We start from the raw sequence: 144179 nt of genomic DNA on the forward strand, positions 1-144179 counted from the left end.
CATAAACCACCTTTTGAATTTTTTCTTGGAAAAGAATTTTGTAAATCAAGCAATATTAATGAACGTATGCCTTTTGGGTAATGTTTAGTAGCTCTTTGAAGTGTAGGGGAAAGAATTGAAAATACTTCGACAAATGTTACGCTTCATGGATTTTTTAAAAATACAGGATGAAGTTATACTTAGAATATTATGGTTATAAAGATCTTGGAATGAAGTGGACTCAAGTACTACTTTCTTTTTAGATAACCTGGCTTTTTCTTATGTGTGCTATAATTCAGTTATTTGGAAATTTGTAAACCAGTCTTAACTCAGACTTTCTTAAAGTATTTCCCAGTCACTGGAGCATATCAGCAATCGATTAGTGATGCCATCTAATTTAGGGGTGTCTACTAATCTCTTAAATACATGCCATGTGAATGGAACTTTATTTTTTTTTTTTTTAACGTTTATTTATTTTTGAGACAGAGACAGAGCATGAACGGGGGAGGGGCAGAGAGAGAGGGAGACACAGAATCGGAAGCAGGCTCCAGGCTCTGAGCCATCAGCCCAGAGCCCGACGCAGGGCTCGAATTTACGGACCGTGAGATCGTGACCTGAGGTGAAGTCGGACGCTTAAGCAACTGAGCCACCCAGGCGCCCCGTGAATGGAACTTTAAAGGCTTTCATTTTAAAGAAAAAGGTTTCATCTTTTACAAATTTAACTCCCAAGAGTTCCATGTATTTAAAAGTTTTATGTATCTAAAGAAAAACCTGTTCTTTCAGAAGTCCCACTTAAGAGACTTATCTTGGAAGAACTGGTTTTATTAATAGTCATTGTGAGAAAAAAACCCCAAAAAGTGGGATTATGGGACACTAAAATTGCCTTGATTTGCTGTGTCCTGTTATACCCATTTGACCTTCTTTGAGGGCATCACCATTAATTTTGTTACCTTTAATAAATGTTGTCTACCGGCTGGGCACAAGGCTGAGTTCTAAGCTCTTGAAAACAAATATTCAGGTAAGTTTAAGACTTACTGGTCAAGCACAATTGTTCTAGGTGTGAGGATAGAGCAAAAACTGAGATCAGCTTAGGACCCTGCCCTTCTAGAATTTATACTCTGTTACAGGACTTCTCAGCCTCGGCGCAGTGTATGTTTTATGCTGGATAACGAGTTGTTGGGAGGCTGTCCTGCACATTACAGAATTTTTAGCAGCACATCCTGTATCTGCCCTGTAGATGCCAGTAATACTACCGCCACCCCCAAGTCGTGACAACCAAAATTGTCTCCAAACATTGCCCAAGTGTTTTCCAGCTAGATTCAAGAAGTGAGGGGTTGTTGAAGGGCAAAATCACCCTGCCTGAGAACCACTGATCTGGTGGGAAACAACACATTAATTACCGATGAGTGTTAGGGGAGTAAAGTGGACACTTCAGTATAGTGAATAAGACTGTGGGAACCAGATTTCTTGGGTTTGTTTTTTTTTTTTTAACGTTTATTTATTTTTTGAGACAGAGAGAGACAGAGCATGAACGGGGGAGGGTCAGAGAGAGGGAGACACAGAATCTGAAACAGGCTCCAGGCTCCGAGCTGTCAGCACAGAGCCCGACTCGGGGCTTGAACTCACGGACCGTGAGATCATGACCTGAGCCGAAGTCGGCCGCTTAACCGACTGAGCCACCCAGGCGCCCCATTTCTTGGGTTTCTAATCCCAGCTCTGCTACTTCCTAGCGTGTGACAGTGGTTAGGCACCTCTGTTCCCGTATCTGTAAAATAGGAATGATAATAGCACCCCTTCATATAGAGTTAAAGGGAGTGAAGTAAATGCCAGTGCCATCCTCTTGGTCAATATTTTGTTTTGCTTTTTATTTTGTATTTTGCTACTGGAAATAGGACTGTGGTTTGGCAAAAAGCATCATTGTCTCCCATACAAAATGGTAACGACAGGGGCACCTGGGTGGCTCAGGCAGTCAAGTATCTGACTTCAGCTCAGGTCATGATCTCACAGTTCGTGAGTTCGAGCCCGGAGCTTGGAACCTGCTTCCGATTCTGTCTCCCTCTCTCTCTGGCACCTTCCCAACTCATGCTTTGTCTCTGTCTCTCAGAAATGAATAAACACTAAAAAAAAAAAAATGTTTAAAAAAACCAAATTAGTAACTGCAGCTTAGGAATTCGAATCCTATCGATGGACTTTTCTGGTGCTTAAATGGAAAAATACTAAAATATAATTCAATCGGGAAAAATCATGAGTACTTCTTCATGTCCCCAACAATACCTGGAAAAACTTCAATTTTAGGAGAAAACCAGAGTGACATTTCACCTAATTTTTTCTACAAAGGTGTAAAAAATGCTGCTTTGACTTTCATGTTGTTGTTTTTTTATTTATTTAATATATAATCTTCACATGTGGATATTAGTAGAAAGTTTTAAAATACCCAGTTATGAAAGTAAATTTTGCTTTCTTTTTTAAATCCTTTCATCTTTAGACGTGGGGCAACAAACTTAGAATCAAAACTTATCCCTGCAACATCTTTTCTTTTAGTTTTCTTCATTCTGTGCCTTCACTGAATTTAATCTCCAGCTGTTATTTTGTCCCCTCCCTTTTAAGTCTTGGAAATGTAGTGAGGAGTTACAGTATTTTATGATTAATACTCCTATGACTTTAGCTTAGAAATCTTAGTGTTTTCAGGCTTCTCCTAAACTATCAGTGAGTCTTAACAATTGTGATTTATAGGACTCAAGTTTTTGCTTTATTCTGTAATTTGCTCCATTGCATCAATACATCTGGTCTTTTATGAATGCACTAAGAGAAGTGTAATAGATTCAGAGTAGAATGAAACCTAGTTTCTCATAACTGACAATTCAGAGAAAAATGCATGAGTCTTTGTTGGGGTATTGATGGTATTTCTCAAAATTAGCTAGTAAGCCTGTTAATGGAGCAGCTAAGTTTGTGGGCTTGACATTAGTTTCTCTTTGAAAGTAAAATACTGCTAAAGAGGTCTGTTTTCTAAATGCAGATGAAAAGTATTGCACGTGTTGCACATAATTTTAACTTGCTTTCTTAAAACATCCTTGTTTGTAGCCTATAGATTACTGAACTAAGAATTTAAAGATTTTATCCAAAATTAGAGACATCTACCTGGTTTTTGTATCAAAGAATCAGCAGATGTATTCAGTATTCCATGTCTGCCGTGTTCCAGGCATTGTTGGCCGTGTGAGGGATACGGCAGGGTCGTTTCACCCACATGGAGCATACATTCTATTGGGGGGGGGGGGGAAAGACAAGTGGCGAATGAGCAAAGCTCATTTGGTTATTGTCTTTTAAACTTTCTCAGAGCTTTCCATTTGAGACAATTTAATGGTTTCAGGAAAATACTATTTTTAATATGTATAAATATCATTTATAGGCAGTTAATAATTTCTCTGATTTGTCTGAAAGGGCATGGAAAGAATTTTTACTATTAGGAACCTAGTGTAACCTGATTTTCCTTATACGATGACATAAATAATTACCCAGGTTCAACACGGGTCAAAATCCAGGTTTTTTTCTGAAAACGAAACACATATCTTGCAGGATTTTTATGTGAATAATACTTTCACTTAAGTCAAAAGGTTATAGCAGTTTTTAAGTAGGCAGAGATCAAAGTCTAATGTTTTTGTCATTTGCCATTAACACCCATTCAAATTTCTGTTGTAGTCTGTACTACAGATACTGTACTATAGATAGTATAGTAGTCTATATCCCCTGTGAGCACTAAGTTCAGAACAGGGAACTATTACTGTCAAAGTTTTGAATGTGTAATGTACCATGCTCGGGCATAGAGGAGTAGCAAAGATTAAATGATATAATAAGCCCAGACCCTACTGGCAAGGTGTTTAATGCATCGATGGTGGGAAAGATCAGTCAACAAGTATCAAAAAAGTGAAAATGTAATAATTCATATCTAACCACAGACAGTTTGTGCTTATTATCTCTACTGATACTAATGATTAAAAATTGCATTTTGCTTTAAAATATATGGACTATTTGAGGGGTGAATGGGTGGCTCAGTCGGTTAAGCATCCGGCTTCGGCTCAGGTCGTGATCTCAAAGTTTGTGGGTTAGAGCCCCACGTCAGGCTCTGTGCTGACAGCTCAGAGCATGGAGCCTGCCTCAGATTCTGTGTCTCCCTCTCTCTCTCTCTGCCCCTCCCCTGCTTGCATTCGCTCTCTCCCGCGCACGCGCTCTCTCAAAAATAAATAAGAAAAAAAATTTTTTAATAAAATATGTAAACTATTTGATTTATATTTCTGTTTTGCTCAGGTCAGTTTTAGTTAGATTCTCTGAGCAAATTAAGGACTGATTGGAGAACTGCATAGCTGGCAGGAAAAAAAAGTACCTTTCCATGTTGGGAACGGAGTACAATCAAATAAATAATATATACAGTGGGTAGTTAGCAGGGAAATACCCTGTTGTTCTAAATGAGAATCATATGATTAAAGCAACAACAGATTTGAGAGCCATGAAGGATAGTCCCAGGAGGAGTGATGGTAGAGCCTGAGTTAACCCAGACAGCTTGTGGGCTGCTGGGGTCTGTAAGCATGAAATGATTGGAGCCGTGGTGACCAGGGAAGTCGAAGAGAATTTTTAAAGGAATAACTAGAGAACTGGTTAATGGCTTAGGTATAGAAACTGAAGGAAAGAGTGAAACAACCTGATCTATCAACAAGACCAGAGAGACTGAGCACCAATGACAGTAACATGGAAAGAAGCCTGTAAGGAATTATTTTTAGTGCATGAGTGAAAGAACTTTTTGGTAAGATGTTGATGTTAAGGGAAATATTTTGCTGAGTATATTCTGAGGAGAGGCAGATGGTAACAGTTGGGCCTTGGGGTCATTGACATACAGAAGGCAACTGAAACCGTGAGTGAATTAAATTATTTCCATAAGGATTAAGCATGGAGAAAGTGAAATAGGAAAGCCCAGCCTAAGTGGGCCGGAGTGGAGAAGGTTGGAGTACGAAGGATTGCTGTTACAGAGAGAAGGCAGCAAATAGCCTTCCACAGCCTGAGAATACAGCGCCTTCGAGGGCAAGGAACAAGATAACGTTCTCTACTTGATCCGTAGGCCAGCAGTAATTTTATTCTCTAGACACATCATAATTTATGTCAAAAGAATCTAGACACATATAATTTATGCCTGTCCCTTTATATACTTCTTGGTGGGGAATTGGCTACTAATTGGAGACAATAGGATGATTTTGGAAATTCCAGCCTTTAATTAGTATCAGGTCTATGGATGTCCGTGTAGCGGCTATAAAGCATTTCAGAGCCAACGTTGACAAGGCTTTTTTCAAATTCTGCTAAACCGAAGCCATGAGGCGTCTTTCAAATACATGCCATTGAAGTATTTCTCCACATACCTTTCCAATAAACATTTTTGCCCCTCTCATTTTTCTTATAAGGCACTTTGGTATTTTACCCACAGAAATGTGTTAGGGAGATAAATTGTTATTAACTGGACTCTCATCTGTTCTTGCTCTATTTATATAGCTTTCTAGAAAGACATTCATGTCCTAGTTAAGCAGTATGTATTAGTTCCTAGGGCTACTGTAACAGATTACCACACATTTCGTGGCTTAGAGGAACACAAACTTTTTCTCACAGTTCTGGAGGACAAAAGGCCAAAATCAAAAGTGTAAGCAAGGCCTTGCTCCCTAGCAGCTCTAGGAGAGAACCCATTCCTTACTGCTCGCATTCTTTGACATGAAGACACAAACATGCCGGATTCTGCTTCGATTTTCATATCTTCTCTATGTGTGTCTCCTGTCTTTTAAGGACTTCTGTGATGGCATTTAGGACCCACCTGGGGTAATCCAAGAAAATCTCTCAGAATTCTTAATTACATCTGCAAAGGCTCTTTTTTTTATGTTTATTTATTTTTGCCTGTTTCTCAAATAAAGGTAATACCACAAGCTAGGGATTAGGACATTATCTGGGAGCCATTGTCAGCCTACTAATTTTACAGTAACAAAGACCAGCATGATAACCCAAAACATGCTGAATTGAATCCACAGACCTAGAGATCTCCCTGGAGAAATCCAATCTCGGAAAGCCCCACATCTAAGCTACTCTGTAGAGATTCTTTGGAGGGAAACCTAGAATCAGATGAGCCTTCCAGGAGTCGATAAGGGGTCCATTCCAGGCTAGTGCCACAATTTCAGAACCAACATAGTACTCATATAAAATACTCATGTAATTCTGCTAATTTATCCCGCTGAATTACCTTCCACTTGTGTTAGCATACGTCTTGTCTTCACTATATATATTCTATTTTTTCAGTGCTGACAATAATCTCCCCCTTCCACTGGCTTAGATTTAGGAGTGATATAAATAACAAACTTTATTTTCTTACTTTTCATCTTCAGACTCAAGGTTTTCTTTCCCCCTCCCCTCCACCCTTAATCCGGACATACATGATTCGTATTAGAAGAAAGTGAGCGCTTCTGAAACCATCATGATTTAGAAGATTTTACTCCACTGCTGCACTTAATTGAATGTTTTCCTTACTGCTTTTTTGTTTGTTTTTTTGTTTCAGTAATTGGAGTGATGGACAGGCACAAGAGCCAAATGACAAGCAAATTAGGGACTAATTCAATCCAATAGGGTTTTTTTGTATTTGTTAGTACATCCTGCATTAAGGGGGAGGTTTCTGTCTGCGTAATCACTTCTCAGAACTGGATTTGGGCCTTCTCCAGAGAAGTTTTATCCATTAATTACCGTAAGTAATGTTATAAGGAGACAGTAACCATTTGTGTGCTTTACATGTTTAAGAAACAAACTTACAGTTCCAGAAATTGAGTTAGTCATTGTCTCCTGGTACTATTCTGGAAAAAGTTCTCATTTCACTCATTTGTTCCTTTGAATTTTCTGACTTCAGTAAAGCATCATACAAGATTTTAACTGGAAACTATTTAATAGAGTCTATTGGATTAGACTAAAAGACGGTATCAATTCCTGAAATACATTTTGAGCTCCTTGCAGAAGCTAGACTAGCTAGTAATTAACTAGTTAGCAAACCTAACAGCTAGCCCTTAATTTTTCAGGAACAAAGAATATTGTTAGCCACTGCCATGACACTGATTTCATTCCACCAATGCTGTCATAGAGGATGGCACCTGCTGTCCTCTTTCTACCCTGAACCGATACAGGATATTCTTACGGTCAAGGCATTCTCCCCTTCCCGGGATGTGGCTAATGCCAGATGTAGAGTTAATGATTTTGTTGCACGAGGCCCTCTGCCAAGGCTCGTTCAGGGTGGGTAAAGAGGACGAATCTCGAGATGTCATCCAGAGTAGATGTAAAGTGCCAAACTGTGTCAGCCCTGGAAAGTGAAGACAATTTCCAATGCCACTTCTTCCACCGCTGTCAGGAAAGAGCTGCATCTCTCCAAAGCTATTACATCATAAGAAAGAGCTTTTGTCTTAGTTACTCCTAAAACTCCCTCAAAGAGGCAGTAGCATTGGTTACAGTTGACTTAACCTGTTTTATCTCGCTTTGAAGAAGAAAGGTAAATTCTAGGAAGCAAAAGATTTTGTGACAGACCTGCGCAAAATAAACTCTGAAACACCACATGAGTTAAACCAAAATATAGTCACCAAGCCTTAAGCCTCATTTGACTGTAACTCCTCTTCAAAGAAAAATAATCTGTAGAATCATAATTATTATAATTATTAATCTGTTGTTATGTAATTACAGTCCGTGGAATGAATCATTCATACACGAGCTATTTCTCTGCTTTCCTTTCCTGCTATTCTGTGAGAGAATCAGAAGGTGAGAGAATCAGAAATAAAAGTTTAAGAAAGCTGTGACCCAGGTTCCCCAAAACCAATCAAAATAGGGAATGATGAAATAAGAAAAACTAGCAAATAATAGTTTAATTCTTGGGTTTGTTTTGTTTTGTTTTGTTTTTTGGCATGATGTTTACATGAAAGAGACCTTTTCAGATGGAAGAACTCTCAAGCTCTAATGGGTGAGAAGTAATAATAATATTAATCATTTCTTGGGCCCCCTACCATATTCCACCCACTGCTCTAAGCAATTTACGTGTGTTTATCTTATTTAATCCTCAACACAATGCTGTTGAAATAGGGGTTATTAGTGTCCTCTAATACCGTTAACAAAGGCATTAAATCAATAGAAATATATATTTATTATATACACTGGAAAATGAAATTATTTTTGCTGATATTATAAGTGAATACCTCAGGACTCCTGGCTGGCTCAGTTGGTGGAGCATGCGACTCTTGGATCTCAGGGTTGTGAGTTTGAGCCCCATGTTGGGTGTAGAGATTACTTTAAAAATAATAGGAAGAGAATACCTCAAAAGCTGGAAAAAAATCTACTGGAATTCTTCAGGAACTTGGGAAAGGGGCTAGATACAAGATAAGTAAGCCAAAAATTAATAGCTTTATTTTATATTCACAATAAGCACTTGAAAGTTGAGATGGGGGTAAACATTTATGATAAAAACTATAAATGCCTCAAGAAATAAGGCTGACAAGGAAGAGGTATTATAAAGTCTTACTAAAGCACATAAATCAAGATTTAGACAAATACTATATTCTTGAATGGAAAGACAATATCACAAAATATCAATTCCCCCAAATTAATATTTTAATGTAATACAATTCCAATTTGAATTTCAACTGAGTGAAGTTTTGAAGTCGAAATTTAAATGATCTTAAAGTTCAAGTGAAAGAAGCAATGATGCTAATCAGCATAGAATTGAATCCAGAAGTAGATTCCAGTATATAACAGAAATTAATATATGAAAAAAATATATATTTCAGTAAGAAAGAATGTTACTTAATGATGCTGACACAAGTAGCTATCCATCTGAAGAAAATAAAAGTTCAACTTCTATATAAAGCAAATTCCAGGGGCGCGAGGATGGCTTAGTTGGTTGGGCGGCCAACTATAGCTCAGGTCATGATCTTGCAGTCTGTGAGTTCGAGCCCCACATCAGGCTCCGTCCTGAGCGCTCAGAGCCTGGAGCCTGCTTCTGATTCTGTGTCGCCCTCTCTCTCTGCCCCTTCCCTGCTTGCTCTCAGTCTCTCTCTCTCTCTCTCTCTCTCTCTCTCTCTCTGTCTCAAAAATAATAAACAATAAAAAAAATTTTTAAAGCAAATTCCAAATATATCTAAAATTTTCAAGCTACAAAGTAAAACAAAAATCTTAGAAGAAAACCTAAGAGACTAGAAGTGTAGTCTAGAGATAAAGAAGACCTTAGCCAACTCAAGAAACTCAGAAGCTATTTTAAAATTAAAACATTTTATGTATTTAAATTATAATAAAATTAAAGAATATATATTTATATATAGATATGTAGATGTGGATATATAATTTGGCAAAATATATTATAAAGTAGATTTGGGAAAGTATAAAATACACAGGGTTCATATCTATAAAATACAAAGAGTTCTTAGAAATTAAGAAACAATCCAAAGGAAAAATGGTTGAAATATTACTAGGCGGTTCAGAGAAGAGCAAATCCAAATGGCTCATAAACATAAAAAGATGCTCTAACTAGTAGCCAGAGACATGCAAAGCAAAGTACCAAGAACCCAACGCATGGGCAAAATTCACAGAGATAACACTCTAATTCCAAAAAGGAGGTTAGAGAACAAGAAAGGAGTCGTGTAATGCTGATGGCAATGTGCATTGCATAGCCTTGGGGTAAAGCAAAATCTTAATTTGCGATCTGCTAATATCTGTTGAAAGTTAAAATAAGCATATTTGACCCAGCTATCCTATTCCTGGTGGCTACACCAAAGACATGAAAGGATACATACACAAGACTATTTACTGCCACACACTACTGAAGAAAAAACTGCAACAGGGTGAATGACCATCAATAAAGAATAATTGAAAAGATTATGATTCATGCCTCACATAGAACGTTATGCAGCATTTAAGAATGAGTTTGATGTTTCATGGTTGACTTAGAGGGATTTCTATGAGGTATTGAAAGTGAACAAAGCGAGGTACTGAAAGATACATACCAGGTTGTTAACATGGCTACAGAGGAGGGAAGGAGTGAGGAAGTTAGGGGGATCTGAGTAGGTGCAAGAAGAAAAGCAAAAATACATCAGTGGGGAAAAAGAAAAACAGGAACATGAAGATACAGAGAATCCTCATTGTCAGTAGCAGGTAAATAACAGTTTCTGGAATATACATTTTAAAAGCTATATGAATGTCATTATATGTAAAATGTGAATGCTAACGTGATAAATAATGTGCAATAATAAAAATTACTGTACTAAGCAGTAGTAATATGGATGCTTTTGAATTATTTGTTGTCTCCTAATATTGTTATGCTATCATTAAGTAAAGTTAAAATTTTTTAAATGAAGTCATCATCATAACTTCATACTTAAATCAGAAAAAACAAAAAGCATCATTCAAAAAGTCAAAGAAGTTTAGCTTTCTTTTATTACCCAAAATTCAACCTTTTTACAAAGCTAGAGAGCTTCCGTTGATTTTGTGAAGGACAAAGAAGCGGTACTCCCCTAGGATGGCAAGCAGTTTCCTAAAGATTAAACTCCATCATTTAAAAATTGCAAATAGGACGCAAGGATGGATTTTGAAGTACAGCTTTACCTAATGCCCTTTTACAACACAGACCAAAGCTTCCAAATAAGTTTCAAGGTTAATGTTCAAGACAGGCACAGGTTTTTTTGCATTACAGCCTACTGCCAATACTTATAGTCTATATTTTATGCTTTTAAATGCACTTCTATTTATAGAACCTGCATAGTTTGCTCTTATATGTCAATATTTTTGTAGCTCAAAATACTCTCAAAGTATTTTAAAAGTCAATTCCTGCTCTTGACTTATGAACCAAATATGCTATATTTTCTTTTCTTTTCTTTTTTTTTTTTTTTTTTTGAGCAGGGGAGGTGCCGAGAGCGGGGACAGGGCGGGGGGGGGGGGGGGCGGTGGTTGTGTGTAAGAGGATACAAAGTGGCTTGTCATCAGGAGCCTGATGCAGGGCTTGAATTCACAAACCTTGAGATCATGATCTGAGCCCAAGTCAGATGCTCAACCGACTGAGCCACCCAGGTGCCCCAAAATATGCTATATTTTCAATCTTTAAAATAACACCTTTAAAATTTTGTCATTAAAGAATAGACTCGGGGTGCCTGGGTGGCTCAGTCAGTTACGCGTCCAACTTCAGCTCAGGTCATGATCTTGTGGTTTGTGACTTCAAGCCCCGCGTCAGGCTCTGTGCTGACAGCTCGGAGCCTGGAGCCTGCTTCAGATTCTGTGTCTCCCCCTTTCTCTGTCCCTCCCATGCTCATGCTCTGTCTCTCTCTGTCTCTCAATAATAAATAAATGTTTAAAAAAAAAAAAAGGAATAGACTCATAGCATTATGGATGCATAATGCATTCTCTTAAGGATACATTTTCAAAGATCCTCTCAATTAGAAGATATTTACCTACAGATAAAGATAATGGTCCATATATGGTAAACTACCTATTCAAATTTTAACTATTTGTTATATTGTTTCTTAAAGGCTATCATTTAGTCAGATAATAGTGTGTGTTTGTTTCCTCTACATTCTTTCCCCCTCCCTGCCTTCTTCCATCTCACTCTGTAGGTAGGAAGCACATTCCTCCCATATTCAGCCAACACACTCAGGCTGGACAATGACCTGCATTAGGTAAAGTGAACTGAAGGCTAAATGCCTTTAGCACCACAGAAGACACTCACTGGATTCTTGTGCAAACCCCAGAAGAGAGGAAAGAACACTGTGATCTGTGAGATTAAATTTCTCGCCTTCACCCCACCAAACCAGGCAGGATGAGGACTCAGTCAGAACTAACACCATAACGCCTGGGTGGCTGATTCGGTTAAGTGTCCAGTTTTGGCTCAGGTCATGATCTTGCAGTTCGTGAGCTCAAGCAAAGGGTCAGGCTCTGTGCTGGCAGGTCAGAGCCTGGAGCCTGGTTCAGATTCTGCCTCTTCCTGCCCCTCTCCCGACTTGCGCACTCACACACTCTCTCTCTCAAATATAAACATTAAAAAAAAATTTTTTTTAGAACACTATGTAAGAAAAAAATTGTAATGTGACTTTTCTTAGTTGAATTTATGGGGTAAGGTTCATGCCAGTTATCTTCTTCTCATAATAAAATAAAATCTAAACACCGTATAAAGCGTACTATTTAGAGAAAACAGAACAAAGCAATGCTCTCTCCAGGGCCTTAATAAATCATTCTTCAGAAACGCAAATGTGTTTGATTTACAGAATTCCTATGCCAAGTAGAGAAGTATGTGAAACAGCATAAGCTGCATTGTGGTCTAGCTGGAGAATGCCCTGTATCAACAGAGAATAACGATTTTAGCTTTTCAATTGCTTCCAAGATCATTTCCGCTATTGATGAAGCCTGAGATGTCTGTAAAGAGGAGTCATTGCAATTGATTTATTTGTCTGGCAAACTTTTTGTCAGCAAATTCACCACTACCTTGAAAATGTCACTGACTACTTTATGCTTAAGACACTAGAAACACAAGCCACAATGAAACCTACATTGAGCTAATTCTTACTGTTAGAATTCTAAGAAGCAATAATGTATTTACGATTTTATGTTAAAAATCTGCCAGACATCGATGTTTAAATAACAATTCAGCAGTAAACGGGTCACTCCAAATTACAAAGTTTTACATTTCATCGTTCTATTTTCCTCTTCAGATTCAACATAATTCGAAAGAAGAAAGAGAAGCTGTAACATAAATTATTCACGGGTTCTTCCTGTTTTTAAGCTTCTCAAGATGAAGATGATAAAGAAATCTTTTGAGGTGGTAGAGGGTACTGTGAAGTATCTACATATGACAGAATATAAGTGAAAATAAACTTAACCTGATTATACAAATGTGGATGCTCTTACTAGAATACTTTCTGAGGAATTGAATGCAATTGTATTGATTGGAAATGACCCACTCATTCAAGAAAAATGTGAGCATTTACTAAATGACAAACGGTGAAGGTGAAAAAACAGATATGGTCCCTGCCTTCTTGGTGCTGAACAAAAGAGCAAACACTTATATTGAATATTTGCTACATGTGGTGCATGATAATATCAGCCAATGTTTCTTGAGTGATTATTATATACTAGTATTGTTCTAAGTGATTTATGCATTCAAACTCATTTAATTCACACCATAAACTTGTGAAATAAATTTATTTGTTATACAGAAGCATAGACATAATTTGTCCAAGGCTCCAACAAGTAAGTAGGGGGGCTAGGATTCAACCCAAGGAGTTTTTGTGTTCTGCACCACCTCTCAAATTGCGGTACAGATATTATTTAATTGCCGGTACAAACTGTGAAATAGAATACTCTTATCTTCTCAAGTTTACAGAAGAGAAAACTGGATTGTAGAGAGGTGAAATAACTCATTAAATGTGAACTGACCAAAATCCTACCCACCACCCTGCCTTACTGGAAAGAAAGACCAGTGTCAACCTGACTCTGCATTGAAACTTTTGACCCTCCTTGACCTCAGCGTAAAGCATTTTGCTTCAAACCAAATAGCATCACCTCCCTCCCTCAAAAAAAAAAAAAAAAAAAAGTCCTATCTGAAAAGACATAATGTACTCAGTCAATAGCTTCCCGGTATTATCACCACAACCACATCCTTGGCTGGAATCCTATCAGTGTCTGCTCGAGCCTTTAGTCTTTCTGCTACTTAGTCTTCTAAACGTGAAGTCAAATAACACATCTGAATCTTGGAGGGCATACACAGTTTACGCTTCACACTTAAGTACATTTTTCCTCCCTGACTCATGAACTTCTTTTTCTTGAAATTTAACATTTTATCCTGTCTTTTTTGCTGCCTGATCTGAACCAAACTTGAACGTTGCAGGTTCCCCTGTAATGCATTCAGAGCTCTGTTTTGCTTCATATTATTGATGTTTAACTACCTTTTTTTTTTTTTTTTTTTTTTTTTAAGTAGGCTTCATGCCCAGCGGAGAGCCCAGCGCAGGGCTTTAACTCAACACCCTGAGATCAAGACCTGAGCTGAGATCAAGAGTCTAACGTTTAACAAACTGAGCCACCCAGGTGCCCTGAATTACTTTACAATATCACTGCCCCTTATGTATAAAATGTTTGTCAGAATTTCATCTTAATTACCAAGATCTGATACGTTTTGAGCAGGGAGACGAATTAAATAAAAATTATTTGGGGTTCATTTATATGTATATACTTATAATGATATATATTATATATTTTTATATATATATTTAAGACTAAACATAAGTTTGCACAACACTTTGAATGTACTTAACTCCATCCACTGAACTGCACACTTAAAAATGGCTAAAGTAGTAAATTTTATATTATGCATGTTACCACACTTTTTAAATAAATAAGTAAAAGAGCTGGTCAATATGAGGAGGAAAAAAGAATAAAACATTGCCAACCAAGTACTAATATCAATTTGCAAGATGGAATAGTTTAACCTCAAAATAGGTTTTAAGCAAGAGCATTTTAAGAAAATAATAACCAAATTTTATCTGGTAGCTACGATAGTGATTTAAAAGACTTATGTTGTGGGGCACCTGGGTGGCTCAGTCGGTTAAGCATCCAACTCTTCGTTTCGGCTCAGGTCATGATCTCACGGTTCATGAGTTCAAGCCCCGTGTTGGGCTTTGCACTGACAGTGCAGGGCCTGCTTGGGATTCTCTCTCTCTCTCTCTCTCTCTGTCCCTCCTCTGCTCGTGCTCTCTCTCTCTCTCTCTCGAAATAAATAATAAACTTAAAAAAAAGTATATATTTATGTTGTCCATGTTATGATTAAATAAGTATGTTCGAATAGGTAAGTTTACATGATTTTTTTTTTAATGAGTAAATGGTCTTTTTCCCCCAATCTGTATCTTCGAGGTGCAAGCACAGTGCCCAGTGCATAGTAGACATTTAATACAAAATTGTGAGTGGATGAGTAAAGGATTCTTCAGGGTTAGATCCACTGAACTCCTTTATATGGAGAACAAAAGGAGACTTTACAGTCATATTTATATTTTTCAATATAAAGTATTCATTCTTTTGAGCTCTTCATATAGACAGGGGAAATTGCTTCTGCTGTCATTACAGCATCACAGAAAAAAAAAGGATTGGGATTGGTTCAGTTCAATCTATGTTACTCATGCCTCTATCCCTGTGTCTTGAGTTTGATGTTGCCAAATGAACTGATAATTATTATCAGAGTAAGAATAAGATCGTTTTGAATATATATAAATATGCCATACTTATCATAATTCCTGGTACTGTTCTAAGCCTTTACATATATTAACTCAGTAAATCTTTATAACAACCTGATGATCTCGTACTGTTATTACACCCAGAAGAAGAAACTGAGGCATGCACCGGCACTCAAGGTCACCTCACTATTTAGTGGTGGAGCTGGATGTGACCTCAGACGATCAAGCTCTCAAGTCTGAGCCTTTGACCAGTTTGCTCTATTGCTATTTGTGTAGTTAGTCCTTGCAACTACCCTAAAGAGAAGAGTCTCATTTACAGAGAGGAGGTTTAGAACAGTTAAGGGCCAATAAACTGCCAAACTGAGATTCAAACCTGGGAAGTCTGATTTCCAACACTGTGCTCTTAACTTCCAGGCAATAGTGTCTCCTGAGTCAAGCCGTGTTTTAAAACCTAGATATTGCAGGGGCACCTGGGCGGCTCAGTCAGTTGAGCGTCTGACTTCAGCTCAGGTCACGATCTCGCGGTCTGTGAGTTCAAGCCCCGCATCCAGCTCTGTGCTGACAGCTCAGAGTCTGGAGCCTGCCTCCAATTCTGTGTCTCCCTCTCTCTCTGCCCCTCCACCATTCATGCTCTGTCTCTCTCTCTCTGTCAGAAATAAATAAACTTTAAAAAAAATTAAAAAAAAAAAAACCTAGCCATTGCAATTGGTTCATGGCTCAGCCAAAAACAGGCATTTTTTTTTTTTATGTATTTATTTTGAGAGAGAGAGGGAGGGAGAGAGAATCCAAAACAGGCCCCACACTATCAGCACAGAGCCTGATGCAGGGCTCGAGCTCACGAACTGTGAGAACATGACCTAGGCTGAAATCAAGAGGTGCTTCACTGAATGAGCCACCCAGGCACCCCCAAAACTGATATTTGTATTCAGTTCATGATCCATTGTTGTTTACTATGCTTTTGGCTGGTGGTTTAGTTTAGTTCAAGTCCATGTCTATAAGTAAATTACTTCAGCTTCTGCAATTCTACTTCTTCAGATTTTCCGAATAGTCTTAGGAAATTATAATCGAATGTTTGCAATGTTTTGAGCTCAAAGAAGAAAACTGCTCCCATAATACTAAAATTAAAAAAAAAAAATCTCATATCTGAACAAGAGGCTAGTAATTTAAGTACTTCCTTTAGTTTTATAGAAGTTGCAGTGTATCCTACAACTGTATTCAAAATCCTTCTAACTATCTTTTGGGCAGGGAAAAAGTATTTAAGGATGTACCATAACAGGGCCGTCTGGGTGGCTCAGTCAGTTGAGCAGCCAACTTCGGCTCAGGTCATGATCTCGCAGTTCTCAAGTTCGAGCCGCGCGTTGGGCTCTGTGCTGACAGCTCAGAGCCTGGATCCTGCTCCGGATTCTGTGTCTCTCCCTCTCTCTCTGCCCCTCCCCCACTCACGCTCTGTCCCTCTCTGTCTCACAAAAAAATGAATAAACATTAAAAAAAATAAAAAAGAATAAAAAAGAATGTACCATAACAATTCACCAGATTCACGTCTGACTCACTGGAATTCTTAGTGAATTTATTAAAAAATTTTTTTTTTGAATTTCAATTAAACCATGCTATGAAAATAAATCACTTTAAATAAAGCAAATCGGTGAACTTGCAACAATAACAAAATCATCCAGTCTCACCAAAGGCAACCGCTATCAACATTTGGTGCGATCCTTGTTTAGATACTTCTTAAGATTTCATTTTTAAGAGCAATTTTAGGTTCACAGCAAAATTGAGAGGCAGGCACAGAGATTTCTCATATGCTCACTGCTCCCAAACATGCGTAGCCTCCCCTCATTATAGTATCTCCCGCCAGAGTGGTACATTTGTTATAATCTCTGAACCCACATTTATACATCATAACCACCCAAGACCCATAGTTTACATAAGTTGTGTATTCTATGGGTTTGGACAAATATATATGACAGGGAGGACACTAGCCAAGAAAGCCAGAGAGGACTAGGAGAAGCCCACTACGAAAGTAGTAACACATAGGGACAGGAGAGTGACAGAAAAGAGAGTAGTCTCTGATGTCAAATGCTCAAGAGACGATGAGAAATGAAAAAATAGACTTTTACTGACAAATCATTGGTGACCTTGTTTCGAGCAATTTTCCTTTAGCTGTGAGGGCTGAAGTCAGACTGCATTGTAAATGTAAATGGAGACAAAAAGGAATATTACTTTTTCAAAATGTTTGGCTAAGTTAAGAATGATATAGATGAATGATACTGGATATGATACGATGTTCATACTGTTAAGTGAAAAAGCAGATCATGAAACAGTGTTACGGTATAATCCCACTTGTTCCAGTTATCTGTGACTATATAACAAGCCATCCCAAAACGTAGTGACATAACATGTTAAGTTTCTTGGTTCTGTGGGTTAACCAAACTCAGGTGATTCTTTTTTATTCTTATTATTTTATCTGAGAGAGAGAGAGAGAGAGAGAGAGAGAGAGAATGAGCGGGGAAGAGGGGCAGAGGGAGAAAGAATCTTAAGCTGACTCCATGCTTGGTGCAGAGCCCAACGTGGGGCTTGATCCCAGGCTCCCGGGATCATGACCTGAGCTGAAATCAAAAGTCAGATGCTCAACTGACTGAGCCACCCAGGGGCCCCCTCAGGTAGGTGATTCTGGATGAGAGTCTCTTATGTAATTGTAGCCAGATATAGTTAATGGAATCATAAGAATAGTTTCATTTTCTCCATATCCTTGTGTCTATTTTTGTATCTTTCTGTAATAATCACATCTACTGGATTTATAGTGAGAAAACCACTAACCAGGTACTTACAATTTACCAAAAAAGAAATTGGGCTGAGAAGGAGAAGACTAAAAAGACAACAGCTAGAAAGAGGTGCCAGGTGAAATGCTTTCTTTTGAGAGAAGAGAGAGGTCAGGCAGATTTTGAAACAGAGACAGACTGGCCTCATGTGCCACTTGATGTGATTGTGAGAAACACCCAACAATACCTATGTAGTATGCCTGTATCCTATCTTCCAACTGTTTGTTTTTATTTTTTTATAAATTTATTTATTTGTTTGTTTTGAGAGAGAGAGAGAGAGCAAGCGGGAGAGGGGCAGAGAGAGGGAGAGAATCCCAAGCAGCCTCCACACTGTCAGCACGGAGCCCAATGCGGGGCTCGAACCTGCAAACGGTGAGATCGTGACCTGAGCAGAAATCAAAAGTCAAACATTCAACCAACTGAGTCATGCAGGCACCTGGTGTGTTTTGTTTTGTTTTGTTTTTTTAAGTGCTCATGTTTTCATGAGAAAACAATTGGACAAATCCAAATTGAGAAATAATCTGCAAAAACTAGTCTGAAAGTCTGGAGGACTACTCTAAATGAAAGTAGAACGAAGAGACAAGACAACTAAATGCATAATCCTCTGTTGGATGCTGTATTGGAAGAGAGCTGTTATAAAAGGCATTATTGAGGGGCGCCTGGGTGGCTTAGTCAGTTAAGCATCCAGCTCCTGATTTTGGCTCAGGTCATGATCTCACGGTTTGTGAGTTCCAGCCCTGAGTGGGGCTCTGCACTGACAATGTGGAGCCTGCTTGGGATTCTCTCTCTCTCTCTCTCTCTCTCTCCCCCCCTCTCCTCTCCCCCCTCCAAATAAAGAAATAAACATTAAAAAAAGGCATTTGAGACAACTGAGGAAATTGACTATGTTAATTATGGTATTCTGCCAATGCCAAATGCTCTGTTTATTGTATTGGTTAAGAGAATGTCTTGTTCTTGATTTAGGAGATGCCATTCTGACGTATTTAGGGGTGAAGTGTGAAGATGTCTACGACTAACTTTCAAATAGTTCAGGCAAAAAAACCCAAAGAGCAAGCAATTGTGGGGAGATGTTAGCAATTGGCTGTTGCAGGTAGAGAATATATTGACACCTAGAGTACTGTTTTACAGCTTTCATGGAGGTTTGAAAGTTTTCGAAATAGAAAGCTAGGGAGGGGGTAAACAAGTAATGATTTTCTTCCTCAGCTGCTGAGGGTAAGAGAGAGAGCAAAGAGTGCTCCAGATCAGAGACAGTTTGGCTCTGAGTGCTTTGGCGGTAGTTGTTTTCTGGGTTCTAGCTCCTGTGCAACTGTTCCCAAGCCTTTTTTCCAGCTTCGTAACAATTCTGTGAGTTCCTGATAGGCTTCTGGTAAATTCCCCTTTGCTGAAGTTAGCTGTAATGAACTTTTTTCATTGAAATCCAAACATAAAGCCAGAATATATACACCAGGCACCATACAAAAGATTTTATTCCAAATAGTTTTAGGGTAGGTAATCAAACGAATACATTTTCAAATATTTTTGGGGTAGGAAGATGTTCATGCCTACTAATTAAATGTTCATGCCTACTAATTAAATGCGTCAAAAGTGACCCCCCCCCTACGCTTTTCAACAAGTGTTTTCTCTTCGCATATGAACTGAATATTGGGCTAACCCTTCACCCCAAACTGCTCTTCCTTTTTATCGTGTGCCTTATGGTCGATCACTTCAAGTACATTATATGAATAGAACACATTGGAATTCAGTTGCCAGGGGACGCGTGGCAAGAACCTGAACCACTGGCTCACGCTGTGAATAACTTTGCTCCAGCACCACAAAATCACTAGAACCAGATTTCACCTTCAATAAGAGAACAAGAACCAGATTGCACCTTGGATAAGAGAACAAGTGCACTTTTTGCACAGGAAAATTAGGAGACAGGATGAATGAGAGAGCACCAGGGTGGGGACTCATTAAGTAGATAATTGAAAGAGGAGACTCAATGACTACCATGTGAAGGTGTACATTTGGCATCTTGTCATTAATCTTTGCGACAACGGTGATAAAGGTGGTATTTCCATTTTACAGATGAGGGGGAATACGCGTGGAGGGTTTGTGCCTAGATGGAATCCAAGGTCACTTTTTTTTTTTTCTCAAAATGTCATGTGGTCATGATGTGGGAAACAGAGGCAAGTGAAAAATTAAATTTCCTTACTGTCTACAGCCCGTTGACAAGTCCTTGAAACAGGCAGAGTGACCTCCCTCTAGGAGCTTGATGATGACACTTTGCTGAGGGCAAAAGGCAATCTCAGCTTAACATTATCCTGACCTCAAGATCCTTTAAGCCTACTTTAACATATAAAAATTCCTTTCCAAACTTCCTTTATTTCTACCCACCCCCCGTTATGTTAGGAATCATCCTCCAAACTTATGGCCCACTGATATGCATCTGAAGGGTCATGACTGAGTTTTGACTAAACAGTAATAAATGACCTTTTCCTAACGATAGCTAGCCCCCTCCAGGTCCTGGAAACCTTGCTTCCAAAAATCCTTAGAGACTTACGCTATCCCTAACCCCCTCATAATTTGAAGGTGTATAATTAGTCACCCATCACAACCCTAGGGCAGCCTTTTCTGCCCACAGGTCCTTTCCCAAGGTTTTAGTAAAACCACCTTTTTGCACTGAAGACATCTCAAGAATTCTTTCTTGGCCATGGGCTCTGAACTCCAACACTTCCACATCAGTCTTAATGGGAATCCAGTATGAAGAAGCCTTCCCAGTACATTACCCAGGAGTGCAGCAGAATGTAAATGGGTAAGGCAAAGCTTTGATTCCTTCAGCGCAGGAATATACTACTTTTTGCCTATCCAGGCACTTTGAAATAGAGGGCAATTCTATCACCCTTTATGCTTTGTTTGTATCAAGTTATTAAATTCCAGTTAGTTAACATATAGCGTAATATTAGTTTCAGGAGTAGAATTTAGTGATACATCACGTACATATCACTCTTTATGCTTTTTCTTTTAATGTTTATTTTATGTACTTATTTTTTTTTAATACTTATTTATTTTGGGGAGCTAGAGAGACAGAGTGCAAGCAGGGGAGGGTTTGAGAGAGAGAGGAAGAAACAGCATCCGAAGCAGGCTCCAGGCTCCGAACTGTCAGCACACAGCCCCACGCGGGGCCTGAACCCACGAAGCGCGGGATCCTGACCTGGGCGGAAGTCGGATGCTTAACCCACTGAGCCACCCAGGTGCCCCTTTTAATGTTTATTGTTGAGAGAGAGAGCGAGAGAACGAGAGGCTGAGCCAGCAGGGGAGGGGCAGAGAGAGAGTCAGAGGATCCGAAACCGGCTCAAACTTACAACACAGGAGATCATGCCCTGAGCCAAAGTTCAATGCTTAACCGACTGAGCCACCCAGGCACCCCACTCTTTATGGTTTCTAAGGCAAATGATCCTTTTCTCCTTAATAGGGAAAAATACCAAGTTAAAGAAAAACAAAGAGCCATTACGGAAAACAATATCAAGAACTGTAGGGGGTTTACGCTACAGTTCAAACAAGATGAGTTCAGTGAGACTGGCAGGGACCCCGGAGGTGGAGGGGAGAGCCTGCATGTCTGAATTCAGGGTCCAGGTTCCTTCTCAGTCCCGGCCTCCTGAGAATACCAGGAAATGACCGCACATTTCTCTAGACTATCAATACAAGCCAAGTTTCCCTCTAGGATAACCTGGCGCCTGGACCACGCCCACAAATGCCAGTCAGGCAAAGCGGCAGCGTCGCCACACCGCTAAACCCACCGGCCCCGCCCTTGCCCCGCCCCCTGCTCCGCCCCCTCAGCCCTCCCCAGCTCAGCCGGGTCCCGTCAGACGCCATCACACTGAAGCACAGCCTTCGCGCCTGCGCAGACCGGACCTGCGGCAGGAAGGCGGAAGTCGTCGCGCGTGCGCTCAAGGGGAAAGGTGTTTCTTCCTCCCTCCTCTTTTTTTCTAAGACGGCTTAGCTAGGACATGCTTCCGGGTCGAAGGGTTTGCTTCCGGAGAGCGGGAAGGCTGAAACGCGGTGGTTAAGCTGGAGTCGAGTTGGCGAGCTTCTCGGTGGAGAAGGCTGTGGCCATGGACAGGTCAGTTGAGGTGGTAATGGTTAAGCTAGGACACTTGCCCTTCCTGCTTGTAGGGCGGAACTAAACAGTCGAAGCCCGACTCCCACAGGAAGCCGAGGAAGGCCCGGGTGCTAACCCTAGGACTCCTTCCCCGGGCTGGGAGTCTCTGCAGATGATGGAAGAAAGGCAGCTTGGGTCGGGAATGGATACGGACAGTGATCGTCCCTTGCGTTTTCGCGGCAGCTCTGCCATCTGTTCTGCGTTTTGGGGCAACGTTTTTCATTGCTGGGGTGGGCGGAATAGGAGGTGGTCTGGCTTTCGACATGCCGACTGACCTGACCGAGATCACAAAGCCAGACAGTGACGGAACTGGGATCTCAGCCCAGACTTTCTGATACAAGTTCCAGCATCAGGTAGTTACAGAATTAAAGTCTTTCTATGACCCTGGCACTGTGCTAGCCTCCTGCTATACAGGTGAGTTTTTCCTGTTCTTGGCCTCTGGGAATTAGTTGTAGTGGAGGAGACAATCGAGCAGTGCAAAATGATGTGTTTTAACTTTTCTGTGGGAAGAGAAAATGAGGATGCGATAAAAGTCTCTCTGCCACGGGATCTATCAGGAAGACTTCTCAAAGGAGGTAACTCTCTAGTTGGCCTGAATAATAGCTAACATTGAGTGCCTTAAATGCTTTGTTATTACCATATATATTGTATTAGCTAATTTAGTCTTCCTACAATCCTATGAGGATAGGTACTCTGATCCTCTTTTCATAGATTACACTGGGGCTAAAAGAGTTTAAGAACTTGGTGACAGTTAGGAAGCTAATAAGTAGAAGAACCAAGTTGCCCACCTGATATATGTGTCTCCAGACTCCAGGAGGCTCTTTGGTGAGTAAGTGTTCACCAGGTGGATGAGAGGGGCAAATGTAGGCTTCTGTGGAAGAAACATCTACAGGGTGCAAGAATATGAAAAGGAAGGTATTGTGTAGCTGAATGGTCACATGCAATGTATGTTTGTATGGGGATGTTTGTGGTTGAGTATAAGACTGAACTGGTAAGTCGGGGGTTAGATTTTAAAAATAAAGGAAATTTGGACTTGATTCTATAGGCTTCAGAGCTATCTTAAGATTTTGAGTGGAGGAAAAAGCATGTGAGATTCTTGTCTCAAAATACAGGTCTTTTTTTTTTTGTTTTTAATGTTGATTCTTTTGTTAGAGAGAGAGACAGAGCATGAGTGGGGGAGGGTCAGAGAGAGAGGGAGACACAGAATCTGAAGCAGGCTCCTAGCTCTGAGCTGTCAGCGCAGAGCTGGACACGGGGCTCAAACTCACGAACCATGAGACCGTGACCTGAGCCGAAGTCAGATGCTTAATTGACTGAGCCACCCGGGCGCCCCTCAAAATATAGGTCTTTTAATTCACACGATTTATTTTCTAGACCTTGAGCTGAGAACAACGGGAGATCAGGTCAACTGCAACAGTACTGAGACAGGAGATGCCATTAGTGTACTTTGTGGAGAAATGACTTGAAGAGTCATTTCTCCAATTTATTAGAATTCTTTTTTAATTAGCTTCCCATCTCACCAGTCCCAACAACAGATTTTATTTTTCGTAGTACCCATGGTTTGAAGACTTTTGGAAACTGCGGAAGATTCTTTTAAGAGATGGTTCCTGCAATTTCAGGGAACTCCTCAATTCAACCAAGGAAAGACCTGCCTTCATGAAGCAATTATGTAAAACAGTGCTATGATATAGATGCCAAGTGTTGAAATCATTCCATAGGTGAGAATAACATAGTGAGTGCTAGAAACTCAAAGATGCCTGTGCAGGAAAAATTTGAGAAGTGGGCTTTGAGGGATAAGCAGGGTTTGGAATCAAAGAGCGCTGTTAACCAAAAGGTCAAAGACTTGGCTACTGGGATGATCTATGCTTTGACTGACCCAGGGTCTTTTGCTCCAGTCATGATAGAGTTTTTTGCAAATGGTACATTGTCATTTCACTCACATGAACTTAATTACACTGTTTTAGGAGCGGCTATGGAGAGATGTCATCTCCTGTGATCCGAGAGGCAGAAGTGACTCGGACTGCACGGAAACAGAGTGCTCAAAAAAGAGTTTTAAGTATCCTTTACATTGTAAGCATCATTATTCAAATTACAGCATGCTTGGAATCAGAATTATAGAATTGTCTTTTTATGAGAGATATTAGACATTCAGTATTATAATAAAATGATAGGGAAATTGTTAAAATTTGTGTTACCCTGAAAATAAGGATGTTCTTGCTATCGTGTTGTAGCTAGCTTCTGCTGAGATGAGATATCCTTTTTTTATTTGAAATCTAAGTACTCTTAGTTCAGTGTGTAGTAATATAAGACTGATATCTGAAAAATTAAGCAGTAGAGGGAGTGATTTACTCTGCATAGAAAAAGTGGTAGCCATCAAAATCTTGTTGAAAAGTGTATTCAGATATTTTATGTAGGGTAAATATGGTTGATTCTAACTTTAATGGTGTCTTTTTTGTATGGAAAACTTTTCTTAACTCTTCCTATAGTTCGGCCATCCCAAGATGAAATTTTTGCTAATACTACACCAAGAAACCAGGTTATCCCTCGAACTCCCAGTTTGTTTCGACCACCTTGTAAGATTTTTTTTTTTTTTTTTACCGTTTTATTTATTTTCGAGAGACAGTGTGAGCCGGGGAAGGGCAGAAAGAAAGGGAGATAAAGGATCCAAATTGGGCTCTGCGCTGACAGCAGCAAGCCTGATGCGGGGCTCTGACTCATGAACTGTGAGACCATGACCTGAGCTGAAGTGTGATGCTCAAATGACTGAGCCACCCAGGTGCCTCATAAGAATTTTTGCCTTTAAAGCATTTAAGAATATAGTAATGTATATTAATATGTACAAATATATAACAAGTATTTGATGTATATATAAATATTATGTACAATATATAATATATATATTTATATATATATAACAAGTATTTGTCATATATATTTGTATATGTTAAATATACATAATATTTAATAACTAATATAATATTTAATAATAGTAATAGCTATATGTTAAAGCTTACAGTACACATGATAATCTTTGGTTACAATATCAATAGTTAAGAACAAATAATAATGATTGCATTACTATTTGTTGAACCCTTACCATGTGTGAGGCACTATACTTTACATAAATACACAATAACTGTGATGTAGGTATTCTATCTCTATTTTACCAAAACTGAAATCGAGACGTGGAGAAGTTATTCAATGAGGATAGCATGGCTAAGCATATATGTAAGTGATGGAACCAAAATTCAGACAATGATCTGTTTACTTCAAAGCCTGTGCCCTTTACACTAAACTACCTCTTCAGTATTTGTAAAATTGGAATATGAATAATCCGTGGACTCATTAGTGTCTTTCTTTTTTTTACTACTTAGTTATGTTATAATGAAAGCATCTCTGTTTGCAGTAAAAGATTTTCCTGCTGGGCTCACTAGTACCAAAAGATCAAATTTACAAAAATAAGTTAAATCTTCATATCATGGAAATGTTAATATTTAAAGGATTTACTTGGTTAGAGTCTAAATAATTAGAAACAAAGTTATTTATTGGTTGTTTGATTGTTCTGTTTTCATGATCAATGTTCATGCACTTTGGATTCTTTTTCTAACCTCTTGTTTGTAGTTACTCCACCCAGCCGAAGCTTACTGAGGCATCCAGATGTTTCCTGCATTCTTGGAACAGGAGGGAGGTCTCCCCGGCTTACACAGTCTTCAGGGTTCTTGGGAAATCTGTCTATGGTATGTGGAAAAATGGGGTAAAAATTTCCCCCTTTTCATATAAGTAAGATATGGAGCTTAAAAGCCTTTAGTGAGGTTTGAAGTCATAGTCCTCAAAAGAGTTAACTAGGTTACGTAGATTGAAACTGTTTTTTGGTTAGGCTTTCAGAAAACTGAAAACCTTAAGCATCTCCTGTCACAGTTGGAAACTAATGCCAGCAACATTTGGGTGCAGGTAGAATGTGTTAATCTGACAGTCTGCTCCTCTGAAGAAATACTTGATTGGTTGCTGATGATCCCTGTTTTGAAGCATAGAAGAGTAGGAAGCCAAGAGAAATGGATGCAGAGTATCATAAGGAAGAGAGAATGTATTAAAGGAAAGAAAAGAGAAAATGTTGGAAAAAGTAGATGAGACACTCTTTAGAAATCACTGTGTGGTACAGTATTGAAAATAGAAGAAATGTCGTATAAACATACAGAATGACTTGACCTAGGTGTTCAAAATACCCTATAAAAAAGAAAGGATTCAATCTAATAAGAGAAGGAAACAGAAGAGTTCTGTTGGAGTAGTAGAGGATGATGGAAAATTTAGTGCTAAAAACAAAATAAAAACAGTTCTGTGTTTGGCTCTGTGCTTATTAAAAGGGCACAGCGATTTTTTTTTTTTTTTTAAGTTTATTTACATTGAGAGAGCAAGCAGAGGAGGGGCAGAGAAAGAATCCCAAGCAGGCTCCACACTTGTGAGTGCAGAGCCCGACATGGGCTCCATCTCACAAACCGCAGATCATGACCTGAGCCGAAATCAAGTCAAACACTTAACTGACTGAGCCACCCAGGCGCCCCAGAAAAGTCACAGGGATTTTTGCACACATTTGAAATTGTCTAGATCAGGTGTTTTCTGAAGAATGGTTTAGCTTGTTAAACCTCTCCTTAAAAGGATAAATTGATTTGTTAAATACTTCTTATTGTCTTACGGATTTTTAGAATGTTAATGTCTAACAATGATATAGTCATTGAATAATTTTACGCTGCTTTTGAATCTGGTTATGTTAGCAGCATTTATCTTATTTTGCTTAAAAACATGAGTGAATTGACTGCATCTGGGGTTAAACAAAAGAAGATGACTTATTATTTATTGCTTCAGAACTGCAAGATTAATAGTAAGATTTCTAGTCTCATAAAGCCTAGGACAGAGTAAATTATTAATAATATGGGCATTATTATAAAATGTTTGGGTTTAAATAAACATTTTTATTGTTGCTTGTGCCTGGATTTTAATAAAGACAAATTTTTAAACCTTCAGACAGCTTTCTCTGGTTTTCAGAAGATCTTAAATAAAGGTGATTTTAAGTAAAGGTGAATTTAAAAAAATGTGGGGGCGCCTGGGTGGCTCAGTCGGTTGTGCGACTGACTTCGGCTCGGGTCATGATCTCACGGTTTGTGAGTTCGAGCCCCACGTCGGGCTCTGCTGACAGCTCAGAGCCTGGCGCCTGCTTCGGATTCTGTGTCTCCCTCTCTCTCTGCCCCTCCCCCGCTTCATGCTCTGTCTCTCTCTGTCTCAGAAATAAATAAACATAAAAAAAATTTTTTTTTAAATGTGTGTGCACACACTTCAGACACGTCCGGAAATAGAACAAGCCCTCATGTGCTCTTTGCCCAGTTATTAATATATGGCTGATCCTATTTCATCTACACCCACAAGTGTTTCCCCTTTGTTACTTTACACCTCCCAGATTTCATACCATTTTACCCATAAATATTTTTGTGCATATCTCTGAGACATAAGACAATTCTTTCTTTAACACGATGCCATTAACACATCTAACATTCCACACACACACATACGTACACACAGAGTAATTTGTTTATCATCTTAAATATCCATTTTGTGTATATATATGTTTTCATTATTGTATATATTTTACTAAGTGTTCACATTTCCTCGGCTGTGTCAAATTTTAAGTTGGTTTGTTTAAAATTTCCTCAGTTGTGTCATGTCTTCTTAAGTCGGTTTGTTTAAATCAGGATTCAAATAAGGTAAACACACTGCATTTGCTTGATGTGGCTCATCTTTTAATCTGTAAGTTCTTCCATCACCCTTTTTGTTAGCATTTATATGTTGAAAAAACTGGATCATTTGTCCTGTACGTTTTCCCAATAGTGAATAACCGATGTGAACTTAGAGCAGTATGACCGCCTTATTTTACATGTTAATATCAGCTTAAATGTTACAAAATGCAGTATTTATTGCCTTTTAAAAAAAGATACGGAGTGGTACAGAGAAGAAAACAGTATAAAAGCTGCGATTTCCTTAACAAAATAGCCATTAATGTCTTTTTTTGTACTCAATGGCAATAGCTCATTACTTTTCCGTATCTTCCTTTTTTTTTTTATAGGTAACTAATCTGGATGACAGTAATTGGGCTGCTGCATTCACATCACAGCGTTCAGGACTCCTCACAAGTACAGAGTCCCACAGTGTAACAGAGGATGTAACTCTCAGTGCCGTTATGTTACGTGAGGATGATCCTGGCGAAGCTGGTAAAATGGCGTTAACTCTTTAACAGTGTAGCCTGTTGGCTTGACTGAGACCCAGGAAACTATCTCCTATTCCTGAGTGTCATTATAAAATATTTTTCATTAAGCTGATTAGTTATGGTTATGGCTGAGCCATTTGATGTAGTAGCTCTGGAAGGTTGAGAATCTCACCTTCGTTCTCAGTTGGAGCGGCATCTTGCCACTTCATTTTTCAGTTCAAATACCTTGTTAGGTTATTAGATAAGTCTCATATCTTCATTCTTTTCGTATTTCTGTTGAAAGGGCATCTCTTTTTCTCTAGGTTTAGTTTTTATCTAATATTGACATGTTTTCACCTGGATGCTAATGCTGTCTTTTTTTCAAATAGTATGAAGACCTTTCTAGTTTCAGGTTGGTTATTACCATTCCCCTTTGGAAAGAAAAGTTTGCTTTTCATGTGCCTGTATGTGTTCATTACCACATGGGATCTTCATTTTATCATCATCGTCAGCTAACGTGCCAGAGTCCGTGTGCTTACCCCTGGGTGAACATTATCTTCTGTAGCGGTCCATTGAAGAGTTACAGTAGCTATTACCGTCAGAGGGGAAAGGGAACTGCTGCTCAGAATGGGTAGCTTGCATAAGCTCACCTGGCTAGAAAGTGATGGCACCAGGATTTGAAACTAAGCAGTTTGATTATACAGCCCTTCTCTTAACACTGTGGTAACCACTGCTTCCTTATAGTATCTGCCAGTAATAAGTACTCAGATTTTGAGTGATTTAGATATCCTTTTTACTAAATAGATAAAATAGAAAGAAAAAAAGTTCATTTTTAGTATGAACACTGGATGAGACCTTCAATATGATACACTACTGTAGTGGAGTGTGTATGTTTTCCCTGAGTAGAATATATCATCTTAGTATCTGTTACAACTTTCTCAGCTACTTTGTTATGTGTTTAAAATACAAATCAGATATTTTAAAATTTGGCTCATATTTTTGTAGTAGTTGTTGACAGATTAATAGCCAACACATCCGTGTGCTCTTAAAAGACTTGTAGGTAACAAGAGAAAAAAATACATTGAACTACATCAAAATCTAAAATTTTCATGCATCAAAAGATACAGTCAGTAGAGTGAAAAGGCAGCCCACAGAATGGGAGAATGTATTTGCAAATCCTATGTCTGATAAAAGGGTAATATCTAGAATGTAGAAAGAACTATAACGTGGGGTGCCTGGGTGGCTCAGTGGGTTAAGCGTCTGACTTCAACTCAGGTCATGATCTCACAGTTCTTGAGTTTGAGTCAGACTTTTTGACTTTTGCTTTTGTTTCTTGTGCTTTTGGTGTCATATCCAAAAAGTTGTTACCAAGACCAATGTCAAGGAGCTCTTTGCCTATATTTTTTTCTAGGAGTTTTATGGTTTCAGGTCTTAAGTTTAAGTCTCCATTCCATTTCAAGTTAATTTTTTTTTAACATTTATTCATTTTTGAGAGACAGAGTACGTGAGCTGGGGAGGGGCAGAGAGAGAGAGGGATACACAGGATTTGAAGCAGACTCCAGGCTCTGAGATGTCAGCACAGAGCCCGATGTGGGGCTTGAACCCATAAACTGTGAGATCATGACCTGAGCCAAAGTCGGATGCTTAACCAACTGAGCCACTCAGTTGCCCCTTTAAAAAATTTTTTTTAGTGTTTATTTATTTTTGAGAGAAGCGGAGCACAAGTTGGGGAGGGGCAGAGAGAGAGAGGGAGACACAGAATCCAAAGCAGGCTCCAGGCTCTGAGCTGTCAGCACAGAGCCCGACACGGGAGTTTGAACCCACAAACCATGAGATCATGACCTGAACCAAAGTCAGATGCTTAACTGACTGAGCCACCCAGGTACCCCACAAGTTAATTTTTATGAGTGGTGTAATCTAGGGGGTCCAATTTCATTTTTCCGTATGTGATCATCAGTTTTTCTAGCACCATTTATTGAAAAGGCTGTTCTTTCCCCAGTGAGTATTCTTGGCTCCCCTGTCAAATATTAGTTGACTATACATGCGGGAATTTGTTTCTGGATCCTATTCTGTTCCATTGATCTATGTGTCTGTTTTTATGCCTCTCATACTGCTTTTTTTTTTTTTTTTTTAACTTTATTTATTTTGAGAGAGAGCATGTGCACATGAGAGTGGGGGAGGGGGCGGGGAAGAGGGAGGGAGAGAGAGAATCTTAAGCAGGCTCTGTGCTGCTTGATCTCAAGAACTGTGAGATCATGACCTGAGCCCTAATCAAGGGTTGGACACTTAACAAGCTGAGCCACCCCAGGGGCCTCTCATACTGTTTTAATTACTCAAGCTTTGTAGTATAGTTTGAAATCAGGAAGTATAGTACCTCCAGCTTTGTTCCTTCTTAGGATCGCTTTGGCTGTCCTGAGTTGTAGTTCTGCAAGATGAAAAGAATTCTGTGGATGGATGATGGTGATGGTAGCACAGCATTGTGAATGTACTTAATGCCACTAACCTGTACACTTAAAAATGGTTAAGATGGTAAATTTTGTTATGTTTATCTTACCACAGTTACAATTTTTTTTTAGTTTAATTTATTTTGTTTGGGGTGGGGGGAAGGACAGGGAGAGAGAGGGAGAGACAGAATTCCAAGCAGACTCCACACCACCAGCACGGAGCCTGATGTAGGGCTCCAACTCATGAACTGTGAGATCATGACCTGAGCCAAGATCAAGAGTCAGACACTTTAACTGACTGAGCCACCCAGGCACCCCACCACTGTTGTAATTTTTTAGAAAATACAGCAGAAAAAGAAGAGATATGTAGCTGTGTTGTTAAGTTTTCATAGAAACATAATTACCTAGGAGTATGTCACTTAACTTTTCCTGTTCCTTTTCTTTTTAATGTGTTCTAGCATCCATGAGTATGTTTTCTGATTTCCTGCAGTCTTACTTGAAGCACTCTTCAAATACGGTTTTTGACCTTGTAGAAGAATATGAAAACATCTGTAGTAGTCAGGTAAGTTACTTTCACTCCATTGTTGGTCAAACTTCAGTACTCTTAGTTTTTTGAACAGCATCAACCTGTGAATTTCCATACTGTATTTAAGGGGGGAGATGTCTTAAGGGTGTAGTGGCAGGGGTAGCATGGTTGGGAGGTTAGCCAGGGCAGCTCTGCTTTTTGCTTATTGAAGGTCCATATGAGATTTCTTTGGGAGACCGAAGGATTCTGCTACTTAAAAAAAAAGGAGAATCTAGAATATACAAAGAACTCTTTAAACCCAATAATTAGAAAATGAACATCCAATTAAAAAAACGGACAAAACACATTAACAGACGCCTCACCAGAGAAAATCTACAGATGGCAAAAAAGCATGTGAAAAGGTGTTCAACATCTTATGTCATCGTGGAATTGCAAATTAAAATCATGAGATGTCATACGCCTAGTAGAATGGCAAAGGTCCCCAACACCTATCAATACCACACGCTGGCAAGGGTGTGGAGCAGCAGTAACTCTCATTCGTTGTTGGTGGGATTGCAAAACGGTGGAGTCACTTTGCAAGACACTTTCTCAGTTTCTTAGAAACCTGAACATAGTCTTATCATATGATTCCACAACATTCATACTGTGGCATTTACCAAAACGAGTTAAAAACTTAGGCCCACACAGAAACCTACATGTAAATGTTTATAGCAGCTTTATTTGTCATCGCCTAAATTCAGAAGCAACCAGGTTGTCTTTTAGTAAGCGAATGGATAAATCAACTGTGTGTATCTAGACAATGGAATATTGTTGAATGCTAAAAAGAAATGAGCCATCAAGCCATGAAAAGACAAGGATGAACCCTAAGTGCATATCAGTAAGCTAAAGAAACCAATTCGAAAAGGCTACATATTACATGAATCCAACTAAACAATATTCTGGAAAAGGCAAAACTTTGGAGAGAGTGAAAAGATCAGTGGTTCCCAGAGGGTGGGGGAATATAAGGATGAAAAGTGGAACCTGGTAAATGTTTAGGGGAGTGAAACTGTATGAGATAAATGGTGGTGGATACATGTCATTTATGTCAAAACCTGTAGAATATACAACACCAAGAATGAACCCTTATGTAAACTATGGACTTTGGATGATAATGACATGTCAGTGTAGGTTCATTGTTGTAACAAATGTTCCACTCTGGTGCTGGATCCTGATAGGCAGAAAGCAATGGGAACTCTGTACTTTCCACTCAGTGTTGCTGTAAACCTAAATCTGCTCTAAAACATTAAGTCTGTTTTTTTAAAAAGGAAGAGGAAGAGCATTTGGCTGGCTCAGTTGGAAAAGCATGTGACTCTTGATCCTTAGGGTCATGAGTTCAAGCCTCATGTTGGGTGTAGAGATTACTAAAAAAATAAGCAAATAAATAAATGGACTTTATTACATTCAAGAATGATTACAATATAATAGCCAACATTTCTTGATCGTTTAATATTGTTTCAATAATCAATCTCTGAATTGTTCCATTATAAAAGCAGTAACTTCATTAAATAACTGAAGCAGTAACAGTCACTTAGTGAATTACTAGAGTTAGGGTTCCAATAGAAAATAATGAGAAGTACTGATAACACTTTTATTAAACACTGGCCTTAAGACAAAAGTAACATTATTTTGTGAGTACTTTTTAAAGAGAGGGAAAAGGTGTTGTGGTGGTAATGATTCTTCATGTTCTGAATAAGAGCGATTCTGTGTCTGAATTTCACTTCAGAAGATTAAGAGGTACTGTTCAAAACCTTTGAGAAAGGTTTCCTTTACCCTGGATTCTTAAACCTTCTGATAAATAATTTTGTGTGTGTTTCTGGGGAGAACATCCATGCTGTTCGTTAGATTTTCACATAATGCCTCAACCTGAAAAAGGTTAAGAACTCTGGTTTTAGAACAAGGAGGGGACTTTGGTTAAGTTGTGGTTAGCAATGACAGTGTTTTAGTACCAATCTTAAAATATTTTTCTTGATTTGATGTATGGTATAAATTTTCCAGGCATAAATTGAAGATAACTTTATTTTCAACTTTCATTGCTATGCTGTTAGTCCATGTTATCATTTTGTCAGGAATAGGTTAGATTTGGTTTATCTTCTGGTTAGATATAGGTTAGATTTGTCAGGAATAGGTTAGATTTAGCTTATAAAAGAAGAAAAAAATGTATCCATGGCTGTTCTTGTTTAATCTGAAATTTGGAGTATATTAAACTTTTACATATATACTCACATAAACACACCTTACTTCAAATTAAGACCGTTTCGAGTGGGAATGTTATATTTCCATTCAATTTAAAAAAGGCAATAGATAGGAAAAATTCATACTCTAAATGTGTGTGTGTGTGTGTGTATGTTTAGTTTTAGAGCTGTGCACTTGAAGAATATGCAGTTATGGCTCAGAATGATAGAAAACCTCTTTACATGTGTGTCTTTACGTTAGGTGAATATACTGAGTAAAATAGTGAGCCGAGCAACACCTGGACTTCAGAAGTTCTCAAAAACAGCCAGTATGCTCTGGCTTCTTCAACAGGAGATGGTCACATGGAGGCTGCTGGCTTCTCTGTATAGGTAAAGTTGTGTAGGCCTCATAAGTGAAATAAACACAAGGTAACCAATAGGCAAATTAATTTAATTAATTTAAACATGGTTTGTCTTTTTAATGTTTATTTATTTTACAGGGAGAGAGAGAGAGAGAGAGAGAGAGAGAGAGAGAGAGAGAGAGAGAATGAATGAATCCCAAGCAGGCTCCACGCTGTCAGCACAGAGCCTGACATGGGGCTCAGTCCTAAGAACTGTGAGATCATGACCTGAGCCACCCAGGCCCCCAAATAGGCAAATTAATTTAAAAGTTAGAGTAGGATGTGTGGAAATAGGTTCTACTATCTTTGGTACTTACTGTTTCTAATGCCTCATCATTAGATGATTATCAGGAGTGAGTGAGGAGGGAAGAGAGGAATATTAGATCATAAAGCCGGTAGCTCCCAAAAATAAGATCAGGAAAGTACTGAAAATACTGCAGTACTTAGGATAGACAAGAAAAAGAACTCTGCTTTGGATTCTGTGTCTCCCTCTCTCTCTGCCCCTCCCCTGCTCATTCTCTCTCTCCCTCAAAAATAAATTAACAGTAAAAAATTTTAAAAGGAACTGAAAAATAGACTTTATATAAAGTGGCAGTTTGAAAGAAGTTAACCAAATATTCCTTCTCTCAGATGCTCAGTGGTTTTGCCTCTCATTCTCTGCTTTCTCACTGTGATGAGAAAATCCTGAAAGAAAATTAGATTATATAATTTTTGCCATGTGAAAACAAATATATTAGAAAGTTCAGTGTGTGCCTTAGCAGGTAGCCAGGAAAGACTTTTTGCAGTGTCTGTTTTTAGTAAATATCAGATTTGCTCAGATGTCAATATCCGATCCAGAAGGTACTTACTACTTGTATCTTTGTTTCAAAAGAATGATTAAGTTTATTGGAAGCTCAACTTGTTTATGCTGGAGAGAATGTAGGTTTGTGTATATATATAGTTTAAAAGGTGATTTCATATATTTATGCAATTTAAGCTTTTTTCATTTTGTTATTTTTCCTCAGAGACAGAATACAGTCTGCATTAGAAGATGAAAATATGTTTGTACTTAGTGTAAGTTTAAGATTAATTTTTTTCCTTTATAAATGTTTAAAACTTAAAATGGTTTTTAATAATAGGATTTGATTTCTGACCCTCCATCTTGAGTTTCTTCATTTAAAAAATTTTACAAGTAAAAGATACAATCTCATAAAGTAACCAAATATTGATTTATATTATAGGGTAAAAGGTAAAAGTCCTCTTTTATCCCTTACTGTTCTAACAATTTGCGACCAGACACTTTTCTGTGCATCTTTATATGTATATATACACATGGTTGTGTGTGTGTGTGTGTGTCTGTGTGTCTGTGTGTGTGTGTGTGTGTGTGTGTTTTAATGTTTACTTATTTTGAGAGTGTGTGCACACGAGAGGGAGAGAGTATGTGTGTGACGGGGCAGAGAGTATCTCAAGCATGCTGTCAGCACAGAGTTCCAGTTTGGGGCTCAAAATCAAGAGTCAGAGGCTTATCTGACTGAGCCACACAGGCGCCCCATGGGTTTGTTTTATTTTTTTAACATAGAGTATGATTTCATTTATACATTATACTAAGAGTTTCTTTTTTAATCACCAATATTTGTTTTTTCTGTCAGTTCATGTAGGTTTACCTTATTTTTTCATAATATGCCAGTACTGAAATTTTTTCAGACATTCTGATAGACATATTTAGGTTGTTTCCACTGTTTCTGCTGTAGCAATCAGTAAGGCAGTGAACATTCTTCTTCGTATTTATCTATGTATTTCAATATTTCCTATATTTCTGGAAGTGAAATTGGGTCAAAATTTGATAGATTGTCATCTTGCCTTCCTAATGCAGTGTACTGACAATGGGTGAAAATGCTTCCTCTAACTCATTTGATGTTGCCAATTGGAGATTAGGTGTGTCACTTTAATGTGTATATTATCGATTATTAGCAAGGTGGAGTGTTCTTCATTTTTAAAAAAACATTTTTTTTTTAACGTTTATTTATTTTTGAGAGACCGAGTGCTAACAGGGGAGGGTCAGAGAGAGAGGGAGACACAGAATCTGAAGCAGGCTCCAGGCTCTGAACTGTCAGCACAGAGCCCGATGAGGGACTCAAACCCACGAACCATGAGATCTAGACCTGAGCTGAAGTCGGACGCTTCACCGACTGAGCCACCCAGGCACCCCTAGTATTCTTCATTCTTAAGCCTTAATATTCTTACATGAATTCTGTAATCATACACTTTGCTCATTTTCCAATTATTGTTTCCTCTGGTATATGTTAAAGATAGTCCTCCTTTTACTTGTCGTTCAGTTTTGTTTAAGGGGTCTTTGTCAAGTAGACATTCCCACTTTTATATGATCACATCTGTGAAGTTTTCCTTGATCATTCATTATCTTGTGTCTTGTTAAGGAAAGCCCTTGGATTGTGAAATTTTATTACCTATCAACTTCTGCTATGTAGAATGAAAGAGTTTCTATTATTTTTTTCAAATTTTTATTTAAATTCTCATCAGTTAACATATGGTGTAATAATTGTTTTCAGGAGTAGAATTGAGTGATTCGTCACTTATGTATAATACCCAGTGCTCCACACAGTTTTGTCCGTAATGGCCATCACCCATTTAGCCCACCCCCACCCAAGAGTTTAGAAGTTTTTAAATGTTCACTTTCTGATAATGTCACACGATTGCATCCTGCCCTTTACTATGATTTTTTTTGCTTGTTTCATTTTGTTCTGTGTTTTGTTTTCCCTAAACATCTCTGAGGAAGTAGAGTTTTAAAATTCCACGAATAGCTAAAGAATGAAAGTATCAAGAACAGCTGCAGATTGATCTAGCAGTTTGAAATTTGCTTAAGAAAAATTTTCACACATGAATGTACAGATCTGCTGTGTGGTTAAATGTTTATGGGTAATTGAATACATGTCAGGTTCACCTTTTCCTTTCTATTAAAATAATATTCTTAGAACATCTTTTTTTTTCTTTCTTTAAATAATTTTTTTAATAGGCTCTTAATGCCAGTGAGAAAGTGGTGGTGGAAACATTATTTCAGAGAGATCCACTTGTCCGACAAAGTCAGGTAAGATTAGAATTTTAAAATATTTTTTTATGAAGCATGGAGAAAAGGTAAATGACACACAAAGAACTGAAACTTTTATAAATTTAAAACTTAAAAAAACTGTTTTTCTTTTTGATGTTTTTACTTACAGTTAAAAGGAGTTAACCTTGTTCTTCAGTTTTCAAATAAATAGCCCTAGCATTTCCAGAAATAGCTTTTTAAGAACTGTATTATTCCTATAGAAAATTTCATTCTTTTGCTATATTTATGTATCTTAAAAAAGCAAAAATAGTGGTTGGAAAAATTGTTAGTTGGTATTTTTTAATCAGAAACATTTTGAATTAAGGATGGAAGTACCATTTCAAGTAAAACAGTAACAGATTTTATAGTTAATGGTCTTTTTTTTTTTTTCCTTTCCTAGCTCGTGGTGGATTGGCTAGAGAGCATTGCCAAAGATGAAATTGGAGATTTTTCTGATAACATTGAGTTTTATGCAAAATCAGTTTATTGGTAAGTTACTAAACGCTTATTCTTGAAGTCACTCAGTGTTGGTTTTGTTTGTTTATCTTTCAACAAGTATTTAAATTCAGTCTGTCAGCAAAGCAGACAAAAACCCTGCCTTTATGGTGTTGACATTATTTAAGGGAGTTAGACCACAAATAAATATTTAGCCTGTTGGGCAATTAGAGCTTTGAAAAAAAGAGAGTTGATGGATAGAAGATGACAGTGGGTACAACTTTAAATAGAAGAGGTAATCAGGACAGGCCTCTTCTAAGGAAGTAACAGGTAATGAGTGAGAGGAGGCAAAACGTGCAAAAATTTGGGAGACAAGTTATTCCAGACAGGAACAGAAACTGCAAAGATCCTGAAAACAAACTATGCAAGGAGGCCAGTCTGAACACAGCAAAGAAAAGTATGGTAGGAAATGAGATTGAAGAGAGTCAACTCATATGGGACTTTTATAGGCAGGCTAGGGTAAGGCTGTGGGACCTTATTTTAAATGTAATTTGATTATCAAGAAGATACTTCTGTTATGTTTCTAGCTACTTGTGCTTTTTTGAAAAACTTTGGTCACTACATCCTTTAATACTTCTAAATTATTTTAGGACCTTGAAACCAAAAAGCATCCCTAAGTTAAAGGGACAGTTTATATTAAGACTCGAAGAATCTGTTCAGATTGCATTTGAATTCAGTAACATTATGCCTGTACAAAATCTGCAAGTCAATTATTATATCTTTTCTGTGCTTAACTAGGAAATTAGTGCTATTCAGTGGTTGTCAAAAATTAAATCTTGAGTAGTTGTGATTTTTCTGGGAGAAAGAAATTTTCATTTAAAATTGAAAAAGTTAAGGTAAATGTCTTCGCACACTTTTTATGAGTTAGTCTTTTCTTACTGATCAGTGGAACAGAATAGAACTGTAAAACAGACCCACACTTTGATGGTCAGTTAGTGTTCAATAAAGGCGTCTAAGCAATCCAATGAGGGAATGAATGTCTTTTCAACAAACCTTGCAGAAAAACGAGATATCATGCAAAAAAACACCTCCCTCACACCATACCCAATATTTAATTCAAGATGGATCATAAAAGCTAAAACCACAGAGCTTTTAGAGGAAAACATAGGATATCTTTGTGACTTGCGGATAGGCAAGAGTAAGAAAGATCATAGGAAGCAATAATTGGGAAAGATTGATTCGATTTCATAAAAATGAAAAACTACTCATTAAAGACATCATTAAGAAATGAGAGAGGGCGAGCCACAGACTAGAAGAAAAATATAAGACTTGTAGCTGATAAGAGAACTACAACTCAATAATAAAAATATAATAATATAGTAAAAGAAAAAAGGGCGGGGGACAAAGATTTGAACAGATAAGCTCACAAAAGCAGACAGATGAGTGGCCAATAAAGACATGAAAACATGTTTAGCATCATTAGTCATCTGAGCTAAAATGCCTCTTAAAAAAAATTTTTTTTTTAAATATTTATTTTGAGAGAGAGCAAGCGAGCATGAGTGGGGGAGGGGAGAGAGAGAGAGGGAGACACACAGCATCCGAAGCAGGCTCCAGGGTCTGAGCTGTAAGCACAGAGCCTGACATGGGGCTTGAACCCACGAACCTCAAGATCGTGACCTGAGCCATAGTCAGTCACTTATCCGACTGAGCCACCCAGGTGCCCCTAAAATGCCTCTTTATATTTAGCATTTTTGCCTGATTTTCTGAGTTTGTACTCTCTTTTTGTACTTTGACTTGATTTTATTTCCTTAAATAAACATATTAAAGTTACTCCTTTTAAAAATGTTATATTTTTTCTTGCAGGGAAAATACTCTGCATACCCTGAAGCAGCGGCAGCTGCCTTCTTATATAGGAAGTGTCCGTCCCCTTGTCACTGAATTGGTAAGTTTCTTTGAAATGAAAGTTGTCTTCAAGGTTTTGTGTTTGTTTTTTATTTTTATTTTTATTTTTATTTTTTTTAATTTATTTTGTGTGTGTGTGTGTTTGTTTTTTAAAGGCTGAGAATTTTCTTCATAGGGATCCTTGTTTTGGTTTCCCAAAGATTGGTATATACCGTTTACCACTAACTACTTGGTTGCCTTTGAATTTGATGGAATGTATTTGAACATTTGAACCTATTGCCTATGAATTGTAAATTGTAAAAGAAGGTAGAGAAAGTGATTTGCCAGCTTTAAAAACAAATTAATTTTGGTCTTACAGTAAGGTTTGACTCTTCAACTTTAAAGTGATGACTCATGAAGCCTCTTACATATAAAAAGTGGCGGGGGGGGGGGGGGAGGAGAGGGGAGCTTTGCATAAGCTTGAGGTTAGAAAGGCCATTCTAGGATATGAGTAATAGGAATAACAATAGATTTGAAAAGAACAGGAGTCTAATTCTTGTAGAAATAAAGAGAGAAAGAAATAAAGAGAAATGAAGAAACAGGAGTCTAATTCTTGTAGAAATAAAGAAAGAGAGAAATAAAGAAAGAGGAAATGTGCACTAAATGTTTATAATGAAAAGTAGGAGAAGTAAGTAACAGATGGAAAAATTGATAGAATTCTTTGGGAGCAAAAGTGGTTTTGATGAAAATTGTTTGGAAGCTACTGGAAGAGCTTGAAATAAATCATAGCTAAATCACCCTGTAGCAAACAACTAAAAATCGTTTACTTTTAACATGTGGAAAGTGGTGATTTCCTTTTTGCCAGAAAGAGACCATGTTCCAAAACTCAATGATTGTATCGGTCCACAAAATACTTATGAAAGTAGCCATTTCACCTAAAATGTACTTTATTTTCTGAATTGATGTATTACCATACATAAGAGTAGCATTTAAAATAAGAGTCACATTAAAATAGTTTTTCAGTTAGGGGCACCTGGCTCGCTCAGCTGGTTAAGCATCTGACTCTTGGTTTTAGCTCAGGTCATGATCTCACAGTTCGTGGGGTTGAGCCCTGCGTCAGGCTCTGTGCTGACAGCAAGGTGCCTGCTTGGGATTCTCTCCCTCTCTCTTTGCCCCTCCCCTGTTCGTGCATACGCGTGCTCTCTTTCTCAAAATAAATAAACGTTTTCAAAAACTAAAATAGTTTTTCATTTAAAATTCATCATGAAGACCACTTGTGATGTTTGCTGCAAAAGTGAGGACAATATGTTATCCCAAATGTTTAAAGGCACATTTCTTTATCCATGAAAAATAATAGGTGGGAATAAACTGTTCTAGGTAGATTTATTTATTAGAAATCTGTTCTTGAAAAATTATTTTATTGGACATCAGTGTGTTTTATATGGCCTTAATCCCACTATGGCTCTCCTCTCATGTGAGAAGCACTTTCAAGTCATAGAATGTATTATTGACTCTTCCTTCAGTGTTTCCTCTGTGCTCATTCTCCATCTAGACCTAATTCTGTTTAGGATTAACTTGGAGGTACAGTTGCTACAACAGGCTACAGCTCATGCTGTAGCATTTTTAAGAGTTGCCTGGTTTGGCTGCCATTGTGTTTCTGCCTTGTCTGACGGAGGTATGTACCTTTGTGGGCCAACAGTCTTTTTTGAATGGGCAGCAGACAGTTCTATGGCTCTCTGGAATGCTTGTGTGATACTTCACTCCCTTTGTTACTTAACTAAATTGTAAATAAACTTATCTCAGTATATAAACTTGAGAGTTTTATCATCTCTTGGGGATGTTTAAAATGTATGTGGGTACAAAGAATTTATTGTTATTTGTTTATTTATTTGTTTGTTTGTTTGTTCAATAGGACCCTGATGCTCCCATTAGACAGAAAATGCCCCTTGATGATCTGGATAGAGAAGATGAAGTCAGATTACTCAAATATCTTTTCACTCTAATCCGTGCTGGAATGACAGAAGAGGTAAGTCATATACACCCTGCTAGTTCAGTTTCAGAAGTCATAGACTTTTTCAGTTGGAAAGGACCTTTGTGACTATCTCGTATGTCTCCTCGATGCTGTAATCTCTGCCACATTATTTCTGGATCTACTTTGTGTTTGAACATTTCCAGTGATGAGAAACACATTACTTCAGAAAGCAGTGCATTGTAGTTTATGCAACTCTAATAGAAAATCTTTTGTAAGAAGTCAGACTTTGCCTTCCCAAATTGTACTGCATACCCTAGGCATATCCCCATTATTTTTAGTTCTGATTTTTAAGAGTTAAGAATGAGTCTGACCGTAATTGCTCTTCTAGGTGACACTATTTACCTGTGAAAACTACAGTGGCCCTCAGACTTCTGCCTTTTAACTTCATGTTTTAAAATCTCTTTTGTTGGGAGGGTGCCTGGATGGCTTAGTCAGTTAAGCATCTGACTTTTGGCTAGGCTCAGGTCATGATCTTGTGGGTTTTGGAGTTCAGGGCCTATGTGCCGGGCTCTGCACTGGCAGCATGAAGCCTGCTTGGGATTCTCTCTCTCTGTCCCTCCCCACACTTGTATTATGTCTGTTTCTCTCAAAATAAATAAACTTAAAAAAAAAAAAAAAAAGATCTTTTGTGATAGTGAAGATATTCTATAGAGAATGTTTAGTATCTAAGTAGACAACATACTGGATGGCTTTGCTGACTCTTGAGGACATCCGGTGCCTAGGAGCTCCAAGCTTACGGTAACAGCTTGTGCCTATTTTGCAGTCTCTTTGGCAATGTTCTTTAGAGAGACATATGTTCAAACTATTAGAATTTCTTATAGTAATAAGTGGTAATAAGCATCATTCCTTTTTTCTTCTTTTTAATTTTTTAATGTTTATTTTTGAGAGTGAGAGACAGAGCATGAGTTGGGTAGGGAAGAAAGAGAGGGAGACACAGAATCTGAAGCAGCCTCCAGGCTTTGAACTGTTTGCACAGAGCCCGACGCAGGGCTTGAACCTGCGAATCGTGAGATCATAACCTGAGCCAGAGTCAGACACTTAAACGACTGAGCCACCCAGGTGCCCCTCTTTTTTTTTTTTTTTCCAATTAAGAAAAGAAGTGTTTATTACATACTAATTTATTCAGAAAATAGTTAAGTTCCAGCCACTCTGCCAGGTGGTACGGAAAATAACTAGGAATCATAGTGGCAAATAGGGATGTATTTTAAAAAACAGAAAACAAAAATGTGATCACATTACTGAAGGTTTGAAAAACAAAAACCTTCAAGGTCCCACTGCCTTTACAAAACCATAGATAATGGGGTTTTTCTTTCTTCTTATTTTTTACTTCTAGCATTCTTTTTTTTCTTAGAGCTAGAAAGAGCTTCAGTATAGTCCGTGTTTTCCAGTGGTCTCATTTACAAGCAGACAGTAATACAACACTGAAACTTGGAGAAGTTTGGTGACTTTCAGGGTCACAGAATCAGTGAAATAATCAAGGCTGGAATCCAAGGCTGTGATCTCAGTTCAGTGCCTGTTCTATTACAATGTGGTCACTCTGGCTGTACCACTCACTGTCTGTGTGTCCATGAGTAAGCTAATCACCTTTGTGCCACGATTTTCTCATCCATTGAACAGGCACAGAATTAGCACCTCTCTTTGGGTTCATATGAGAAATGAGATAATTCCTGTGAAGTATCTAGCACATTGTCTGGCTTACAGTAAATACTCAATAAATGAGAACTTTCATTATTAACATATTCATCTTACATATGATGAAAATTCTTTTTCTTTTTTCCTTTTTACCTTTTGACCCCCTTCATCCATTTCTCCCACTCCCAACCTCTGGCGACCACCAATCTGTTCTCTGTATTTATGATCATGTTTTGTTGTTTATTTTTTTAATTGCACGTATAATAAGAGCGGTCCTATGGTATTTGTCTTAGTCTGACTTCACTTAGCATAATGTCCTCTAGGTCCATCCATGTTGTTGCAAATGGCAAGATTTCATTCTTCTTTGAATGATATTCCATTGTGTATGTGTATTGGTATATGTATATATACCACATCTTTTTATCCATTCATCTGTCAGTGAACACTTATGTTGTTTCTATGTTTTGGCTACAGTATATAATGCTGCAGTGAACATGAAGGTGTATATATCTCTTCAAGTTAGTGTTTCTATTTTCTTTGGATAAATACTAGAAGTGGAATTGCTGGGTTGTAGGGTAGCTGTATTTTTAACTTTTTGAGGAACCTCCTCATTGGTTTTGGTGTTGTTGTTTTTTTTTTTTTTTTTTTTTTTTTTTTTTTTTTTTTTTTGAGAGAGAGAGGGAGCAGGTGAGCTAGGGGCAAAGAGAAAAGTGGGGCTTATCCCAAGCAGCGCTTATGTTACACCTAATGCGGGGCTCGTGCTCACTTGAAGCGGGACTCTAGCTCACCTGATACGGGACTTGAACTCATGAACCATGAGATCATGACCAGAGCTGAAGTCAGATGCTTAATGACTGAGTCACCCAGGTTGCCCTCCTTATTATTTTCCTCGGTGGCTGCATCAGTTTACGTTCCCACCAACAGTGCGCAAGGGTTCCCTTTTCTTCACATCCTCACCAACACTTGTTATTTACTATCTTCGGACAAGACCTGTCTTTTATACCTCTTTTGAACATAATTGTAATCATAGTATACATTAAGGTTTTTTAATAATTTTATTTAGATACAATTCACCTACCGTACAATACATCCATTTAAAATATACAATTCAGGTGCACCTGGGTGGGTCAGTCAATTAAGCATTCAACTCCGGGTCAAGTCATGATCTCGCGGCTTGTGGGTTTGAGCCTCGCGTCAGGCTCTGTGCTGACAGCTCAGAGCCTGGAGCCTGCTTCAGATTCTGTGTCTCCCTCTCTCTCTCTGCCACTCCCCTGCTCACCCTCTGGCTGTTTCTTTGTCAAAAATAAAATAAACAGTAAAAAATTATTTTTAAATCTATAATTCAGTAGTTGGGTATATTGCATTATTCATTTTTTTTCACTGTGGTAAAATATAGATAACACCATTTGTCGTTTTAAACCATTTTTAGTGTACATTTCAGTGCCATTAATTGCATTTCCAGTTTTGTGAAACCATTACCACTATCTATTCCCAAAACCTTTTCATCACACCAGACAGAAACTCTGTAACATTGTGTAATAACTCCCCGTTTCTCCCTTCCCTCAGCCCTTGATAACCTCTGATCTACTTTCTGTCTCTCTGAATTTGCCTATTCGAGCTATTTCATGCAAGTGGAATCATGCAATATTTGTTCTTTTGTATCTAATTTATTTTACTTAGAAAAATGTTTTCAAGATTCTATATTCAGTTTTTATCCTTCCTTTTTTAGATAGCATATCAAAGCATTTCCCCATGTTAATACATAGCTTTCATTATGTTTAATGGCTATAAATCCAGAATGATGTTTTGGGGTACGATATTCTTTAGTTACATTAGTTGGGTTCTCTAGGTTCAAGTGGTAGAAGCCCAACTCAAGTTACTTACATGGGGAAGAATTGATTGGCTTGTGGAACAGGGAAGTCTGTGGGGTCATAATCTGGTTTTAAGCAGGATCCAGGGATGGTATTGGGATACTGTCTCTTTCCCAGGCTCTTGGCCCTGTCCTCCTTTCTGTGGCTTCATTCTCAAGAAGCCGCTCCTTGTGTCTCTGATGGCCCCCAGCAGCTCCAGACTTGCATCCTCCTGCCAGCTAGCAATTCCAGCAAAAGGACTGTGTCCCTTTGCCAGTATTTCCAGCAAGAGTCCTAGGAATGATTCTTGTTCGATCACATGCCTAATCTTAGCGTTTGGAGGTGGGATCGTAGGATCTTGCCCAAACCATATGAAGTAAATGACGAAGAGATGGTTCCTAAAGAGGTGGTCTCTCTATCTCACTGATGTATCTTGCTGGTTACTCTAAGTTCATCTGATTCATCACAGTGCACACAAATATCAGTGGGCTGAATGAGCACTAGCACCCTGTCATTATAGAGACTGACAATGTTTTTATAATACTTGAAGTCAAGGGTCATCAACCTCTTTAGCCCCATTTGTCTCTAGCAGAATTAAATGCCTGTGAGCCCCATGGGAGCCTCCTCTGCAAGCCCAGAACCAAAGAGCAAAGGGTAGCAAAGTGAAATGCCATGACTAGCTGTTGTCTGCATCTCCCTTTGAAGTATCATGCTTTAAGTTACCTAATCCTGATATGTATTGCTCGTACTTTTCTGTAAGGCACAGTGCTTTTCCAGTATCACACTTGGTTATAGGACTGACTGCTCTTTTTCTGTTTCTAAAGGCACAACGACTCTGTAAACGTTGTGGTCAGGCATGGAGAGCTGCGACACTTGAAGGCTGGAAACTCTATCATGACCCTAATGTTAATGGAGGTATTTTAGTAGATTTTATTCTGAGAATTTAATCTCTGGGTATGTATTTAGCTCTAAATGCCAATCTTTGTGAAGCACAGCTTTTGTTTTTAGAAATTGTTGAAATAAGGAGTTCTATATTTTATACTATAAATTTTATTTCTTTTACTGTTTTATAGGAACAGAATTAGAACCTGTGGAAGGGAATCCATATAGAGTGATTTGGAAAATAAGTTGTTGGAGAATGGCAGAAGACGTAAGATATTTACTGATACTCATTTTTACTCTAATTAATTGAAGGCCTGCTGAAGGTGCTTTGAAACATTCAGAGTAGTGTAAGACTAAAGTTTCTGTTTTCAAAAAACTTCTGATCAAATTGAAGAATAAGGATGGTCAGGCTTAACTACTAATCAAACACTGATAAAAGATGAAAATATGAAAGAGGTACCAAGTGAGTTCAGAGAATAAACATTTGGGCTAACCTGGCTTCCCAGGAGAGAGAACTGAATTGCACTTTAAAAAATTACTAGGATTTTGAGTTCTTGGGTGTGAAAAAAAGAGGAAGGAATTCAAGGTAGGATGTATAGGTTGGACAACTCAAGGGAGGTAGGTCTACCAGGTTGGAACAGAAGGCTCACAAAAGAATTACAGTCAGTCCTATTATGACATCATGTGACTTGTGCATTCCTAAAAAATCACTACAGCATGCAAAATCATGCAAAAAATCCACAGGGCTTTTGGGGAAAATGGAGTTGAGAGCACAATACTAAAAAATTCTCAGTGATACATAAAAGGGTAAAAACTCAATAAAGCACTGTTAAACAGGAAATACACAAATGCTACAATAACTACAGCATTTTACCTTGAAAAAGCACTGAAGTTTACTTGTGGAATTGAGGGTCAGAGGGTTGCAGCTTGTGAGTTACTGTGAAGTATAGAAGGAGGTCAGCTAAAATCAATCAAACTGAAAATTGTCACACAATGTGGATGGGTTTAGCTTATAACACATGTAATGAAGAGAGGTAGTAAGTAAATGTTTGAGGTATCTCAGTTTTGTTTAGTATTTCTAGGTGACATCATTCAACCAGGTGTAGTTTTCTGCATTCACCTAGTATTACTTTCGGATGAAATTGTATGTTATGGGAAATTTGCATCATGTTTAAATAGTTCCTTAATAGATCAGTTGCATTGGAACCAATTCACAGTTTCAAAACAAACATTGTAACAGGACTAATGGGAAAGGTGATTGAAAAGGGTAAATTAAGAACAGGCATTGGTGGTCCTCAAGTGTTGCTCTAAAGAATGAGTATATCACAGATAGCAGTGAACCATCAAAACCTCAAGGCACATGACAGCAGTGTTTTCAGATTAGCATGACAGTGAAAAATAGGCTTAAAAATTGAATGGACTAGAGATGTCTGGCTGACTCAGTCGGTGCAGCATGTGACTCTTCATCTTGGGTCATGGGTTTGAGCCCCCACGTTGAGTGTAGAGATTAACAAAAAAAAGTAAAAAATAAATAAATAAATAAAAATGGAATGGACTAAAGGCTGAGAAACTAGTTAGGAGCCTGTTAGAATTATTCAGATCCTAAGTAATAAGGGCCTGTCCTAGAATAATATTGATAATAGAAAAGAAGAGAGCAAGAATGGTCAAGAGGGTGATTGGAAACAAAGGCAGAGGACTCAGAAATACAGTGATAGTCTCTGAGGTCACTGGATAATAAGAAGACTGGAAATGCCATCAATAGAATGTGGTAGTGAAATGGGCTAATTTGCTGAATATAATTAATTCTACTTAGGAATTAGATGCAAACTGGTGCACGACAGGTTCCATCCAGGTGCCTTGCTTGATGTTCTCAGAGAAGGATCAGGTGGTGTTAGGTATTTAGAAACTTCTTAGGGGAAATTGCCTACGCCGGTTCTGGCTGAAATAAAATTTGACAGTGATACATAATCAAAGCATCCGCTACAGTTGGATCTGCTTTCATCCTGTATTCGAAATTTAGATGGTTGATTTTTCCTGAAGTTTTCAGCACTGACTGTATCATCGAATTAAAGGGTCCTTCCCCTTTTTTGCCTCACTAGATTTTTCACTAAAGTTTACAACTGTCAAGTGAATAAGTTCAGTTTAGAAGACATTGTAAAATTTCAGATTATGAAAAAAATTGACAAGCTGAGGAAAACTGTAGTTCAAATTTATATTCTGTATTTCAGGAGCTTTTTAATAGGTACGAGAGAGCAATTTATGCAGCTTTAAGTGGGAATCTCAAGCAGGTATGTAGTCTGTTTTAATTCTTTTTTCCCTGTGGAACAAAATCAGATATATAAAATATTCTAATCATATAGAATAAATTTTAAAAGCTTTTTTTTTTTAATTTCTATCCAAGTTAGCATGTAGTGCAATAATGATTTCAGGTAAATTTTATAAGTTTAAGTTACTTTGTAAGAAGTAGCAGAGATAGCGATAATCGTGAAATGGGATAGTGACTTGAGCTGCTTAATTTCATGTATCCTGTACACCAAGTGGTGTTTTAATACATGGAATCAGATTTTAATTTCTGAGAATTGTAAATTTAGTTACAACACACTTTTTTGCAATACACCTTTATTGCTGACTTCTAGTGCCCATAGCTTTATACAGAAGTGTGCCCCTAAGGCACAGGAACTGTTTGGATTGTCTTACGTGTGTGGGCTTCTTGCAGACCCCACCATCCCCTGCACTTTATAGTTATTTGAGGGATGTTATAATAATTAGTTGAAACACCATCTTACATCAACATGGAAAATTGATGCTATTGTGAATTCAATAGGAAAAAGTCTCAGTACTTCAAACTTTTTAGGGGCGCCAGGCTGGCTCAGTCAGCAGAGCATGCGACTCTTGATCTCAGGGTTGTGAGTTTGAGCCCCACGTTGGGTGTGGAACCTACTTTGAAAAAAAAAGTTAATAGTTCGAGCTTTTTAGAAGATGTGGGGGGGGGGTGGTAAAGGATTATTTGGTATGGTATGTTATAATCCACAGTGTTTTATGTTATTCTAATGATTTTATAGTCCATATCAATGGAAGTTAACTGTTTTTCCCTTTTTTTTTTCGTTGACTGTGTGTATGTTTCTGGTTTGGAATGGGGGAAAAGCTGCTTCCTGTCTGTGACACCTGGGAAGACACAGTGTGGGCCTACTTTCGGGTGATGGTGGACAGTTTGGTAGAACAGGAAATCCGGACATCAGTACTGACTCTGGATGAAACTGAAGAACTCCCCAGGGAATATTTGGAAGTAAAGTGAGTTTATTGGTTTGGTTTTTGTCCTGGTAATTTGTAATACGCTCTGTAAAGGTTTATTTTGTAGCCCTTGTTCATATTATTAATACTGTTTTATCCCTTTCTTGTACTTTCTTTTTAAAGTTGGACCTTAGAAAAGGTATTTGAAGAACTTCAAGCTACTGATAAAAAGGTAAATATTGGTAGGAACATTTTAGGATAATTGGAATAGGAAACACTGAATGTTATGTTGGTGTGCACTGTAGCTGAAAGGCAAAAAAATGTATGAAACTGTTCTATTCTCTTCTTTTCTTTACCTCTTACCCAAATGAGAGACATTCTTGAAAAGGAAGAGACTTAGCTGCATACTTAAATAATGTTTCATTTCTGTCTCTTTGGTTTAGGATTGGTTTTATCTAAAAATAAGAGTACGGAGGGGCTCCTGGGTGGCTCAGTTAGTTAAGCATCCAACTGCGGCTCAGGTCATGATCTGGCGGTTTGTGAGTTCGAGCCCCCTGTTGGGCTCTATGCTGACAGCTCAGAGCCTGGAGCCTGCTTCACATTCTGTGTCTCCCTGTCTATCTCTACTCCTCCCCCGCTCACACTCTATCTTTCTGTCTCAAAAATAAAAATAAGCATTAAAAATAAGGGTATGCATGTAAGCTAATTTATCCCTTTCTTTTTGAAAAGTAAAACTATTAATGGGAAATTAACAAGACTTTTCCTAGATCTTAAAATAATCTAATATTTTTAAGTATTATTCGCCTAACAAATTGTAAATAACTGAAGTATGTAACAAAATAATCCAAAAATATAAATAAGACCTATATAATGACTTCTTCCCAACCCCTTTATGGTTATTCTCATTCCCCAGAGATGATAAATATATAGCTCTGTATTCTTCCGTATCCTTCTCCATACCATTACAAATATGTGTAAATAATGTATACAGTTCAAGATAGGATTTTGATTTTTGTTGTTGTTTGCATCATACTACATACATTACAACTTGGTCGGGGGAGAGTTGTTTTGTCTTGTTTTTTCATTTAATGATTCTTTATCCAAGGTAGTGGATATAGATTTAATGTAACCTAACTTACTCTTTTTAAGCATTCCTCTTTTGATGGTATTTAGGTTGTTTCTTAGCACTGCAGTGAACATTCTTTCATTCTAAAGTTGCTGTTAAGCTTATATACATATATGCTTATCTACCAAGCCTGTTATAGGATAAGTGTCCTGAAAGCAGGGTTGCTGAGTTAAAGGGTAGATGTATAATTACCTGATTGTAGCACTTCATTCACATTCCTGTAAATAATTTATTAGTGTGGTCATTTCCCTGAATTCTCACCAGTCTCAAATGTCACACTTCTAATTTTTTTTGCTAATCCAACAGGTTAGGTGGGAAATAGGAGCTCACTATTCTACTCATTTCCCTTCCTGTTCGTAAGGCTGAGCAAGTTTTCCTATGTTTATTGACCATTTGTGAATTTCCTGTTCAAATCTTTTACCTGTTGTTCTGTTGAGTTTTATTTTTTCCGTATTACTTTACTTTGTATAGTAAAGAAATTAGTGTTTCTTCTGTCAAGTATTCATTACCAGTCTGTTATTTTGGAGATTCCAGCTAATGAAAAATAAAGGAATAAACATAAATATTAGAAAGGGGGAATGTTTACATATGATAAAAGTATAAATCTAGAAACTCAAGATTCAATAAGTTATTAGGATTAATAAAAGAATTAATAAGAATAAGAGAATGTTGGGGGCTCCTGGGTGGCTCAGTTTGTTGGGCATCCGACTTCAGCTCAGGTCATGATCTCACGGTTCGTGAGTTCGAGCCCCGCATCTGGCTCTGTGCTGACCACTCAGAGCCTGGAACCTGCTTCAGATTCTGTGTCTCCCTCTCTCTCTGCCCCTCCCCTGCTCAAACTCTGTTTCTCTCTTTCAAAAATAAATAAACATTAAAAATTTTTTTTAATTAAAAAAAAAAAAAGAATAAGAGAATTTTTTAAGTATAAGTTCCAGACAAAGTTATCCCCCCAAAAATCATAGCCTGTCTGTACTTTCTACAACTAATTAGAAAAGTCCCATTTAAATTATTGACCGAAACTATAAGACACATAGGAATAAAATTAACTGGGGGTGTGAGGACCTTGGTAAAGAAACTATAGAATCTTATGGGAAGACTTGAATAGATATACCATGTTCCTGGATGAGAAGATTTGATGTAAATATTAGCTATTCAGAAATTAACATAGAAACTTAATACTTTCGGAAATTTTTCTGAACAGAAAAATTTACAAGTAAAATAAGTGAGAATGGCAAAAAAAAAAACTGGAAAAAAACAGTATTATGCAGTACTTGTCTTATTCGATAATAAAGCAGCATAAAGATACAACAAAATAATATGCAGTTGGTATGGAATGAATAGATCAGTGAAGCACAGAAGTCCATATGAGATCCAAGTATGTATTAGAACTTAATGACAGTGGTGATCTTTTCATTTCAAAGGAAGAGAAATGGTTTATATACATACATGGTATGGGCATAATTGACTTTCCATCTGGATGAAAACAAAGCTAAATCACTACCTCATGCCATGTTTTAAAATCAATTCAGATGGAGCAAAGATTTGAATGTAAAAAAGAACAAATGTGGGGCACCTGGGTGGCTCAGTCAGTTGAGTGTCAGACTTTGGCTCAGGTCATGATCTCACAGTTCATGAGTTCAAGCCCCACGTCAGGCTCTGTGCTGACAGCTCAGAGCCTGGAGCCTGCTTCGGATTCTGTGTCTCCCTCTCTCTGCCCCTCTGCCACTCGTGCTCCGTCTCTGTCTTAAAAATAAACATTAAAAAACAATAATAATAAATGCTGAAAGAAAATTCAGATAATGAAATAAAAATTAAAACATATTCAACAAAAAAGAAATAAACTCTTTGCTTCTAAACACTCTAACAGGTTACTTGGTTTTTCTACTCTATCTAATCACTATTTTGGTGATTTCTGTTACGCTTGGTGCCATGTGCAGAAGAGAATACCCAAGGAATGCCTGCAGGAACTGCCGCTCACGTTCGAAGGACTCGTAGGGTTTGTTTTGCTTAGGTTCCATGTGCCCTCCCTTTCTGGCTCACCGTGGAGTGCCAAGAAAAACAGTAGTAAAATATAAAAAGTAAAACTTTAATAATATTCATAGAGATTAAACCGTTTTGTCATAGTTCCCTGCTTCTTTTTTTTTTTTTTTTTTGATGTTAATTTTTGAGAGAGAGAGGGAGCACGAGCGAGCTAGGGAAGGGCAGAAAATATCCTTCTCATATTTTGTTTTGATCTCCTGAGACCCTTCATTAAAACTTTTTCTTTGTATATATTGTTTCAAAAGTTGACATTTTAGTTTGCCAGTGAACAATACTATAGAATGACCACTGGAAGATTTATGGAAAATGTAAACATTTTTTCAGAGAGTTCTGGAAGAGAATCAAGAACATTACCATATAGTTCAAAAATTCCTTATCCTGGGAGACATTGATGGTAAGGTACTATACTTTTCATTTTAGTTGGTATGAATTCTTTTTTTCTTATGGCAATTTTGTAAAAAGTCAACAAAACAATGCATGACTCACCACATCTTTTAATCTTTATATTGAATGCAAGTATTGTTAAAAAATGGAGTTTGAAAAAAAAAAATGGAGTTTGAATTTAATCCAGGATCTGTTTTATATGTCGCATATTAACAATGAGGTAGTGATTTAATAGCACTATAGGAATGCAGTAAAATGTCTTTGATAATGTTTATTTCTCCTTTTGATTTTTATCCCTATTGTTGAATCTTTGCTTTGATGGCTTGTAGGTTTGATGGGTGAATTTAACAAATGGCTTTCCAAAAGCAGAAACAATCTACCTGGACACCTCCTCCGCTTCATGACTCACCTCATTTTGTTTTTTCGCACACTGGGACTACAGACCAAAGTAAATAAAAAAGAACAATTTATTCTTCTTTGCAAGGCTGATGCTATATGCCTCTCATCAGGAAAACACACTTATTTTTTTGTTGTTGTTTTCTAGAAATGGTGGTATGGGTGCAAAAGTGTTCTGTATAGTCTCTTATGGTCACTTGGTGATAACCCACTGCGGGTAACCATTTAGGGCTCTAGTCTGTGAATGTAGAATGCTGGTGGTTATGTGGTTTTTGATAAATTCAAGAACTTTATCCCCATCAGCACCCAACTCTAAATCAGTCAACTAAGCTAACTGAACCAGACTCATTTTTGTGTGAGATTTAAAATTTCTGTTTTCTTTTTCTTTTTGTTACTTTTTTCCTAAATGATGATAACATTTTGGTCAGAGTACATGTAGAAGGCAGATGGTACAACAGTTGAAAGCTTGGGCTTTGGAGTAAGAATCCTGGGTTCACATCCTCACTCGGCAGCTTCTAGCTGTGTAATTCTGGGTAAATAAAACCTCCCTCGTTCCTTAGTTTAGAAATTCTTAATTCCCTCCTTGGTAAATTGTGAACAATAATAGTAACCGCCTACAAAAAGCTATGGTAAGGTTAAATCAGGCAATACATGAACTTTGCTAAGCGCTTAGCCTAGCGTATAGTGATTGCTTAGTGGTAAATATTAAAGTCATTAAATCATTTGATAGAATTTTTATTAGATATATTGCTGGTACACATAAACATAAACAGTTGTGTTTATAATTGGGTTGTATACTTTTTTTTCTATCAAGGAAGAAGTCTCCATTGAAGTTTTAAAGGCATACATCCAGGTAAACTTTGAGAATCCACAATTTGATTTTTTTCCCCCACCATTTTGATGAAAACAAAAATCAGAACAGTAGTATGTTAATGCTCAGTGGCAGGAGAGCCATCAGAATCCATAAGAGATCTTTTAATTATTATAAGTACATTTTATTTGGAATTTTAAATTATCCTGTTTAGCAGCACAAATCCATGTCTATATGAATCTCTCATAAATATGTTTGAAATTTTGAAGTGAACTTTTTAAAAAGCACTGTTGATTCCAGAACCTGTTTTATTATTAACATCCTTTGATTTTTTTTTTCTGTTTTTTAGCTTTTAATAAATGAGAAACATACAAATCTGATTGCATTTTATACTTGTCACTTGCCACAAGACCTAGCTATTGCCCAGTATGCGTTATTTTTGGAAGGTGTTACAGAATTTGAGCAGCGTCACCATTGCCTGGAGCTGGCTAAGGAAGCAGGTAAAAATGGTTGAGAACTTTATCTGTTGGGCTTTGTAGGCAAGTTACCATTTTGGCATCAGTAACATTTATCTTTCCAGGTTTAAATTTTATTTCTTTAGAGAGAAAAAAAAATAAAAATTTTCACGGAATTCTGTTTTAGGAATAAAATGACTTACAACTCGTGTGTAAAATGTCCTCATTTTGGCGTTTTCTTTTGTAACGTCTTTCATATTTTATGTGTTACATTTTTAAGGAAATTTTATCCCAGTTTACCAAATCATTGTGACCATTTAAAGAATATTAGTGTGAATGATTAGTTCTTATTTTTGTCTCTTAAAAAAAATTCCTTAGATTTGGATATTGCGGCTATAACAAAGACCGTAGTTGAGAATACCCGAAAGAAAGATAATGGTGAATTTAGTCATCATGACGTGGCCCCAGCCCTAGATACTGGCACTACAGAGGTAATATGACTGGCAAGGGAGGTGTGTGTGTAACTCTGAATAATCCCTCATGTTGCTTTTTGGTCAACTTCCAACTTAGAATATTCTGGCGTCTTTTCTTTTTTTAAGAATTTTTCTTTGTCAGCCAAAACCTTTTAAATTATAAAAGCTGGCAGCAAAATGAAGGTCTTACGTAAGGGATTAAAATTACTTACAGTAGTATTGTGTTAAAGGAAGCTTCTTATTATTTTTTAATGTTTATTTTTTGAGAGACAGAGACAGAGTGCAAGTGGGGGAGGGGAGAGAGAGGGGGAGACACAGAATCCGAAGCAGGCTCCAGGCTCTGAGCTGTCAGGACAGAACCCGACACGGGGCTTGAAAGCATGAACGGTGAGATCATGACCTGTGACCTTAGCCAAAGTGGGATGAGCCGACTGAGCCACCCAGGTGCCCCGGGAAGCTTCTTTAACAGAAAAAAGTGAGCTTTGGGTTTTTGCTCTTCAGACTATTCTAGATACTTGACCAATCACTAACTCTTCAGTAGTTTACTTATCCTATTTTCAGACAGGATACCTGGGTGTCTCTGTTGATTAAGCATCTGACTCTTGATTTTGGCTCAGGTCATGATCTCATGGTTTGTGGGATTGAGCCCCAAATTGGGCTCGGTGCTGCTATTGTAGAGTCTGCTTGGGATTCTCTCTCTCTCCCTTTCTTTCTGCCCTTCTCTTGCTCTCTCTTTCTCTCTCTCAAAATAAACATCTTTTTTAAAAGGGTTTTGTTTTGTTTTGTTTTTAATTTTTTTTTTTAATGTTTATTTATTTTTGAGACAGAGAGAGACAGAGCATGAACGGGGGAGGGTCAGAGAGAGAGGGAGACACAGAATCTGAAGCAGGCTCCAGGCTCCAAGCTGTCAGCACAGAGCCCGACGCGGGGCTCGAACCCACGGACCGTGAGATCATGACCTGAGCCGAAGTCGGACGCCCAACCGACCGAGCCACCCAGGCGCCCCTGTTTTGTTTTTTTAAAGAAAGTTTTATCTAGGAAAGAAAAATGTTTTAGAATAACAGTTAAGTAATGACCTGGTTAAGTTGGTGGGACACAGAATATTTAATTCCAGATTCACACTCCAATAAGTTTTTTTGTAATTTAGTAGAGAGCTATTAAATGTGAAAAGAAACTAAGGAAAGGTAGATTCTTTCATAATTCTGTATAACTTGGGGGAAAATCATGTTTACTAGAAGTGCAGATGTAAGTTAATTCTACTAATTTGCAAAATATCTTAGAAAAATACCAAAATTGTCTTTTTTCCAATTAAATAAATAGGAGGACCGCTTAAAAATTGACGTAATTGACTGGTTGGTATTTGACCCAGCACAGAGGGCAGAAGCGCTAAAACAAGGCAATGCGATAATGAGAAAATTCTTGGGTATGCTTTATTTTAATACTTTTTAAAGTTTTTGTTTGAATCCATATATTCCTAAATTTAGTTTTAACTGGTTTTCTAATCCTTCCAATGGGCAGGGGAGGACAGATGACAAAACAGCCCTTCTTGTATATCAAATCTGATGTTATGAAACAAAACATGTAACAATGGATTTTCATTGTCTAATCAATTTTTCATATAATCTCAAGGCTTTGAAAAATATAATTGCTTTAAGACACAAAAGTGGGTAAAAGCAACTGCATTTAATGTATCCTTTTGTGGCTGTCACATTGGAATAAGGAAAATCCTGGTCATTAGGTAGAATGATCCCCCATACCTTTAATAGAAGTACATTGGGACTGGAGATGCTTATAGCTGACTGTAAAAGTTGCAAACCAATGATTTTGGCTCCTTTATAAACGATTATACAGAAATTCACACGTGTACCATCTTTTTCACAGCATCAAAAAAGCATGAAGCTGCAAAAGAGGTATTTTTGAAAATTCCTCAGGATTCGATAGCAGAAATCTATAATCAGTGGGAGGAACAAGGAATGGACAGTCCACTTCCTGCTGAAGATGATAATGCTATCAGAGAACATTTATGCATTAGAGCTTATTTGGTGAGATTGTAAAGAAAATCACAAATGTGCCTATCTTCCTGATGACTTTTCTGATTCACTCTCAGACTTTGAACTGTTTTTCAGAAGTGGTGATTGACTTATTATCTTATTTCTCTTGTGACTGTGGTACTGACTGATCCACAGGAACATTGAAATCGTGATCTGGCCTTCATTGCCTTAAGTATCTAATCAATGCCAACCAACCAAGAACATCTCCTGCGGTAGTGTGTGTGATGTCTGAAACTTAGTTTTCTTAAGATTCTTTGAATGCATGTATCAACTTTAATATTTCTTTTTCTCTTTCTCTTTTTTGGCAAAAACAGAAAAGCGAAATATTCTAGAGTCTTTATAACTAAAATAACAACATACTCATTTAAAATTCATTCAGCAAATAACAATTACATTGGGCTAAGTTCTAGAGCTACATCTGTGGATAGCAGTCTATCCTTGCCCTCTAGAAGCTAATGGGCTAGTCAAGAAGACAGACAAGTAGACATATGTACATCACAGAATGGTAAAGGTCAAGATATGTGTATGACCAGGTGCTGAGATAGGAGTAGGTGCCAGAAAACACAATATATGCGTACCTTGCTGGTGTTTACCACTTGACAAAATATTTATTCACAATGATTTTTTTGTGTGCAAAAAATAAATATTGAACGGTTCTGTTTCTTGATGCCGCAAAATTACTTCTAAGAACCAGATTTTAAGTACTGTGTTGAACATATGGAAAACCTGTGGTTTTTTTGTATTTTTCTATTTTACATCTTAGGAAGCCCATGAAACCTTTAATGAGTGGTTTAAGCATATGAATTCAGCTCCACAAAAACCTACATTGATACATCAAGCAACTTTTACGGAGAAAGTGGCTCATGAACACAAAGAAAAGAAATATGAAGTAAGTTGAATATAGATAAGATGTATCTATTGCATCTTAAAAATACAGGTCATATGTTTCACATTTTTTTAAAAAATTTAATTCCAATATAGTGGACATACAGTGTTATGTTAGTTTCAGGTGTACAATATAGAAATTCAACACTTTCATATATCCCCCTGTGCTCATCACAAGTGCGCTCCTTAATCCTCATCACCTACTTCCCCCATTCCCCCCACCCCATTCCCCTCTGGTAACCATCAGTATGTTCTCTGTAAGAGGTTAAGAGTGTGTCTCTTGGCTTGTCTCTCTTTTTTTTTCTTTGCTTGTTTTGTTTCTTAAATCCCACATATAAGTGAAATCATATGGTATTTGTCTTTCTCTGATTTATTTCACTTAGTGTTACACTCTCTAGCTCCATCCCTGTCGTTGCAAATGGCAAGATTTCATTCTTTTTTATGGTTGAGTAATTTTCCATCACACACACACACACACACACACACACACATATATTCACATCACATCTTTATTCATCTATCAGTGGACATTTGTGCTGCTTCCATAATTTGCCTATTGTAAATAATGCTACTGTAAACATAGGGATACTGCATGTATCCCTTTGAATTAGTGTTTTTTTATTTTTTGGGTAAATATCCAGTGGTGTGATTTTTGAGGAAACGTCATACCATTTTCCACAGTGGCTGCCCCAGTTTGCTTACCCACCAGCAGTGCACAAGGGTTCCTTTTTCTCTACATCCTCGCCAACACTTGTTGTTTCTAGTGTTTTTGATTTTAGCCATTCTCACAGGTGTGAGGTGATATCTCATTGGAGTTAAGTTTTGATTTGTATTTCCCTGATAAGGAGTGATGTTGACCATCTTTTCATGTGTCTGTTGGCCATCAGGATGTCTTCTTTGGAGAAATGTCTGTTCATTTCTTCTGCCCATTTTTTAATTGGATTATTTATTTCGAGGATGTTATTTGTATAAGTTCTTTAATATATTTTGGATACTAGCCCTTTATCAGATGTGTCATTTGCAAATATCTTCTCCCATTCAGTGGGTTGCCTTTTAATTTTGTTGATTGTTTCCTTCACTGTGCAGAAGCTTTTTATTTGTTTGTTTATATTTTTTATTTTTTCTTCTTTTTTCTTTTCTTTTTTTTAATTTAAATTTTTTAAAAATTTACATCCAAATTAGTTAGCATATAGTGCAACAATGATTTCAGTAGATTCCTTAATGCCCTTTACCCATTTAGCCCATCCCCCCTCCCACAACCCCTCCAGTAACCTTCTGTTCTCCATATTTAAGAGTCTCTTATGTTTTGTCCCCCTCCCTGTTTTTATACTATTTTTGCTTCCCTCCCCTTATGTTCATCTGTTTTGTCTCTGATATTTGTCTTTCTCTGACTAATTTCACTTAGCATAATACCCTCCAGTTCCATCCATGTAGTTGCAAATGGCAAGATTTCATTCTTTTTGATTGCCGAGTAATACTCCAGTGTGTGTGTGTGTGTGTGTGTGTGTGTGTGTGTGTGTGTGTACACACACACACACACACACACACACACACACACACACACACATACACCACATCTTCTTTATCCATTAATCCATCGATAGACATTTGGGCTCTTTCCATACTTCGGCTATTGTTGATAGTGCTGCTATAAACATGAGGGTGCATGTGTCCCTTCAAAACAGCACACCTATGTCCCTTGGATAAATGCCTAGTAGTGCAATTGCTGGGTCGTAGGGTAGTTCTGTTTTTAGTTTTTTGAGGAACCTCCATACTGTTTTCCAGAGTGACTACACCAGCTTGCATTCCCACAGAAGCTTTTTATTTTGATGTGGTCCCAATAGTTTATTTTTGCTTGTATATCTAGAAAAATGTTGCTACAGCCAATGTCAGAGATAATACTACTGCCTGTGCTCTCTTCTAGGATTCTTGTGGTGTCAGTTCTCACATTTAGGTCTTTGAATGAATTTATTTTTGTGTGTGGTGCAAGAAAATGGTCCAGTTTCATTCTTTTGCGTGCTGTTGTCCAGTTTTCCCAACACCATTCATTGAAGAGACTTTTTCCCATTAGATACTCTCTCCTGCTCTGTTGAAGATTAATTGACCATATAACTGTGTGTTTATCAGGTTATATATTTAAAGAAGCAGGTTTTTTGGCAGTTATATTCTTATTGTAATAGGTGATATTTCTGTTAATATTCTTTGAAAAAAAAAGCCATGTGTTTAGTTACTTTTCTGTAGGTTATTAACCAAACGTGAAAAATGCCTTCAGATGACATTAGTGTTCAGTTTTAGTGTTTTATTTAACTACAGTCTGTTGATACTTATTTTTGTATTTGGCTGATTAAAGTCAACTCTTTTTTTTTTTTTTTTTTTTAAGTTTTATTTATTCGAGTAAGCTCTACACCGCACAGAGCTCAAACTCAAGGTCCCAAGATCAAGAGTCGCGTGTTCCTCTGTTAAGTCAACTCTTTAGAGTGATGTTCCATGTAAATATTCCTGTGTGTGCTTTACAAATACATTATTTATTGGTTTTGGTCCGTTATATGTCTGCCCTTATGTTTGTTTTGCAGATGGATTATGTTATTTGGAAAGGGCATTTGGATGCCCTAACTGCTGACGTGAAGGAGAAAATGTACAATGTCTTGTTGTTTGTTGATGGAGGGTGGATGGTGGATGTTAGAGAGGTAAGCTTGTGCCTTGTGTACAGCTAAAAAAAGTCTTTTTTCAAAAGGCTCTTTCTCTGAATAGGAGCATCTACAGATCTTATATAACTGTTGTACTTATAACAGAACATCTCATAATTGAAACCTAAACTGAAAATACTAGCTAAGGAATAGAAATCTTGACTCTTGGATAAAGTATTTCTTCAGATTTAATATGTTCATTCAGGATACTAAAATCTAATTTTTTTAAATTCTGGACCTGAAAATTTAATTATATGTCATATTCAACTCAATTTAAGGATATGAAGGTAGGTCTAATAACCGTGGCTCTCACCTCTGAGCTATTCGTAAATGACTTGGGGAGCTTTTCAAAAATGGGGTGCAGCCTCAGAGATTCTGGTTTGATTGGCCAGAGGTAGGTCAGGGGAGGGTGGTTGTTTTCTGTTTGTTTTTTTTAATCTGGCATGAGAGCTTAGATGTGTATCCTGGGTTGAGAACCAGTTACAAAAGTACTAAATGTCGTAACAAAGCACAGGTTAAGTATTTTGTGAGTTCAGAAAAAGAAAAGGTTGCTTCTCACTGGAAGAGGTCTAGATAGTATGCTTGAAATGTATAGCATTTGACTGATTCCTGAATGAATGGGGTAGAATCTGGATGAGTTGAGATAGGAGAAAGGAGGCATACTGCAGGTAACTATTCACGTGAGTGGAAGACGCTGAGGCCTGATCCTAGAGCGTAAAAGAAACCAGGAGTGACCAGCTTTGTCTCTATAGACCTCATGATCTGTCTAAGGGGAAGTGGAAATGCTGGATTTTTGGATGTATGGTGTAGTATTTTGAACAGAAAACCATAGAAGCATTCTCAGTATCTTTCCTTCTGCTATTCTCCATATCTTGATATATTCCCTTTTTTTTTTTTTTAGGTACTATATTTTTCTAGCTCCTCTAGCTCCCCTTTTCTGACCAGAAGCAAAAAATGATAGGTTATAAGGCTAGATTAGAGCCCCTATTTACTACTATTCCTGATACTGTAGTTATCTTAAAATTCTCCCTGAAGTTCATAATAGAACTCTGCTGATTTCTTACATGGTTTTGAACCTTCAGTAGGTTGCTTGGGCTAAATTTTTCTCTTCAGATTCATGCTGGTATTCATGAAGATAAAATTTTAATGTTGCAAAATGCTACTTAAGTATTTAAATTTTGAAAAGACTTGAGTATTTATACATAAATCTTTGTTCTAAATTATTAATTTTAGTAGGTTAGATGATGAAAGTTACAAAATGGACGGTCTGGAGTATTGTAAAATAGAATTAACAAGAGTCACTGGTTCTGAGTGACTGGGTTGCTCGCATCTTTGCCCCTGCAGCCTTAGGGACAGACGGCACGGGAGCACAGATAGCAGTCACTCAGAAGGAAGCAGGCTTCTCTCATTCTTAGCAGGCTCCAGCTGCTCATTTGACTTATGAGTAAGACCTTGATTTTAAATCCCCCTCTGAAAGTAGGGAGTGTCTATTTGAGGAAAGAAATGAAAGTGCTTTCCCTTTTAAAGCTAAGAAAGCATGAGGTATGCATTTTAATATTTACCATTCTATATTTCTATCTCAAAACAAGACTAAAAGATTGATAGTAATGTTTCCTGTGTGTGGAAACCTGACCTAGGTCAGCATCAGTCAGTACAATTATTCATTGGTAGAATTACCACATGACATTTTATTGCTTCCTGCCACCACGTACATCTACCTTTGAAAAATGCTTTAGCAACTTAATACTCTAGTCTGTCACATGAAGATACTTTCACTGATTCATATAAGTGGTCCTAAAGGAAGAAAAAGCCAAATTCTAAGAAGATTCTGCCTTTAAAAAAATTAGGTTTTTTAAAAAAATTTTTTTTAATTTTTAAAAATTAGGTATTTTATTAGGCTCTTCTAAAGATCAGTTATTTAGCTTGCTTTTTCTTTTTTTTTTTTTTAAGTTTATTTTGAGAGAGAGTGAGAGCCAGGAAGGGGCAGAGAGAGAGAGGGAGAGAGAGAAACCCAAGCAGGCTCCGTGCTATCAGTGCAGAGGCCAGTGTGGGGCTCGATCTCCTGAGCTGAGACCCAGAGTTCGGACGCTTAACTGACTGAACCACCTAGGAGCCCCTAGTTTGTCTTGTTTTCTGTTTTATCTTACACTATGAATTCTGTGGATTTCCTTCCTATATTTAAGATTATTTCATACATTTCAAAGCTGGATACTTTATTATTATTTTAATGATTCTAGTTTTCAAATCTGTTATGACAAAATGCCTTGGATATATTTCTGTACTCTTACTGCCCACATAATTTTTAGAAGATCTACGTATATTTAGAAATGTTAATTGTTTTCTCTAAATTAAGTTTTCCTCATATATCTGTTAGTTCTCTCATTAATGGTATTTTTCAAATTTATAGGTTTTTTTAGTTATATATATGTATATAGATAGATAGATAGATAGATGTTTATTTTTGAGAGAGAGAGAGGAGACAGAGTGTGAGCGGGGAAGGGGCAGAGAGAGGGAGACACTGTATCCAAAGCAGGCTCCAGGCTCTGAGCTGTCAGCACAGAGCCCTACATGGGGCTCGAACTCACGAACCATGAGATCATGACCTGAGTCGAAGTCAGACACTTAACCGACTTGAGACACGCAGGCGCCCCTAGTTTTTATATTTTTGAAAAATTATACAAAGGAATCCTAAATTCACATTGCTTAAAAACAAAGTTTGCAGTGACATTGTCCTTCTGTGTATGCCTCTCCCCACCTTCCCCCACCCCCATCATGACCTTTCTCCCCAGCAGCAATCACCACTGTCAGTTTGGTGTCCTTTCTGGATGTTTTTCCATCTGTACACATACATCCAGGGGAAAGGGGCTTATTTTCTGTTCTGATTTTTGTTCTAGCAATATTTAGTCTCTAACTCTTACTGTTTTAAGCATTTTTTTTTTTAAATGTTTATGAGAGAGTGACAGAGAGTGAGTCGGGGAGGAGCAAGAGAGAGGGAGACACAGAATCTGAAGCAGGCTCCAGGTTCTGAGCTGTCAGCACAGAGCCCGATGCGGGGCTCAAACCCACGAACCTCAAGATCATGACCTGAGCCAAAGTCAGACGTTTAACCAACTAGCCACCCCAGGCGCCCCTAAGCATGTTTTTATTCAAGACATAATTATTAGACATACAAATTCAGAAGCATTTTGTTTTCATTATCAGACCTGGGACTCCTCTAGTATATTTTGTTTCCCTTCATGCTTTTTTACCAAAAAATGGTGTCTCTAGCTATCATGATTAAAATCCTGCCTTGTTTTATTTTGTTTTTAATGGGCGTCACAAGCTTTAGAGAAACCCCATTAGGTCCTACCTGTTACATTTTGGTTTTGATTTACTACTTGATTTTTTTTTGTGACACTACTTAGCTTAAACTTGTTAAGATGACAACTTGATGTCTGTCTATAGGATGCTGAAGAAGACCATGAAAGAACACATCAAATGGTTTTACTGAGAAAGCTTTGTCTGCCCATGTTGTGTTTTCTGCTTCATACCATATTGCATAGTACCGGCCAGTATCAGGAATGCTTGCAGTTAGCAGACATGGTATCCTCTGAGCGCCACAAACTGTATCTGGTAAGTTCTAGAGCATTTGCAGTTTTAAATTTTAGTGATTTGAGAAGCTCTGTAGTAATATTTGATTTTGCGAGATGTGTCTACATTTTTTAGATGTTCTTAGGTTTTCTTTTATATATTTTTTTTTAATTTTTTTTTTTTAACGTTTATTGATTTTGGAGACAGAGAGAGACAGAGCATGAACGGGGGAGGGTCAGAGAGAGGGAGACACAGAATCTGAAACAGGCTCCAGGCTCTGAGCTGTCAGCACAGAGCCCGACGCGGGGCTCGAACTCACGGACCGCGAGATCATGACCTGAGCCGAAGTCGGCCGCTTAACCAACTGAGCCATCCAGGCGCCCCTTAGATTTTCTTAAAGTAATGGTCCAGTTCTAATGTTTGTTCTTTTCTCCAAAAATATGTACATATTCGTAAGCAGTTAGAAGTAAATAGATTGGCTCAAAGAAATAGCTTTGAAGTTCTTGGACCACGCTAACATACTGGCCTCCAGCTACATAAATCGTTTTAAAGAGGAATTTCTTCTTACATTAAGCTAATCTGGTTGATTAGGTGACTCCAAGTTCATAGATTCTTCCTTGTTCTCATTCTCTTTTTCCTTTTCTTAAAATCAGGTATTTTCTAAGGAAGAACTGAGGAAATTGCTACAGAAGTTAAGAGAATCCTCTCTAATGCTCCTAGACGAGGGACTTGATCCATTAGGATATGAAATTCAGTCATAATCCATCCACTCTTTGTGATCTCGCTAATTTCCATGATAAGTGGACTTTTCTGTAAAATATACATATTTGTAACTACTGGGTTTTTTTCTTTTGCATTGTCCTAGGGAAAATGCTTGAAAATTTAGACATTTGAATTTTGTATTTTTTGGAATATTATGGTGATATACTTTGAAATTTTAATGTATTATGTCAGTATTTCCCTGTGTTTATTAATAAAATTATGTAAAAATTAAAATTTTCTGTTCTTACAAGTTCCAGGATTGTCTATTATGTAATGAATGAGAAGTTGAATTTCTTATTATCATATTTTTCTTCTGTGATCATAAGTACTCTAATATCTCAAAATTATAAAGAGGATGAAAAGTAGATACGTTTCTAAGCCAGTTATGTAATTGCTCATAAAACGTAATACTTTTTAAATACTACAGGTAACATGAATATAGCAAGACTTTTGTCTAATATTATGCTCTTGTTTATTTTGAAAACATTTCTCTTTTATTCACCTCTCAGCAAACTGGCTACTAAAATAAGTGGGGGGCGCCTGGGTGGCTCAGTCGGTTGAGCGTCCGACTTCAGCTCAGGTCACGATCTCGCGGTCCGTGAGTTCGAGCCCCGCGTTGGGCCCTGGGCTGATGGCTCAGAGCCTGGAGCCTGCTTCCGATTCTGTGTCTCCCTCTCTCTCTGGCCCTCCCCCGTTCATGCTCTGTCTCTCTCTGTCTCAAAAATAAATAAACGTTAAAAAAAAATTTTTTTTAATAAAATAAGTGGGATCTTGCAAAGACTTAATGTAGTATCTGGTACATAGAAAGCACTGAATAAACTAGGAAATACAAAATGAGTGGAATCTAGTCCAGCCCTTCTAGTAGGGGAAATAAAACAAATACATTTTTAAAATACCGTCAAAAAATGCAAGTAATCTGGGGCACCTGCGTGGCTAAGTTGATTAAGTCTCCAACTCTTGGTTTTAGCTCAGGTCATGATCTCGTAGTTCGTGGGTTTGAGTCCTGCATCGGGCTCCATGTTGACAGTGTAGAGTCTGCTTGGGATTCTTGCTGTCCTCTCTCTGCCCTTCTCCCCCCACCCCCCACCAAAATAAATAAATAAACTTAAAAAAAAAAACGCAAGTAATCTGAGCAGGAAGAAACTACTTCCAGCTAAGACGTCTCTGAGGACGAAGCACTGGAGTTGCCGTTTGAGTAATGCACTGAATTTGCAAAGGCAAAGATACGGCCCAAGAAGGGTGAGGCACTGCATGTTGGGAAATCAGTATGTGCAAGGCCCAGAAATGGTGCTGCCTGTTTATGAATCAGCAAATACGCCAAATTGACGAGAGCGTAGGACTTACAAGGGGGAATAACTAAGATAATGTGACTCTAAAAGAAAACACGGTCCAGATTAGTAACTCCTAAAGCTGGCTGAACATCTGAGTTACCTGAGGAATTTCTTAAATATATATTTATAGATGCCACCTCTACAGATGTCTGGCAAGGGGGCCTGGGATAGTGTCTTAGAACTTGTACTTTTAAGTAGAATATGCCATAGGTGATTCTAATTAGTTTGGGATATTCTGGCTTAAATGATCCTCCCCTTGTACCCAAGGCAGACAGCAGTAGTTGTCCTAACATTGTTCTGTCATCAGCTGGGGAAAGGTGGAGAAGCAGTGGACTCTGCCTCAAGTTTTTACTGATGCTAGTGAAACTGATCCAAAGATGAAATACTTACTTCCCAAAACCTCTTTCATTTTTAGACATTAAAAAAATGAGATGGGGCACCTGGGTGGTTCAGTAGGTTAAGCGTCTGACTCTTGGTTTTGGCTCAGGTCATGATCTTGCAGCATCATGGGTTCAAGCCCTATGTCGGGGTCTGTGCTGACAATGCGGAGCCTGGTTGGGATTCTCTCTCTCCCTCCCTCTCTCCCTCCCACACTCGTGCTTGGTCTTTCTCAAAATAAATAAATAAAATTTTTAAAAATTAGAGCATTATGAACGGACTTGAAAATCTAAATCTTAAACTATGTATAAGACTTGTATGCTAAAAACTACAAAATACTGATAAAGGAAATGGAAAAAGACCAAAATAAATGGAGAGGCACACCATGTTCATTAAATGGAAGACTCAACATAGTGAAGATGCCATTTCTCCCCAAATTGATAATCCGGTTTAACACAGTTCTTACCAATATTTCAGCAAGAAAATAGATTGTATATTAGTTGCTGTGCTTGAATTAATTTTCTTAGGTGTGATTGTTGTATTGCGGCCAGATAGGAGAGCATCCTTATTCTTATTCTTTTTCTTTTTCTTTTTTAATGTTTATTCTTGAGAGAGAGAGAGAGAGAGACAGAGCATGAGCAGGGGAAGGGCAGAGAGAGAGAGGGAGACACAGAATCCGAAGTAGACTCCAGGCTCCAAGCTGTCAGCCCAGAGCCCGACATGGGGCTCAAACCCACGGACCACAAGATCATGACCTGGACTGAAGTCAGACGCTTAACCGACTGAACCACCCAGGTGCCCCAAGAGTATCCTTATTAAGAGATACACACTAAACTATTTAGAGATGAAAGGTCATGAAGTCTGCATTTTACTTTAAAATGGCTTAGCTTTAAAATAAAAGTCTACACTGGAGCGCCTGGGTGGCTCAGTCAGTAAGCGTCCAACTTCAGCTCAGGTCATGATCTCGTGGTCTGTGGGTTCGAGCCCCACGTTGGGCTCTATGCTGACAGCTCGGAGCCTGGAGCTTGCCTCAGATTCTGTGTCTCCCTCTCTCTCTGCCCCTCCCCCGCTTGTGCTCTCTGTCTCTCAAAAATGAATAAATGTAAAAAAAAAATAAAAAAAATAAAAGTCTACACAGATAAATATGTCAAAATATTAACTAGGGACTCTGTGAAAGGCACAGGAGTGTTTATTATACTAACCTTTCAACTTTTCTGTAGATGTAAAAATCTTCAAAACAGAAGATTTGGGTGGAGTTAAATAATGACAGGACAACTGAATATCCATATGGAAAAGAACTGTGACCCCCAATTTATACCATTAATAAAAATTAATTAGAGATGGATTATAAAGCTCAATATTAAAGCTAAAACTAAAGCTTTGAAGAAAAGGAATACCTTTATGACCTGCAGATAGGGAAAGATTTCCTATACAAGAAAAAAATGACAGAAAGCCAAAAGCATAAAGGAAAAAATTTAATCCTTAGACTTCACCAAAATACAAAATCACTCATCAAAGACACCGTTATGAAAATAAATAAGGTAGACACAGACTAGGAGAATATATTTGCAAAAATATATCAGATCTTTGGTCAGAAAAAACTCCCACTCAATATATAAAGAAATCTTACAACTCAATAAAGCAAAAAGTGGGCCAAAGAATAGATGATTCATAAAGGAAGATAATGCATAACCAATAAGCCCACGAAAAAGTGCTCAAATCAATGGAGAATGCAAATGAACACCACAATGAGATATCACCACACGTCCATCAAAATGGCTAAAATCAAAAAAGACTGACACAACCAAATTGTGAGGTTGTGGAACAGCTGTGATACACCTGCTGGGGGAATATAAAATGGTACAATCTTTGGGGAAAGTTTTGACTTTCCTATAACCACCTATCCTTTAACCTAGAAATTTCACTCCTTTGTATTTATCCAAGAAAATGAAAATAAATTCTACAAAAACATGATGCACACATATTCATAGCAGCATTATTTATAATAGTCCAAAACTGGAAATGCCCCAAATGTCCATAAATAGGATGACTATAAACAAATTGTGGAATGTTCATACAAAACAATACTACTCAGCAATATGAAAATGGAAAAACCGATCTACTCAACAAAAGAACCTAGGGGCTCCTGGCTGGCTGAATTGGAAGAGCATGGGACTCTTAATTACAGGGTTGTGAGTTTGAGCCCCATGTTGGGTGTAGAGATTACTAAAAAAATAAATAATTTTAAAAAATATTTTGAGAGAGAGCAAGCAGGGGAGGGGCAGAGAGAGAGAAAATCACAAGCAGGCTCTGCACTGTGCCTGACACGGGGCTCGAACTCACAAACCGTGAGATCATGCCCTGAGCCGAAAATCAAGAGTCAGACACTTAACTGGGAAAAAAACAAAAACAAAAACCTAGATACAGGGGCACCTGGGTGCCTGGGTGGCACGACTGGTAGCTCAGTCGGTTAAGTGTCCAACTTCAGCTCAGGTCATGATCTCGCAGTTCGTGAGTTCATGCCCCACACTGGTTTCACTGCTGTCAGCCTGTCAGCGCAGAGCCCCCTTTGGATCCTCTGTCCCGTCTCTCTGCCCGCCCCCCCCCCCAAAAAAAACACACAAAAACAAAACCTAGATGCAAAAAGTACATACTGTATGATCCATTTATATGAAGTTCTAGAACAGTCGGAACTATGGTGAAGAAAAAATGAGAACAGGGGCGCCTGGGTGGCTCGGTCGGTTAAGCGTCCGACTTCGGTTCAGGTCACGATCTCGCGGTCCGTGAGTTCGAGCCCCGCATCGGGCTCTGTGCGGACAGCTCAGAGCCTGGAGCCTGTTTCAGATTCTGTGTCTCCCTCTCTCTGTGACCCTCCCCCGTTCATGCTCTGTCTCTCTCTGTCTCAAAAATAAATAAACGTTAAAAAAAAAATTAAAAAAAAAAATGAGAACAGTGGTTTCTTTGGGCGTTGGGGAGTGGGGATTTTCTAGGGAATTTTGTGAGGTGATGGATATGTACTGTATCTTGACAGGGGTGTGGGTTACATAGGTGCATACACTTATCACAAAATGTACAGTTTATTGCATTTGAATGAATGCAAATTTGCTTTTGAAAGATCAAATGGAGAAGTGAAGGGGCGCCTGGGTGGCTCAGTTGCTTAAGCATCTGACTTCCGGCTCTGGTTATGATCTCTTGGCTCTCGTGGATTCAAGCCTCCCAGTCGGGCTCTGTGCTGACAGCACAGACAGAGCCTGGAGCCTGCTTCTGATTCTGTGACTCCCTCTCTCTTTGCACTTCCCCTGCTCACACTTTATCTCTCGCTCCCCAAAATAAATAAGCAACAACAACAACAAATGGAGAAGTGAAGAGCAGGTACACATGAAAATGGCAGTTGGTGAAACCAGGTGATGGGTACAGGAGGGTTCACAATACTATTTTAACTTTGCACAAGTTTTCAATTCTCCATAGTTAAAAGAAGGGGCAGTGGTCCCAGAGCCAGAGAAATTGGGGTTGGAATCTTACTCTCATCCCATTCTAGCTGCAAGGTAACAGCCACAAACCTCTATAGTCAACATCTGTAAATGAGCAATAAGGCTAATAATCACATTTCAGGACAAGTAAGGATTAGGACTCCTGTGCTTTGGTAGAGAAAGCCACTTAACCAATTAAATCGGTCTGGAGAAGGGCAGGTTCCAGAACAGCAGAAAACTGGTTGAATGGCAAAGATGGAGTCAGACTCAGGAAGGTCTTGAATGGCAGGATTAGTAACCCTAACCCAACAGGCAGTTGGAATCCACTAGATGCTATTATATCTTAACCCGAAGTTCAGAGTTCATATTGTAACTATTTTCAAATATTGCAAGAGAAATAGATGAATGATAAAAAGATAATGTATCATCCATGCTAAGATTATCAGTCCAAATCTACAACCACAAGGAGACAATGAATTGAATAGACTAAATGAAGACAGGGTGCCACAGCTCTTAAGTGGGGACCAGGTGAGGGTTAACGTTGTAAATCATTGACCAGACAGTTCTGTAGGTCCAAACTGGACCAGAGGATGGCAATATAAACATACAATGGAAAAGGCATGCAGTATGGTAAGAATCAGTAGAATTTGGTAGCATGATAGGAAGAAAAGCTTATCAGGAAGACTATGTCAGGAAAACTAGACTGTAGACTTTGCCTTATTAACTTCTACTCATTCTCACATCTTCACAGTCATTTCCTTGGGGAAGCCCTTGACCGCCTTGCTCTCCCTAAGTTTAGATCTGATTCTTTTATTATACATTCACAGGACCACATTTTGTTACTTTGGAGAAGTAGACAAATTGCTGGCAGCCTAATCAAGGGACAAAGAAAACCCAAATGCATAGCTTTTAGAATAAGTGATAGAACAACAGATGAAATAAATTTCAAATATGTTAGATTACTATATAAAACTCTAACCAAGTATATTAGGACATTTAAGCTAAACGGGCAGTTTTCTAGAACAATTAAAAGGCCAAACATTGATTCAAAAAGAAGAAAATCTTAATAGTGTACTAACCATGAGTTTACGAGAGTTCATCATATTGTCTACTTTTTTGTATGTTTTGATTTTTAAAATAAAATGTTTAAAAACATGCTTTCAAAAAGTAATTCTTCCCCCTCTCTGGCCATGACTACATTTGCTCAGCACCTGTCTCATACATAAACCGGCCGATAGCGTGTGCACTCCACTAACTTGAGAGCAGCTGTCTAGCAAGTAAATCAAATGACACACAGGAAATGTCCAACCCCAAGAGAGAGGTCCCATATTCACCCAACCAGAGTCCAAGTTAAGGGACCAAGCAAATAAGGTACCGAGAAAGCAATTTTCCCTCACGCAGAGCCCAACGCGCCTGCGCAGGGTAGAGACTGCTCCGCCCACACCTCGGGGACGGAAGCACTGGAGCCCCGAACCACGTGGTCGCGAGCGGAGGTGGGCGGGGCGCGCGGGACGTGCTGCCGCGTCGTCACCAGCTGAATGGGCGGCGGCGGAGCATGTGTGTGTGTGGCTGAGGCTGCTGCTCGCCAGGGACGCGGAGAGTGCATGCCTCTCCCGGGTCGGACCGTGAAGCCGGCGAGGACGTGGAGGCAGCGGAGGAGGGGAAGAGCAGCCGGAGACAGACTGGCATCCCTCTCGGGAGCTTAAGGGCCCCGGCTCGGCCGGGGTTATGGCATCGCTTGCGGACCGAATGCGAGGCAACGGGCGCATCGCCGCTGGGCTCCTGCTTAACCTGCTGGTGTCCATCTGCATCGTGTTCCTAAACAAATGGATCTATGTGCACCACGGCTTCCCTAACATGAGCCTGACCCTGGTGCACTTCGTGGTCACCTGGCTGGGCTTGTACATCTGCCAGAAACTGGACATCTTTGCCCCTAAGAGTCTGCCGCCTTCCAAACTCCTCCTCCTGGCCCTCAGCTTCTGTGGCTTCGTGGTCTTCACCAATCTCTCTCTGCAGAACAACACCATAGGCACCTATCAGCTGGCCAAGGCCATGACCACGCCGGTCATCATAGTCATCCAGACCCTGTGCTACAAGAAAACCTTCTCTACCAAAATACAGCTCACGCTGGTGAGTAGCTTTAGCTTCGCAAGGCGCACCTCTAGCAACCTACCTCCTGGATCGTCTTTCTCCCCGGGAAATTTGAATGTTTAACCTTGCGCCAAGCTCTTTCCAGTCATCTTGAAATGCACAGATGAGTCATCTGTGAGTTTGTGAACTTCAGGCTTATTTGGGAGAGGTGAAAAAAGTCATCTTGGCACTCTGTTGGGCTCTTAGCCCAGAAGAGTGTGCTTGTGTGAGCTTTAGTAACTGCTGTTTGATGGAAATCCTTAAATGCTGTGATTGGTAAGAAAAGAACGCTGCATTACATTATGCAATTCAGTGTATTGGAATATCTGCAAAATCTCAAACTGAAAAACGGCCCTCCTTCGACCCAGGGGATTCAAACCATGTATGAATTAACATTAAGGGTTCAGCATAAAACATGTCTCCGAATATGTCTGCAGCGAGATACTGCAGAGGTTTCTGTGTCTTTAAATAAGAGAACATACTTTTAGCACTTAATGACTTACAGTGTTTAAATTCTTAATGCTTTTGCTATACGTTCATGCTTATATGTTGTTTAGACGCTAGTTTTGGGGGTCTGTTTACTCCTATGTGCATGCACGTTGTGTGCCTTTGTTGCAATTTGCAATGTATTGATTCATTTTACCCGGAATTTTAAATAGAATTAAATATGAACATAAATATAGAATTCACATATTTCACTTTGAGGAAATCGGTTTAACTGTTTTTTTCAGATGGAAAAAAAAATTACAGAGGTTGTTTCCCAGTGATGCTTTTATGATTAACTTTGTAAGACAACATGAAAGGAATACTAAATTTGTGTCTCATGAATTTAATCTGAACATTTACCTCTTTTTCTTTACAGATTCCTATAACTTTAGGTGTAATCCTAAATTCTTATTACGATGTGAAGTTTAATTTCCTTGGAATGGTGTTTGCTGCTCTTGGTGTTTTAGTTACATCCCTTTATCAAGTGGTTGGTAATTTTTTTTTTCTTTATGTGCCTTTTTAGCAGATTTCATAAATTTTGAAGCTGTATCCCAAGGTTTAGAAAATACAGTATAGAGACAATAGACTGTTGGGAAGAAAGCCTAATTGCATAAATTGGCTCAAGGTGAAGAGAAGAAAGGAGACAGAGAAACTTGGGTGTGATGCTCACCAAATACCTACCTACCTGGTGTAAGTGTATAATACCCATGCTTGACAGTCTGAGTTTGGGGTGATGCTATACTATCATCTGGGAAATCTTTACAAAATGAGTAGGAAGACTTTGTTCTTGAGACCGAGATCATTGGTTAAATTTATGATTGACTCTTTAATTATTAAGATTGCTGTGAAGGAATGAGTACATTTCCGAAATTTGAGCAGGAGAGGAAAATTTCAGATTTATAAATCTTTGTCTCAGAACATACGCTGCTGTTACAACTTGTATATCAGCTCCCAATAATTTGTCTCTCTCAGTATTTTATAGTATATACTATATAATATATAGTATATATATATGGGTATTTCCCTTCTTGTACTATAGCAGCACAGTGCGTTGCCTTTAGCAGGCGTTCATTAAAAATTTGTGCATGGATTCACTTACTTCATTACCATAAAGTCTCAACAAGTATGTTTTTTGTTTCTTGTACAGTGGGGAAAAATAACTTGGTGTAGGGCTCAGCGAAACAGTATTTTCTCTATACTGGAAACCTTGGCCTGGAGATTCTGGGTGAGCCTGCATGGGGAGTCAGAGCCAAAATGTGTAACCGGTTTTACCTTTTTCGCATATGTCTGCTGGTTATAAACTAAGGCATTTCTTGTTATGAATGTTGGAAGTTTACTAACACAGCCTTAGCATATGAAGCTTTCTAGTACTGATCATTTCAGAAATACTGTTATGTGAAAATTCTGGGGTTGAGGACATTTGTAAGTGGCAAGAAGCGGTGTTAACAAGAGACCAGTGGCACGAAAGGAAAGAGCACCCACTCAGTGTTGTCACTGGTCGCCAGGATACTGTGTCTTTCACTACAGAGAGTAATCAGAGGAAGTTCGGCTTTGTGCTCTAAGAAGGTTGTATTTAGGTATACTTCAGTGAGCTTAAATTTTGTTACTAGAAACAGTGAACATTCCTATTCATCCTTTTTGTTAAACTGATTTTGTGTGGCCCAGGAAGGATTAAATGTTTATTAAATATAGCAAGGAATTTTATTTATCGAACATCAGAATTTCTTACATTCCTTATATGTAATTTCAGTTCAGAGTATTAAGTGTCTCTGCCAATATGACCATTTTTGTTCCCACAAGTCTCAAAATTGCTACAGATTAGAACCAAAGGATTCTGTATCTCTCAGGCACATATTTGAAATGGGATTGACCAAGGAATGATTGTTCACAGACTAATAGGCAGAGTTTTCTATTATTAGTAAACAGTACATGTACTGTTAAGGAATAGGTATATTCCCCCAGAAATTCATTTTAAAGCTGTTTCCCATTGTATCCAGGTGTAATCTCTAAGCTATTTCTGCCTTTACTACTAGGGCATTGGAGTTAAAAGGGGCATAGGAGTTAAAAGATGAGTGATTGGGTATTAGCTTTAGTTGCAGAAAGGCTCACTTATTCAGCAGACATTTCTTTTGCTTGTTGCTCGAAGATAACAAAGATGAAAAACAGCTGTAATGCAGCATGGTAGAAACACATGTAGACAGCTGATCGCAAGTAGGATAGCTCAGGATGTGAGGAAGGATCTGAGGAACACCAGAGAGGAAGTGGCTGTTCTTCAAGGGGGTGGTGAGGTAAGACTTTATGGGCAAGTTAACGATTGAAATGGAAGGGCCCACAGGAATCTGCTGAGCAGAGAAATACAGCAGACGTCTTTCTTTGCGGTGATGTGTGAAAGTACAGAGCATTTTTGGAGAACTTGATTTATTTGGTGAGACTCTTGTTGCGTTGTGGAAGGACAAGGTCTAGGGGCGGATGAGACCAGATGGCACAGTCTTGAATGTCATGCGCTTTATCCTGCAGGGGCCAGGAAAGGGGCTTAGATAGGGGAGTGACTTGACCGTCCCCTGTGCTTGAGAAAATTAACTCCAGTGGCAGTGAAGGGTGAGTAGGAGGGGGACAAAGGGTGAAGGCAGAGCAATTAGGAAGCTCTTCGTGGCTCAGGAGGAAGACAGGAAGGCGCTGAACAGACAGTGGTAGTTGATAGAGACCCCAGAAGCCTTTTGGAGAAGGAATCAGCAGGACCTGACCGAATGTGGAATGAGGAAAGTAAGGAGTCTCATCCTTGGGGGAGATTATGTCTTTAATTATGGGAGCAACACAGGAGGAGCTAATTTGGGGAAGTGAGTACTGAGCTGCTTTTAAAACAGTCCCTGCAGATTGTGTGAGTTAAGGCGTCCGGGCAAGCTGTGGAAGTTTGAGCACGCCCTGAGAAGGAGGTCAGAGCTGGAGAGGTCTTCGGGTGTCAGTGACGTCAGTCAGGGAGATAAAAGAGAAAAAAGGCCAGACATCTACCTTAAGAATAGTAAATGGAGGAAGAGGTAAGTGAGTGCAAACCAGAAGTCAAGTTCTTCCACGAGAAACCTGTCAGGTCTGTCGAGAGCCCCCACAGGAAGAAGGCAGAGGGGTAGCCATTGGGTGTGGCTGTTGGAGGTGTGTGCCCTTTGGGAGAGCAGTTTCATTCACGGTGGGCAGAAGCCAGGGTGCACTGCAGTGAGGGAAAGTGGAGGCCCTGAGAGTTACCACCCTTCCAGGCGGTTCAATGTCAGAGACATGCAGCTGCCTCGTGAGGTTGCTAAAAGAACCGAGGAGCGGGCATCCATGCTCTGCACTCATTTTTGCTCTCTGCAGCACCCCCGGGAGCGGGCAGCAGAAGAATCGATTCTTTGTCCTTCATATTCACAGAAGACTCTTAGTTGAGGCTGGCAGGGGTATGTTTCAAATTTCCTGCTCTTCTATTTTTGTCTTGGTGAATTTCTATAGACTTCGCGTTTGTGTAACAGGATACCCAGATCTACAGGAAAAAGAATTATGTAGGAGTAGTTATTCAAAAGCCTGGCTGTTCTCTGCCAGATCTTATTCAAACGGTCTTGTCAAGCTTTCTTGAAAGTCTCCTTTTTATTCATATTTGTGCAACATTTTGAGGGCTGATGGGATCTGAGGTTTCGAGGTGTTGGTTCTCCTGAATGATGAAGTCTTTGAAAAGGGTTTGTGACTATCTAATTTCTTCCAGTGCATCAGTGCGAGATTAGCCACAGAAAAATCTGTCATCGAGAGGAAAATTCCTTCTGCCATTGATTGGGTTTTCTAAAGTGGATGAAAAGACCTCACATACTTTTCTAGCTACACACACTGGCAGCCACCTGGGGCAGCTGAGGTTTCTGTCAATCCCTAGTTAGTCTGCCCTGCCCACCCCCCATCTTCTCTTGCCTGGGGTGGGGGGGGGCAGTTTTAGAAAGAAATGAAGTCTAGCACTGTATTTCCGGTTCCTGCTTATCACCTAAATCTCCATTCCCGTCTCTTTCCCAAGATCTCTGATACTCCTGGGCCCCTGCGTGCATTCATTGATTCCCCCCATTTACTAGGGCCAGCAGGGAAGAGAGGACTCTTTTTTCTCTCTCTTCAAAGCTGAGAAGAAAACAGATTGTCACATACTGAATTTGTAAAGCTCCTTTCATCCAGGGTGCTTAAAGGACATTCGTATATATTATTGATCTTTGGCATCAAGTAGAATAATCAGGGGTTTCCTCTTCCCCGAGCACCACCCCCCCCCCAACCCGCCCCGCCAGGTCCCCATCCTTGTGACTAGAGTTGCATCATTTGTTTACTAAGTGATGCTATTTTTTTCTATCTAACTTGTTTTGTCTCCTAATTTTCAGTGGGTAGGAGCCAAACAGCATGAATTGCAAGTGAACTCAATGCAGCTGTTGTACTACCAGGCTCCGATGTCCTCCGCCATGTTACTGGTGGCCGTGCCCTTCTTTGAGCCCGTGTTTGGAGAAGGGGGAATATTCGGCCCCTGGTCAGTTTCTGCTTTGGTAAGTTCTAATTGTTATGGTGCCTAAGAACCAAGATAATCCTCCCTTTGCTATTAAGTGTGATTTTTAGTTTTCAGAGCATGATCTCAGAGCCGTTCTCACATTTATCTGTATAATCACCCTTTAAGGGAAGCAAGCTAAGGATTATTTTTTAGATGAAGAAACCAAGGCACTGTGTGTGTGTGTTCATATACATGGTTTCATGGATTCCTTCTCGCCAGCCCTCCTCCCCGTACACATTCCACACTTCATTCCTGGTCCCTGCCCCTTGAGGTGAGTCAGGTTAACATTCTAGTGTGTGTTCTTCCGTATTTTTCTCTGTGTTGTACATACCCATGTAAACACAATACACACACACCTGTATAAACATAAATTACACATTTGTTTCTTTTACAAAAGTGGGATCATAACATAAATAATTTTCTGCATCTTGCTTTTCCCACTTAATATCTCATGCAGATCTCTCCAGCTCATTCTTTTTAGTGTCTACAAAATAGATCTAGTTCTTGACCACTATGAACAGTGTTGTAGTAAACATCCTTACACGTATGTCTTCAGGAACTGGTACTTTTTCCCTTTGGAATAGAGTCCCAAGAGTAGAATTGCCAGATCAAAGGGATATGCACTTTGGGGACATTTTAAGTTAGAAAGTATAGTCTCCCTGCTTAGGGAAGGAATTTCTGCCTCCCACAACTTTAACCTTTGGAACACTGTCAGTGGAAAAGTCTTGTTTGTTGGTGCTGGTAACTTATCAAACTTGGATAGCCCTTACTCTGTTCCAAGAACTATTCCAACACTTTGCAAATATTAACTTATTTAATCCTCACATTTTATTTTTTTAATCTACTTTATTAGTTGGATACTATTATTATCCTCATATTTAGGATATAGGATGAGGAAGCTGAGGGACAGAGTTAAGGAGCTGACTCAAGATCCCACAGCCAGTAGGCGGAGCCAGAGCCTGAGTCCAGGCATGCTAGCTCCAGAACCCCTGTTCTTAAGTGCTCTGCTTTGCTCCCTGTGAGCAGAATGCCAGTTATTTCAAGTGCGTAGACTCTGGCATATAACCTTTCTTCCACAGTAGAAATCCCTTGACCATCCCTCAGATAATATTTCCTTTTAATTTAGTTCTAGCCATCTTGGTTACCTGCTTTTCAAATTTAGTGCAGCTTAGAGACCTTAAACTAGAAGGAGGGGGTCTTATGCAATAGACCCTCTGACAGATTCAAAACAGAGAAAAGCAGCAGGAAGTCCCTCCCTCCCCAAAAGTCAGAGGAACTAAGACCATAGCAGTTGCAGTCCATTTAATATGAAAAAGTCACTTTCATTCCTTAATGTCCCTAGAAGGCATCATTGCCTCAAAGTAAAGCATGCAATTGTGTTTTTAATGATATGCCAAGTCATCAAGAATTATGTAACATTCTGTCAACTCAATAAAATTAACAATGGTATATTTCTAGAAGGATTTTTTAAGAAGCCCTAGTAGCCTAATGGATAAGGCATTGGCCTCCTAGAAGCAGTTTTTAAAATCTTTAGTGAACAAGGTTCTCTTAGTTGAAAATGTAACAGACCTCACTGTTGTAAAACTAATGAGGTATTACTGTTTTTACCTAAATAGGACACAAATCCAGCTCCTTTAGTCCTGACCGCAGTGCTCTAAAAACTGATAAAAGCCCCAGGGGACAGAAGGAATCTTCAAATACGACATGTTTTCTTTGGAATGTAGATTTCTTACATTCCACAGAAAATGTTTTATCTAAATTCTCTTATTTTAGAAATAGAAAATGACTTTATAACTCTTTAAATACAATTGTGGGAAAGGTTTGGACAGATGTCCTATGTGCATACAGTGGTACAACCACTTTGTCCCCTGTCCTCAGCCGGGTTGGCTTATTCACATCCCATGCACAGCCTTGTGTTCTCATGCCTCTGTGCTTTGGCCCCTACTGTTCCCTCTGCTTGGGACCCTACCACTACTTCTGCCTCTAATCTGTACGTACATTCAAGATCCAAACAGTCGTTCCCTATCCCAGCCCCAAATGACATCTGTCTAGAGATTCATATAAAACCTGTCGTGTGTTTGCCTGGCAACGCTCAAGACTTTTCTATTTCCAGAGCTCACTCTCTTTCATGTGGTTATAGAGGTAGCCTAGCAGAGTCGGTTACCAACAGAGACTTTAGAATCAGGCTGCCCTGGCCTTAAATCTCAGCCCTACCACTTACTGTCTGTGTGATCGAAGGCCAGTCACTTTTCTTCTCTGTGTTCATCTGTAAAAAGGGATGGTATTTACTACCTCATGGGCATTTGTGAGGGTTAAATGAATTAATATATGTAAAACATTTAGGACAATTCTTGGCATGTAGTGAGTACTATGTAAGCGTAAGCTATGATTATCATGGTTTTTATTATGTCCTCAAGTGGTTTCTGAGCTCTTTGAAGACAAGACCCTACTCTGTTCCTCAGAAGGTGTGGCCTAGCTTCATAGATACTCAATGAATTCTTAGCGATTTAATTTAAATAAGAATATACATGAGCTATTAACTAGAAAAATCTCTGGAAAGGATATGTGCAAAGGTATTAACAGTGGTGGGTAGTTAGGATTGTAAGAAGTCCTTATGTGCTTTTTGCTTATCTTTGTTTTCTGATTTTTCTATAAGCAGTCTGTATTACTTTTATAACTAGAAATTATTACAGAATAATTTTTCTTCAGATGGATAAGAAAAATGAACCTGGAAATTCACATTCAGAGGCAGGATGTTACTGGAGAATTTTCCATTGCGTTTTGTAGACAAAATTACATTTCTGAATACTATTCATTCTGCTATTTTACCCTCCGTTCTTGTTGTCTCCAAAATGGATTCTTTTAAAAATCTTGTTCTAATGGTTGTCATTTACATTTTTAGAAATGCCTAACAAAGTGTATTTTTACTAGGTGACTATAATGATCGCAACTGCTTTACATGAATAATTCTTTGGGTTTGTTTGTAGCTTATGGTGCTGCTGTCTGGAGTAATAGCTTTCATGGTGAACTTATCAATTTATTGGATCATTGGGAACACTTCACCAGTCACGTATCCTTTTCCTAGTAACTTACAAATGCATCATCTTCTATTTTCTAAAACTCTGTCACATTCGTTTCCTTCTAGGAGTCTTGCACTAACTATTGCGTGGCCTACTTTGAGTAGATAGACTTATCTTTAGTCTTTTACCGTATCTTTCCACTCTGGACTCTATGGAAACTTAAAGAAATGTGAGCTGGGGAAATGTGTTAGTTTTCTGTATCATGAATGCTTTTGAATTTTCTTAAGTAGTAAGTGACCTTTTCCCTTATCAAAATTAACATGGAGCACCAATCCTTGCACATAGTGGAGTTCAATAAATATTTGTTGAGTGAATAATGGACTGGACACCAGGTTTTAAAATCACTTTTCAGTCTCTTTGGTAATAAAGTAGGGGTACAGCTAATCCAAAAACAAAAGATAATTTCAGACCATTGACATCTGACTTTGGAACCTGTTTTTGTACTTACTTGGATATTGGTGTGCCTGTTTTTCTCAATATTACTTTCAATCAAGAAATGAATCAGGCCTTGAAGAAGTGAATCTGAATGACTAGCATTTTGCTTGTAGTTCTGTTTCTCTTCTCATTTATCTCTGCCTCCACTCTTTTTTAAAAAAATTTTTTTTAATGTGTGGTTTTTTGTTTTTTGGGTTTTTTTTGAGAGAGAGAGACAGAGCAAGCAGTGGAGGGACAGAGACAGAGGGAGACACTGAATCAGAAGCAGGCTTCAGGCTTTGAGCTATCAGCACAGAGCCCGACGTGGGGCTCAAACCCACAGACCACGAGATCATGACCTGAGCTGAAGTCGGCCACTCAACCAACTGAGCCACCCTGGCGCCCCCCTCTGCCTCCACTCTTAAGCAGATGCAAAGAAAGATTTCCCCAGGGGCACCTAGGTCACTCAGTCAGTGAAGCATCTGACTCTTGATTTCTGCTCAGGTCATGATCTCACAGTTTGTCAGTTCAAGCCCCATGTCAGGCTCTGCACTGACAGTGCAGAGCCGGTTTGGGATTCTATCCCTCCCTCTCTCTGTGCCTCTCCACCATGTTCTCTGTCTCTCTCAAGAAATAAACTTTTTAAAAAGTCTTAAACAATTTACTGAAAAAAAAAAAAAAGGATTTCCCCAAATGAGAGAGGTAGTTTAGTAACGTTATGTCCAAGTGTGCTGATTGATTTAAATGAGTGTACACTGAGATGCCAGCAAAGTAAAAAAGCAACATATTTACCAACTATCAATAAATACCAACAAGTTATAATAAGAATTATATTTTTATTTTCATTTTAATGTTTTATTTGTTTTTGAGAGCACGCAAGCGGGGGAGGCACAGAGAGAGAGGGAGACGGAAGATCCAAAGTGGGGTCTGCACTGATAGCAGAGAGCCTGATGCGGGGCTCGAACTCATGAACCGTGACCTCATGACCTAAGCCAAAGTCAGATTCTCAACCGACTGAGCCACCCAGGTGCCCTAAGAATAATATTTTTGAAGAACCAACACTAAATAAATATTTCTTTGTACCAGGCACTGTTAGAAAGAAACACCTAAGGTGTATTAGGCATCACACTCTCAAAGCAGCTCTGTGAGTTAAATTCTATCATTTTATGTTGTAAAGGCGGAAACGGAGGTGCAGAGAGGTTAAATAACTCACTGACAGTCATATGTGTAGTATTCAGATTTGAACCCATGGCAGTCTAGTCCCAGAACTTGTGCACCATGCTGCCAAATCAAGGCATTCGATGATGTGCCCTGGTTTAAGAACATTCATTCATTCAACAAATATTTATTGAACAATTCACTGTAAACCATGCATTGACTTAGTAAGTATTTACATGATGGCATATGTACTCTATGTTCGGCACTGGAGGTACTGTGGTGAACCAAATAGACAAAACTCTTTGTTCTCACAGGTTTCAATTCTGGCGAGGAAGGCTATAAACAAGAAAATATTTAACATACCCATCTAGAGCGTTAGATTGGGTTAAGTGCCGAGGAGAAAAAGTAGAGCCGGAAAGAGGATCCAAAATGCTGGGGACTGGGTTGCAACCTCGGAGGGGGTAGTCAGGAAGGCATCTACAGAAAGGGGACTTGTAAATGAAAACCCGAAGGAAGTGAAGTCGCCCCATGCAGATTGGGATGAAGAGTGTTCCCGGTGGTGAGAGGCCCTGGGGAAACAAGGAAGCCTTGTAGAGTGGCAGCAGGAAGAGTACAGGGCGGAGAATAGTAAGGCTCTGAGAGGAACCGGGCGCCGGGCTGAGCAGAGCTTTTACATACAGACTGTGACTGTGACTTTTACATACAGACTGTGACTGTGACTTTTACGTACAGACCGGGTGAGATGGGAAGCTGTGGGCGCTTGGAGCAGGAAAATGACGTGATTTTACTTATGTTCTAATAGGATCAGTCTGGGATGCTGTGTTGAGAACGGACTGAAGCACGGTTTTTCAGACTCAGTGCTGTTGACCTTGGGGGTTGGACAGTCCTTTGTGGCAGAGGCCTGTCCTACACATTGTAAGATGTCTAGCAGCGTCCTGGCTTCTACCCGCTAGATGCCCCAAGTATGACGGCCAAAAATGTGTCCGGACCTTTCTGGTGGCAAAATCACCCCGGTTGAGAACCACTGCACTAAAAAAGGCAGGAGAAGAAGGGAGCCCAGAGAAGTAATGGTGGTTTGGTACCAGGATGGTAGCAGTGGATATAGTGAGAAGTGATTGGATTCTGGGTATATTTTCCAGTGGCACCAGGAGGTTTTGCTGACAAATTGTGGACAGTATATTGGAGAGGGAGCAGGTTGGCTCACATGGTTTTGGCCCGAGTACCTGGTAGAATGGCGCTGCCGTCAGCTGAAATTGGACAGCCCAAAGGAAGCTTTGGGGTAGCGAGCTGCGGGTAGAACAAGTCTGAGCGTCCAGGATCGAGGTTCTCAGATGCAGATATTCCAGAGAGAGTTGTGTGTCGCGTGTAGATGTTTAAAGCAGTGGGGCTGGTTGAGATTAGCAAGCAAACAAGCAGAAGAAGAGCCGCCCAAAGATGGAGTCCCTGGTCGTGTCAGCATTTACTCCTCCACAGATGAGAGGAGCTGGCAGCAGAGGCCGAGGAGGAGCAACCGAAGGAGGGGAGGGAAGTGATTCAGACCCCACGTAAGGAGAAGGGGTCAGCTGTGCCGACAGGCCAAGTCAGGGAAGGCCGGGAATTGAGGAGGGGGCTTGGTAAGGTGGGGGTGCAGACATTCTGACGAGAGCTGGGTGTCAAGGTGAAAGCCTGACCGGAGCAGAGAGCAGAATTAGAGAGGGGAATCGGAAATACCAGGTATAGACTGTTCCTTTTTGATTTAATTGAATGTATTATTATTTTTTTTTTTTACCTCACTGAAGAATTTCTTTAAATTTGCCTCCCCTCCAGTATAAACATCTTCCACAGATCGTGAACTCCTTAAAAAGAGAGGCTGTGGCGTAAGGCAACACTGAGCGTGTTAGAGCCACTGCACTTTGAGATCGTTCATAATGGGCAATGAAGCATGTGTTGTGGTGGTTACAACTAATGTCCTGGGGAAGACCCTCTGCCCTCCAGGATATCACTTCCAGTGGCTCAGGCAGCTGCAGGTACCCTGGCGCGCGGCCTGCGCCCTCCTGCCCAGAAGGAGCTTCCGGGCTGCTTGGCTGGCCCCCCAACGGGGGCCGGAGCCCGGGTTTCGAGGTCAGACAGCTCGAGGGCTGCACCCCCGGGCCCACCGCTCCCTGTGCACCTGAGCCGCCTGTGAGTGCTGTCGGCTGTCACCGCCCTCTCTTAGGAATCGGGGGTGATAACATCTACAGCATCAGGCTGCCGGGAGTGTTTGAGAGAATACGCGTCAAGCACCTGGCAGATGTTGACTCTGCATCAGCACTGCTGTTGACAGCTGCTGACACGTGTGGGGCTTGCCACGTGCTGGAAAGTTTGCACACACTCTCTAGTTCGTCCCCTCGGTAGCACTGTGAGGGAGCTTTTATCCATTTCCGTCCTATAGACGCAGAAACTGAGGCACAGAGCACTGGCTGCTTCTGTTAGCATTATCCGAAGAGTCGCGGGGTACACATCAAACCTCTGAACAAATAGTCGTAAAATACGGTAAGAACAACTTTTAAAGGAGTGAGGTGTGTGTGTGTGTAGTCTGTTTTTTAAGAACAGTGATTTGGAAACCCCTAATCCAGCAGCACTTTACTGCTGGCCACGCACCAGACTAGAACATGGGCTTGGAGTTAAATAGACCCGTCCGTGTTTGGACTCCAGCTCTGCCACTTACTAACTCTGTGATCTAAGTTACTTGAAGTCCTTGGGCCCCGACAGTTACAGGACGGGAAGAGTGATACTGTGGTGAAGGTAAATGTCATGCTTAATACAGTGGGGTGACCCACACATCTAGCATAGCGCCTAGCATGTCGTTGGTGCTGGGTCTTACTCCCGATACTGTCCCTGTTTCCCTCCTAAACTTAAGCATACTGGATGTGTTCACCTTGAGTCTGGTCTCCGGGGCCGCCACACCTCCCTTCATGTGCCAAGGGAAGTTTATTAGAAATAGCACTAGGAAATATAAGTGGCTCAGCAGAATATCTTCTCTGTACCTTGTTCTGAATTCCTTTTCCAACCTTATCGTATAGCCCCTTTTCTTTTCTTTTCTTTTCTTTTGGGAGAGAAAGAGTTGAGGCGCTCTCCTGTCACTGTTGCTGAAGTCTTCTGAAGGAACTAGGACTGATTCAGATTGAAGTTCTCGTTTCTCAGATGGGGGGGCCAATTCAATCCATGCTCCATGAGGCTCTTCCAGCCACAGGAAGGCTTTGCTTCGTATGTACGTGTGTGCGTGTGTGTGAATATGACATCTAGCTTGCTTTTCCTTCTGTGTGTGTGTGTATGTGAATAGAACAGTCTAGCTTGTTGGGTTTTTTATCCTTATCCACAAACTTCAGCTATAACATGTTCGGACACTTCAAGTTCTGCATCACTTTATTTGGAGGATATGTTTTATTTAAGGATCCATTGTCAATTAATCAGGGTCTTGGCATGTTATGCACGTTATTTGGCATTCTCGCTTATACCCATTTTAAACTCAGTGAACAGGAAGGAAGTAAGAGTAAATTGGTACAGCGTCCTTAATTGGGTTTTGGTGGAGAAAAGAAAGCCACCCCCAGAAGATAAAAGGCGTTAAGTGTGCAAGTTACCTTCAAAGAAGAAGAAAAAATTACATTGCCAAATTTGTTGAATGATGGTTTGCAAGAAGTAACACAAAGGAAATTTTGTTCATAAATACAACTTTCTCTTTTAGAGTACCTCTAAAACAATGGCTTGTGCTTCTTTTCAAGGATTGGTTATATGAAGTCTGTAGGATGGTTTGGTTATACCAAATGAAATACAGGAAATTAAAATTCTATAATAGTGACAAAGGAATCCGTATCACTGTACTACAGAGGTGTCATGGTTTTTAAGTGTTCCAGCCCTTCTGAGGAAGGACACAGAGGACTCCTCTCCTTGCTCGTAGGTGGCCTGCAGTGTGAGCTCTTTTAGAATTTCAGCCAAAATGTGCAAGTCAGAAGTTAAATCCAGCATTTCTGTTTTAGTTGCTTTAGTATAACCTCCTGATCATTTAACTTACAGAAATGAAATATCATTTATAGAAAACAAAGTATAGGAAAGAAGACCATCAGACAAAATCCAATTCTAAAAGCGCTATATTTCTGGTAGAAGATAGATATGAGAAGTTATATGTTATCCAGAAAACCACAGTTGCCACAGGTATTCTCTTATTTCTGAGCTCTCTCTGAGCTCTAGAGACACTATGGGAAGTTAAAAAACAAAATAGCTCCGTGTTGAAACAGTCCAAAGAGAAGATGATGGATGGAATTGAGCAGGTGTCTCCTCCCATTCTCCTGGCCTCTTTGAGCATTTCACGTTGGTAATTTCCTAATACCACCTCCCTGCTATCACCCCCTACCTACCACATTGGAGGTATCCGTAGAGCTTCCGTTGGCATTGAACGATTTGCAGTGAACTACGTTCGATCTTTCTAAGGTGGCTGAGGAAAATTTTCAGGCGACAAGTCAGGGCAAATAGTGTCCAAACATTTGGCAGAAACTTGGTGAAAATATGAGGGAAGGTTTTAAAGAGAAGCAGAAGAATAATCAATATTTAGCGAGTTCTGCTAGTTTTTAAAGGGATAATTTTCTAAAAAATTAGGTTGCAGGGGAACTACAGGGTTTCCACTTAAGGAAATACAGTGCTACATATTTACTTGCAAAGTGTCTTTCTGCCTTCCAGCTTCTTGACATTGGAGGGTTAAAAGCTGTCATTAATAATGTCTCACAAGAAATTGACTGAGACAGATAACCCCTCTTGTAATAAATGGTTCTTTTAAAAAATATTACTTATAAACGTTAAATGAAAAAACAACTCTTAAGAGGACAAAGAGCCACGTGAATAAAATGTACCTTCTAAGATTTTTTTTTTCCCCTGGCCTGTTTGAAATGAAAAGCCTCACTGAAAATCTATTTTGACAGAATTTTAGTGTATCGGTCCATTAGTTGTGTGACTGGTACGTATGATTTTCTGTTTTTGTTTTAAATATTCTTTGGTTCTGGGGCTCAGTCAGTTGAGCGTTGACTCGTGAGTTCGGCTCAGGTCATGATCCCAGGGTCGTGGGATTGAGCCATGTGTTGGGCTCTGTGCTGAGTGTGGAATCTGCTTGAGAGTCTCTCTCTTCCTCTGCCCCTCTCCCCAGCTTGCACTCTCTCTCTGTCCAAAAATATAAATAAATGAATGAATAGTAAGTATTCTTTGGTTCTCAGTTTCTAAAGATATATTTTATTGTGCTAAGAATTACAAAGCAATTTGTCTTACCAGATGAGCCTTAGGCATTATGTTTGTCTAAGAAATGTTGTCTGTGTGTGTTCAAACCAACATACAATTATTTCCCCAAAGCTGGAGAAAAATATTTCAGCGCCGTGAGGATTATGTGACTTCTGTACACTGACAGCTGAGTTGATTTGTGCTATGTGCAAATTCTTTTTCATTGTAAACACTTGGGGTATAGTAAATGTCGGGGGAGGGCTATAATAAACGACTGATGTCAGGAATGCAATGAGAAGGTTGGCTCAAGATCGAGTAGGGGTACGTGTATATAGAAGTGAATAAAATATGTACTACTGGAACTAGAGTCTGATAAACATTTTTTGCCCTGAAAATGATCTTCCCATTGAAAAGGAAATTCCTGGGGAAATGAGGAGGCCCGACCACAGAAACAAACCAGAAACACAGTGCTGTGGATGAACGCCCACTGTCCTTTCGTTACAGATGTAACTACACTTGTTTTTAATCTTGTGTTAAATGGCTGAATTTCAGTTTTATCTGTTACAAATAAAGAGAACCTGTTATTTTTACTTTCCTGTTGTGTGTCAGAACTTATTAGAACCAGTGGAAGAAGGATGGCATCCATGTGTATATGCATTGGTAATGCTGGCCTGTCCAGCTCCCAAAAATGCAGAATCTAATAAAGTAAAATTTTTAAATAACATAGGGGCGTCTGTCTGGCTCAGTTAGTGGTGCACGCAACTCTTGATCTTGGGGTTTTGCGTTCGAGCCCCATGTTGGATATAAACATTACTTAAAAATAAAATCTTAAATGACGTAAAGGAGAAATCTGTCTCTGAAATGAGGCAAGCTTTCTCCTGTTTCATTTTTAAAATGCTTTTTAAACCTTGCCGTTTTTAAGTCTTAGCTGTCTTTTTAATTTATTTAAAAGCAACAGTATTAATCAGGCACTGCACATTGACTCCATCAGTAAACAGTTGTTGGGTGAATTCGTGTACAGAATGGCCAAAGGTGAAAGTCTGAGTAAAAGAATGGAGACCAGATTTATTAGATGTATTCTGTTTTGCATTTCCGTTTCTAAACTTGAACTGGGTTTTACTTGCCAACCTCAGGAATATGATGATCATTTTATTCACTCGGCAGAAGTTTATTGAACATATGTGCCAGATACTCTAGGAGGCACTGTGCAAAGGTAGTCCTTTTATGCCAAAACAGTCTTGTATTCCCTATGATCTTAAACTTCTGTCGAGCAGAAAAGATAGACATTAAATAAAAACAGAGTGAATTTATGATTACAAATACAGGTAAATGCTAAAAACCTAATTCTCTAGAGCATATAGCAAGCATCTGGCCCAGGTTGGCTGTCCGTGAAGGTGTCTGTGAAGAAAAGATGACTGAGATGGGATGTGATGAATTTATGGAAGTTAGGTAAGTGAAGAGAGGGGATCACACTCTCGTAAAAAGGGAAGGCACGTTCAAAGACCCATTGGTTGGAGGACTTATAATGAGTCTAAAGAACTGCAAACAGGATGGAGGATAAAGGCTACATTTCAAGGAGGGAAGGTAAGGTGGAACATGAGACTGGAAAGGAAGGCCGGCCTCAGACCATGGGACACCTTGCAGGCTATGTTAGGAATCTAGTACGAGCAAAGGGGAGTGTTCTGAGTGTTTTCGCAGGCAACCCCTTTGTCTTGAAACTAATGGAGGAGAACCAGAGGGATGCTGGGAGACAATGTACAGAGATATGATAGCTTGAGAGGGAGGAGTGGCGGTGAGATGTTAGAGCGGGACAGTCCAAGAGAATTTAATAGATGGCATCAACCGGGCTTGAGATGGATTGGAAATGGAGGGCACGGAGGAGGTGACGTCGGGAATCACGTGTGTCTGGTGTAGCTGGAGAGAGAATGGTGCCATTCGTGAAATAAACACAAGACGGGGTGTGACATGGGAAGGAGGAAGATTATGAGTTCGTACATAGCCATCCAGATTTTGAGGTGTCTTTGAGACATCCAGTTAAAAATGGAAGGTCTAGAAGGCAGGAAGTTTTTTAGTTGGAGTGGAGATAACACATGGGGAGTTCACAGAGTGTGCCTGATATGGAAGAAAACATAGATCAGGATGGGCTTCCCCAGGAGGCTCATATAAAGCAAGAAGACCGTTTACTACTGCGCCTTGAGGAACTCCAGCATAGACTGGTGGAGGAATAGAATTCTGAGAAGGAAAAAAAGAGGTAGGAGAAAAACGATAATGTAATGGGAGAGAGGGTGGGCAAATGCGACAACACTACTGAGAAGGTTAAGGTAGGTGTGTACAGAAAAGTAGCCATTGCATTTACTGACAATTCACTGTTGACCTTAGTAAGGCTGTTTCAGTGCAGTGATGGTGGCAAAAAGCAGATTGGAGCAGGCAGAGACATTTGTGGGTGAGAGGAAAGGATATGGAATCCTAGAGTAAAGACAATTCTGTTTCTTTTGCAACATGCAATATTGCAAGTGATATTGAATGTAGGTTGACATGAGCTGGGAGCTTTTTGTGTGTAAGTCGAAGACTTTAATGGTAAATTATTATTATAAATAAAATTGGAAACCACCTTGTAAGTAGTATACATACTTCTTTCTGTAAAAGGGATGATCTTTTGCCCTGAAAAGGAGTTTCATTTTTGGCTCCTGAAGGTATTCTTGAAATATGGGTTGCTATTAATAAAATTGTTTGCAAGCCTATTAAGGAATGATCCGTTGTGCATTTTTTGGTTTCTGTTATTGCTAAGGTTAGAAAAAGATAAACCTGCTGAGAGAAAGACCAGTCTCAGTCTGGGAGCTAGCATGGCACGATGGAATGGGTTAGCCTGGAAATCAAGGCTAACCATGACTTTCAGTCCAGGCTCTGCAATTAAATAGTCTTTGACTTTGGGCAAACTGCTTGACTCTTGGCTCTCAGTTTCGTCATCTACAAAATGAGGGCCTGGATCCAGATAATTTCCAAGGGACTCTTCATCTCCAAAATTCCCTGGTTCTGCTTTTTCAGATCAAAATTAAAATTTCTCATTTGTTTATGTTGAGAGCAGATGTGATTAACTGAGAAAGATTTTGTTTGACCCCTATAAGAATTCTTCTTGTTCATGTGCATTTTTTTTTTACTGATGGATTGTTCTTAGAAATTATCTTCAAAACATTAAAGGTAATTTATTTTCATGTTATGTTAGAAGGCATGATTTCATTTGATTTATCAAAATTGCTTCACACTCTATATGAAGTGATTGGAAGGTAAATTATTGCCCATTCACTGAATTTTTTATGGCTATTTGGGGGATATTTTTTGCTACGCTGTTTTTAATTTGGAAAAGAGCCCATCACCCAAGCCACAGTAATTCACATTTTTCTATTTAAAAATCCCATAAATACTATGTACCCCACAAGAACAAGCCTGCTTATTTATTTAACCAGCCAGGATTATGTGCTCTTTTTTTTTAAGGACTTTAAAGTTTAAAGCAACTTTAGGTTCATATGCATTTCTAAATTTTGAATTTTTTAATATCCATAAAAAATATTTTTTCTTTTACAATCAAATGATCTGTATCAACCAAATGTTTTCATTTTCCTTTTCCTATTTGTTCTTATACTCCCCAAAGTCAGCTTCCTGTTTTCTCAATTCTTCTCTCATTTAAAATTAGTGCTGGATGGGGTGCCAGGGTGGCTCAGTCAGCTGAACGTCTGACTCTTGATTTCAGCTCAGGTCATGGTCTCGTGGTTCGGGAGATCAAGCCCTGTGTTGGGCTCTGTACTGACAGCACAAAACCTGCTTGGGATTCTGTCTCTCCCTCAGCCCCTCTCCTGCTCTCTCTCTCTTACAAAATAAATAAACATTAAAAAATATATAAAAATAAATAAGATTAGTGCTGGCAGTTTGGTGCCAGGAGATGGAATGCTCGGAATCAATTAGTCTGTTGGGATCTGGGGTCTCCAAAACTGGGATTTACTATGGGAACATTCAGACTCTCCAGGTTTTTCTCTGCCCGGGGTTCAGAAGAAAGACTAATTTCTTTGGACTAGAGTTCTTAGAGAATCATGGAGTGGCTCACTGACCATATTTGTTAGAATCAGAATGTTTTATACAATTGAACAAAAAGTTATGCAGGAGTGAAAAAAGGCACAAAATGCCACGGAAGACACTGTTGGTTTCTTAACGGAACACCCATTCCTATTCTTTGTTTGCTTCTACTCCAGAGGCTAGAAATGCTAAATTCTCTTTTCACTATGTTGCCCTATAGTTAGGGATGGTCATGTAAGGTATCGCCACTGAAACATAATTGGAGGTCTGTCGAGGATTTATGGGGAATTTTTTGCTTTCCTACTAAAAGGAGTGGTTACGGCTGGCGCTGCCTTTTCCTGCCTCAAACATAGCTGTGGATGTCTGGAATTGTACTAACTGGCGAAGGACAGGTGAGGAGAACATGATCTGAAAGTACTGAGCTGCTAAAACAATGCCATCAGGTGCCTGTTTCCGGGCTTCTTGTTCTAGATGAAAAGGAAACACTGATTAGCTTAAGCCACTTTGAATTGCAACCTGCTGCTCAGTGTGACAAGGGGCAAGGATGGAGGACTTGCTCTATCCGTTGGACTTTAAAACTCAGGAAGAAACAAGTAAATGTAGCTGGTTAAAAACAGAAAAGGAGTAGTTGCTAGCCTGACCCCAGGCATCTTTGCATTCCATAGAACACCAAACCCTGGGGGGCCAGGGGGATGGGAGACAAGAAGTGCTTTGGTGGACATGAGGACACATAGATGGAGTCCACACATGGGGCTATTGGTACCTTGGGGTGAGTGAACCAGTTCTAACAGGAGTAAACTTTCTGCTCAAGTGGGAGGGGGTCTACTTGGCCCTCCACCATCTTCTTTTTGCTCCTTGACTTTGATCATCCCTAATTACCCAATACCCCCCTTGCCCCAGCCACAGCCTTCTACCTATTCAGTAACTACCTCATTCCCAGTATTTCCCCTAATTAATAAATAAATATGGATTGCCACTAAGCATAAAGGGAGTGAGCAGGAGGGACATTTGGGGCCCCTTCTTGGCCCCAGTTTCTATCATTTCTTTTTTTTTTCTTTCAAGTGTATTTATTTATTTATTTATTTATTTAGTAATCTCTACACCCAACTCATGGGGCTCAAACTCATGACCCCGAGATCAAGAGTTGCATACTCATGGCTGAGCCAACCAGGCTCCCCATCTTTCTATCATTTCTAATATTATTCCTAATGCAGGACATCTGGGTTGTCCTGAATTAGTTTGTATGTTTTTGAGAGAAAGCATGAGTGAGAGAGGGGCAGGGAGAGAGAGAACCCCAAGCAGGTTCTGCACTGTCAGCTCAAAGCCCAACATGGGGGTCGAACCCACAAACCGCGAGACTGTGACCTGAGCTGAAGTCGAACGTTCAACCAACTGATCCACCCAGGTGCCCCAGTTACTCTTTTTATTTAAATTCGTTCTAAATTTTGTTCTAAAATCTCAGTGCGTAATTTCTAAAGTCACACTTTTTGTTAAAAGTTTAAAATGTTCTATATGCTATTCTGAGAGCTTTGCTGCTTTTCCAGTTGGAGCACTTTTTCCCTCATACCTGAGATTGAAGGAATGCAATTTGGTGCCCTCAGCCTATGAAAAGGAGGCTTGTCTTCTCTGGCATTTATGACTTAGAGCATTGGTTCAGAGGGAACAGCCCCGGCCTCGGTCCAACACAGAATGAATGTAGAGTGAGGACACAGAGGGGAGAAAGCAGGAAAGCCTTGTTTAAACTGGGGTTGCGGCGAGCGTCTTTGGGGGAAGAAGAATTCAAGTTGAGTTTATTAAGAGCATTATTTTAAAGGTATAAGATTCACGATTGCAATATGAACTTAAGTGACTTTGGGAGCGAACAATGTATATGGCACAGGGATGAAAAGTTAGTCATCATTCTCATTGTAAATTTGACAGGGTATTTGGAATCAGGGTGATCTGTGATATTGCCACTTGCCAGTTAATTCTGAATGTTCTCACGTTGAAAATTCTCTGGAGGAGCACGGATATAAAAAAGAAGAAAGGAGGGGCACCTGGGTGGCTCCGTCGGTTATGCATCTGACTTCGGCTCAGGTCATGATCTCACGATTCGTGAACTTGAGTCCCACATCGGGTGAGCTCGAACCCCGCTTTGGGTGAACACGAGCCCCGCTTCAGGTGAGCCCTGCTTCTCTCTCTCTCTCCCTCTCCCTCTCTCTGTCCCTCTAGAGATTCTTTCCCTGCTCCTTGCTCACTTGTGCCCTCTCTCTTAAAAAAAAAAAAGGTGGGGGGGCGCCTGAGTGGCTCATTCGGTTGAGTGTCCGACTTCAGCTCAGGTCATGATCTCACAGTTCGTGAGTTCGAGCCCCGCGTTGGGCTCTGTGTTGACAGCTCAGAGCCTGGAGCCTGCTTCGGATTCTGTGTCTCCCTCTCTCTCTCATCCTCCCCTGCTCACACTCTGTCTCTCTCTCTCTCAAAATTAAATAAACATTTAAAAAATTAAAAAAAAAAAAAGGCAAGGATATATAAAAGGGAAAAAAGCAAGATCCTTAAAGTATCAGGATAAATACAATCTCATTTTGCTGAATAAAACTGTTATGGTCACAGTTATGAGAGGATTGTTTCTACATTTTGGCTTATAGCCCTTAACCGCTCTGCTTTGCTAATAATAAACGGTAGTGCTTTGCAGACTTGTTTCCTTAATTAATGCATTTCCTAAGTGATTTCCATTTGGCCTCTTTTTCTCCTCCTAGCCCTTAGCTTCAAATATGAAGCAAACTTCAATTCTGACCTCTTTCTTTATTCTCTTGGAAGCTCCTTGAGAGCAGAGAAATGTGTCTGTTGCCAGTGGCTGAAATAGTGTCGGTCACATATTAGACCCTATCAGCTCTACGCAGTCAGTTCTCAAAACGACATCTTTAGTTCTATGCTCCGGTCCAGAGTTTGTCCGCTGTTCTTTCAAGTAAAAATGGTGTCCCGTGAAAAGAGCGGTTTACTCCAGTTTGCAGCTCAACCAGGAGAGAGCTCTTGCTTGAGGTCAGCCGTGTAACATGCTTCAGTGTGCAACAGGGGTGTGTGCGTGTGTGTGTTTCCCACCTTATCACGGAGACTACTGAAAAGGCGTGTACCCAAGGGTCAGGACTAAGACAGACCAATAATTTTGATTGCTCCTTCGAGGACATTCTTAAATGACTCTTCAGTGAAACCGGCTTGTTTTTGCTTTGTTTTGTTTTCTTTTGTTTGCGTGTGAGTGAGGAAAAATGCAGCCACTGCTGATGCATCTGGGGCCACAGCCTTGATTCACGCCAGGTGCCAACACTTTTGCCCGCCGTCGCCTTCACACTGTCGGTGCAACGGTCAACATGTGTGAAAAGCAAAGCAAATCAATTCTTAGTAGCATTGTGAAGAGTTTTGACCTTACAAGAGGGTCACCGGTCCACACTTTGTGAACAGCCACCCTGGGCTTTCAGGACATCCATCATGGTTGCTGCCTCTGTGGGGCTTAAGTTCCAGCGATGGAAGATAACCAGCAAGCGGAGGCATCAACAAGGTTATTTCAGAACCTGGTCAATTCCGGGAAGAGAATGAACAACGGGAATGTGCTAGACCCGAACCAGGGATGGAGGAGGGGCTGCTTTTGAAAAGGTCTCTCTGAGGAGGTTACACCTGACCCAAGAACTCAAGGGTGAGAGAGGGTCTGCCATGCACAAGACTGGGGAAGAAGTTTCTGGAAAGGTGATATAGCAAGGGCCAAAGCCCTGAGGCAGGCAGTAGCTTGGCACTTAAGAAAGACAAGAAAGATTGGGGCGCCTGGGTGGCTCAGTCGGTTAAGCGTCCAACCTCAGCTTAGGTCATGATCTCGCAGTTCATGAGTTCGAGCCCCACGTCGGGCTCTGTGCTGACAGCTCAGAGCCTGGAGCCTGCTTCAGATTCTATCTCCCTCCTTCCCTCTCACTGCCCCTCCCCACTCACGCTCTGTCTTTCTCTGTCTCTCAAAAATTAATAAAAGTTAAGAAAATTTTTAAAAAAAGACAAGAGAATGGCCGGTTCTGGATAACAGCAGTATTTTTTTATGACCCTTACAATTCCTTCAGGGGGATTCCACATTATTATTATTAAAAATGATAAAAGTGTATGTATTACCTTGTTTAACCCTTGTAACAGTCTTGTTGTCCTCATTTTACAGATGAGGAAACCGAGGCATGCCAAGGACAGGAAAGTGGTGGCAGTTTGGGCACAGAACCAATGGTCATAATCTTTAGAGCCTTTTTTTGAGAAAACACTCAATAGATAAAAACTTCCTTGTTAGTACATATAAAAGTGTTTTTCCTTTTTTTCTTTTCTTTCTTTCTTTTTTTTTTTTTTTTTTTGGCGTATAATATATCTAATTTATCCCTCTTCACCTTGGGTCTGGAGAGCTGGAAGCTGTCAAAGCCACTGACACATCAAATCTGCCATTTTAAGAAGGAAAGGAGTTTCTCTCTCAAATTGAGCAGTCACAGATGCATTGAATCTTTATGAAGTTTTTTGTCTTATTCTAAGTAGGTATAAATAGCAATGAGCTATGAAGCCAAACAATCCGCTCTGTGACAGGCTCTCTATCTCTGTGACACAGGTTGTCGTTGAGTGAGTTGTCAGAATTCTGTGCGATCCCGTGGCGTGGGGGGGTGTTATAGAGGAAGAGGGCCCAACTGCCACATCTAGGCAGTGAGGCCAGGTTGTAATTTCCTCTCTAGGAGGGAAGGGAGGGGACCTAAGTGTCAGCGTGGGTAGATGGGGCACCTGGGTGGCTCAGTCGGTTGAGCGGCCAACTTTGGCTCAGGTCATGATCTCGCAGTCCGTGAGTTCAAGCCCTGCATCGGGCTCTGTGCTGACAGCTCAGAGCCTGGAGCCTGTTTCAGATTCTGTGTCTCCCTCTCTCAGACCCTCCCCTGTTCATGCTCTGTCTCTCCCTGTCTCAAAAATAAATTAAAAAAAGGTTAACAAAAATTAAAAAAAAAAAACTGACTTAAAAAAAAAAGAAAAGAAAGAAAAGGACAGTCTTCCCCCATACAAGGGCAATGAGACCACCCGTATCACATTCTTGAGATGTTTGTGTGTGTGTAGACCCAGGAGCATCTCTTTAATCTTCTTTGTGGAATCTTCTCTGTTTTGCTTCCTCTCAGCTCCCCCTGCCTTCCCGCCGCCCCCACCCCCTCATCCTTCCTGCCCCAGTCCACAGGCATTGGGCGAAGTAGCAAACCTAGCTCAAAAAGTCAGACTCACTCCCTGATTACACTCCGTCATTTGCAACAGCACCACATTGCTTACTGAGAAACCAACCCCAGTTCAGGGTTTTGCCACCCACACCTTAGCCCTAATAATAGACTCTGGCTTCTGTTCACTAAGGATCCTGCTCTGAGCTTCTGGAAATTATGTGGTTAAATCAAGGCAAGGACCTTTGTCAGGAACTCTCTCCTGGCAATAAAGACAACACAGTATATGCTTGATCAATTTACTACCTCTGACTTTTGTAATACTTAATAGACTGTAAGCTCCACAAGGACAGAGTCTTGTCTGTTTCTGCTCACCTTTGTACCCTCAGCACTGGCATCATGCCTGGCATGCCGCATGTAGTCAGTGATTGTTGAGTGATTGAGAAATTAAATGACTGGTTTAATTGGACACAGGGAAATAGACATATTTGCGTAGTGAAAAATGTATTCACTTGGTCTTATATTCACTATTCCACAAATATGTATGGAGCACTGATTATGGCAGACATGTCGTCAGATGCTAGGAATGCAAAATCCCTGGTGACATTTATCAAACCCAACACACAAAAAACAAACAATCCAGTGAAGAAATGGGCAGAAGACATGAATAGACACTTTTCCGAAGAAGACATCCAGATGGCCAACAGACGCATGAAAAGATGCTCAACATCACTCATCATCAGGGAAATAGAAAGCAAAGCCATGATGAGATACCACCTCACACCAGTCAGAATGGCAAACATTAACAACTCAGGCAACAACAGATGTTGGCGAGCATGCGGAGAAAGAGGATCTCTTTTGCGTTGCTGGTGGGAAAGCAAGCTGGTGCAGCCACTCTGGAAAACTGTATGGAGGTTTCTCAAAAATCTAAAAATAGAACTACCCTACAACCCAGCAATTGTACTCCTAGGTATTTACCCAAAGGATACAAAAATACAGATGCAAAGAGGTACATGCACCCCAAGGCTTGTAGCAACATTATCAACAATAGCCAAACACACACACACACACACACACACACACACACACACACACACACACACGTCAGAATATTACTCAGCTATCCGAAAAATGAAATCTTGCCATTTGCAATGACGTGGATGGAGCTAGAATGTATTAGGCTAAGTGAAATAAGTCAATCAGAGAAAGACAAATACCATATGATTTCACTCACACATGGAATCTAAGAAACAAAACAGATGAACATATGGGAAGGGGGAAAAGGAAAAGAAGGAAAGAGGGAAACAAGCCATAAGAGACTCTTAACAATAGAGAACCAACTGAGGATTGACAGTGGGAGTTGGGCTTGGGGGTGGGCTAGATTGGCGATAAGTGTTAAGAAGGTCACGTGTGAAGAGAACTGGGTGTTGTATGTAAGTGATGAGCCACCGAATTCTACTCCTGAAACCAATATTGCACTGTTGTGTTAACTAAATAAAATTAAAAAAAAAAAATCCCTGGTGAAGCAATCCAACCAAGGGGACTTTCTCAGCTAGGTAGCCTCAAAGAAATAGTCCTTTATTCCTCTGGTCACATGAGTTAAGAGTCTTCTGCATGCAGCACTCTGTACTAAACCCAGAAAAATGGAAATAAATGGAAGACATTTCCTTTCATCACAGAGCCTTCCATCTAAAGGCCAGAGAACATAGCCATATGTAAAATACTAAAATGTTATGCAATGACACATATATGAACAAGAATTTTCTTGTTAATATATCACATATTGTACCAAACCACTGCAGCCTTGTGAGTAATTGAGTGATCATTACTCATGGTGTCTCCGTCAGAGTTTCCATCTGCCTGCAAAGCTCTCCCCACCCTGTGTGTGGGTAACTCCCCTTCATGCAGATCTCAGGGAATCTGTGTCTACTTCTGTGTCCAGATGCCTTGGTTAGTCTCTCTGTTAAGAACCCAGTTCTCTTCCTTCTAAAGCTTCATCCCAATTTGCAATTAGATATTTACTTGTTTGCTTATAGTCTCTCTCTTTTATTGCACAGCAAGCTCCAAAAACGCAAGGACGTTTTATTTTGAGAAGGCTATCTTTCAAATGCCTCACGCTGTGCCAATACATATGTGTTAAATACATGAATTAAGGATCACAGCCAAACTCCTGCTTATAACATTTTGATATTTAGCAGATAGGATTGCAGTGATAATTCAAGAAACTCATGACTCGATTGGTCACACAGAATTTCTTCACATTGAGCTAAATGACTGTCTTCACCCATGCTGGGCAATGTTCTAGTCTAGATTCTAGTTTACTTTTTTTTTAACCTTATTTACTTGTTTTTAATCATGATAAAGATCTACCTTTTTAAAAATTAGTACTTGAGGGGTTCCTGGGTGGCTCAGTTGTTTAAGTATCTAACTTGATTTTGGCTCAGGTCATGATTTCACAGATTTGTGGGTTTTAGCCCCGTGTCAGACTCTTTACTGACAGCAGGGAGCCTGCTGGGATTCTCTCTCTCTCCCTCTCTCTCTGCCCCACCTTTGCTTATGCTCGCTCTCTCTCTCAAAATAAATAAATACACTCTAAAAAAATTGGCACTGAAATTTCAAGTGATTTATTTCCACAGTTTATTTCATACTGTTTTTTCCTGAAACTTCAGAAATGTTTCAAACATCCACTGATTTAGAAAACATATCACAAATCAAGTAAACTGATACTCTGGTAAATGCATATCCATTACTCTGTCTTTTTTTTCACTCGCTTTTATTTTCCATCTTTTATTTTTATTGAGATACAATTGATGTCACAATTATAGGACAACTGTATATAACATTATGCACACATAAGCATACAACGCATTGACTTGATACACTTACATGCTACAGTATGATTACCACCATAGCCTTAGCGAACCTCTCCATCACCTCACATAACTATTTCTTTTTTTTTAATGTTTATGTTTGAGAGAGACAGAGAGAGAGACAGAGAGAGACAGAGTGCGAGCAGGGGAGGGGCAGAGAGAGGAACACATAGAATTCGAAACAGGCTCTAGGCTCTGAGGTGTCAGCACAGAGCCCGACGTGGGGCTCGAACTCACAAACTGTGAGATCATGACTTGAGCCAAAGTTGGACGCTTAACCAACTGAGCCATGCAAGCACCCCCATAACTATTTCTTTTTTGTGGCGAGAACATTTAAGATCTAGTCTCTCAGCAACTTTGAAATATATAATACAGTATCGTTAACCATAAACACTATGCTGCGCTTTAGATCCCCAGAACTCATTCTTCTAACTTCAAGTTTTCACCCTTTGACTAACATCTCCCCAGTTCTCCTACCCCTCAGCCCTACTTTTAAAAACACAATAATTTATTTTATGGGGCACCTGGGTGGCTCAGTTGGTTGGGCGTCAGACTTCGGCTCAGGTCATGATCTCACAGTCTGTGAGTTCGAGCCCCGCGTCAGGCTCTGTGCTGACAGCTCGGAGCCTGGAGCCTGCTTTGGATTCTGTGTCTCCCTCTCTCTCTGACCCTCCCCTGTTCATGCTCTGTCTCTCTCTGTCTCAAAAATAAATAAACGTTAAAAAAAATTTAAAAACACAATAATTTATTTTAAAAATTACTCTTGGGGCGTCTGGCTGTCTCAGTCAGTAGAGCATGTGACTCTGTCTTGGGGTCCTGAGTTCAAGCCCCATGTTGGGTGTAGAGTTTACTTAAAAAAAAATTACTCTATTGATTTTTATTCCCTTTTTATGTGGTATATTTGGATTTACATCTTTAAATAATTTGAAAGTGCTGACACTTTTAAGTAAGGTGATGAGAGATAGGAAACATTTAGCCTTACCGAGATATTCTAATACTAACCCCAACCTCGGAGCTTGAAAACAAAACCACAGTTAGATTGTGGCATTTTCTGGCCATTAGAGGGAGCCATCGCTTTCTAAATCTTAAACTTCTCTGTAGAGAAACGTCCTCTCCTGTCATAAAAGCAAAGACTCTTGAAAGTATTTAAATTAAATTTTACCTCAGTAAATTCCCTTACATAGGAAAGATCCTAAGAGGTAGAAAGAAATAAAATAGGTAGTCGATTGATTTACATTCAGAAATGCGGCTTCTTAGAATTTGAATTCATTTTCCAATGTTTCAGAGAAGTTTGAAGGGCCCTGCAGGGTTTATTGACAACACGGTGGCCAGTTAGAAAACGGGAACTGTGTTAAAAGGCAAGAATGACTAACTGGGGTCAGAGCCCTAAAATCCTGGTGACTCAGCAAATTGCAACACAAGGATTTTCCCTTTAAAAAAAAAAAATCTTCTCATGTTGGGCCCAGTAATTACTTCTCACCCTGTAATTGTGCTTACTCTTTCATTTCCTCCTCTAATGATAAAGGAAGCTGCAGTTGCTAAATGTTTGCACCAAAACCATCAGACAGAGCAACCACACAAGAAAATAGACAAGCACGGGCAGAGTGTGTGCCTGCAGAAGTCTGCGCCTTCTTGCTCCCCCGACGTTGTGTTTTGTTTTGTTTTCTTTCGTTTTCCTCGCTCATGTTCTTTTTGTCTTCCCTTCCTGTCATACTGTGGTTTTTTTCTTACCCCTTTCCCCCACCCTTGTTTTGTTCCGTCACACTTCCATCTTAAAGCTACCTGTCAAAGCATCGGAGAACTTCTAGTCCAACTCAGGAACATTGGTACAAACAAACAAAACCCCAGTGCTCCCTGCAATACAATATAAAGCAAATTCCTTGTTTCATAAGGGCAGCGTACACGTTTTTCTAACTAATTAAAATATTTACGAAATGGAAACGGGCATTTTGACATCGAAAGTTGGCAAATATTTGGTTAATTTTCATACAGACCTATAAATCCAGGTCTTTCTAAATGTAGTGTATCCAAGGGGGGCAGGGGGAAGCAAGCACACTCCTCTGTCAATTGTAGGGCTGTAAATTGGCACAGCTTTTCTTTGACCCAGAGAATCCACCTGATCCCAAGGGAGTTAAGATGTGCATATGATTTTTGTCCAGGGAAGTTTATCATGATCCTGTTGTTAGCAGCAAAAAATTGGAAAGCACCTAAATGTCTAACAGTTCTTGGTCTGCTAATCTGTGTGATTCCCCAATCTTCTGGAAAGACCTGGGGTTTTTACTTTGTACTTGACACCTGACCCTTGGTTGGATAGGTAAGGACCCTGGAGGTCCATAGATCTTTCTAGTTTTCTGAATAAAAACCAGCTTAGTTTCACCACTGTTTTCGACCTACTGCTTGGAACTTCCTATGCGAGTGACTTGTTCTGTGAGTGTTCCACAAAACCAGCAAACATTTCTAATAAACTTTAACTTGATAAATGAGCGATGTCTTGCAATACGAGTAGTAGGTGTTGCCAAATGTCACATGATCACAACTGAGCCAATGGTTCTGGAAATTCGCTTTGACATACAAGTGCTTTGAATTACAAGCATGTTTCCGGAACAAATTTTGCTCACAAACCAAGGTTTTACTGTACTTGCAATTACAACCTCCTCCACCTTCCAGTCTAGTTAAATACAATAACCGTGGTCCTTAAAATTATTATTATTGTATCCCCCAGAGCTTAGCACCATGGTTAATAGGTTCTTAGCAAATTCATATTGAATGATTAAATAAATGAATGAGATATTTGTGATCTGCCTTGAATGTGATTAGCTCTGCTTCAAGCTGCAGACCTGTATCTCTTTGCAGAAAGAAATCATTTACATGGTAATCCAATGGGAGGGGGGGGGTGGAAATGACTATGATTCACAGCATTTCAAATATTAACCTAACAAAACAACAATGACGGTTTTGCCATCCATGTATTCAACAAATGTACTGAGTATCTTCTATGTATCAGGCACTTACAAGCACTAGAGGTAAAACCACAGAATTAGAAATTCAGAAAACTATATGGCTTGAGTTGTTTAAACTATGCAGTTAAAATCTCTTAAGAGACTGATTTGTATACAGAGTATCAATTTCTCAATTCTGTAAAGGAGATATACCTGAAATACTCATTTCCTCTCTATGGGCATCCCCTCCTTTTTTATCAAGGTGCCTGTGAAACTAGATAGGCTTGCAGAAAGTTTTTTAATTTTTATATCATCAGAAGTAAGGGAGTAGACTAATGTAGAAAGCTATTTCTTTTAAGCCATGAAAAGACTTAGAAAACTTCATGTTTTTCTCTAGTGAATTGATTATTCCCATGTTAGACAATCAGGATCGAATTCTTACTGTTTAATTCCCTTTTTTACATACTTCCTGTATGTAAATATAACAGTTCTTTAGTGTATATTATTCCAAACAGTCTCTAAGATAACTAAGTTACAGTTTTCATTTTAAGGACACATCCTATGCTCACTTAGATAAGTATTTGCCTAGTTTCAGCAGCCTATGTGTAAGCCTTTACTTAGGGTGGGTTATTCCTGTAGATGGCTAATTCATCCAAGTTAGGGTCATGTGAACAATAAAAATGGAATCCCATCTCAGTGGGGGAGCTATCAACAGTTCAGTAAATGGCATTGGGACAACTGATCATTTGTTTTGATAAAAACGAAGTTATATGCTCTACCTAATACCATTCATGAAAATACATTCTGGAGGGATTAAAGACCCAATCAAAAAACAAAACTCTACATATCTTGGAAGAAAATATAGGAGAGAAACTAGACTTTGGGAAACTAGAAGTTTATGACTTTGGGAAATTAGCAGTCATTCTAAACCAGACCCTACATGCAAAATATGTAAAGGAATAGATTGATAAGTTTGATTCCATGAAGACTGAACAGCATGAAATGTGAGCAGCATGTCAAAGTTGTCTGCTACAAAAAGCATCATAAGCAAAGTTATAAGATTGATAATGTGTGAATAAGGCATACAAGATGTTTAGGCAAAGTCAAAAACAAGTGACAGATTAGGAGATCGTTTTTTGCCATATATAACAGAAAGGATTAGCATTTAGATCTATAAAGCACTCCTACAAAAAGGGAAGACTCAGACCAATGGGAACATGGGGAAAAAATAATAGGGTAAGTTACTTATAAGTACTTATAGAAATATATAAGTACTTATAGAAATATATAGAAATATATAGAAATATAAGTACTTATAGAAAAATAAGGAGAACTGACCAATGAACATATGACTAGAAGCTGAACCTCGCCAAGTATCAGGAAAAATTGATTATATTTAGAGCATCAAGATAACAATTCTCAGTCACTGTACTGGCAGAAGTTAAGCATACTAATAAAATGTACTGATGCAGGTGTGGGAAAGCCTACACACACATTGCTAATGGGAATATAAAATTGGTACAGTCATGTAGAGGAGCAATTTGGCAATGTTGACTAATATAAAAATACAAGTTTGCTAAGAGCCAGCAATTCCAGCTATTGGTGTCTACTTCTGAAAAACACTGGCAACTTGTGCAGGAGAAAACATGTACAAACATGCCCACTGCAGAGTTCCTCAAAGGGAGAAACTGGAAACACTGAACTATGAATAGAAGAATGGGTTACAAAGTGTTCATTCAAACTATGTAAGCAGCTGTATGAAGCAGTTAAAAAGAACGCTACCGAAGTCAGTGCCAATCTGGATGGCCCCACCACCTCATCGGATTAGATAAAAAAGCAAGTTACAGGTATAATGCCGTGATACCATTTCATATAAAAAGAAAGTAAATAACAGCACAGAATGAAATTACATATTGCCTAAGGAACACATGTAAACCTGTGTAAATATCTGAAAGAAGGACTGAGAGGAAACTAACCTAATTGATAAACCAGGTTGCCTCTGGGATGATGGGGCATGGGGATGTGGGCGGGGCTTGAAGGGGATTCATCCTTATCCCCTTTTTAAACAAGAACTTATGTATTATTTAAATTTTATTTTTATCTTTTTAAAGCTTATCTACTTATTTTGAGAGAGAGGGTGCGCATGAGCAGGGAAGGAGCAGAGAGAGATAGAATCCCAAGCAGGCTTCACGCTGTCAGCACAGAGTTCCACGTGGGGCTTGAACTCACTAACCATGAGATCATGACCTGAGTTGAAATCAAGAGTCTGAGGCTTAACAACCGAGCCATCCAGGTGCCCCTAAATTTTATTTTTATTAAAAAAAATTTTTTTAATGTATTTATTTTGAGAGAGAGAGAGAGAGAGAGAGAGAGAGAGAGCAGGGGAGGAGCAGAGAGAGAGGGAGACAGAGAATCCCAAGCAGGCTCCATGCTGTCAGTACAGAACCTGATGTAGGACTTGAACCCATGAACCGTGAGATCACGACCTAAGCTGAAACGAGAGTCTGACGCTTCTCTGATTGAGCCACCCAGGCACTCCCCCCAATTTTTATTTAAAATTAAGTCAGTTTTCTGGTGAATAACTGCTGAAGAGAAAACTTTATACTCCCTTTAAACATATGTAGGTGCATAAAATAACAGATAAAATATAAATATGTATACATTTATAAATATAAATTTAAATTTAAACACACACCTATATGCCTATATAGCATAACTTGAAATCAAGATTTTCTTTTTTTTAATTTTTTTTCAATGTTTTTATTTGAGTGACAGAGACAGGGCAAGAGTAGGGGAGGGACAGAGAGAGGGGGAGACACAGAATCTGAAGTAGGATCCAGGCTCTGAGTTGTCAGCACAGAGCCTGACCTGGGGCTCGAACCCATGAACCATGAGATCATGACCTGAGCCAAAGTCAGACACTTAGGCGACTGAGCCACCCAGGTACCCCAAGAGATTTTCTTTTGTACCGGCAATAAAAAGGGAACTCACAAATCTAAGCAGTAAGTGCTGAAGCCAAGAGGCTCACAGAGCAAGGGGATGCGATTAGATTTTATTAGTGGAGACTGGGATTTAACCTCTAGGTAGCAGCATCAGAAGCTAACAAACGTAGAGAAACCTGGTAGATAAGGGACATCAGGCTGGAGAGCAGTGGATGTGAGCAGAATTGACAAAGGATAGCCCAGAGCCTGGAGCACCTCCTCCCCACCCCCATACTAAAATACCAATTTAGAAAAGCAGGGGTGAGGAGAATCTAAAGGAAATCAATCACTCTTTCTCTCTTTTCTTTCTTTCTCTTCTTTCTTTCTTTCTTTCTTTCTTTCTTTCTTTCTTTCCATCTATTTTTTTAAAACCAGAATATTTATTGCATGACTACTCACTGAAATCCTTAAGATAAACTGTTAAATGCCATAAGCACCTATAAACAATTCTACTTAAAAGAGACTGGCAACTGTCTAGATTGTTAACATGATCATATCCAACCAGATTTTAAAATATTGGACATTTAATTAATTTTCCTATTAAAGTCCAGATATAGGTTCAGCAATAATTTTTTTTAAGTATTTATTTATGTATTTATTTATTTATGAGACAGAGAGCAAGCGAACAGGGGAGAGGGGCAGAGGGAAGGGCAGAGAGAGAATCTTAAGCAGGCTCTATGCCCAGCCGGGAGCCCAACACTGAGCTGGATCCCACGCCCCTGGGATCATGACCTGAGCCGAAATCAAGAGTCAGATGCTTAACTGACTAAGCCACCAAGGCGCCCCCCAGCCTCAACAACAATTGTGGGTAAAATTAAAACGTAATTTTTTATTTATCTGAGTTGTAGCGAGCTAGATGTGCAACCCCACTACTTAGTAAAAATCCATTACAGTATGTATTGTTTGTAGGTCTATTCCCCCCATGTTTTCAGTGCCTATTTGTTCCAGCCAAAGAGAGTAAGGGTACGGATGCTGCCAAGACTCTTATCAATGAGAGTATCTTGAGCTATTTTTGGTTGAGCATGTACTGCAAGGTCAGTCATTTTTGCTTCTTCGTCTTAACTTTCTGTCCTTTATTTGGGGTTCTAGGGAACAGTTTGACCTGAAATGCCTAACGTAATCTATGTAAGCGATAGCGCTGGCTCTCATAACAAAGAGTATCAGGACTTTAAAAAAAAGAAGAAAGGGGCGCCTGGGTGGCTCAGTCAGTTAAGCGGCTGACTTCGGCTCAGGTCATGATCTCGCGGTCCGTGAGTTCGAGCCCCACGTCGGGCTCTGGGTTGACAGCTCAGAGCCTGGAGCCTGTTTCGGATTCTGTGTCTCCCTCTCTCTTATGACCCTCCCCTGCTCATGCTCTGTCTCAAAAATAAATGTTAAAAAAAAAAAATTAAAAAAAAAGTGTTCCAGTGACCTGAGTTACAGGGCTGACAAATAGAAATTGGCTGCCCCCTTCTAGAGCTAGCCATGTGAGAAAAAATTTGAAGATCCATGTGTCTGTGAGGCAGCTCCTTATCATGGAGAAGGCAGTGTCGTTTTTAACCGCCTCGAAGATCCATAGCAGAAACATCTGGATCCAGTTGTAGTCATCAGTTTCAAACAACTCAGAAACCAGCAACAGCATAAAACTGAGTGGTCAGGCAGAGACTGTGGACCTCCAGGGCAGGAAATCTCTGACCCACTCAAAGCATCCACTGAGGATGGTGCCAGCCACCCGTCCCCACTTGGGAGGAAAACTTTAACGCCACCCAAGATCGCTCTACAGACCTGCAAGACAATTCTACTTTTGTGAGATTTTAATGTGAAGCTCATGCCAACCTGGCATTCAAAGACACCCATCTCTGCCCTAAGCTGTCGGATTCACCAGTTCTGGGTTGTTCCGTAATTAGTCACTCAATACAAAGTGGTATCAGTCATGCTTCTCAGCGGTAAGTCATGGAAACTGTTAGTTTGCTAGGGCTGCCTTAACAAAGTGCCACAAACCAGGTGGCTCAGAACAACGGAAGTATATTGTCTCACAGTTCTGGAGGCCCCAAGTCTGGAGTCAAGGTGTCAGCAGGGCCATGCTCCCTCTAAAGTTGCTTTGCAAGGATGTGTGTCAGGTATTTCTCCTAGCTTCTGGCAGTTCCTTGGTTTGTACAACATAAGCAATCTTCGCATGGTGTTCTCCTGTGTGTCTCCATGTCCAGAGTTCCCCTATTTATAGGGGGACCAGCCATATTGGATTAACGGTGTTCTCTACTCCAGTATGACTTTATCTTAACTAATTATATCTGTAACGACCTCCCAGAAGGTCACATTTTCAGATAATGGGGGTTAGGACTTCATCATATGAATTTTTAGGGAATGTAGTTCAACCCATAATATCAATCTTTAATGTTTCTTTATTTTTGAGAGAGAGAGAGAGAGAGAGAGAGAGAGAGAGAGAGAGCGCAAGCAAGGGAGGGGCAGAGAGAGAGGGAGGCACAGAATCTGAAATAGGCTCCAGGCTCTGAGCTGTCAGCACAGAGCCCGACTCGGGGCTCCAACCCACGAAATGTGAGATTGTATCATCAATCTTGTGTGATTTGCGGGGGCAGGTGGGGGAACTATTAAAAGGATATTGGCTCATAGAATCATTGGAAAAGCTGAGTAACCAGCTTGGAAAGAGGACAGGTACGGAGGAGGCTGGGCAGCAGCCAGAACCACAGCCCAAATCGTGCCCCAGACCAGCCCAATGAGGACATCCTGGCCTCTACAGGACCCTGGATGCTGTGGCTTATGCTACCCCAGAATCTCTGAGTTGCTGTGCTGCAACTTCCAAATGTTTTCAACCACCCAGTACAAGAATGGGTTTTCCAAGATCTTGGCTTTAGAACACATCCTCAATATTAAATAACATCATATATTAGGACTGAAAAGAGCAACATGACTACAGATACAGTTGTAGAGTCTTTTGTATATCAGAAGATCATGATATAAACAATCACACCCCCAAAATAGAACTACTAGGATGAAATGGATCATTTTGTAGGAAAAATATACACGAACAAAACTGACTTCAGGAGAAATAAGAAATCTAAACAACAATCATTAAAGAAATAGAAATTTCTTTAGTAGTCAAAAGTTTCCAATACCAAAAGACCTCTCCATGCCTTAATCATTTCATAGATCAGTTTTATCAAGCCTTTAATGAACATGCACTTCCAGTCTTCTACAAACTGTTTCACAGAATAGAAAAAAATACTCAATGCATAAGACCATTAAAACCTTGATATCAAAACAAGGGTATGTAAGGAAAAAACAACATAGACCAATCTCCTGTTTTTGGTTTTTTTTTTTAACGTTTATTTATTTTTGAGACAGAGACAGAGCATGAACGGGGGAGGGTCAGAGAGAGGGAGACACAGAGTCTGAAACAGGCTCCAGGCTCTGAGCTGTCAGCACAGAGCCCGACGTGGGGCTCGAACTCACGGACCGCGAGATCATGACCTGAGCCGAAGTCAGCCGCTTAACCGACTGAGCCACCCAGGCGCCCCAATATAGACCAATCTCAAAAACCTAGACGAAAAAGTCCAAATTTAAAACATCACCATAAAGAGCGTCTTTTTGGAGTTTTACTGCAACCAACCGTCTTGGTTTAATGCACCATGGTAATCCCCATTTTCACTGGGAGGCAGTTTCCCTCAGTGACACCTCAATCCAAATTCATCATTGTTCAGTTCTTTCAGTTATCTGAACAGGGTCACATTTCACTTATTAAGACTGACTCCTTCATTTTGAAACTTCAATTCATATTCGATCCAAAGCTGGCCTTCCTCGTGCACTAGAGCAGGCTGAATCCGTGGCTGTGGTAACCTGGAACTAGGGATGAGGATGTGGTATTGGGTCTGCAACATCCCACTCTCCCTTCCCTGTTCTCACTACCAGTACGCGGATTCCAGAAATGACCGACAACGACCCTTGCCCTGTAGGATTCTCTCCCCTGCGAGCATGTCCAGAAGCTGGGGGATACGATGAGATATTATGCCCATGAGGATGCGCTATCACTTGGCAAAAAGGAGTTTATCTAGGTTGGCCAATTCTAATCACAGGAGCCTTTAAACTCAGAGTTTTCTTTGGCTATTGGCAGAGGAGTAAGTTAGAGATTTGAAGTATAAGGGGGACTCCACACACAGTTGCTGGCCTGAAGATGAAGGGGACCAGGTGCCAAGGAATAAGCTGAGTGGGGGCCACCATTGACAATCAGCAAGGAAAGGCAGCCACAATTCTACAATTACCAGGAACTGGGACAACAATCGGAATGAGCTAGAAAGCAGGTTTTTCTTGAGAGCCTCCAGGTAAGAACCCAAGTTGGCCAATCTTGATTTTTGACTTTGTGAGAATTGGAGCAGAGAAATACAGTCGAGCTTACCTGGACTTCTGACACACAGAACTGTGAGCCAATACATTTGCATTGCTTTAAGCCAGTACATTTGTGGTGCTAGTTCTCCAAATGGTCCTATGGCATAGGCCTGGCAGGAAGTTGGGCAGGGGGAAGCTGAATAAAGCTCACCTTGTTTTGCCCAATTCAACACATTCCACCAATGGACATCCCATAGCATCTACTGCCAGCGTTCTATTGCCAAAGCAGTAGCCATCTTGGGAACTACCAGCAAAACTCCTTCTATCCCTGCCATCTTCTTTAGGGACCACTGACCTGTGAGAAACTCCAGAAACCCCTCCACACCAAAGCAGGGGATGCTATTCAACCTCTATGTCTCTTCTGCCAATTGAGTGCCTCAGCAATGTTCGGCCAAGATGTGGTCACAAGTCTCAGATTTGACTGAGGGATGGGTAGAGGGGGGTATAAACTCTTCATTCCTCTAGAAGGTAACCTGTTTTGCTCCTGGTCCTCCTTTAAAACTCTCAATGCTGGGGTGTTTGGGTGGTTCAGTCAGTTGAATGTCCAACTTTGACTCAGGTCATGATCTCATGGTTCGTGAGTTCGATCCCCTCATGGGTTCGTTGCTGCCAGTGCAGAGCCCGCTTTGGATCCTCTGTCCCCTTCTCTCTTTGCCCCACCCTGCACACATGTGCACTATTTCTCTCTCTCTCTCTCTCAAAAATAAACATTAAAAACAAAACAAAACAAACCGTCTCAATGCTAAAAGTCATCAAACTGGTTGAGCCTGTATTGCCCTGTGGGAACCAGAATCTCAAGTCAAGAACTGGGCCTTATCTGAACTTAGCCTTGGAGAACTGAGTAACTGTTCTCAGCAGGACAATATCTCCACTTAAATCCCTGAGATATTTGGTAATCTCTAAGAACAGGATAAGATATCAGTTAGGCTCCATACCATCCAGTTACACTATTCCTGTTGCAAATTCAGTTCATCAGTGTCTTAAAAAAAAACAAAAAACAAAAAACAAAAAACACGACCCAGGGCACCTGGGTGGCTCAGTCAGTTAAGCATCTGATTTCAGCTCAAGTCATGATCTAGTGGTTCACGCATTTGAGCCTGGAGCCTGCTTTGGATTCTGTGTCTCCCTCTCTCTCTGCCCCTCCCCTGATAGTACTCAGTCTCTGTCTCTCAAAAATAAATAAAACATTTAAAACAAAAGACCCATCATAACTAAGTAGAGTTTATATGAGTAAAAAAGGATGGTTCAATCTTAGAAAATCTATCACTACAGTGCTCACTTCAGCAGCACAAATACTAAAATTTGAACGGTACAGAGATTCTTATGGCCCCTGAGCAAGGATAACATGCACATTTGTGAAATGTTCCATATTAAAAAGAAAGAAAGAGAGGAAGAGAAAAAGAGAGAAAGAAAGAAGGAAAATCTGCCACTACAGCTCTGACCATATTAACAGATTAAGGAGAAAAGCCACATGATTATTTCCAGATACATAAAGAAGCATTAGATAAAATTGAACTCTCATTCATATTAAAAAAAAAATTCAAACGGGGCGCCTGGGTGGCGCAGTCGGTTGGGCGTCCGACTTCAGCCAGGTCACGATCTCGCAGTCCGTGAGTTCGAGCCCCGCGTCAGGCTCTGGGCTGATGGCTCAGAGCCTGGAGCCTGTTTCCGATTCTGTGTCTCCCTCTCTCTCTGCCCCTCCCCCGTTCATGCTCTGTCTCTCTCTGTCCCAAAAATAAATAAATGTTGAAAAAAAAAATTAAAAAAAAAAAATTCAAACATGAGTAGAAGGAAACTTTTGTAATATAATAAAGGGGCTCTACCTAAAACTTACATCATCCATCAATTTTAAAAGCATTTTTTTCATGTTTATTTTGAGAGTGCACATGCACGTGCACGAGTGAAGGAGGGGCAGAGAAAGAGAGGGAGAGATAGAATCCCAAGTAGCCTCCATGCTGTCAGCACAGAGCCTGATGTGAGGCTCAAACCCACAAACTGCGAGATCGTGACCTGAGCTGAAATCAAGAGTCAGACACTTAACTGACTGAGCCACCTAGGCACCTCTAAAAGCATTTTTACTAAAGTCAGGAATAAGACAACGATGTCCACTATCTTTGCTACTATTCCATAAAATAATAATTGCTCTAAAGGTTATAAGAAAAGAAGATATAAGAAAGGAAGAGACAAACTGATGATTTTTACAGATGACATTACTGTTTTCATAAAAATATTCAAGAGCATCTACTGAAAAACTAGCGGTATTTATAAAACAAAATGCAGCAGTATTGATGGCTGTAAGATCAAAATACAAAAATCAATCATTGTCTTATAGAGAGAATGATAAAACATTATTAAAGAATGCAAAGGGAGACCTGAAAAAAGCTGTCATGTTCTTATCTGGAAAGAATCCAGACTGAAAAGACGTCAAATTAATCAATTCATCCAATGCAATTTGAATCAAAATTCCAATAGGATTCTGGTTTAGGATTTAGACAAATGAATTCTAAAAGTGACATCCCAGAACAGACAATACTGAAAAAGATAAGGACAGCTTTCCCTGTTAGATTTTGAAATTCCATGTAAGGCTTACTACCGTATGGCCCAGCAATTCTTTTTGTATGTATGTAGACTACTGTATTTACTGTTTACAGTTTCATAAAATTATAGTCAACATATAAAGACATGGACTTAACGGATATACACCAAACTGATAGTTACAATTGCCCCAGGAGAGGGAAGAGAATGGGATTAAGAACAGGGATATTTCAATGTTTTTTTTAGTATCCCATACTTTAAAATATATCTGGGGGCACCTGGGTGGCTCAGTCGGTTAAGCGTCCGACTTCAGCTCAGGTCACGATCTCGCGGTCCGCGAGTTCGAGCCCCGCGTCGGGCTCTGGGCTGATGGCTCAGAGCCTGGAGCCTGCTTCCGATTCTGTGTCTCCCTCTCTCTCTGCCCCTCCCCCGTTCATGCTGTGTCTCTCTGTCTCAAAAATAAATAAACGTTAAAAAAAAATTAAAATATATCTGAAGCAGAAATGACAAATGTGAATTCTAGGCAATGGTTACATTGGATATTAATTGTTGTGTGAATGTTTCTGCATATTTTAAACTTCTCAAAATAAACAAAAAGTTAGTCAATGAATTCTTAAAAATAGAAACAAAAAGTCTGTGGGCACCTGGGTGGCTCAGTTGGTTGAGCACCTGACTCTTGATTTTGATTCAGGTCATGATTTCACAGTTTGTGAGATAGAGTTCTGTGTCGGACTCCTCACTGAGCCTGCTTGGGATTCTCTCCCTCCCCCCCCGCCCCCCCTCATTCGAGAGCTCTCTCAAAATAAATAAACATTTAAAAAAGCGCCTGTGTTTATATTCACCGTTTGCTGGGATTTTGCTTTTTAAATAACACTATCCATCTCCAGACGTTTGGAAGGATAAGTGGAATTTGAACTACTTCTACAATTTTACAGTCAAATAAATATTGTGAAACTTTCAGCATTCTAAACACTGTTTCTGAGATAAATCTTGTTTATTTCCCCCCATTCTTTAAAGATTAATCAGTTATCGTTAATAAGTGCAAGTCTGAGGTGGCCCTGGGACCAGGACAAAAGTCTATTGTAAATGTGTTTGCAGACTTTAGGTCCCAAAGAACATGACGCTCAAGGTGTCTCCATCTCTTGGAACAAAGAAGGGTCTCGAGAACAATGCTACTAAAAATTAAGCAGATGTTTGCTTCCAGTAAAGTCTGGTATGAGTACAAGGGCAGAGTGACAAACGATGATGGTGGAATGCAGGAAAACAGCAGCAGCTGTTTGCATTTCTTTCTTAATCGTAAAGTCACAAACGATGCCAACGATGTTAGAGTGAGAAGATCCAATGTGTTTTCTTGTTCCTCATCTTCTTTGACTCCTGCAGTATTCAGTATCATTATTTGACTCTTCCAGTTTGGGGAACACCATTAGATAGCCTGCTTTAGGTAGACTTCTGGTCATTTTGCTCATTTTTTGCTGTTTCTACCCCGGCTGCCTTATCCCAGTCTGTCTCTTCTCTCCTTTGAGGAGCTCATCAGTTCTTACATGTTGAGCCAATCGTCATCTCAAAAGCTCTGTCTCTAGCCCGAGCTTCAGTTCCACATTTTCTACCACCAAACTCTTTGTTCTCTGGTGCATCAACCAAAACTCAACAACAGCCAACTTTTCATTTCCTCTAGACTTTGTGTCAGTGATATTGTCATTCTCTTTGGGTGGAAATGTAGAGTCAGACTGTTAGATTCTATGACAGCAGGGAGTATGACTATGTTGTTGACCACCTGGGGCCTTGGGTAGTGCTTGTTCCACATGGTAAGTTTTTAATACCGTTTCCTTGAAAGATAGAATCCTTGCCTCATCCATCTCTCTCCCCAGCACCTAAAATCCTATCACTTTTTCCTTCCTTCCTGGTCTTCTCTGATTTCATTAGAGAAAGACTAATCCGGTCAGTTCTGCCCTTTGCTCCTCTGCTCTACTAATTCTGCCAAGAGAATTTTTTCAAAACACAGAGCCAGTGAGAAAGGGGACAGTTGATCTAGAGGCGGCTAGCCAGACTATTCAGAGCTTGAATTGGCTCAAGGTGGTGGTGCTAAAGCCACAGTTTAAAGCAATTCACCTATTTACCTCCTTCTGATCTCTCCTAATTTGCTTACTCTGTCCATAGCCCAAATTCTTGTTTGGCATTTAATGAAACTCCAATTTCTTTCTTTTCTTTTCTTTTTTTTCTTTTCTTTTCTTTTCTTTTCTTTTCTTTTCTTTTCTTTTCTTTTCTTTTCTTTTCTTTCTCTCTCTCTCTCTTTCTTTCCTGTTTATTTATTTTGAGACAGAGGGAGTGAGAGAGAGTGAGAGCATGCACACGTGTGTGTCCACAGGGAATGGGCAGAGAGAGAGAGGGAATCCTGAGAGAGAGAGAGAGAGAGAGAGAGAGAGAGAGAGAGAGAGGAATCCCAACCCAGCTCCTTGCTGTCAGTGCAGAGCCTGTCTTGGGGCTCGATCTCATGAACCACAAGATCATTACCTGAGCTGAAATCGAGAGCCGAATTACCTGAGCCGAAATCAAGTGCCACCCAGGTGCCTCAGGAAACTCCAATTTCTTAATTTTTTTAATGTTTATTTATCTTAGAGAGAGAGAGAGAGAGAGAGAGAGAGAGAGAGAGAGAGACACAGCAGGGGAGGGTCAGAGAGAGAGGGAGACACGGAATCTGAAGCAGGTTCCAGGCTCTGAGATGTCAGCACAGAGCCGGTCATGGGGCTCAAACCCATGAACCATGAGATCATGACCTGAGCCGAAGTTGGATGCTCAACGACTGAGCCACCCAGGCACCCCAAGATGAGGTTTTTCTTAAAAAGCCAAACCAAATCCCTGAAGATAATAATGTTGGCAATTAAATCAGTTGAGAGACCAGTATGTTTAAGAGATTCCTTTCTTGTAGGCTAGGGAGTGGGAGAAGGTAAAGTTACAACTTAAAAAAAAAGTCCTTTAAAAAAAGGAACTAATTGCTTCCTGGCCAAAGAAGCTCGTTCTTTGCAATGACTGTGCCTTTTGGGTTGAACAAACTCAATTCTTACGTCCTTATTTATTTTTGAAATTGCCACGCCTATATGCCAAAAGGGGCAAGGTGAATCTTTCAGTACCGAGTCTTATATATTTTTTAATGAGAATGTATATATTATATAAACAAACCACAACATTCTAAAAGCATAAAGTGAAAAGTAACCGCCGTTCCTTATCTCCCTGATACCCCCATCACTGTAGCCACAAGTCTTCTATTTCTCCAGCCAGAACATTTGTATGCATCACGTACGAGTCTATATTGTGCTATTTTTTATATTGTACTATTTTTAATTGTACTTAAAAAAAAAAAAAGTCTTGAAATAACTCGTTTGTATATAACTCCAGTGGCTGGCGGTGTGGGCTTCATCTATCGCACAGCTGTTAATTTTGGTTTCTTTTTTGGTAGCTGCACTCAGATACGCCTGGTGCCTTCAGTTTCCATCGCGGCCGAAAGTTGTAAACACATGAAATACAGAAATAGCACAACGGTTAAAGAAGTCCCAAGGGTCGCGCGCCAAACGAAGCGCGGCGGGCTGAGCCGAGCCCCACCCCGGGAGAACTGGCGGTCGACACCCGCCGAACGCGCGCGCCGGCACGACCTCTCCTACCGCCGGGTGGCGGCCAGTGGCCGGGGCTGCGCGCGCCGCGCTCCCGGACCGCCCCCTTCACGGAGGCGGCCGGCCCAGCCCCCTCCCCCAATTGGCGGACGTGGTGGGGCCTGGGCGCGCGCGCGCGCGCAAGCGCCCTGATGAGTCGCGGCTTCCGGCGCGCTCCTCTGGGGCAGCAGGGGGCGCGCATCGGGCGCGCCTCGGCCGGCTCGGGTCCTCCTGGGGCCTGTGCGGCCCTGTGTGGCTGGAAAGAAAATGGAGTAAGAGCCCGAGTCTGAGGGGCAGCCCTAACCCCTCTGACCGAGGTCCTGCCGGCTTCGCCGCCAGGAGCCTCTCTCTTCTCCGGACCCAGTGCTTTCGAGCGCCCCAGTGGCCTGGGCCCCGTGAGTGGAATGGTCGCCGAGGCCCACGGCGTCGGGCTTCTGCCCGCCCAGTGAAGGGAACTGGGGAGCCTCGAGGGTCCCCGTTCTTCCTACTCCAGGCGCGGACAACTCCGCTTGGTGAGAGCAGGTACCGGCCGGGAAGCGCATGGGCAGTTCTGAGTTTGTTCTGTGACTTGGGTTTCCCAGCTCGCTGTCGTTTGTAGCCTCTTCCCCGCCTGCGGGCTTTGTGCATTTGGTGGTGGGGGGCGCGGGGCACGTGGGTTTGTGGAGGTTTTTGTTGGAAGGAGGTGAGGCTGTGGCCGCCCGGGGGGGGGGGGGGAGGGCGGGGTTTCGGGCGCGCCAGCCAGCGGGCGGGAGGCGGGGGGCTCCACGGGTGGTCAGGGTAAAGGTCACGTGGGCGGGGGGTGCGTTGCGGGGCCGACGGCGGCCTCTCGGCTTGGGGTCCCAATGATGACAGGTGCCTGTTCCGTAGCGTGCGTGAAGCCGGCGCCTTGTCTGGGCGAGTTTGGGCTGGTTCTGTGTCTAAGTTGACTCAGCTTTTCCCTTTGGGCTGGTCAAGTTCGGACACGTTCCTAGTACGCAGCAGAAGGAGCTAAGCCCTGACTTGTCTCCAGCTGGGGCTATTTAAACTATGCTTTTTCCCAGCTGTATTCACTGGCGATTAGAGGTAGATACCTGTGGTCACCGACGTAGAGCACTTATTCTACATTGATCCAGGTAAGGACCCGCTTGTTACTGGCTTTAGTTTTACTACAATATTTAAGGGCAGTGTTTATCTTCTTCCCATATGACTTTGGTGGGTTTTTTTTTCACCTTTGTTTCATTATTTCAAGTTTTTATCATGTGTGTTTTTTTCCTACTCATAGGCAAATGTGCAATACCAACATGTCTGTGTCTACCGATGGTGCTGTAAGCACCTCACAGATGCCAGCTTCGGAACAAGAGACCCTGGTTGGTATTTTTGTCTCAAGTGTAACTTTTAAGAATAATTTATGAGGTGATCAACTAAATTCCATAGACCACATTTATGGCATGGCTCTTTAAATGAAATTGTATGAACATAGCCTGAATTCTGCCACTCAGGCATAACTGTAAAAGCTGACTGTAAGAACCTGTATCATTTTCTTTGTACTTTCCCACACTGGATTTAAAATTGAGTTCCATTATATTCTTAAGCATGGATGCTGAAGTTATGTTTATTATATGACCGATTTTTTTTTCTATTTTGACTTATTGAACTTCCTAAATGGTTTCTAAAAGTCACAAAACTAATTCATGCTTAGAAAGATTTTAGGCATTACAGAAAACTGAAAATTCTGATCATCTCTCTCTTTTTTTTTTTTTTTTAAGTTTATTCATTTTGAGAGAGGATCCCAAGCAGGCTTCGAGCTGTCAGCACAGAGCCTGATGTGGGGCTCTGTCCCATGAACCATGAGATCATGACCTGTGCCGAAATCAAGAGTCAGATGCTTAACTGACTGAGCCATTCAGGCACCCCTCTAGTCTTCTCTTTCAACCATGTCTCCTTTTAGATTTTTCCTATGTATATACCCATATATGATGTGTTATTGTTCTGTTCTATTAAAACAGGATTAAACTAGAGGTGTGGTGCAAATTCCATCCATGTCAGTAAATCTACAGAATTCTGTTTAATGCCTCCATAGCGTTCCAGAGCATTAGGGTAGTAGTATTTAAAAAATTTATGCCTCTACTGATAGGGTTTTTTTTTTTTTTTTTTTTTTTTTTTTTTATTATAGTTTTTTAGAAAACTGAGTTTTATTTTTGAGTATTACGAACAGTGCTGCTTTGGGGTGCCTGAGTGGCTCAGTTTGTCCATCTTCAGCTCAGGTCATGATCTCGTGGTTCATGAGTTCGAGCCCTGTGACTGGCTCTGTGCTCACAACTCAGAGCCTGGAGCCTGTTTCAGATGCTGTGTCTCCCTCTCCCTCCCCCACCCATGCTCTGTCTATCATAAATAAACATCAATAAAAAATTTTTATAAAAAAAATAGCGCTGGTTTGTACATGTCGCCTCCTGTAGGATTTTGTAGAAGTAGAACTCTTGGGTCCTAAACTATACATGTATTTGATTGCTATTCACATCTTGATTACCACAAGATTGTAACAGTTTTCACCTCTGCCAACACTGAATATTATCAGTTTTTATTATTTTGCTACTTTTGTGGTAAAAGGTACTGTGTCATCGTTTAAATTTGTATTTCCTTAATGTCTGTTGAGATTGGGCGTCTTGTCATTCGTTAAATCGTTTCTTTCTTCTGGAATTTACTTGGTCTCATCTGTTCACTTTGTTTTTTGTTTTATTGTGTTTTTTGTAATAATTTGTAGTTCTCTGTGTTTCAAATATATTTGACTTTTATCATTTACAAATGTTTAACTTTATGTTGTTTTTGAGAATGTTTTTATGAAGTCAAACTTGTTGGTTTTTGAATTTCATATCATGCTTTGGAAGAATTCTCCCATCCCAAGATTATGCAGATATAGCCCTGTATTTTCTTGTAATATTTTAATTTTCACATCTAGATCTTTTTTCATTTGGCATTTATTTATCTCTTTGTTATTAAATGTAAGATTAAGAATGCTTCTTACAGTTTTCTTATGGCATATCTTTCAGGTCTTAATAAAAAACTAATGGCTCTCCATTGCAGATTTTTACTTTGAGATGTTTTATGTAGTTTGAAGTTAACATAGCATATATTAAATTTGAGGAGGAAAAAAATAATTTTTTATCTTTTCAGAGAGGTCATTCTTTAAGTACCCTGGAAGTAAAGTGTATATGTAAGCACACACACAAAAAAGTGTGTGATCAGAACAGCTAATGATTCAGTACTACACTTAAGTGTATTTTAAGTTTTTTGGTTATTTAATTGATTAGCTGGAAGTAGGCAGCTTTCTTAAATTTACTTTTGAGAGTTAGATTGCATACTGGGATGCTGTTAGATTTCCAAGTTAGACAAAGGATGGGAATATATTGAAGAGAGGTGCAGAGACACTAGTCTTTGTGGAGGGAGCAAGTTATAAAGATAGTTGAGTTTTGAAGATTTTGATATAGCAACAGTTAGGGAGAAAGAGTATATTATATCTCTGTCTCCTTGCCAGTTATTTTCTCAATACCACTTGCAAAACTTCTAAATCAGGGTCAGGCAAGCTATAACCTGTGGACTGAATTTGGTCTCCTGCCTGTTTTTGTGAAGAAAGTTTTACTGAAATGCAGCCATGGCTATTGGTTTACATATATTCTGTATTTCTGAGTCAGACCACGTGGCAGGGAAAGCTTCAAATATTTACATTCTGGCTCTTTATAGAAAAAAATTGACCCCTGATTTAGTTGGCTGGCTCCTTGAATACAGCTCATATTTTATTTATTTCCCCTACCCCCCAATACCTAGCACTGTCTGGTGCGTGGTACAAGCTCAATAGATGTTTGTCAAGTAGGTATTTGAAATGTAGACCAATTAAGAGGCAGCATGATATAGTAGGAAGAAAATGCTGCTTTGTAGATGAGGGTTGTCAGTTGCAGTCTCAGATCTGCTCTTAATTATCCTTGTCATTTGGGTTAGTTATTTAAGTCGTCCAGCCTTCAGGAGCCTAATATGTGGAAAGAAGAGATTGGGAAAAGGACCTACCCTAAAGACTTACTCTTCTCTCTTGGATTTTGCAATGTAGTTTATGGTAATCTCATTGGAGTATTCCATTTATGCTTAAGTTTGTAAGGTAGTAAGCAGATAATAGAAATAGCTGGAGGAAAAAGAGTAATTTTCACTGCCTTGGTGTGGACACTATTTCTGATTGCAACTGATGATACTTGAGGATTCTGTGACAATTTGCATAGTAATTAAATCTCAGTATTTTTTCCACACTGCCTTGACAGTCTGCGGTATTCAGTTTCTATAGTTTATTGCATTTAGTGAAAACATTTGACTTATTTTTTGAGTTCTAACCTTGTGAGATTGTTAAAAGTAATGTCTGCTACATTTATTGAAATTCTTCATGGACATGCTTACTGTGGGACTTAACAGTTCTGAAATAATTTTGGAAGTATAATAGCAAGTTTTTGTTTTTCATAGGTTAGACCAAAGCCATTGCTCTTGAAGTTGTTAAAGTCTGTTGGTGCACAAAAAGACACTTACACTATGAAAGAGGTAAGCTAAATTAAGCGTGAACAAGATAACTAATGTCTTATTAGTTACATGTAGCCATGGGAAGAAATTGGCCATATAGAGGGATTTTTCAGGAAGCAGCAATATTAAGCATTGTCATTTGGACTATACTTTGAAGCTGAAAATTCTAATTATACTTGAATATCACTTCTCAGCTAGCACCTCTGAGACAAAGGGAGACTCTGTAGGGGTTCTTAGCATTTTTGTGCTGTGGACCCACTTGGCAAACTGGAAGTCTTCTCAGAATCCTGTTTCCAAATGCATGAACCGAAATGTATAGGATTACAAAAGAAACAAATTATGTAACATAGTTATTCAAATAGTAAACAAGCTTGATATATGTGCTTTTTTGTGTGTGTGCTTTTTTATTAACACATTAAATAAGATTTAGTAGTAGACCTAATAAATGTAATATCAAGGAGTATAGTTAATATTTTGAGGAGTATAGTTAATATTTTGAGATGTTTACACCAAGCATAATATGATATGAAAACACTTGTGGTTTTTATTGGTGGCAAAAATCACAGGTATTACTAATACTTTGTGGTTTGTTGCCTATATTCATAATTGAAGGAAAGCTAAATTTCAGTGAAAAGTTAGTGAAAATACAGAAATTCTTTTTCCATCCAAATTAATGGACCCCCTGAATTCTATCCAAGGACTTCTTGGGCATCCATGGATCCCAGGTTAAGAACTTCTGCACTAGAGATACATGAGTACAGTATACTGATCTTTCTGGGATAGAGGTGAGCTGATTCATGAACATATATGTTCTATTTAATGGATACATTTCAATGTATTGTTCTCTAGCTTGAAATTTGTGCACAGAAGCATGATTTTCAGTGAGAGATTGGGTCATCTTAGGCAAAATTTCACTGTGAGTGAAATGTGCCTTTTCCCCATCTCTCTCACTTAGTTTATGGGTCCCAGATTGCTTAAAACACTGAAGTACCTTATCTACATTGGGATAGTGGGTCAAGAAGAGACTCCAGATCATTCTCCTTTTCAGCCACACTTTTTATAAACTTCCTAATGGGATGTTTGGTAGGAGTGTAGGTTCTCTTCTTCCTTGCCCATGGTCTATCAACAGTCTCTTCAGTCCATAGGTACCAGGGAATATTCCTTTCAGTGAGGCCTGCTTAGCCAGTTAAGTCTACAGACAGTAGGGAAGTGTCGAGGTTAAGGATATTTTTAGGGCTGTTAACTTGGGTTTGACCTCATTATCATCATGTAATTAGTTAAGGAAACAAAAGGTATGCATTTAGTAGTAGATAGAAATAAGGGGAGGGGCGCTTGGGTGGCTCAGTTGGTTAAGTCCGACTCTGGCTTAGGTCATGATCTCATGGTTCATGGGTTTGAGCCCCGCATCAGGCTCTGTGCTGACAGCTCAGAGCCTGGAGCCTGCCTCAGATTCTGTCTCCCTCTCTCTCTAGAGAGGTTATTCTAGATGGTTGTGGGTATGGTTGCTGGTTGTTTAACCATCTTTAGATGAATGAGGTATTGAATGTTTTTGAAACTAACATTTACTTTTCTTTAATGCTCAGAAATCATATTTCTATTTCAGGTTATATTTTACCTTGGCCAGTATATTATGACTAAACGATTATATGATGAGAAGCAACAGCATATTGTGTATTGTTCCAATGATCTCCTAGGGGATTTGTTTGGAGTGCCAAGCTTCTCTGTGAAAGAACACAGGTAATTCTTCAGTTTAGTCAATTGTAAAAAGCCAACTGGACAAATGTTTCACTTCGCCTCCACCTTCACTCCCTTTTGTTAGAGAAAAATTGTTGCTGTATATATAAAAGATGTAGAAATTTAATTTCTTGGTAAGATAGCATATTGCTTGAGAACCTACATTCTGGAATCTTACAAACCTGGCTTTGAGACCTAGCTCAGCTATTTACTAGCTGTGTGACTTGGTAAATTGATTTACTTGCTCAAAACCTTAGATTACCCTATTTGTAAAGTAGGGATAATATAAATACTTAATGTGGAGTTTATGAAGACAATGTGTAAAAAGCAGTGTTTGACACATAGAACACACTTAAATGTTAGTCATGGTTACTGTAAATTAAAAAATACTGCAGTTACTTTCAAAGACCATCTTTACCCTGTGGTAAAGGCTTAAATTTAAGCATTCGTTACTTTGGAGATTATTTTGTCATATATTGTAGCACTTCATCAGCCAAGTTTAACACAGATAACCTTTCTAGAATTACTGGGAACTGAAGACTGTTTTTTTTCTTTTTTTTTTTTTTTTTTAATTTTATTTTTTTAAAATTTACATTCAAGTTAGCATATAGTGCAACAATGATTTCAGGAGTAGATTCCTTAGTGCCCCTTACTCAGTTATCCCATCCCCCCTCCCACACCCCCTCCAGCAACCCTCTGTTCTCCATATTTATGAGTCTCTTATGTTTTGTCCCCCTCCCTGTTTTTATATTATTTTTGTTTCCCTTCCCTTATGTTCATCTGTTTTGCCTCAAAGTCCTCATATGAGTGAAGTCATACGATATTTGTCTTTCTCTAATTTCACTTAGCATAATACCCTCCAGTTCCATCCACGTAGTTGCAAATGGCAAGATTTCATTCTTTTTGATTGCCGAGTAATACTCCATTGTGTGTGTGTGTGTGTGTGTGTGTGTGTATATATATATATATACCACATCTTCTTTATCCATTCATCCATCGATGGACATTTGGGCTCTTTCCATACTTTGGCTATTGTTGATAGTGCTGCTATAAACATTGGGGCGGATGTGTCCCTTTGAAACAGCACACCTGTATCCCTTGGATAAACACCTAGTAGTGCAACTGCTGGGTCGTAGGGTAGTTCTATTTTTAATTTTTTGAGGAACCTCCATACTGTTTTCCAGAGTGGCTGCACCAGCTTGCATTCCCAGTGAAGACTGTTTCTTCAGTCATCCTTTCCTTACATTTGGAATTCCTTTTCCCATGTGGTTTAGCACAGTCTGTGTAGAGCCTTAGCTTGTATGTTTTTCTTAATGGGATGAATACTTTTCACCTGAAACAATTAATTAGGTTCTACTAGTGTTTAATGTTCAATAATATTATAGCTAAAAAGATGGTAATTAAATGGAGTATTTATAACTTTAAAACAGTTTCATTATGTAAGCATAGTATGCATTATTGGACAATAGGAAAAGACAAAACTAAAAATAGGAAAAAAAAAGACTATAGTTTGTCATTGAATGGTATTTTTACCTGTTTTTTTGTTAAGTGCAGATGTGTTTTAACCCAGTTGTGAACATACTATATTTAATTTTGTCATGCTTCTTAATTCAACATTATATAAACATCCTTCCATTAAGTCATATTTGTCTAATGTTTATTTTTTTAATGTTTATTTATTTATTTTTTGAGAGGGAGAGAGTGGGGGAGAGGCAGAGAGAGGGAAACAGAGGATCCAAAGCAGGCTCTGCACGGAGAGCAAAGAGCCCAATATGGGGCTTGAACTCAGGAACTGTGAGATTATGACCTGAGCTGAAGTCGGATGCTTAACCAGCTGAGCCACCCTGGTGTCCCTGTTTAATATTCATTTATGTTGTTATTTTACATTTGGCCTTGGGATATAAGCTTTATTTTATAACTATGTTGGTGATTTTGCACTGTTTGAGTGTTGAATCTTCTGATAATGTTTTGAGGTACAGTTGTATAGTTTCTCACATCTTTGACTTGAATTTTAATATGTTGAGAGATTAAACACTGGGGAGATTACTAACTTGGAAAAAGGGTATGAACAGGAATACTGGTTTTTATGAGTTTACAGAACTGTGTCATTAGTTCCAAGAGTGAAAAGAAATAATTGGGATTGGCACTTCCCCTTAATGATAGGAATTAGAAATGATACGTAACCAATAACATTCTCTAAAATCATTAGTTAAAAAAAAAACTGTACCATAACATCAGTGAAGGCTGGAATAACTGAATTGTCTTCCTGTTGGGGTATAAGTTCTATGAGGGCAGAGATTTGTTTCCATTTTATTCCTTGTTTTCAGTCTGTATTTACTAAATGAATGAAGGAAACTTTAAATAAATTTTAAGATTAAGAAAGAAAATTCATTAGGTGGTTGGTCCATGAGTTGATAGAAGTCAACATTACAATCAAGTTCCTATGTAGGATGCAGGTTTTGCACAACCCACTACATTTTTAGGCAGTTTACTTCTAAGCTTTAAGTACAGAGCTGGAAATTTTTCTTCTCTGTTTGAGAACAAATATATTAAACTGCTTTCTGCATTCACACCCATTCTCTGGGGTCTTTTGGTGAGGTCCAAACAAGGCATATTTCAGGAAATGGAGATATGAAGTCTTTCAGCTAGAGGGACCTTTGTGATTAAATAAGAGTAACAGTAGGTAATCATACAGCTAATTATCATGGTGCTTTTTAGGGCCTAGAAGCTTACCAGTGGTACAGTTTGCAGTAATTTATTTAAAGTTTATTTATTTTGAGAGAGAGCATGAGTGAGCATGAGCAGAGGAGGGGAGAGAGAGTGGGAGAGAGAGAGAACCTCAAGCAGGCTCCATGCTGTTAGCACAGAGCCCAATGTGGGGCTTGAATCCACAAACAGTGAGATCATGACCTGAGCCAAAATCAAGATTCGGACACTTAACTGACTGAGCCACTCAAGTACCCCTGAATGCAGTAACTTAAAATTTAGTTTGTGCACAATATAGTTCATATTAATATGTATTTATAAGTCTGGTTAAGTCCAGTTTAATATATTTTTATTTTAAAACGTATGTCTCTTTTTTTTCCTCCCTACAAGGAAAATATATACAATGATCTACAGAAACTTGGTAGTAGTCAATCAGCATGGTAAGTTAATTTTGAATAACATAAACAGACACCATGAAAATATTTTAAAGACGTTTTATGTATGTGGAAGTCATTTAAGAGGAAGAAATGAACTACATGAAGTAAAATAATACTGAGATTCTGATGCAGCTTTGTGATATGTAAAGTTAAATATCTTATTCCATTAACTGGAGCCTGGGGATATCAGTATTAATATTTGTTCTGAAAGAAAATTTCTGGGTGTTTTGGCATCTCACAAACATTTATTAAACACTTATTTTTTTAAATTTATATTTTTATTTTAATTCTAGTTTAGTTAACATGCAGTGTTATATTAGTTTCCAAGGTACAATACAGTGATTCAGCAATTCCATATATCACTCAGTGCTCATCACAAGTGCACTCCTTAATTCCCATCACTTAATTTCACCCATATTCCTCCCCCACCCCGCCCCGTAGCCATCGTTTGTTCTTTAGAGTTAAAAGTCTGTTTTTTGGTTTGCCTCCTTTTTCTTTGTTTTTCTTTCTTTCTTAAATTCCACATGTGAGTGAAATCATATGGTATTTGTCTTTCTCTGTTTTCACTTAACATTACACTCTCTATATATATCCATAGTGTAAATGGGAAAATTTCATTCTTTTTTTATGGCTGAGTAATACTCCATTGTGTGTGTGTATGTATGCATAGAATACACACACACACATACTATATCTTTATTTATTCATCTATCTATGGACACTGGGGCTGCTTCCATAAAATAATTTGGCTGTTGTAAATAATGCTGCAGTGAACATAGGGGTGCATTTATCTTTTTTGAATTGGTGTTTTTGTATTCTTTGGGTAAACACTCAGAAGTGGAATTATTGGATCATATGGTAGTCCTGTTTTTAATTTTTTGAGAAACCTCTGTACTGTTTTTCACAGTGGCTGAACCAGTTTGCATTCCCACCAACCATGCACATGGGTTCCTTTTTCTCTACATCCTTGCCAACACTTGTTTCTGAAAGGTAGATAATTTCAGAAGGCCATGCTTGGAAGAGATGTCATTAAAACATATTAAAAGGTTTTGGGAAATAATATAGATACTTAAGTAGGACCATTCAAATAGATGGGGCCCATTTTTTATTTTTTATTTATTTAATAGACAAAACTTTATCAGTTTGTTCAGGTAAGCGGCATCTTCTTTGCCTATCTTTAAGCTTGCAGTTCTTAACTGAGAATCTGATGAAAGCACTAGGTTTGTATTTCAGAGAGATACACATAAATATATATGGTGGTATGCTAGTAAATGTTTAACAACCCACTGACTCTTCAGGAAAAGCCCTGATTTGTGGTGTTTGCTGATTTCCATCGTGTAAATAACTCCCACCATGGCCATTTTCAAGCTGCGTACATGGAATTGGTAGAAGATACACAGTTCTTTGCCAGTAGGAGCTGGCTCCCAACACACCCCTGACTTCTTAAAGCCCGTTCTTGAACTACAATTAATTGTTTTCAAAAGCTTGTTTATGCAACAAACTGGCCACTCTTGTGCTTCCACTATTCTGTATTTGGACCTTATTATTACATTGTTTTGTTTCACTTGATTATATTTCTTGTATCCTACTCAGGTTTGCATTTTGCATCAATACAGTGTTTTAGTAATACGGTGTTTAATAAATGTGTTGAGTTGAATACTGTTCCACAGTTAGGATTTAAGACCCAGAAAAGGGCATTACTGTCTTATCCTAGAGTAGAAGTGACTGTTAGGCTGGTAACAAGATGCTTTATTGTTTTACAGAGCTCTTTATGAAATTAAATGAAGGCCAAAAAAATAGTATTATAGTAGTATTTTAAGTTTTTTAAATATTATACCTGATGTATTCATTGGTTCATGTAAAGACACCTTGGTAGATTACCAGGAAAATTATATTAATGAGATGGTAACCTATAGATTACTTAGGTTATTTCCATTTGTTATTTCTGTGTTTGTTTCAGGTTTCAGTTAGTAGAATTAACTTCAGAGCTCTTGTAACTGTGTTCTCAACCTATCACACCTAGTACTTCCTTTTTATTACATCTATTTTGTAACATCTCCTTTATTATACTAAAACGTAATATAACCTGTCTATATGTACAACTTAAAATACATAACCCATGATATAAAGAAGCAATAAACTTACGATAATGTGCATAATTTCAAAGTGTTAACGCTTGGGCCTGACATTCGTATTAAGATGAAAATGTTTTGGAGGGTATTTGATTATGATCTTTGGCACCTGTATATATTCCATATCTGAAATGCTGACTTCTGAGCTCCAAGTCTATACATCCAACTAAAAACTAAACCTACCTACCTGAATGAGTTTCATCCACTTTAGTTCATTATCTTCCCATCCCAATCTCTTTGTCTTCTGAAGTTTCTCTCTTGGTGAATGGTTTTAACTTCTCTGGAATTGATCTTTCTTCCATGCCTTAGTTTAGGCTTTAACACTTCTGCATTTGTATTATTGCAGTTACTTTCTAATGTTGGCTTCCCTGCCTCTGCTCTCTTTTTCTTCTATTTTGCTGAAGTAATTTGTCCCTCTCCGCTTAAAATGATCATTTATGGGTTCCTTATTGTTCTCTGGATAAAAAGACAATACAGTTTTATCTATTGGATTAAACCTTTTTAGGAGTGCCGGGGTGGCTCAGTAGGTTGAGCGTCTGACTTTTGATTTTGGCTCAGGTCATGATTGCAGGGTCATGGGATCTGTGCTGAGCCTGGAGCTGGCTTAAGATAATCTCTCTCTCTCCGTCTCTCTCTCTCTTCTCTCTTCTCTCTCTCTCTTCTCTCTTCTCTCTCTCTCTCTCTCTCTCTCTCTCTCTCTCCTCTCTCTCTCTCCTCTCTCTCTCTCTCCTCTCTCTCTCTCCTCTCTCTCTCTCTCCTCTCTCTCTCTCTCTCTCTCTCTCTCTCTCTCTCTCTCTCTCTCTCTCCCTCTCTCTCTCTCTCCTCTCTCTCTCTCCCTCTCTCTCTCTCCCTCTCTCTCTCTCTCCTCTCTCTCTCTCCCTCTCTCTCTCTCTCTCCTCTCTCTCTCTCTCTCTCTCTCTCTCTCTCTCTCTTTCTCTCTCTCTCTCTCTCTCTCTTCTCTCTTCTCTCTCTCTCTCTCTCTCTCTTCTCTCTTCTCTCTCTCTCTCTCTCTTCTCTCTCTCTCTCTTCTCTCTCTCTCTCTCTCTCTCTCTCTCTCTTCTCTCTCTCTCTCTCCCTCCCTCCCTCCCTCCCTCCCCCCTCCCCCCCTCCCCCTCTCCCTCCCTCTCCCTCCCTCTCCCTCCCTCTCCCTCCCTCTCCCTCCCTCTCCCTCCCTCTCCCTCCCTCACCCTCCCTCTCCCTCCCTCACCCTCCCTCACCCTCCCTCACCCTCCCTCACCCCTTCTTGCGTGTTCCTTTTTATGCTGAATGGCTGCAACAGTGTTAGGGAAGGTTCTGAAGTGTCAGCTGGGAAGCATGCAGTGATGTAGGATTGAAGGCATGAGTGCTGTTTGTTGATGTCCTTGTTCTGTTTTGCAAGACACACAGGATCCTTTATGATCCTGCTTATATTCTAGTAATAATTAACTACCTGTAGTTCCCTGTAACAAGCGTTGGTAATTCACTTCTGGGTGTTTTTTTTCACAGGGTGTTCCTCAGCCTGGAATAGCTTTTCTTAGTCCTACTTCTTTAAATTTTATGGAACCTTTCCTGACTCCTTGTTCCTCATACCTTGCTGTGTCCCTACCAAAAAATCATTGCTCTGTCTTCTTCACTACACTTTCATTACTCTTAATGTATTCTCTGTATTAAAATTGAATCTTATTACTTATTTCTACAATATCTAGCATGGGGTTGGCCCCTGGGAGACACACATTTAATGTTTGTTGAAAGGTTAAATTGTGTAAGGAGTTTTTCCTGGACTGACAGACTAGTTTCTTTTCTAGTTTGTGATTCTTTGTTGTTGTTGTTGTTTTTTTTTCCCCCATCAGAACCATCAGATTCAGGCACATCTGTGAGTGAAAATAGGTGTCACCTTGAAGGTGGGAGTGATCAAAAGGTAATCTTGAAATGAATGCATTCTAGTGTGATGTTTCTTGAAAGTTAGGTTATTTTAAACAAATAATTTTCAGCTCCCTGGTGTTACAAGTTAAGTTTTTGTTTTTCTCCCCCCACCTTGCATGCTTAGGACCCTGTGCAAGAGTTGCAGGAAGAGAAACCTTCATCTTCAGATTTGGTTTCTAGACCATCTACCTCATCTAGAAGGAGAACAATTAGTGAGACAGGTACATATGATTAATTGGCACTTTCAGACAGCTTTTCACTGTTTATTCTCTAATGAAATTAATGCGTTTAGGCTTAATGAAATTTTGCGCTTTTTTTGCCTTAGATGAATTAATTTCTGGGTTTCTTTCATTCTTATTTTTATATGATTTGTTTAAAAATTTCTCTCTTAGCAATATTTTTCTGTTTGACTACAGCACAGTTTTCTGGGCCCAATGGAGTTTATAGTTAGGCACCTATTATTCAAGGTAATAGAGGACAAGCATCTAAACTGTATTTTAGTCATTATTCTTAGTTACCTTAGCAGTTAAAATATTTGTTGTTTCTAATAAGTGATGAAACATACCAGTGAGTTTAAAAACAAAGTAAATAACATCTTAGAAATGAAGATGAGATAAAAAAAAAATAGCTGAGGACATTTTTACAAAGAAAAGATAGTGGAGGAGGAGGAGGCTGTTGTCTGATCAAAAGTCAATAACTAAAACTGTGATTCAGATGAAAGAAGAGTTCAGCAGATCGGTGAGATAGAGTAGATAAACCCAGACTAGAATTACGCACAGGAGAGCAGAGGGCGGTAAGGGCAGAGGGTGTTTTGTTCACTGCATGGGACTGGAGCAAGTGGTTAGTTATTTGGGGAAGAAAAGACAAATTCTGTCTATACCTTATGCCAAAGTGAATTCCAAATGAGTTTAAAAGATAAATGAAAAAATTATATTTGAAGGATATTCACTTTAAACCTGATGGTGTCAATACCCTTATTACATAAAAAGTTCTCCAAAATTGATTAAAAAAAAAATTAAAAATCCACATAACGAAAAGGAACAAAACACCCAATTTTTCATAGTAAATACAAATGACTAATAAATAGGGAGGGGGTGGGTTTTTGTGATTTAGCTTTATAGACAATAACAAATGCAAAAAGGCTTCTTTTCTAGGCTACCAAATTAGAGATTTTTTTACTCATCCTTGTTAACATGTGTATTGGCACTGATACACTATTGGTGTACCAATAGTTTAACAACAACTTAAACCTTTATGTATATAAAAAGGCTTGGAGTTCTTACCATTATCCCAATAACTCTGCTTCTAGAGATCTATCCTAGTGATATAATCAGAAATTCAAAGATTACATGTATTTAGAGATACTAATTACAGCATTATTTATAATTAAAGACATATGGTAGAAAACGTCGTCACTAGTTCAGGCCATTGCCCTCTGGTCTCCAGACCACAGCAACAGCTTTCTGATTTTGTTTTACAGTTGTGTCCCTTCACACAGTACTAAAGGAGGTGGTAAAAGGTAAATTGGATTGCATCACTTCCCCACTTACCCACTTTGGTTATTTAAAATAAAACCCACGCTTTTTACCTTGGCCTAACAAGGCCATGATCTGCCTTTAACCTGGTTTTTGGCCTTTTCCTCCTACCTCTATTATTTCCAGTGTACTGATTATTTAGTTCTTCAAGTCAACTCTTTGCTACTTTAAGGTTGTTGGCACACACATTTTTTGTTTTTGTTTTTTCCTGCCAGGAGTTTTTCTACCTCAGCCTTACAAGACCAGCTCCTCATTTTTCTGTTTTTGCTGAAATGTGACCTCAGAGAGCCTGTCTCTAACCAGTCACAAAGGCAGATTGTTCTTTTCCTTAGCCCCCTACTTGTTTCCTCATAGCACTCATTATAGCTGGTAGATAATTATGTTTCGGTTGCCTGGGTGTTTGAAATTAAGCTTTCTCTGGTGGCAGGGATGATAACTGACTTCACTTTTGTAAACCCACTGCCTAGCACAGTGCCAGACAGTAAGCAGTTGCTCAGCTTTGTGGACTAAATAGTTCAATTATATGAACAGTATATAAATCTATGTCATGGACACACCATATTCTGTAGCCATTAAAAATAACGTAAAAGAAAATTTAAGAGCAAACCACCCCCAAATTGTACATATAGTATGATTCAAATACGTTTTTTAAAAGGAAATAAATGGGTGTTTGGGTGGCTTTGTTGGTTAAGCGTCTGCCTTCGGCTTAGGTCATGATCTCACGGTTCATGAGTTTGAGCCCCGCATTGGGCTCTCTGCTGTCAGTGCAGAGCGTGCTTTGGATCCTCTGTCCCCTCTCTCTCTGTCCCTCTCCTGCTCATATTGTTTCTCAAAAATAAATAGGCACTTAAAAAAATAAATAAAAGGAAATAAAAACTGGAAAATTATTACACTAAAATGTTAATAGTAGTTCTCTCTCAAGGGTAGCACTACAGATGGTTTACATTTTTTAAATTTTCTGTTTTTTTTATGATTTCTATAATGAGTAATATGATACTTTAATAGAAGAAAATCCCAAATGATATTTTTAATGGAGGTAAACAATAAGAATCAGTTGGTGTGGTTTTAGGCTTCTAGCCCACATTATTCAACCAAGATCACCTTTTATAAGGAATACAAACATGATTAAGAACTTACACCAAGAACTTGTGATTTAGTTTTGGAGAGATCAACACAGAATTACTTAAAGTATAGGGTATAAGAGTGGGGAATTCAGAGGAAAAAGTTGACTTTGACTAGGAAGGTCAAGAGAAGGAAATGGAGTGAGCACAAGGGTGTGCAAGTTGTACCTGTTTCAGGCATATGGATTATGGTTTGTTTAATCCTATAACCCTATTTGGTACTTATGTAAAAGGCTGCAGCGAACATCCTTGCCACATACATCCTTAAGTAATTATGCAGATATTTCTAGGATAGAGATTGCCCACCAAATGTCATATTATTTTACATTTCTACCAACAATGTATAAAAATGTCCTTTTTCTCAAATCTCAAGACTCTCATTTTAATTTTTGTCATTCTTGGGGGTAAAAAAAATGGTATCTTGTTTTAATTTACATGTCCTTGATCAGGAGGTAGGGGATTTTTTTATATGCTTATTAGTCACTTGTATTCTGTGAATTGCCTTTCGTATCTTTGACTTCCTTTTTTTTTTAAGTTTGTTTATTTAGAAAGAGAGGGAGGGAGCTGGAGTGGGGTGGGACCAGGGAGGGAGAGAGCCCAGCGTAGGGCTCTCAAACCCACGAAGGATACCATGAGATCATGACCTGAGCTGAATTCACCAAGAGACTGCTTAACAGACTGAGCCACTCAGGAGCCTCTCTCTGACTTTTTTTAAATCAAGAGTTTTTTTGTTTGTTTTTTTTTGTTATTTTTACTTGATTGGTGGCAGGTGTTTGTATGTAGTAAGTAGTAACCATTTTATGTATGTTGCACATATTCTAGGCTGACATTTGCTTTTTCATTTTTGTTCATTCTGCCATGTAAACCTTAATTTATTTAACATAGTCTAATTTTGATAAATTTTTTAATTTTTTTAATGTTTATTTTTGAGAGAGACAAAGCACAAGTGGGGGAGGGGCAGAGAGAGAGGGATATACAGAATCCGAAGCAGGCTTCAGGTTCTGAGCTGTCAGCGTGGAGCCCTGTGTGAGATCATGACCTGAGCTGAAGTCGGACACTTAACTGACTGAGCCACCCAGGCACCCTTGATAAATTTTTTCTTGAGGGCTTTGCAGTGTTATGTCACACTTCCTTACCCCAGTATTACAAGAATATTCTCTTAGAAGTATTTGGGTGGTTTTGTTCTTTGTGTTTGGCTCTTTAATTCATTTGGAATTTATTTTTAAATCTAATACGTGGTAAGACTCATTCACGTACCTGACAGATTTGGCAACATTCTGACTTAAAGTGAGAAGTAATTCATTATTTAAGATAAAATTTTGATTACTATTAAAAATAGAACTGAGGAAATTGAAATGTTAAGAATACCTTCTAAGTAAATTAAACATTTTTTGTTCTTTTTAGAAACAAAATGATATATTCTAAAGTGTGATTTTTGACAGAAGAATTTTAGATTGGTCAATGAAAGCTGTAGATGGATTAAATTAGTTGTGACTTAATGGAGACGAAGTTTTGAAAGAAGCTTGAAAAGCTTTTATCCCTTTATTTATTTATTTTGAGAGAGCATGAGCAGGGGAGGGCCAGAGAGAGAAGGAGAGAGAGAATCTTAAGCAGGCTCCACACTGTCAGCACAGAGCTGGAATTGGGGCTTGATCTCATGACGGAGAGATCAGGACCTGAGCCAAAATCAAGAGTTGGATGCTTAACCAACTGAGCCACCCAAGCACCTCTGAAAAGAAAAGCTTGTATGTGTGTAAGTAATGTCTACACACAACGTGGGGTGCAGACTCAGCAACCCCGGGATCAAGAGTCATATACTGACTGAGCCAGGCGTTTCAGAAGCTTGAAAAACTTTTTAAAAATATAGCCTTTTGGGGGTGCCTGGCTGGCTCAGCCAGTAGAGCATGTGAGTCTTGAATTTGGGGTTGTGAGTTTAAGCCCTATGTTTGATGTAGGGCTTACTTAGAAAAAATAAATACAGTGTTCTGCTGTAGCTCTCAGTTGGACAGATCCAATAAAAGCATTAAGTTTTGAAATGGTAATAATTGACTATTTTCTCTGTTTAATTTCATTGAGATTAAATTTCAGTACAAATAGGTACTCGAGGCAGTTCGTTTGCTAAATAAATCACAACATAGGGTTTTAATTGACTTTTTTTCCTTATATATGCAGAAGAACATTCAGATGAATTACCTGGTGAACGGCAGAGAAAGCGCCACAAGTCTGATAGTATTTCTCTTTCCTTTGATGAAAGCCTTGCTCTGTGTGTAATAAGGGAGATATGTTGTGAAAGAAGCAGTAGCAGCGAATCGACGGGGACTCCGTCAAATCCGGTAATCTTTTCATTTTAAATAAAATAAAACAAGACTCTTATTTTTAAAGTCTAGTTCTGTCAGTCCTAATAAACATTTGGATAGAATGCATATATATGCAATTGCTGTTATATACACAGTGGTAAATTTTTCTGTCCAATAAAATTACCGTGTAAATCTTCTCTGTCCCCAACCCCAGGTTTGGGAGGAGGGTGGGAGATCGTGCAGTTGTGGGTGTGATGGTAAAATTAGCACCAATATTAATAGTTGTTAATGTCGTCCTCCATAGTGGAGAATCTTTGTGGGCTGTGCACAAGTAGTACATTCACAGAAATTGGAATGGTCTGAGGATTTTTAGTTTTATTTTTAAAAAAATAAGGGAAGAAAAAAGTTAAGTATCTTAGAATCTAAGGCAAATTTGTTTTGAACATTTAGAGTAACAGTATCTTCTTTATTATAGCTATCAGCAAACAAGCCAGCATAGTCTAAGCTACACACTTACCCGTACATAGGCCTAGATATCAGGAAAGAGGTGTTTAGTAAGGCTGTGAAATACAGGCATGTTGTTACATGGATGGCGGGAGAGATTTAGTAATTTTGATTATTGATACAAAAATCCAAAGAATTTGTAAAAAAAATTTTTTTTAGAAAGATTCTTTTTTTAAAAAAAATTTTTTTTAAAAATGTTTATTTATTTTTGAGAGAGACAGAGACAGAATGCAAGTGGGTTAGGGGCAGAGAGAGAGGGAGACACAGAAGCTGAAGCAGGCTCCAGGCTCTGAGCTGTCAGCATAGAGCCCGACGTGGGGCTCGAACTCACAAGCTGTGAGATCATGACCTGAGCTGAAGTCAGATGCTCAACCGACTGAGCCACCCAGGTGCCCCAGAATTAGTAAAATTCTTAAGAGAGATCACTGAAAGAAGTTTGGTTAAAAAAAATATATATAAATTTTTTAAAATGTTTTATTTATTTCTGAGACAGAGAGAGAGACAGAGCATAAGCAGGGGAGAGGCAGAGAGAGAGGGAGATGCAGAATCAGAAGCAGGCTTCAGGCTCTGAGCTGTCAGCACAGAGCCCGAGGCGGGGCTCGAACTCACGAACTGTGAGATCATGACCTGAGCCGAAGTCGGATGCTCAACCGACTGAGCCACCCAGGCGCCCCTTTTTTTTTTTTTTTTTCCCATGTTTGTTTATTTTTGAGAGAGACAGACTGAGTGTGAACAGGGGAGGGGCAGAGAGTGAGGGAGACACAGAATCGGAAGCAGGCTCCAGGCTCTGAGCTGTCAGCACAGAGCCCGACGCGGGGCTCAAACCCACAAAGAGTGAGATCATGACCTGAGCCGAGGTCAGACACTTAACCAACTGAGCCACCCAGGCGTCCCTATTGTTGTTATTTCTTACATTATCTTTACTTTTTTTCCCTTCCAAAGCACTGATTTTATGGATACAGGTGTACCCTCTAGACTTAGTATTTAATAGAGCTGTTACTTCTGTAGGCCACTAGATGGCATAGAGAGCAAGTTCTTCATTCAGTAGGTACGTAAATGTTTTCTATACCAGGTTCTGTTTGGCACTGGAGTGGTTGTCAAGGTAGATATAGATATGGTCCCTGCCCTCATGGGGAGACACATCATCAACAATGAGGTAATTAAGACATTTAACAAATGTTGTAGAAAAAAAATACAGGTTCTTGAGAGCAAACATATGTGATCTGAAAATTGAATCCAATTAAAGAAAGCTTACCATGTACACAGACTTTATGTTTGGATAATTTTATTCCTTACAAATGATTTAAGTAGAACTATGACCCATTAAACTTGCAGACTTTGTTACAGTTGTTTCAGAATTCTAGTTAAATGATATTTAAAGTCCTTGTTTTTGCTTTCTACCCTGGGACACTGCCTTGTTATTAAAGCAACAGAGGATATTTTCTTTTTTTCTTTTTGTTATTCCTATCCTATATTCTCTTCTAAAAATTCTATTAAAAATCTACTGTTTTGCAGGCTGAGTTCCTACTTGTGAAAGCTTTTGGTAGGGGCAGGGTTTTTCCTTGTTTTTAGCTTACCTGATATGAGAATGGTATAGTCCTCATTTGGTGTCATTATTCACCCGCCTGTGAAGGCAGTTAAAGGAAAGTGCGTCTGACTTCCATCTTTTTTTCTTTTAGGCTTAATAAATTGAGGAACTAAGGCTATATTCTAGGCTCTGTACTAGACAGTTTACGTGGTACCAGGTCAGCAGCCTCACATTCCATTTATAGATGGGAAAGATAAGCTTGAAGGTTTCAAATAACTTGTTTAAGATTCCATAGCTAATAATTGTCTGTTTGGAAACTGAGAAATTGTCTCAGGAAAACCAATGGCCATGGCTGTGTTCAATAAAACTTTATTTGTAAAAATAGATGGGTAGTGGGCCATACTTTGTCAACCCATACAAGAGAAGATACCTGCTGAGACTTTCATCTTTTTTGTGATATATCCCCATATTCTAAACTTAGTGCAATAGGGGCGCCCTGGTGGCTCAGTCAGTTAAGTGTCCGACTTTAGCTTAGGTCATGATCTCACAGTTTGTGAGTTTGAGTCCCGCATCGGGCTCTGTGCTGACAGCTCAGATCCTGGAGCCTGCTTCAGATTCTGTGTCTCCCTCTCTCTCTGCCCCTCCCCAACTTGTGCTCTGTTTCTCTCTCAAAAATAAACATTAAAAAAAAATTTAGACTTAGTGCACTAAAATGCTAGTTAATTGAAGTATACAGTTTATTAGGTTACCTTATTAGAGATCATATTCTAGCTTCATATGTAATTTTAACCTGAATGTTAATAGAACCCTTGTTAAGAATCATTAACTGCAACTTGTCAATTTTGCTTTTACTACTATCCTAACATCACTGTGAAAAAGTCTTTTGACCTCAGTGTTTATAAAATAATATACTTTGTCTTTTTACAAATGATAGAAGTATTAGAGATTATTTAATCCAAACTCTCATAGATGAAGTGGCTGCGGCCTTTATGGCTTTAAATATGTCCAAGGTTAAATAGCTGTTTAGCGGCAAATCTAGAAGAAGAATGTATCCTGGGGTGCCTGGGTGGCTCAGTTGGTAAAGGGCCCGACTCTTGGTTTTCACTCAGGTCTTGATCTCACTATTTGTGAGTTTGAGCCCCGCCTCAGGCTCTGCACTGACAGTGTGCAGCCTGCTTAGGATTCTTTGTCTTGCCCTCTGCCCCTCTTCTGCTCGCTCACTCTCTTTCTCTCTCAAAAATAAATAAACCTTAGAAGAAAAGAATGTTTGTATCCTGATTCTTAGACCAATGTATTTTTTCTGTCTAGCCTTCTGTTTTGTATATGTTCCTATTCTTAGCACTGACAGTAAATATGGGACTAATGGTCTTGTTAGGGTTCTTATACTATAAAATGAGAAACCACATGAGCTGATACAGAATTTAAAAAATAAATTTAAAAAATAATGTCTGAAAGCTCTTCCAAAGAAATTATTATCAAAGTTCATTAAAAAATAAATCTCAAAAAAATTATAAAATCTCATAATTGTCATGTGGGTTGTAGCTACTACTGTTCTACCAATCTGAAGATCTAAAGAGATTAAGACATGTTTTTAACTCTTAAAGTACGTATAACTCAGATAAGAAACATGTATAGAAAACTATGTTTTGTATAATTTTATGTGTAAAGGTATATAGTATTCAATATGTAAGTAGGAAAGGTAATTAAAAGTGGAAGTACTTTTCTTCTTGTGGTATTGACAGAAGCCTTATCAAAAAAGGATGAGTAGGACTTAAAAACTGTTAAGTTATTCCAGCGAGAGAGGTAAAGTGTGTAAGGTGAACTGTCAAGTTTGGTTTAGAAAAAAGGGTAGATCTGGCCAATTGTTCATATTGAGGGTGGGGGGAGCAGTGTCTAGTTGGAAGATAAGATGAAAGTGTTAATATGGCCCTACTCTGTGTGCCTTGAATGCCAAGGGGATTTGGCTTTTTTCCTTTATGTGATGGGGTTTTGAACTGGGAACATGATATATTAATAACCCAGAATCTTAATCTAGTGTCATTGTGTAGGGTGGATCTAAGATGGAAATGGGACTATAGGGATGAGCTAGGAAGCTGTTACAGAGGCCAACAGGTAATGTACTTCAAGTAACTTTTTTTTCCCCCTTATTTTAGGATCTCGATGCTGGTGTAAGTGAACATTCAGGTGATTGGTTGGATCAGGATTCAGTTTCAGATCAATTCAGTGTAGAATTTGAAGTTGAGTCTCTCGATTCAGAAGATTATAGCCTTAGTGAAGAAGGACAAGAACTCTCAGATGAAGATGATGAGGTAGTTTTATTTCTCTATAGTCTGAATTTCTTAAATATTTTCTGTATTCATTGATGCTATTTGAAATTATAATGTATTCTGATTTCACTTAATCTTTGACTCTTGTTCAAACTGGAATATTTTGTGGACTTCAGGCTTTTGTAGTTCTTTGATTTATACTCTTGTAACTATAAATGTCAAAAAGTCAACAGTTCTTAATGTTCTTATAAAAGTCTTATTTAAAAAAAAAAAAAAAAAAATTCCCCTCTTTGGGATGCCTGGCTGGCTCAGTGGGTGGAGCATGCAACTCTTGATCTCTGGGTCATGATTTCAAGCCCCATGTTTTGGGGTAGAGTTTACTTAATAAAGTTAAATTTTAAAATTGCCCTCTTTTAATATTAATTTACTTGAAAAAAATTTTTTTTAATGTTTATTTTTTGAGAGAGAGACAGAATGCAGTGGTGGGGGGGGGTGGGCAGAGAGAAAGTGAGACACAGAAACCAAAGCAGGCTCCAGGCTCTGAGCTGTCAGCACAGAGCCCAATGTGGGGCTTGAACTCACGAACTGTGAGATCATGATCTGAGCCAAAGTCAGACGCTTAACCAACTGAGCCACCCAGACGCCCCTAATTTTTAAAGTAAAGTATGCACACAGTTAAAGTCACTGGAGGTGACCACCTTCAACATTTCTGGCTGTTTCACAGTTATTTAATATCCCCATATTTATAAAATAAAAATGCTTATACTGAATTTTTTGCCTTATTCATTTTAAACATCCTGTTGCCTTTTTACCATAGTGGGTGAGGATTTCATGGTCCTTCATTTTTCCCCCTCTATTTCATTCAACCTCTGTCTCAGAGGTTCTCATCTATAGTAGTACATGCTATTTGTTAGGACTTACCACTAAGAAGCCTTCCTGGTTAAGGAAAAAAAGGTGATAAATTGATGTTGATGGATTTATTTTATTAGGTATATCGAGTAACTGTGTATCAGGCAGGGGAGAGTGATACAGATTCATTTGAAGAAGATCCTGAAATTTCCTTAGCTGTAAGTATACATCTGTTTTTTTAAGGAATCAAAACATTGAGGTTAACATTAGAAAAATATGCCTAGTCTACTTCCTGACATGAGGTAATTTCTATAAAGCTAAAATCCTTTTTAAAAAGTTTTAAAGCATTTTTTTCTTTTACTTGTTGTGTTGGAATCTGTTACTACATTTTTTAGGGGTTTTTTGGTGGTAGGATATGAACTTTTAAATAATTTTTTATTGAGAATTTCAAGCATGTACAGCATAGAGAGTAGTATAATGTATTTCTAGTGTATTTATCACCCAGCTGTAATAGTTACAAACATTTTTCCCATCATGTTGATTTGTACTAGAGAATGAGGTAGGTAGGGTTTGCCATTTAAGAATTCAGGACGTTCACATTTCATGCTTCATAGGGTTCCTGGGGTATTGGAAGTTGGGTTTTTTACTGTATATTAAAGCTTTAATTTTTTTTTAATGTTTGTTTGTTTGTTTAGAGAGAAAGCAATAAGGGGAGGAGAGGAGAGAGAATCTCAAGCAGTCTCTGCACTGTTGGTGTGTAGCCCAATGCGGGGCTCAGTCCCATGAACTGTGAGATCATGACCTGAGCTGAAATCAAGAGTCGGCTGCTTAACCGACTGAACCACTCAGACGCACTGCTTTAAATTTTTTTTTTTTTTTTAATGTTTATTTTGAGAGAGAGAGAACATGAGCAGAGGAGAGGCAGAGAGAGGGAGACAGAGAATCCCACGCAGGCTCCGCACTGCCGGTGCAGGGCCTGACACGGGGCTCAAACTTATGCACTGTGAGCTTGAATTGACCTGATCTGAAATCAAGAGTTGGGTGCTTAACCGACTGAGTCACCCCAGTGCCTGTAACTTTGTTCTTTTTAAAAAAAATTTTTTTTTAATGTTTATTTTTGAGAGAGAGAGAGAGTGAGTGAAAGTGGGGCAGGGGCAAAGAGAGAAGGGGACACAATCCAAAGCAGGCTCCAGGCTCCGCGCTGTCAGCACAGAGCCTGACACAGGGCTCGAACTCACAAACTGTGAAATCATGACCTGAGCCAAAGTTGGACGGACGCCCAACCCACTGAGCCACCCAGGTGCCCCTAATTTTGTTCTTAATGCCTTTAGTTGTATTTGAATAGGAAATCTCATTTTTCTTGGCTGAGTTGGAAACTATTATCTAAATGCAAAAAAGGTGAAATTGTAAAATTCAAAAAAAAATTTTTTTTTTTGCTGTAATAGAAAATAATTCAAGTAACTAGTTGACTTACTTTATGCCAGACATAGATCCTGCAGTTTATTGGGGTCTTTGAAGCACTTTCTCCCACATGTTATAAAACTTTTGTCTTTGGTTTTATCAGTTGGGTAGCAACCTACATTGAGAACTCGAACTAATGTACAATAGTGAACAGTCTCCATCCCTACTGCTGATGTCTTAGGCATTTGTGAGGCAACTTAAAAATGGTTATATTGGGGCACCTGGGTGGCTCAGTCAGTTAAGCATCTGTTGATTTCAGACCAGGTCATGATCTCACAGTTTGTGAGTTTGAGCCCTGTGTCAGCTCCAAGGGCTCTGCACTGACAGCACAGAGCCCTCCCTCTCCACCCCCCCGCCCCAAATAAATAGACAGTTTTTAAAAAATGGTTATATTATTCATGGCAAGTTTTACATGTATGTTGTCCTCAGGCAAGAAACATGCTTCAGTTAAGATAGTGGAATAAGAATATATTCGTTAAAAGAGCCTGGAGGATTTAAAGGGGGTTTGTTTTCCAAATTGCATGATGGTGGAAAGGTTGGGAAATAAGTTGAGATATGGGAGAAGCAATAAGCAGTTACAGAGGTGAGAACACAGAAAAGCATAGTTAAATAAGGGGCATACATTTCAGATAGTGACAAGGATGACAGATTTTAGGTGGCCGTGATTGCCGAGAATGTTTTAGCATTTCCTTTGTGGATGAAATGAGGGAAACTCCCTTGAGCCCAGGTTTTAGAGCACTTCCAAGGCAGTCTTAGTCAGTGGCTCATTGGGCAGTGGTTTCGTCTAGATTGATTGGTAGACATTGGGCCTAGGGTTGAGCCTTTAAGAGAGTGAAGTGGGTACAGGCCTCATTTCAGAGTAAAAGACTACATCACACTTGCTTCAACTAGATGAACCAGCTGTATCTATGTCCCCAGATAACTTTATTGGCACGTGGTTAAGATCATGGTGAATACATTTTTTGTTTTACGATTCTTCAGCATAGTTTGCCTGAAAAAAATAGATACTTTATGTGTGTTGTTATAATCTCATGCTTGAGGAAAGATTGTTACATGTTGAATGTTTTATATAAAACATAAAATGCTGAAAATTGAACTCTGATAGATTTTATTTCAGACATACTGAAGTTGCTAGAGTTGGCTATGAGTAGTTGTTAAAGGGTTACAGAAACGAACTCTTTTTTCATTGAAGGACTATTGGAAGTGTACTTCGTGCAATGAAATGAATCCTCCTCTTCCACCTCATTGCAACAGATGTTGGGCTCTTCGTGAGAATTGGCTTCCTGAAGATAAAGGGAAAGATAAAGGGAAAATGCCTGAGAAAGCCAAAGTGGAAAACTCAACACAAGTAGAAGAGGGCTTTGATGTCCCTGATTGTAAAAAAACTACAGTGAATGATTCTAGGGAATCATGTGCTGAGGAAAATGATGATAAAATCACACAGGCCTCCCAATCCCAAGAAAGTGAGGACTATTCTCAGCCATCAACTTCTAACAGCATCATTCATAGCAGCCAAGAAGATGTCAAAGAGTTTGAGAGGGAAGAAACACAGGACAAAGAAGAAATCGTGGAATCTAGTTTTCCCCATAATGCCATTGAACCTTGTGTGATTTGCCAGGGTCGACCTAAAAATGGTTGCATTGTTCATGGCAAAACAGGACATCTTATGGCATGCTTTACTTGTGCAAAAAAGCTAAAGAAGAGGAATAAGCCCTGTCCAGTATGTAGACAACCAATTCAAATGATTGTGTTAACTTATTTCCCCTAGTGGACATGTCTATAAAAGTAGAATTCTATATTTCTAACTATATAACCCTAAAAATTTAGACAACATGAAATTTTTTTTTACACATATCAAAGTGAGAAAGTATCTCCGTACATGTAGATTTATTTCTTCTCTAGTATAATTTACTTTGGGAATGGGAATAGTAAATACTTCCTTTTAGAAAAATTTCACTTCTGTTTATATTCTCTGTTTGGGTTTTAATGTAATTCGAGTTCGATATGTAGGTCATCCTTAACCCCGCTACTCATATTTTAAATGATCCCCACTTTGTTAAAATTTAGAGACGTATCTGATTTAAAAAAATATAAGTACATTAAATGTAAGTTATGTACATTCAGGGTATGGAATGCAGTGATTATGCTACTTAGAAAACATTCAGATCTGCAGATGGTTTCATTTGCCATGCCTATCCATTGTCTAAATTTTTAGGTTTAGTATACATAAATTATTTATTGATTTACAAATAAAAATACTAAATGTTTGATTAAGCATTGTTTCAAGAGTGTGATTATTGGATCTTACAATTTTTCTGTAATGAGCTTTGTTAAAATAGAAATTATACTTGAATATCCTCTATTTGGGTAATCAAATGTACAAGTCTGAATGTGCTTCTATTTTTGGAATGGCCATCACTGCTGTTGTGTCAGTACAGATATTAATGGACAGCTTAATGTAGTTGGGAGCATCCAAGGCAACGAATAAGACCCAGCTTCAGAGAATGAGGTTACATGGTTTAGTAGGGCCAGGACATGCTGTTTTCTCCCTCCTGTTCACTTGTGTTATCACATGGCAGGTTGGCTTAAGTGGTTTCTCAAGTGATGGTGAATGTTCTGGAAGGGTATAGCTGGGGCTGGGAAGGGAGTTGGGTAACCACCTTGCTACCTGTCAGCATGAAAGCTCCTTGTAATTACCTGTCATTTCTCTGCATCATCTCTGAAACTAAATTCCATGAGGCCAAGATCCTTTTCTTGATTGTGAGTGACACAGATATACAGGTGTTTGATAATAATTTGAGTCAGTCACATCATTGGAACCTGTCTTGTAAAGCAGGAGTCCACAGGCTCCAAAGCCAGACCAGGGTTAGCTGTTGTCATCATTAAGTGCACTTTTTAATTTTTAATTTTTAAATTTATTTTGAAAGAATGTGTGTGAGCCCACCTGTATGTGGGGGAGGGGCAGAGAGAGAGAGAATCCAAGTTGTCCGTGTGGATCCCCATGCAGGGCTTGAACCCACAAACCACAAGATCATGACCTGAGCCCAAATCAAGAGTTGGACGCTGAACCAACTGAGCCACCCAGGTGCTACATTTGTTAATTTTGAGTTTTAATGAGTGTTTTGAAGATACTAGTTAGTGTGTAGATGTCTGTTGGTTTAGGGTGATAACTGGAAGTTGTCATGGCATTGTGAAAAGCTTGTACTTGGTCATTGTTTGGGTTTTGAACTGGGTTTGATTTCATCTTTACAAAAAAGTGTTTATCTTAAAATGCCATCTGCTTAAAATTTTTTGGCCATATTATCTGTCATAGAGCCAGCTTTCTCTTCTATATAGTAGGGAATTTTTGACATCTAAAAATACTTTAAAAAGATAAATATTTTAGTGCAGCAGCACACAGGTGCTTAGAAGTGTTGAATATGTTTAATTATAAATTGGACTGTTAACATGAACTAAATAAAAACAGAAAACAAGAGCAGTCTCAAGTGACAAGCAGATGAGACTCCCCACAATGTACACATTAAAATAATATATTGAATGAGGGAACCACAATTAATTATTTTTAGGAGGGGGATGATCCTAAAACATACTTGAATTTTTATTGCTGTCTTTTAAAGCTCTTCTTTAAAGATTCATGTTTTAAAAAACTAATAGGGATGCTTGGGTGGCTCAGTTGAGCATCTGACTTTGGCTCAGGTCAGGATCTCATGGTTTGTGAG

At 39.2% G+C, this 144179-nt stretch overlaps 3 protein-coding genes and 1 non-coding gene across 15 annotated transcripts in view; all 4 read left to right on the top strand.

The window, feature by feature from the left end:
• The first annotated feature begins 21918 nt into the window (after positions 1-21918).
• On the top strand, positions 21919-64853 carry NUP107 (nucleoporin 107). Of its 5 annotated transcripts, none has more exons than XM_042992715.1 (29): positions 21919-22142; positions 23733-23899; positions 24146-24237; positions 24668-24754; positions 25803-25918; positions 28294-28438; positions 31316-31419; positions 33856-33983; positions 34999-35047; positions 37005-37076; positions 37477-37565; positions 39375-39453; positions 41305-41418; positions 45731-45821; positions 45980-46056; positions 48017-48076; positions 48934-49079; positions 49203-49251; positions 52510-52579; positions 52899-53017; positions 53780-53818; positions 54126-54276; positions 54610-54722; positions 56025-56127; positions 56586-56746; positions 57519-57644; positions 60214-60327; positions 63772-63939; positions 64551-64853. In XM_042992715.1, the coding sequence occupies exons 3-29, from the start codon at positions 24162-24164 to the stop codon at positions 64656-64658; spliced, it is 2754 nt and encodes a 917-aa protein (XP_042848649.1). In that variant the 5' UTR covers positions 21919-22142; positions 23733-23899; positions 24146-24161; the 3' UTR covers positions 64659-64853. The 5 variants fall into 5 exon arrangements, with proteins under 5 accessions (XP_042848649.1, XP_007082289.2, XP_042848651.1 ...); XM_042992717.1 differs by lacking the exon at positions 21919-22142 and adding an exon at positions 22516-22595; XM_042992716.1 differs by lacking the exon at positions 21919-22142 and adding an exon at positions 22661-22756.
• Positions 64854-71386: 6533 nt separating this feature from the next.
• On the top strand, positions 71387-86678 carry SLC35E3 (solute carrier family 35 member E3). Its single transcript, XM_007082228.3, has 5 exons — positions 71387-71968; positions 72831-72941; positions 76828-76986; positions 79976-80058; positions 84988-86678. Exons 1-5 carry the CDS (start codon positions 71567-71569, stop codon positions 85172-85174), a joined length of 942 nt encoding a protein of 313 aa, XP_007082290.2. The 5' UTR covers positions 71387-71566; the 3' UTR covers positions 85175-86678.
• Positions 86679-110546: 23868 nt separating this feature from the next.
• On the top strand, positions 110547-110650 carry LOC122240644. The gene has a single exon (XR_006220420.1). It is a non-coding gene; the product is annotated as a U6 spliceosomal RNA (small nuclear RNA).
• Positions 110651-115624: 4974 nt separating this feature from the next.
• MDM2 (MDM2 proto-oncogene) overlaps positions 115625-144179 on the top strand; it is a 30525-nt gene continuing 1970 nt past the window's right edge. For 2 of the 8 annotated variants that reach the window (XR_006220059.1, XM_042992719.1), the window contains exons 1-12: positions 115887-115976; positions 116495-116566; positions 116716-116800; positions 119934-120008; positions 121591-121724; positions 124818-124867; positions 128826-128893; positions 129023-129119; positions 133727-133887; positions 138037-138192; positions 139140-139217; positions 141653-142180. Coding sequence is in view for 7 of the 8 variants with exons in the window: in XM_042992719.1 (XP_042848653.1) it covers positions 116720-116800; positions 119934-120008; positions 121591-121724; positions 124818-124867; positions 128826-128893; positions 129023-129119; positions 133727-133887; positions 138037-138192; positions 139140-139217; positions 141653-142180 (1428 nt within the window). In the remaining variant the exon portion in view is untranslated. Of the gene's footprint in view, positions 115977-116494; positions 116567-116715; positions 116801-119928; positions 120009-120685; positions 120773-121590; positions 121725-124817; positions 124868-128825; positions 128894-129022; positions 129120-133726; positions 133888-138036; positions 138193-139139; positions 139218-141652; positions 142735-144179 lie in introns of those variants that run through there. The other 6 variants (XM_007082230.3, XM_007082229.3, XM_007082232.3 and 3 more) reach the window with 6 other exon arrangements.

Source organism: Panthera tigris, chromosome B4, assembly GCF_018350195.1.
Source record: "Panthera tigris isolate Pti1 chromosome B4, P.tigris_Pti1_mat1.1, whole genome shotgun sequence".
Lineage (NCBI taxonomy): Eukaryota > Metazoa > Chordata > Mammalia > Carnivora > Felidae > Panthera > Panthera tigris.

Bases quoted from the DNA above. Each gene is read 5' to 3' on its own strand.
- SLC35E3 (XM_007082228.3), top strand. From the start codon at position 71,567: ATGGCATCGCTTGCGGACCGAATGCGAGGCAACGGGCGCATCGCCGCT. The intron at 71,969-72,830 runs GTGAGTAGCTTT...TTTTCTTTACAG, and splicing joins CCAAAATACAGCTCACGCTG to ATTCCTATAACTTTAGGTGT. The intron at 80,059-84,987 runs GTATCCTTTTCC...CACAAACTTCAG, and splicing joins GGGAACACTTCACCAGTCAC to CTATAACATGTTCGGACACT.
- NUP107 (XM_007082227.3), top strand. The intron at 24,238-24,667 runs GTATCCTTTACA...CTCTTCCTATAG, and splicing joins TGCTCAAAAAAGAGTTTTAA to TTCGGCCATCCCAAGATGAA. The intron at 57,645-60,213 runs GTAAGTTGAATA...TTTGTTTTGCAG, and splicing joins ACAAAGAAAAGAAATATGAA to ATGGATTATGTTATTTGGAA.